We start from the raw sequence: 121,896 nt of genomic DNA, 5'->3' as shown, positions 1-121,896 counted from the left end.
TGGTGGAGCCACAGGCGTTTAAGGCTAGACGGGACGTACCACTGTCTAGTGGTGATCGGCCATAGGTTGGACACGACGATCTCACAGATCTTTTCTAACCCGACTGATTCTGTGAGGGCAGGAGGCCCTGGAGAGCAGTGAGGGGCTGAGGGGAAGGGGACATGGGCGTTCAGGGGACGCGTGTGGGCAGGGCCAGCATAGGACCTCATCCTTCCAGCGCGATGGCGCTGAGGGCAGGGCGGGGCGGGCACGGAGACAGGGAGGGAGGGAGGGGAAGCCGGCCCCGAGGAGGGCGGAGCGGCCGCCGCGGGCCGGACGCCCCCCGGTTACCGTGACAACGGCGTCGGCCGAGCCCGAGCAGCCCGGACCCGGCTGGCCCCGCTGCCCGCCCGCCCATGCCGCGGAAAGCGCTGCGCTGCGTCCTGCAGCTGGAGCTCCGCTCGGTGAGTGCCCGGGCCGCGCTCTCCGCCCGCCCCAGCCGGGCCGCGGCCGGCAGGAGAAGCCGCGCTCGGCTCTTCCGGCAGCGCTTCCCGCCCCGCTTTCCCCGGCCGGCCGCCGCCCGCGCTCCCGGCCCGGCGGAGCTTCTGGGGGCTGCTCCGGGCCCTGCTGCCGAGCGGGGCCGCGCTCCGTCTGGCATTGCAGCCGCTGTGTGCAGCCCCCGCGGCGGTGTTGGCAGCGGCCGTGCCCCTCCGCAGCTCCCTTCTCCTGTGCAAACTTGTGGGGGATGTTTGTCCCCGTGCCCCCGCCCTTCCGCTGGTGTTAGCAACAACCGTGCCGCTTTAGAGTTCTCGTTCTCCTGTGGAAAAGGGTTTTTTTAAACACACTGGTTCTTGGGAAGCTGTAGGGTGTAGGGAAAAGCACTCTCAGGGGGAAAAAAAAGAAAAAAAGAAAGCTAAAACCAAAACAAGTCGCAGGAAAGAGCGGCTTGTTGATGGCTCTGGGCAGCTCTGAATATCTGGGTGTTAAATGGCGGGGAGTGAGGTCAGAAAGTGTGAAAGTGGAAAGTTTTGACATTAATTATGTTAGGATTGTACTCTTTGCAAAGTTTTCTGCTTATATCCAAGCTGGGAGCACAGCAAGGAGCTGTATCATCTCCTGAACACTTTCCAGAATTAGCTGTGTTAGGCAGCGCTCTGTTACCCTGGAGTCGGTGGCTCCATATGCCCTGGTCCTGTAACCCAGAACAAGCACTGCCATACATAAAAAGAATACCTGCTGCTGAGAGGAAAACACGAGATGCCATCCACAAAACTCGAGTGCAGATCCAGGAAGTTTATGAAGTCTATACTGAGAAATTGCCCAGTTATTCCTGGTTGCTTAGCTGCCCTTGTTCCCGAACTTGAGTGGCTGCTCCGAGGCAGAGCTGTGGATTTCCACGCATGGATGGCCAGGGTGTCACCCTGGCGCTGTTGCTGTGCTGTCTCAACAGCTGGGGTTTGTCTCCACAATGCCAAGGCCTGCTTGGTTCCTGGAGCAGAGCAATGTCCTTTCCTTTTCTGTTCCCACTGGCTGTGAGCTATTCCTGTGCCAGGATTGAGTACAGGGAACACATTTCCCCAGGGTCATGTTTTCAGGGTAGATTGTTATCTACCCTGCTGTCAAGGCTACAAGTAAGAATGGAGACTACTCTTACACAAATGTCAACACTGGCTTTTCATTTGAGGAGTTTTTTTTCCTTGGTGTTTCCTCACTTGGTTTGTTTTTTGGGCAGCCGTTCTTTCATTTCCCAGTTGATCTTTATTAGCTAAAGCATGATATTTTTGGTCATATTTTTTGTGATGGACTCACCAGCATTCTAACCATCTTAGGGATGGGAGCTACTCTTCCACTTTAAATTTGCATTGATCAGAGTCAAAATTGAACCCTAATTTTTAACCCTAAATTTTGTCTTAGGTGATGTAGGGGAAAAAATGTCCAACGTTCATCCTATATATCTTAATATGAATCAGGGTCATTAAAAATAGTAAAAGACATGAATCCCAGTATACAGAGAAGACTGTTTTTAATGGTAACCTCAGCTTGATACCTTCTTGTTGTTGCACATTATTGATGCTGTCCTTTGGCCAGTTCTGTACCGTCTTTGATACTAATTATTCTCAACTTTTTCATCATAAATAATAATTCCTCATGGTACTATATGATATCCTTTATCCAGAAAATGGATTTTCAAGAAAATGTAGAATTTTGCTTGGTTGATCTGTTTTTGTGGAACATGTCCTACTGGGTTTTTTCCTAGTGATCCTTTCATCCATATCTTTATTTTTGAATATTTAAATATTTTGATCAGTGGGGTTGTCAGTTTTCAGATCTCTCTTTCTGTCTCACATGGATTTTTGAGCAGATTCTACCTTCCCTGTTTTCATTACATTTTATTTAAGAAAAATTACATTCTTTCACAACATGTGCTGATGATGGTTCAGCCTCCCTGTGGCTCCTTGGTCCAGGCCTAGTGCATATTGAATGACTTTTGTTTCCATCATTTAATTCTTGGAGTTTTCTTTTTTCTCCTATGTCAAATTTTATTAAAACCAAGGCAAAATATTCAGTTATGTTTGGGACATAGATTTGTTAGCTTTCACATCTTGGCTGATTTATGTGATGTCCATTAATTCTATCTCTGTTTGCTTTATTTGTGACCAAAGTCTTGTCCAAATTTCTGATTTATTTTCCTGCCATTTTTACAGTGCTCTGCATATTTCTCCACCCTCTTTGAAATCTGTCCAGTTTTGTCAGAAGTTCTGCCGTCTGTTTTACCCTTACTTCAGGGTACAGATCGATTTTGATTTGTTTGACTTAATGAAATTCCAAGATCTCCAATCTGAGTCCACCAGCTCTTTGGTTTGTCTTGCTCGTAGTTTTCTTCATTTCTCTTCTCAAATGGAAGGCCTTACATAAAGATTAAGTAGTTCTTTAGTTTGGTTTATCCTGCCATGGACTGTGTGTAATAAGTGCTCTAGAGGGTTAAGATCAGTAGAATTCTGTCCTTTACTCTGAGCTTAATTAAGTTATTTCTTTATGGCTATATGTGATCTCCCAGCAGTGGAGGGACTGGGGGCTGGTACACATTTTCCATCTTCCTGGGAACTTTCAGCAGAGATATCCAGCATAACCCTGTCCTGGAAATTTCTCATGGTCCTTGGGGTTGCATGTGAGGTCAGTTAATTGCAGCACTGATCTCCCTCTTCCTTAGCTGATCCATAGATAACACTCTTACCTTCTTTAAAATAGTCCCTCATCCTGCTGGAGCAGTCTGCAGTCAGATAAGAGCTTCAGTTTGTCTCCCAAGTGTTGTGGAGCTCTGCATGTTACAGAATAGGTGCAGGAGCTGCAGATATACATGTGTCATTCATTTTTGGAACTGCTTTAAAGTTACATGGCCACATAGATTTGGTGTTCCAGCCCAGGTGATGAATTGTGCAGTTTATCTCCAGGGCAGTAGAATCACAAGTTTCCACATGTGCTACCTTGACCCACATGCTCACTTGTAAGAATTTGTTTTCTTTTTACAGGATAACCAGAAAAATGGCACCTGTTGTTGGAAGGTTTGCCCGTTCCAGCATCTTCAGATCTCTTAATAAATAGGCAAACACTGGTTCCCTTCTCTAAGGTGAAAAGCACAAAACTCCAACTTAAAATGGTTGTAAATTCTACAAAAATACCGAAGACAAAAGTGAGAAGTAAAGCTGATACGACGTGCAGGATGGAGTTTGGGGATCTTTCCTTGTATGAATGAAATCTGTCTCTCTCACTCCTGTTCACACTTGCAACTGCATGAGTGTCATACAAGCTGTTTAATGCTTGACAGACTGTTTCAATTGGGTTATCCATTATTCTGGCACTTTTCTTGTAGATTTGAAGCCCTCATTTATATGGAGAGGAAATCATTTTTTTTACCTTATACTTTATCTGTAGTGATCTATCACACATTGTTTTCTTCTAGTTCTTCCATCTTTTTTCCTGTTTATATCGTTTTCTTTTAAATCCAGTTAGGATTTCTCAAGTAAAATGTTCACTTCGGAGTAGGAGACTGTAACCAAACCACTTATTTTAATTCCCATCACTCTCCTTTGTCTTTCTTCCTGGCAATTGAAAGTCTGAATGCTTTCTCCAGAAACCTTATGCTGGAAGAGACAACCTCATGTTTCTAATACTGACATAAAAAATGAGCATGAGACCTTAAGTGAAAGGTGTCAATTCTCTGTCAGGGAAATAAAATAAATCCACGTGGCTTGGAGAAAATAGCAAATAGTTTTGGAATGGGTTGTGTACATTCTTGCAATCAGAGCTTTAAAAACAGACTGACTTCTTAGTCAAAGAATTTCAGTATCGTGCAGAGAAATTTGAGAGATTGGGGCAGTATGAGGCAGCCTAGTGAGAAGCCTTCCCTGCTTCGAGTTTAAGGATGGCCGAACTTCCCAGAGAAAGAAAGAAATGTGTCTGGTACTATTGGAACAGCAGTTGCTTTTTCTCGTTTACAGACAATTTGCAAATAAACTTGCCCCTTCTGGTGGCTGGACAGAGTATGGATATCTAAGCACATAAATTTACCAGTTTCATTCCATAGTTAGGATGAAGTTTGGGTGGGGTTTTGTGTTTTGGCGTCATGTAGACTTCATTCTACATGAGTCTTCATGTAGGAGATGATTGTGCCTTGCAGAGTCAGAGCATACCTTTAACTGTGCTAACCTGGCCTTGGGTTTCAGTTTTGGTTGAAGACAATGGAGTGTGTTTACTTAAGCAAGAAGAATTTGGTCCTGATTGTTTTAAAATGGTGACTTTTTTTCCTGACCTGTCTGTACAAATAGAAACGCTTTAGAGAAGAATATTTTTCGCTCTAGTCTGTTACATCCTGACTTTCACAAATCAACCATTTCAGTCCTGACTGTTTCATTTTTATCTTGAAAACAGCCATTGCTTGTGTAGCTAAAGTTCAGTTTGTTTAATGAGTGTGTTACTCCTACAGATAACTTGTCCTGGAGTGCAGCTGAAAGACAAACAAGAACTTTATCTGAGTGTCTTTGTACTTGGCCAGTACCACAAAACTGAATGTGTCCCTGCAGTGTTCCCACTGTTCTTTCAAGAAAGACTACTATTTGAAAAGGTAAGATATGTCAAGTGCTGAAACAACCCAAGTAAACCCCATCACAAATTCCACGAAAATTGTCTGCAAAACCCATGAGCACAAATAATCACACTGAGAATGGAGCAGTATTTTATCTCCTGCTTCTCTTTAGCACTGAGGGTGGGTGTGCCTGTATTAACCACATGGGGACTCAAGAATTGTGTGTACTGAAGATTCTAATGTATGGTGAGAGTTTTTAGGTGTTTGTTGATTCTTTTGTGAACTGTCCTTCCTCAGTGTCTGTTTTCCTGGCTTGAAAGGGACTGAATGTTTTTGTTCTAAAAATTATGGCAAGCTGAAGAACAGAGACCGTACAATATAGGAGAGGCAACTTAATTTAGTAGAAAGATAAAATAGCAGCTCAAGCCTTTTTGGTGACATCTTACTCCCTTTGAGATACTTTTTTCATGGTTTGTCACCAGAATTCCCAGATTGGTACTGTGGCTCTGTAATTTATAGTTGTTTATCACATTTTCTGAGTCCCTACTAGCTTCATTATTAGTACCACAGGGATAATGAAACACAGTATCTTACAGATATGATCTGGCTTCTCCACCACCTATGAATAATAATACTTTGCCCTTTGTAGTTCTTTTCCTTTAAGCATTCCCCAGCACTTTGAAAACCAGGCTGAGTAAACTTGCTCAGAGTGATGCTCTGGTGAAGGGGATGAGAAACAAACAGTGATTATTTCACTACCTATGAAGAGTAAGAAAGACCTTCATTCTTTAAAGGCAAACATAACACAAACTTCCTAAGGGGAATGTACTGGATGCTGTTTTCAGTGTAATGTAGGGGACCTCCATCCAGTGCAACATCCTCCCCTGTTCCATACTATCTATTCACATGGGATTCAGGTTAAAAAAAACCTGAACAGGAGACTGAGAAGTCACCTCTGTGAAAATGAAGCTGAAACCATTACTAATAAATTAGAGAACATTGACCTATCAGAATTGTAACACATGCAGCAAATTATGTTTCTCTCTTGAAATGTTCTTAAGACAGTGCTCACCTTTACATCTTCAACACTTCACAATAAATTATTTTTTGTTATTTACATACAGAGAAGCAACTCTGTATGGATAGAAAGTATATTACAAGAACTGCTGGCTTTCAATGAATTTGATCATGTTCCAAATGATCATTTTAGTATCCTTTCTTTTTCCAGTAGGGATAGGACTCTTGACAACAATCTTGGCAAAGAAGAGCATTGATTTTTGGGTTTTTTTCCCTTCACTTTCCCAAGAGGTCCTTTTGATTACATCTGATTGTGTCATCATTCGTATTACTACTACTATTATAATTTTTTCTTTTTCAGGAATTTGCTAATATAGTTGATCCTGGAGACCTTGTGAAGTTACTGGAGTGTAAGTTCTGGGGTTTTGTATACTATGTTATATCCATAAATGCCATGTGTATATGGGCTCTAAAGATGTTTTGGAGGTTTAAAGTATGTGATATTTTTTCTATCAGGAGCCTGTTCTCTGAAAAATTAGTGGGTAACCACTATTATCTAACAAAATGCCTCTAGAAATGCATGTTACATGCTTTGGAACAGGAAAAGGGTAAAAAGTCATAAGTTATTGGAAGTCCACCTGGTTATCTGGTAGTGGATTCCTTTATATGGTTATTTATTTGATTAATTTTCACATTATAGAAGGATAAACCTGTAATTTTTCTAAAGTTATTCTTGTCATTTTAAGAAGATTATGTCTTGCTACATTTGTGTAATGAATTGTGGTGAGAAAACACTGACCTGAACTCAAACTGCAGGAATATTCATCCTCACATGGGAGTTATCTGTAAAGGGGGCAAAGCTTGCATAATCGTCTTTAAAAGGGGAAAAACTTGGCAGCAGATAGAACTTACAAGTTCTAAGTCAGATTTAGTGTTGTCATTTGTACCCTGCTAATGCCATTGTGTTCATCTATGATATTTATGCAAGCTATACTTAAATTTATCTTATTATTGGTGTGGTGGAAATAGTGCAACAATGTACAGTGCTATGAAGTTTAAATCAGTGATTCATTTTTCTTGGGTTTTGACTATGGGAATTTTCATTTTAGATTTTTTTTTTTTAACTCATGAAAAAACTTTTTTCCCTTCTAGTTGACACAACAGTACTTGAACTAATACAGCTCGTTCCTCCAGGTATTGTATCAGTCTTTTCATAAATTATGCAGTTTAATAGGTGAATTTCCAGGAGGACATTGCCCATTACAGCACAATCACTTTTTTCAACACACAAACAACATAGAAAGCCCTTCAACAAATAGTCCTCTGAATAGAAAATGTTAATAGATCAAGAGGATCTCATTCTTGAAAGGGAATAATAACTGAATATTTAAATGTATCATACTCAGGCTTAGGAAAGTGATAATATTTTAAAAATGGAAAATAAACTGAAATCATCCACTGCATAATTATTAACTGCATCACAATTCACTTCTGGAGAGGCTGTCTGTGAAATTTCAGAGTGCATAATCTTGTTCTCAGAGTGACACTTTTTTTCCTTCCATTTTAATGGTGACCACTGGGAAAACTCTTATCCTCACTATAAGTATTACAGGTCTCTTGGGATGTGTGAAGATAATAAATAGCGATTTGTCATACTTCTGTTATTGGTTTGTGTGATTATAAAAATCTATTTTAATGAAATTCAAGTGTTCCCATGAATAATGTAAATCTGCACTTTATTGGAAATAAAGTCAAGTTTTAAAGAGGACTCATTTGGAAACTGTGGTATTAAAAGCACTCTCTCACTTGTCCTTAGTACTTTCAAGGAAACTGCTGCTTCTCTCAGGTGACTTACCAGACTGTTTACTTGAAGAAATGTAGTGAATGGGGATTTTTTTTTTTGTGGCAAGTAAAGGATCTTGCATAAGAATTTATTTTCAGGGCTCAGACATAGGTGTGATATAGCCCAACATAAGCTAGCAAGATGGCTGCAATAGCACAAGTTACATTTTTTCACAATATGCATTGAAGGGTTTATCTGTAAAGAAAACCTTTTTTTTTTTTTAGAAGTAGCAAGACGGGGTATTGAGAAAATCTTGAAATAATTATTTTGCTGTTGCTTGTGGTTTTTTTACTGCTACTATTACCGTCCTGTATTATGGAATGGTAGTTTTTCTTAAGGAATTGGGTGCCATTAAAAAATACTGATTTTTTTCTGTGGCATGGAAGGGAAAAAAAGAGGAAAAGTACTGAAAAGTTACCTGAAGAAAACCTTTCATGTGCCTGTTACAGAAGAGTTAACACAATCTTCTTTAATTTTTTTCCCAGTAACATTGAATCATCATTTCATAGTAGATTCTGCACATTTTTGCTGCTGATTTAACTTGATGAGGTTATTTCCTAGTTCTATAGGAGATTTAGAGCCATGCTTTTAATTTGTAAAGAGCAAAATTTATCCTGGTTTCAACATGGCTCTGTGTGTGGTGTCTGTGCTGTGTGGCTTTGTCTATTTTCCAATTAAAGTATGTATTTTCTTTTTAGTGGGAAAAGTTCTAGCTACATATGAAGAAAATACAAGAGATTTCCTGTTCCCTGACCCTAAGCTTACCCATGGGCTCCGTGGTTTGCAGCGTGAGGTTTTAATGAAGAGGTCCCCGTCTTTCACAGTGAGTGAATGTCTGTGGATTGTATTTATGACACAGTCTGCTTCACTGAAGAAACCTCTTGAACTGCTTCAAATGAAAAGCCATTACTTCTGACAGATTTTGCCATTTTAAGGTGTTGAATGTACAAATCCACAGCTGAACTTCGGGGAAAGTGTAATCTTTTTTCAGAATGCTTCAAGAAATTATTTAATGTGGAAAAGTTAGTTTCCACTTGGATTGCAGTGTGGCTCCATGACATGTCTCCATTCAGTTTAATCTGTGATGCAGCTGGTGGCTGAAGGGATGCAGGAGATGTCATATTGACTGCATGGTTCTCAAGAGAAGCCATGTAACCCTCCTCCTTGGTCCTTCTCCATAGCATTTTGGAACAATAGCTAATTGGCAGAATGAGTGCAGTGAATTAATGCTGATTTTCTGGAGATAAGGGCTCAAGTACATGTTAAATGAAAATGAATTCATTTCATGTTGCCCTTTCATGAAGTTTGACTGTTGAATCTTAATTGTCAGCAGAATAACCCAGGAAGGCACCTTAAGGAGGATGGTGATGATGTGTTTTGGATTTTTGTGGAGTTTTACTGGTGGATTGGCAGGACATTTGGATAAGAACTCAGTTACCCTGTCTGTTGTGGTTGGGCTAAAAGCACATGGGAGGAGGGAAATGCTGATTAAAGTTCATTGTTATCTTTTAGCTGGTGTAGCCTTTCCCCAGAAAGGGCAACCTGGAAACTGCCCAGACACTTGCAATTAGAGGTGCTAATTTGGTGTCTAATGCTGTGTTACATTTGAATGAATTAAGGTTGTGATTTCGTGCTACAAAATGTCTGATTCTGAAGTAGCTTAAAAACAAAAACAACCATTATTTTTTGGCTGTAATATTTCTTTGATATGGCTCACTCCATGCATAGTGGTCTGGCTCAAGAGATGGAGTGGGACTGTTTTGCTTTCATGCTGCTCATAGAATAGGGGTCTTCCTGGTGTTGAGAAAGAACAGTGAGGTAGGAACAAATGAGGTGGTATTAGCTAAATGTTTTTAGATTTTTTTTGTGAACAGAATATAGTGAGTCTTCATAGAAGCAGAGCTGCTAGGCAAGTTTGATGGGTTTTGTCAAACTGAGTTATTTGAAACAAAAATTATGTATTTTCTAATAAAGAGAAGGTGCCATAATTTGTGAGCTGTGAGAAGATGTGGTCAGAGTAATTTGGATGTGTAGGTGATGAATGATGACACTGTAGTAGCTTTAAAAATTTGACTGTGGTAAGACACAGATATACTTCATGTCCTTGGGAGCAGCATAACAAAATCCATCTCTGCCTGGAACAGGGACTGCAGGAGCCTTTGTTGCTCCATTCCATCTCCATAGCTTGAAAGTACAGTATAAGAGGATTTTGGCATAGTGAGCCCCTTTTGAGGAATAATGCAGAAGCTGGGTTTGATGGCATTGGAGGGAGGCTCCCAAAAGAACTTCTTGTTCCTCTCCTCACTTGCCAAATGGAATAACTATGAAAGGATTTTTACCTCCAGTAGAAATGCAGTCTCAAGTGCCTCCCTCTCCCAGTGTTCTCTGAGCTTTACTGGCAAGTGTCTCTTGCTAAGTCTGTCAGCACGAAGTGCTGGATGTGGATGCTAAGCAAAAGGAAGTGTTGAACAAGGTCATGAGAACCCTCACATTATTCTTATGCTACTGAAGCCATGTTCTTCCCACATGAAAAGTTATTCATAGCCAGCTGAGATGTTGAATATTTTTGAATGGCAGCTGTGCTTTAGTGACAGTTTGATTCCAAATAAATTTGTCTTTTATTAAAAAAATAAAGGTAGCAACAGTAAGATTACGGTTGTGGAGTTCAGATAGGCAGTGACAAGCAGTGTCTGATTAACACTGCTAATCTGCCAGTTGGAAGGAATCCCAAGTTGAGAGGATCAAAACTCCTCCAGAAATCTGGCACTTGGCTGATAATGTCCCTGGCTAAATGTCTTACAAGGTTTACAAACTCAGTGTGCATACAAGACATGCCTCAAGTTATCTCTCCCAGTCCAGTGTTGCCCAGCTGAGGCTCTTGCTGGCTCTTCTGTATTTTTCTGCAACCTTTACCTTTCAGAATATGCTTATGCCTGGACTGTGGTAGTGATTTCTTACAGATGTTCTTATCTCCATTCCCCACCTTCATGCAGTATTTGCCACATTACTTAAAACAGTTTCTTTTTGGCAATGCTATCTTCCATTAACAGTCCAGTGCAAGGCCTTCTGTTATATTCCTGTATACTTTTTTAAGCTAGAGTTTCTTTACAGTCAAAAGCACATATTAGACTTATATTCTTCTAAATATGAACCACCTTCATACTTTTTCTGTGATTAAATTGATACTATGTCCCTTCTGTTTAATGATTGATGCAGAAATGCTCAGGGCTGCAGATGCCACTAAGCCAGAAGCAGAAGAAGAGATCCCAAAAACTTTCCAGCTGGATTTTCATTTACAGATGTGTCTGGGGCTATATGATGGTATTTACATAATTCTGTGTTGAGTATCCTACAGCAACTCCTGATTTTGGAACTGCAGAAAACAAAGAGCAAATTGTCTGATGGCTTTGGCATGTGAGTTGCTTTTGACATATCCATGCTCGTGCATTCAAATGCCATTCTATATTCCCTCTCCACAGACTATTTCTCTGAAGAAACCATAGTTTGTGTCATTTTTTAGGGATGAACACTTAAGAATTTTGTAATCATTTCCAGTCTCTGTGAGAGCAGTAGGTGCTCTATTGTTGCATTTTTTAGTAGACTTACTAATTCTGATGTGTCCTTTTTTTAAATTGTTGATAGCACTTGACAATTCATTAGTAATAAAAACGGGTTGATTAAAGATGATCAGGCTTAAAACCTCTTTTATGTGCCATAACTTGACTTGATTGAATCCTGGACTCTGTTAATTGCTGTGACTGAGCTTTCTTGGCATTTTTGTCATTTGATTTCCATAATCTATCCTGGGGCCAGATCATGTTCCCTAATGGGAAATCAGTGTTTAGGCAGGTGGTAGAGAATAGTTTGGTTAATCAATAGACTTCACTCACAAAGTTCCTACTAATTTTATGGACGTGGGATAAAGTCACAAACAGACCCAGCTCCTTTTCATGTCTCAGTGATTTTGTGTGTTCATGTGCTCAAATGCCTGCGCACTGAGATGCCTCAGGCACCAAATTCTGTCCATGTTGAAGGAAGAGGGGTTAGGAATTTCTGGGGGCACTTGATTTTCTCTTGGATTCTGCAGAGCTGTATGGGATGCACATAGATGATTACCACTTGTTTATAGCATATGTGGCATTTAGTTCTTTTATGCCTTTTTTTAGTGCTGCTGTTTGGGAAAAAATGCTTGTGTGTTGTAATCCCTGTCCTTTACACCCTGTAAAATCTGAATGCATTGGCCAATGCTCAGTGAATTGCAAGGCAATAGTTTTCTGAGGTGTTGTGTTCCTAGCCATGGCTGCAGTAAAAGGTGAGTGGAACAGAAGCTGCTAATCATGTAAAAATGGTGGGACATGCTGGCCATTGCTTGTGTGTGCTGCCCTTCACCAGGAGGCCCAGTGGGACCCCAGTGATTCCAAGTGGGACAAACTAGGGCTGCCCCATGGGCAGGAGGGGATTGTGGATGTGTTCCATGCTTATGGAACAAGGGAGGCATCCACAGAAATCAGACTACTCCAAAGATTACACAATGAAGGACATTCTTAGTCATACTGTTAAAAAGGAATAGTATCTGCAGTGTGATTGACTGATTAAACAAAATGTTTTTACAAATGAGATGGCACAACTGAGACTGTTCTCAAACAAGTTTACAAAGTTAGTATTAATGAAACTTCTAGAGCATGACTGAAATTTTTATTGATGCCATATAGCATGGCATGAAAAATCTTTAAAAGTGCTTTTGACAAAAAAAATGTATTAAAATAAAAGTCAGACCTTAATTGTTGTACAAAAGCAGTGTAATCATCTGTAATTGAATTGTCAGAAATGCAAATGTTAGCATCTTGACATTTACCATTGCTGTTCTGTCTTTTCTAATTATCTTTATTAAAGGCTGAAATTAACAAAGGAAATGGCTGAAAATTAGGAATGGTTTGTTACATTAGGTGACATTTACCTCTTTGATACCCTTTATCTTGAGTTGAAGCTTGATATGCAATTATTGTCTCTCTTCTAGGGAATTGCACCAAAATTGAGATTTTCTACAACCTGCCTTATTTCAGACAGTCTGTTAATCTTAGGAAGGAGTCACATACAGGTTAGCACAATTTAATTGTTTGCAATTTCTAGATTTAATATTGATAGCCTTGCTTCCAATTTTTCCATGTGCTGCTCACTTCAAACTTTCCTCATTCTTTTGTTGTGGTTAAAGCAGGTATCACGGGTGCTTGACAACTTGATTAAATTTTTAATCAAGTATGAGTAAAGAGTGGGTTTGGTGCATGACAGTAGATGCTGAGAGTTCCTTGAATCTGAAACAATTATCAGCTACTGTGTTCTATGATCAGCTGAAGTGTCAGTCCCTGGTGCATTGGTACATGGGAAGATGCCTTCACATCATTTGTTACTGACACTTAAAATTAAGGACAGTAAAAACTAGGTGTTGTTAGAGAAGATACATTATTAAACCAAACCAATTAATTTAATGGTTTTCCATAACTGTATCACTGACAGGAATGGAAATGCAGATTTTTGTTGAAAAGGCTATCACCTATATTAATCTGGAAATGCTGCTTTTGCAGCAAGTAAAGTTAAAGGTGAAGTAGCACTCTTCTCTGGTCTCACAGATTGGAATTTTGGTTTGGATTTCTGGAACAAGCTGTCATATAAAGTTACTCTTCATCCTCTTTCTTCTGCTGTAATATTGAAAAATGGTGCAGCATCATTGGAAGGGAATGGTTGTCAGGAAGGCTTGTGTGCAAAGACACTTAGGTGACTTTGACCTGTTGGTGGCATTGCTAATGACTTCAATGAGAAGTTTCTTCCAAATTTAGCAAATGAAATGTATCGAGACAGAAGAAGAATTAAAAATCAGTGAAAATTGTCATTGTCAGAAAATTGGCTTCAGTGAAGGTGACTTGAGTAAGGGCAAATTGATTTAAAATTTAAACTGTTCCTAAAAGTATCTATGAATGGCAGCTCAGATTCACTTGTTTTGCAGTTTTACAACTGGTGTAAGTCAGGAGCAGCACCACCTGCTTCTGTTGAAGTTGAGATTAGTCTTAGAGAATTAGGTCTGGCTTTGTGTGGCCAGGTCTGTGCCGTGTCTCACCATCAACTGCACCAGTGAGTTCAGATTCTGTCAGTACAAAACAAACACACAGACTCAGCCTCACTGGCTGGCTGTAGAGGGAAAGCCTTGAAGGCAAGTTGGACATTTTATTTCTGGGTTCCTCTGAACCAAAGCAGTCCATGTAACATTCAGATCTAGGGCTAATGTCAACTAGCTCCAGCTTGAAAAAGAATTTCTGACAGAAAGAATACTGTTTTTCTCCACTAAACTTTACACTTTAAAAAACTAATAAATTAACCATAATCCAAGAAAGTATTAATTTTAGAGAATGTAGTTGCACTTCTTCTGGAGCTTTAGGCAACTCTAAATGCATATAATTTAAACTATTAAAAAGGCTCCTCTTTTAATTTATGTCTTGTACTTTAAAGGGGAAGAATTTTAAAATAAAGCTTAAACAGATGAAAACATGCTTCAAATTTGTGCATGGCTAATTCAGGTAAACTTTTTGACAAAATTAAATTTAATTTTTGAAATCTCCATTAACTGTGTGAGAAAGCTAACTGAATAAGTATCAGACACTTAAGATCTAACATGCAGTACTGGGTGTTTAACCTTCTTTTGGTTTCAGAGAAAATGGTGAACACGTTGGTCTTTAAATTGCTGTTTGATTATAGTTTTGTGAGGAGAACTTCAGCTGCCACGGCATCTCTTTCATTAAATCATTAAAAAATTAGTTCCTTGTTTGCGTTATGTTCAGCGATCTTTATCCTACACGCTGTCAAATCAGATCATTTCCCTTCTTCATTTCAGACTGATAGGCACTGGGTGCATCATCCAGCCCTAAGTGGAAGAGTGCCCTCAAAGCTGGCCAGGAAGAGCCCTCCTTCAGCAGAGCAGAGCTCGGCCCTGCGGAGCTACGAGCAGCCCACCATCGCCTCCAAGTCGCGCTCGCCGTCCCCGTACACCAAGCGCCGCATGTGCGAGCTGTCAGAGGAGGCCAGGCAGAGACTGTCCCACCTGAGCCTGGGCCCCCACGAGTTCAGGAGAGACACTGACAAACCTCCCTTTGTCATCAGACGGGTTTGTATTGGCTCCCAGGCGCTTCCAGCTTAAGCTCAGTTCAAATGTTTTTCTTTCACTACATAGCGCTCCAAAAATTCATTCAGCTCTTAGTTTAGATGAATAATTTTTTCTTCTCCTTAACAGTCTGTCACAGAATGATTTAAATGTAAAATTAACTAAACTAAAATTTCTTTTATCTGCTTTAGTAACAGACAAAGATCAAATTCTTTCAAGAATATCTTGGTTAATCTCTGAGGCCCCATTTCTTTTCTTCCAGCACACTAGACAGGATAATAGGTGTATAAATTCGGCTTGGAAGTAATTGATATTAGTATTAAAAATTCCTGAATAAGACTTTAAAGAAAGAGTGTCTAGTCACATTATGAACACTTACACTTCCTCTCTTTCAACTTTTTTTTATGTTGTCATCCTGTGATATTTGGAACACTTCCTTTGCTCAGAGCTACATCTCAAATGCTTTGACTTAGAGTTCATAATATAAGGACATTTTGCCATACATGAAGAATTGTCTTGAAATTAGGTACTTACTTAAAGAAATTGTGTGTAGCTCTTTTAAAATGAAGGAGCTACATTTCCCAGACACCTGGAGAATCATATATTCATTTTCCCCCCTCTTAATTATTCTTATTGCAACAATTCCCTGATTTTAGAAAATCACTTTGAATTTGTAGGGGCAGAAATGGTATTGTTCCTATTCTCTGCTGTGGCATTATGTTTTCTCTACAGTTCTGGGCACTTACCACAACCAGTTAGGTAATCAAGTGGTTAAATAGTTTGCTTCTACCTTATATTTTTACCTGGTATCAGTAATAGTTAATTAATACTATATTGTCAAAGTTTAGAAGTTTTATTCTACATATAGCTACCTTTAAGAAATTCAAAATGGCCTGAATAAGTCATTAATCATTAATCATTCTACTGTTTCTCTCAAATATTTTTCTTTTAACACCTTTTATTTAATTTTTCTGGTTTTTGATCTATAGGTGAAGTTCACGGTTTAATTATAGTATCATTAACACTGATTATTGATTTTCAATGCTTGGTTATGTTTGTACAAAAAAAGGAGAAAGCTTGTCTCTTAATTCAGCATGTCCTCACTGTCATGGCCTTTCTAGACTGAGAATTCTCCTTTTAGGGCATCTTTACTGCTGAGAACTCTTTTGACCTGGAGATTTTGTGTTATGAAGATCAAAATTGGATTATATTAAATGTAACTTTTTAATTAGGAAGAGATTCAGATCTCTCTTGATGAGATCTGAGCTGTTTAGAATAAATATGAGATACCAGGAATTGTTTAAAAAGACTGCAGACATTCCAGATGAAGGAGGAGCTGTCTGTATTTTCCCTTTCTTTGAACAATAGGATATTCAGAGTTTTCTCGACCTTTCTAGCACTGTTTCTCTTTATGCACAGTAATACTAATAATGCCCATGAGCCAAGTGCTATGAAAATAGTCTAAAATAGTATTTAAATAAAGTAAAATATTGCAGAAAATATCAGCTGTGGTCTTATGAACAAAACTAGAAAAACCAGGGATTGATACATCTGATGCTGAGTATTTTAACAGTGTTTTTGCTTCAGGTTGGACAACCAAGTCCTGGTGCTAAACTTCATTCCTTGTGTTCCCTGCGAGAAAGCACAGCAGAAGCCTGGCCCAAGGCACCCCATGGTCAGTATTTTCTGCTATATATTTCTTAGCTGCTTTTGATTTCTGCAGGAAGCAGTTTTGTTTGGGGCTTTTTTTTATTTTTTTTGGGGGGTTTTTTTATTTTTTATGAAAAACTGTGATGGAGAAAAAGCTGTTAGTTCTTCCTAGGAAAAGGAAGAATGCTGAATAAATTACTGCTTCAAAGGGTGCCCTTGAATAGTTCTTTACCTCATGAAGCTTGGAGCATAGTTCTACATTATATGAAATTAGGAGAGAATTACAAAGCTCAGGCAAGTGCTCTGTTTCACTCCCTTTATTGTTGAGTTGGATGGTGGAGAAAATTTGCACCATGGTTTGTGGTTGTGTTGATCAGGCTTGAGGTATTGATTATTTTGAAGTTCAGGGGCTCTATTCCTTCAAAAATGGGTAATGTTTATTTCTGCAGGATTTGTGAGTGGTGGATCAGTGATTTACCATTATTAATGAGCATCCAGGATGTGCTCCAGTATCTGCTTCTGCATCCTTTGGTATCAGTTAGTGAGAGCTTAATAAAAAGTGTGGGATCAGAAATTTAAGAAAGCGCCCTAAAACTTGATTTTATTGCACATGTCTTACAATATGAGGATTTTAATGAGTCTCATCAGTATTTGTTTATGTGTGCTCTGCCTCATTTTTATTTCATTTCCTCACTAATTATAATTTGTTATACAGCAAATCATTATGAACGTGTTATTTTACATTTGTTCTTTGTCATTGCACTGGGTGCTGGATTTTAAAGGTTTCACATCCCCTTTGGGAACAGATTTGCCAGTCTGTGATGGCTGGATAATGGAACAGACCAGATCATCTGATACCATTGCACACTTTCAAAATGAGCTGGTGGTTTCTGGCCAATATTTAGGAGACCAAAATCTACCTCTCTTAATATCCAGAGGAGTCTTTGGTCACCTGTCTGTGTCTTGAGGCTTAACTGTAACTTCTGAAAAGAACAGATCCTCAGGATTAGAAATCTTAATGCAGACAGTACAGTTTAGTCCCTTTTTGCTTTTCCTGGGCCTCAGTATGAGAGTTGTTCAGTAGAAACTGATAGAACAGACCAAGAAAGTAGATTTAATATTTGTGAGGACAAATAGGATGCTTTGTAAAAGATTTAATTTAGGAAATTAAGAAATGCAAATGTGTTTTTGATTTCTTCTGTCATGGACCTTTTTTCCTTCTCCAGATCCTCCTCCTCTCAACAGCTACAGACCCAAGAAAACTGAAGTGAGTACTTGCAAGTGGTTTTCCTTACACTGTTTTTTGGGAAGCTCTGAGCTTCCCAGTCTTCCTTGGATTGTCTTGCATAGGTATTTTTGAAATGTTATCTACTGTAGTATCAGAAGCAAGAAAAAGGACATTTTAAATCTGATCTAGCCCAGTTAAGGCCTGCTGACAGATTATTTACAAACATTAGAAGGAAACTTAGCACTCTTTAAAGATAAAGATGCCTGCACATACAGAATTTGCTTTTCCTTGGCATTAAGGCTTGCAGCAAGGCCATAGAGGAGCCTTTAAAGGCTGTTTGCATTTGCTTTACCAGGTATTCTGAGAGCATTGTTCATTCTGGAAATTTGTGTGAAGGTGGCACTGGTACAACTGGGGAGCCATTGTTGTGCTATTTCACATCCTTTTTTTTTCAGATTTTGGCTTCTTTGTTTATTAAAAGAATCTAAAGATTAATGTCAGGGTTGTTTTGGGTTTGGGATGTTTTATTCTTTACATCCTCATTTAGTTGCTTTTTGCCTGTGTTCCTGAAGTACTGTAAAAATTGTGGGTTTAAGCAGTTATGTGTTCCTTCCTATATTTCCTAATGGCTGGGAAAACTGATGATAATAGGGATGAGGAAAGAAAGGGAATTATGAGGATAAACCTTGATATCTATGTTAAGCACACTTTTGTCAGACTCTATACTTTTTATTACCAAGGCCTGTTGTTCTGTGTACTGTGAGAGTCTAATATATTGTGCAGCCTCTGGATTGTTCCATGGCTTGTTTAGACTCTCAGGCATTATTCTGAATCTGTGAGATTCCTGGGAAGCCTTTAATGGTGCACTCAGAAAAGTTGATAAAAGGGCTGTTGCAGAAGAATTTTACACAAGATGGTGTGTTAGTTACCAACACATTCTTCTGAGACTTGTTGATTTACTTTAGACCATGGATTTTTGTATGAAATGAGGGTCCTTGTTCTTTCCTCAGCAGACAGATACTCCTGAATTAATATAAAATCTTTAACCTTTCAGGTTAAGAAATAAAAATATGAAAATTGTACGTCTTGATGTTCATAATAATTTTTAGTTTGGTGGGATATTTTTCAGGCAAAATCTACCAGTGGAAAAGGCTTGGACAGTTCTGCTGTTTGCAAGGAGGATGTGAGCCCAGATCCACCCAACAGAGAGTCCCATTCTGCTGCTTCTTTGGAGTGTTCAGCACCTCCAGCAGCTCAGGAGTCTCTGAGTTCTGTGCTGAGTCGATCTTCCCTGAGGGAAAGGTAATGCCCTGGTTTTGTTCATGACATTCTGGAATTAGGAGCATGAGCTGATGATAGCAGTGCCTGCATGACTGTATTTGCAAGTTTGGAGGTGTGAGGGCTGAAGAGACTGAAAAATCTTCCTGCAACAGCTGTGTTGTTGTTTGACTTTTGCTGTGTTTGCCATCACCTCTGCCTGATGATTACAATCCTGGTAACATGGCAGTGAAAATGTCTGAAACTGTGACACCCCAAATTTCAGGCTGCCAATGTCATCTGGAACAGAGAGTTAATAAATCATCACTTAAATGAATCATCAGTGTTTCAGAGGGGATTGGAATCTCAGGAATGTAAATACAGATACGTAAAAATGGCAAAAAACTTTACAGTAGGTACTTGGAAACCTTTTTTCCATCTGACTTTTCACAGGTGCTTTTGAGCACGCACTTGTGGCTGTGCTCTACTCAGATGTGTGACTGGTGTGCATAACATGCTTGGGCTAGCTTTAATCTACTCAGTGGGTTATTTTCCAATATTTTCACTTTTCTGAAACCCTAAAATCGTGATTTTAGTTTTTTAAGTGGAAGTGTGGACCTCTGCAGCTATTGTGTGTATATTAACTGCTATATTCCCATTATTTTTCTTATCTATCTCACTGACCCCAGTGGGACTTGTTTGGGGACAGTTTCAAATACCCTTTCATTTAATGGATCTCAGTCCCTGGGTTAATATTTTGGGCCAGCTTCCCAGCTTCAGTGTCTTATGAGAGTGGGATGGAAGAAATGTCAAAAAAGCAACAGATGGTTTCATGCTTAAGCCCTCCAATCCTTCAAGGAGAGTATTCCCTGCTTCCTGCTGAGTAGAACGTGTTCTTGGTGCTCTTCTTTTACATTCAGGTAGCAAGTCACTGGTTGGCTTTCTGGGAACAGAAAAACTGTATGAAAAGCTAGGCCTGTGTAAGCAAATAGACAAAATAATTGGGAGGAACTAAGGATTAAACTGATGCCTCATCCTAAATGTTAAAGATGTGCCTTGGTGACCAGTTCACACTTTGTTACCATTGGTACCAAAGTTAGTCAGTGCTTCCAGGTTGCATTTTACAGCCTACACACAGCCTAATGCTTGTTTCCAAAATAGAAAAACTGTCTCAGTTTTTTCTTTAAAAAGAAAAATGACAGATGGCAGGTGGGGACTGAATTTTTAATACTCACAAAGATCAAGTTGGTGTTTTAACATCTTCCTCTGCTTGAAAACTTGTTTGTTAGTTGTTCTGTGTAATACTGCATCTTGGAAAGTGTTACACAGAGATTAGGATGTATCTGGGGTTTGAGGGAGGTTTCTTTGTCATCTTGTCTGCCTCCCCACCCTCCTCTGACAGTGTTTGTGCATTAGTTACCCATATCTGGGGAGAGATATTGTCATGGTAACTTTTTTATCCTTTCTTCAGCTGGACTCTTTTTGGGGGGGTTTGGGCTAAATTATATACACATTTTATTTAGAGCTGATGGGGTGCTTTCTGTTGATAGCAGGGAAATCTTGTATGTTGTGAGCTGCTGTTACATGCATAGCAATTTAGTCGTCTGCCAGTTAATCTTGACTTGTCTGAATGTTCTTGCTTTTTCCCTTTATGAGCCTTTCTCCAAAAGAGATTTCTGATCTTGTGAAATTATGTTTTTTCTTCTTATTAAAGCAAATGTTCTCAGCTCTTCAGAGCTGTAACATCTCTTTATGTAAAATATGTAACCATTTACTTCTGTCATCAGAAAAAAATCAAAATGAGAAATAAAGGGCATAGTCTAAAAAAAATTGATCTCTGTTTCATGCTTCTGAGATAATAATGGTTTTAGCTGATTGTGTACTGAGAGTTATACTTGGAATGACAAACATGGTTTAGAGGTCAATGTTTGGAAATGCATGCAAACACTGCTGTTCAGATCATAGAAATACAGAGGAAATCAGTGCACTGAAAGTAAAGCAGTGTTAGTGTAATTGCAAGAATATGGAGTCTTATCTCACAGTATTTGGTGTTTATTTCCTCAATTTTATTTTGAATTACAAAGACAAATTGCTTAGCATATCCAGGCTACTGTTTTTAATGCTAGTCAACCCACAGTCAATATGAAACTTGACTCCCCACCTCAACCTTTAGTTCCTTCTTTTCCCTTTCTTTTTTAAAATGTAGTGTGAAGTGGCTGGCTGCCTTCTTGGGAGTGTGTCCCAGAGCCCTGCTGTGTGGTTGTAAAACCACTGCAATGCTTTTCAGTGAGACAGAAATTGGGGTCTTGTGCAAGGTCCTCTGAGCCTTTTTGTATCCTCCCTGGCAGTTTCCAGTCCTTTTCTTCGAGCCTGCTAGAGACACCACAAATCAATCCTCTTCCCCTTTCCTCTGAGATTTCAGTCAGAAGCAGAACTGTAAATAGATTTACTATTGAACAAGACAGCCAAGTTTTGAATATTGATTTTTCATACTTTCTTTTTACATTTTTCATTATGTACATCTAAGGAAAGCATTTGCTGACGTTGGGAGCTGACACTCAGCAGCGATGTGGCCATAGAACCCTCCAGAGGTCCCTTCTATTCCATGATTCTGTGGGGTTTGATTGCAGCCCCTGTGCAGACCAGTGGCACTCACAGAGTTGTGAGTGCCCCACAGTGTGCCAAGGCAGTTGTTTGGTTGGTTGTGCAGAGAGGAGCACCCTGGGCATCCTGGAGCATTCACACTCTGTCCTTTCAGTGCTGCTTCAGGAGAGCAAAACTGGAGTCCAGTCCTTGCTTTCATTGCACAAACATCTTCACACACTCCTAGAAAATAGGGTTTTTCTTGGGGACTTACAAGCTAAGCCTTCCTTGCAGCACTGAAACCTGCAGCAAAGTACCTGTCAGAAAGAAAAGGGGAAATAGTGAGATGGATTCCATAAGGTCAAAAAGTCCTTTGAACAGAGCTGTGTGCTGGCGCAAGAAAAATCCTTTCCTCAAGAGACTACAACAATCATGGGAGTATTTGACTATTTCTGTTATGTGAGAGGCAAAGCTACTTCTTGTGCATTTGGGATCAAAGGAGTCTTTTTCCTGCTCTGGAAATAGCATGCTTCTACTTTTGTTTCCAGATTGAAGTGCAGTTCGATAGCTTTTTTCATGTTCTCCTGGTTATGCTGCTGAAATGTGATCTTACCTGCTATAAAATTTAACAAAAACCTACGTTCTCTTTGAAGTGAGACAGAGGTTAAGTGTCTGGATCAGATGCCCTTCTGTAATATTCCTGTATTGTTTTACTACCATCTTTTTATATTCTCATTTTCCTAGTACTAGGGGAAATAACAGCATGAAGTTAGATACTGGTAATGATAGATATAATGACAGATTCTAATAGATATTAATTAAATATTAAATCCTATGTGAAGTCCTTGAAAACATCAGTTACCAGAATTTTTAGCTTCAGTGATCTTGAAAACAATCATCCCAGGATCTTGAGGGTTATTTTATTGCACAGCAAAAACCAGAAACAGGTGGTTCACCTGATATTTTAGAGACTGGCATGCATCCTGAGGCAGGGTTTGCTTCTGTGAGAGCATATGTTTTAAGTTTTGAGACCTCCTGCTAAAAAGTAGAACACTGAAAAATATTGCAGACTTCTTAGGAAAAAGCTTGCTCTCAGGAGAGGCTGCACCTTGGTTTCCTGTCTGTTTCTAGCCATTTAAAAGTCATTATTTCTGATTTTTTGAATTTTCTTTGGTAGGAAGGTTTGGGGTTTATCAGTCTCACCTCTTCGGAAAGTTTACTTCTTTTGCATGCTTTAAATATTAATTTCTGGAATCAGCACTTGAAAATCATTTATTTCTTACTAGATTTGATGAAAGTGAGCAATACCTAAGCCTTGTTTCATATTTTTGACCAACATCTGTACTATTTGTCATCTTCATTGGTTGATTTTGCTGCAGCAGTAAGTAAATCTGAAATTGATTGCTGTCAGAGCCATTTTGTGTATAAATTAATAAATTCAGAGAAGATAGAAGGTAATGGAAAATCTTGCAAAGAGCATAAGGAGGTGCAGCCAATTTGTGACAAACTAATGATTTAGTACCACAATGACTTCAACCTTTTGGGAGCAACTGCTCAGCTGGAGTATTGACTTTCATTGAAATTTCGGAAGCTGGCTGCCATTAAGTTTCACTTTTTACATGATGTATATTGCCACAGTTTTAAGGGCTGGATATGAAAAGGAGGGGGAAAAAAGCATTTACTAATTTAAGAACTCAACACTGAATGTGTCTCAAGTGCTTCAAGACCCATCTATAAACGGGGATTTGAAAGTAAGAGAAGCTACGTAGAAAGCATGAGAAATTTTACATTTTTTTTCATGTCCTGCTGAAGAGGGAGAGCAAATTGGTGCACAGCTAAGCTGTCAGCTTCTGCTTCCATATATTTAGGCATCTGTGCTCTTGATTTGAGGCCCTGTCTGTGTGTGGTTGTTCTTGCTTTGTAGTAATATCCTGCCACTGTGAAAGCAGCCACCCTCCCCCAGTTCCAGCACTGTGAGAATGGAGGGGGTTTGTGTTGGTGTAACTTCATTACAATTCAGGCTTCTATGTACAAACAGAGCTTCTGAAACACTTCAGGGCTGCATCATAGCCTTTCACTTTTAAAAAAAGCAAACCAAATTGTGTCCTTGACTAAGTAGACCAGGGAAACCCAGAATCACAGCCCAGCTTTTCTGTTGTGCCTCCTTACAGAGCAGCATGCACTGCAGACCAGGTCCATCCTGCTGAATTACCACCTCATGTCCCTAAAATGAGAGTAAAGCAATGTCCTTCCCTGCTATGAATGCTGAATAAATACCTGCATAGATATAAAATACATGAGGTGGGTTTTTTATTTCAGAGGTTTTGTTGAGGCTCTCTCCTGTTCCTTTTGTAAATTCTTGCAGATTGTGGTTTTTTTCAGGTTATACTCAGCTTTAAGTGTTCTTACTCCCTCTTCCCCCCAGTTACAGCAGTGTTCTCTGCAGTTGTGAATCTGGTATTACAGGACTTCATTGATTTCTGTCCTGTGATGGTTTGTCCTTGTATGTGGCTTTGCTCAGTATGAGGACTGTGTCTTTGAAGCTGATGAATTCTCGTGGATGCCACATGCACAGAATTGTTCCCAAGGCAGGGGAGTGCTGTGGTGGGGGAAGGGGTCACGAGAGCCACAGCAAATACTCTGCACAAGGTTCTGGCATTAATTCTGCTGATGTGAAATGTATTAATATCTCCTGCTGAAATGTGATATTAATGTTTTTGCTGTGTGCAAGTGGATGATTGGATTGTCTGACATTTAAAAATTCCTATTTATTACAGCTCTCAAGTTTGCAAGCTGCTGTTTGAGTAGAGTACATGGGTGGATGTGTCCTGTTTGCATTTCTAATGGAGTGTTTCATCCTAACGGATAAAATTATACATGAAAATAGTCTTTAGCACAAAATCTACACTGCCTGTTTGGCTTCTTCTTTTTTTTTTCATCAAGGTAGATGTTGTCTGTATGACCTTAAAAAAATCCTTATCTCATAAAAGAAAATAAATGCCTTTTAGTCACATTACAAGGGAAAATGGTTCTGTTTCCTTGATCGGACTCAACACAACATCTTTGAATTTAATCTTGAAAAGTTCTCTGATTGATCTGGCTTTTTCTAGGTCACTGAGCTATATTTCCAAAGTGTTTATACAATCTATTGGAATCAATAAACAATTTAAACTGATGTAACTGCAGAATGTTTGCAAGTCCCAGGGAAAATTGAAAGTATGACAAAGAATACAGCTGTAGGAGTTTATTTTGTTTATCAGGACAAACAGTCATTGAAATTAAATGACTTTCCTTTGAACACTGCAATATGATAGTGACACCTTAATCACATAAATAAGTAGCTGGTGATTTTAAAGGGTTGTTATTGGTGATTTTGGGCAAATGGAATCCCTGTATTTATAGTCCAAGAAGCTGTGCAATAAAACCTGTTTTATAAAATATTTCCAATAGGAGAGTTAGAATATAATAAAAAGGTTTCACTTCAGATTATAGTTGTTGTGTTTCAGGCATGATTTTATTTTAGTTTGCATTTCAGGCATGATTTTATTTTAGTTGCATTTCAGTTGGCAAATATTAACAGTATTCTTTAAACGTGGATTAGACCCGATAGTTGTTGCTAAAATTAGACAATAAAAATACTAGAAAAGCTAATTAAAAGAAGCTGATATCATTTTTAATCACACTTAAGGTTTTGATTTTTTTCTTTTTTTTCTTTTTTTTCTTTTTTTGTTTTTTTTTTGTAAATGAAGTTTGGGGGGGGGGGGGAGTCTGTGTGAGGAGCTAACATTTGTTATACCACAGCGCACACTAGTGGACTGATCCATAAAATCACCTGGAGAAAGAATTTAATAGTTCTCGAATTAAGTACTTAAATCTTCTTCTTGCAGACATAGCCATGTATTTTCTAACTGAATACAATAGCAAGCTGGGTTTTCTTTTTTTTTTCCCAAAAGTAAATACATATATCTCCAAGGATATTTGTAAATTTACGATTAATAACAATGACCTGAAGTCTTACATACGAATTTCATAAAATTTATTTCCCAAAGGCAATCTATTCCAACTTCTCAGAGCAAGCCACCTGAGCGCTGGAAGAACAGCAGCTGCTGTATAAATAAGGGAAAATGCCATGACTTCATGGCTCTATCTTTTATTTGTCAAGTGGGAAATGACTCACTCTTACTGCATCTAGGATGCAGATTTTTAAACATGCATTTCAGAGGTCCTTTAATATCAGTAAATGTTGTAAATTCTAATGGGAAGCCATTAGATGATAGCATCACTGCAGTCCCTTTCCCTTACCTCTCTTCCTTTAAAAAAAAAAAAAAAAGTGGGGTTTTTCTTCATAACACAGGTGGTAGAGCACATGCATTGTAATGCAGTACATCAAATGGGGTTTGACTGCATTAGGGGAAATGAACACTCCCCTCTGCTTAAGGGACTCACACTTCTGTTTCTTTAAAGGCAATGCTTTTCTCCCCTAACAAAATTCTCAAGCCATTTTACTTTCTTTTACAAGAAGTTAGGTGAAATCTTTTAGTGCAACAGATTGCTGGATTCTAGTATGCAAAACAATTGCACAGCATGAATTTGCTGTACATGCTCTTGGGTTTGGAATCAATTATAAAATTCTCAGGACAGTCATTTGAATTCTGTAGGCAGCTTGGTGAAAATTGCTGCTTGTAGTGATCCAAGGATAAATAACAATAAAATCATTAGAAACGTGGGAATACATCCCCATATAGTTTATATGTTATATACTTCCAATATTGTGTCATTTCTTGGCACCCTTTCCTGAAGAAAAATAGAAGCATTTTCAAGTAGGTGAATTGATTTAAAGAAACTCATAAATAAGCTGAAAATACTGGTGCTGTTTAGAACAAAGAGAGAGATATTTTGGACATACAAACAACAATAAGTGAATCCAAATAAGTTGCTTAGATAAAAGAATATAGGAGAAGATTACTCAAAAGCAGAAAACTGGTCTCTTTCTAGTTATATTTCAGTCTCTGTCTCTGGTAATAAAAGGAATTATCCAAAAGATTGCAAAGAACTCTATGCCCTGCCTGCAACCTTCAAGATAATTTGTCACTACCCACTTTTGGGATCCTGCTTCCATTAATTTTTACATTGCCAGGCTGCTTGTTTAGCACTGAAGCTTTCTCTGTGTACTTGGTTTGTTCTTTTTGAAAGGAGCTGAGCAGTTCCTTGGCTGTATTGAAATTTCTGGAGGCTAGGTGAAGGTGAACTGAGCCAGGCACGATCAGACTGGGGATTTGAGAGCGATAAGACTGGATAATGCAGGGAATGTGGTAGCTGGGAGAGAGGAGGGCAGAAAAGCTGGCAAACTGTGGAATCTCAGCCCTCAGAGTCATGCTGTTTCTGCACTGCATCAAATTTGGGAAGCCACCAAAGCCCTTCAGTGCTCCTGGTGCTCCTGCTGCAGGCAGGGGATGGCAGCTCCGCGCTGCTGCTGTTCCCAGCTCAGATTGCAGAGCCTGCCCTGCCAGCTCCCAGCTCACCAGTGACCCGTGCTCACATTGGCATGATGCCACATCAGGAGCTTTTCTGGGTGCCAAGTCAAGCTCTCAGAGCTTGGGCAACATTGAAATGAAGATGCACAATCTTCATTTGGTGCTCTCTTTCCAGTGTGATGAGCTTGTGTAAGTAAGCATTTCATAACTTCCCTCCAATTATTCTTTCCTTCTGTTGATGTCTCTCTTTAAAAAAAATACATTTTTAATGTAATAACATAGTTGGCATGTAAACAATCATATTCTCAAAATTTTTGTTGCCTCCCTTAAGAAACCGAGAATAATTATTGATATGAAATTTCTGTCAGTTTCTGAACTTTCTCAGAAGGATGAGCTTCTGAGAAGAATGAGGGGCTTTTTTTAGTAAAGTGGAAAAAAGTAATGCAAAACATAACAAGATAAAATCCAAAAGTTGCTGTTTGGTTTAAATTACTCATACCAAGCAAGCTACCTACATAGTTTTTAATATTAAAAAAAATTAAAACCAAACTTAAATTTCTTGTGAAATAAAGACTGCAACTGCTAGTGTTTGACTCCATGTGTTTTCCAATTTGCGTGCATTGGGGTTACCTTCCTTTTGATTTATTCCAGGGAAAAGAACTTCATGTGTGCAACACTTCCTTTAAAGAGAGGCAAATGAAACCTGATCACTGGGAATAGTATAGCTTTTTTTATTCTGCGGGGGCCACACAAACATTACAGAAATATTTCTCAAGTTACAAAATCATCAACATTTTCTGTTTTTCATCTTCTGTTGATGTTGTGGCTATTTATGTTTATGCACTGTTTATGCACTGCTTTTCTTTACTTGGACTCCAGAGGAGAAGAATCTAATTGAATCATTGTGTGTGTTCCAAATAGGAGGTAATACATGCTTCATAATTAAAAGGAAAAAGAAATCTGAATCATAGACTTTTTCCACAAGAAAATATTTCTTCACTTTGTTTTTCCTCTTCCTCTTGCAGATTTGGCACTGGTTGGCCTTCACCAGCAAATATTGATGAGATCCATAAAAGAGTGAAAAATATTTTAAGGACGCACAGAGCTAGACAGCGCCTCATATTTGTAAGTTTGACTGCAAACTCAATCTTTTCCCTTCTCCAAAATGGCTGAAAAAGAGAATTGTGCCTTGGATTTATTATAATGTTGTCCTTTGGGACAGCCTTGATTGTAGAAATATGGGTTTGGTGTGTGAGCTCAACTGTTTCACACTGATTTCAGAAGCCTCCTTATCTTTCACCTTTATGAAGTAGTACAGGCAACCCTCTCATGGCTTACTGAGAACAATTATATTCGAGTGTGGGATTTTTTTATATTCTGATTCTCCACTCCCAATTTAAGCAGAAAATGTTACAGATGTATAGAACATCAAGGCTTAACATGTTGTGCAGCTGCACATGAGCAGCTGCATGTATCCAGCTGTTTCTAGAGCTAATATTATTCTTCAGATGTGTGCTTTTTTTTTCCCTTAATTATCTGGCTTTCAATGAACAGAGCTCTTTATCTAATGAGATTACACCCAGGAACAGAGTATTTTACCTTTGATGAAATTTTGAGGTGTGGTTTTAGACAGACAAATTTTTCCTATTGTGATTTTGAGAAACACAGTTTCTCAAAAAAATGCCTGAGCATTGTACCAGCTGAATAAGAAGATTGTTCATCTGCAGAGAATTTAGAATCCTGAGTGTGAGGTGAGGCAAAAGAAAGGTAGGATAAAAAGGTTGTAAGGTTGAGAGATGATTATGATACAATGATCATAATGATGATTATGATATAAGATGATGAGGAGCTCTGGCAGTCTAACTCAGAAATGTTATTGATGGGGTAGAAGAGACATAAGTCTCCCAAAGTGGAGAAAGACAACTTTTTTTGCTTCAGTTTCTCTCTTAGAAAATAGAATGTTGACAGAAATCTGCTTTTGAATGTTGGTGCAATTTTAAGTTGCTACTGTCCCCAGCTGTCCACCTTTCCCCTCAGCTGCAGTTCCCTGTATCAGGTGGAGTGGGATAGAAAGTGTGGGAGCCCTGATGTCCCCCCCTCATATTCCCACAGCAAGGGCAGGTGCAGCTGGCTGGGATGGGGGACACCACTGGCTACAGGAAACCCATGGCAGAAATTGTCTTTGTGATCTTGATCCAGTCCTGCAAGATGGATTGAAGAACATCTGTCTTTGCTCTGAAGTCCTTATTTAGTTAGTTAGTTGTTTGTTTGCTTGTTTATTTATGTCCCCTGATTTAGTCATGTTGGGCAGCTCATTGTCTCACCTCATTCTCATTGTCTCACCTCATTCTCACTTAATCTGATTATTTTCTCATTTCTGTTCAATGTTCATTTTTAGCTTAGTTTTTGTGGGTTTTGTTTTTAACTCAGGAAAACCTTGTCTCATCCACACTAAGACTGTTTGATCTAGTTCATGCTGTACCTCCCTGAGTTATTATATGAATGTTATGATTTTGTGAGCTGCTGCCTCTCAAATAGAGGATTCCCATGACATTTTTCTGTTTCAGCCACTTAGAATGGGTAAAAATCATGTAAAATGCTCCCTTGATGTTTCAATGAATTTAAGATAACAAACTGGATTTCCTGATAGTCCAACACCTACATGTAATGAACACTTGCACAGTCTGAACCATCTCCAGTGGTTCTTAACTGCTTTCCTCAAACAGTAGACCATGACTTTATGATAAGAAAAGTTGGATGATTGGCTACATGGTCTCTCCATACAGTTAAAAAGACTCTGCAAACATTGTGGTGGAATTCTTGAATTGTGATATTTTCTGTTGGCTTTCTCTTGGTTCACCTTGTCACTTCTAGAATCAAACACTTGCTGAATCCTCACAGGGATTAATAAACAGAGACGATACTGTGTCCTCTTCTGTTGGAAAACCTTGTGTTTCTGGCCTAAAAAAATCCAGCTATTATGGTATTTAATTACCCATCTGATCAAACCAGTGCTGGCAAAGGACCATTTTTCTCACTTTGTTTTCTTCCACTGAGCAAAAGGAAGGCAAGGATGCTATAGAGAAGTCTTGTGGTGTCAGATAGTTGTATAGGGCTGGCTCATGAAAGCTGTGCTAACGCTAACAGCAGCTGACCTAATCAAAAAAGAAAAAAAAATATATGCTTGCAGTGAGTGCTTTAAAATACACCAAGATAGGTTGTGCTTCCCCACATGGCCCAAAATCGAGGCTGTGGTGTTGCTCAGCAGATGGCTGAGGTAAATTGGTCATCTTGAAAGTGAGGGAGTAGTAAAGCAAGTGTATTGGCAATGTGGTGAGCACATTCTGGCTCCAATCTAGATCCTCTTCAAACTTTGAAAGGTTAAAAAGTACCTCATATTCTGTTCCACTCCAAAGAGCCTAATACTAAATAACCACTCCCAGAAGCATACAGCTGTGTCTTCCAAAATTTCATTTTCATATTGCTCTGCAAAATAGTGTGACTGGAACCCTGCTGCAGATTCCTTGGGGTGTCCACTGTACCCTTCTGCTGTGACATTGTGACAGTATTGTAATGTTTCCATATTTTTTTTGCTTTCCAGAATATAATTTGCCTCTGGCAAATGCTGCAGAATTTTATTTACCACTGTACCCCATTTCCTCTTCAGTGCTTTGTAGTCTGTGACTGCTGAAGGAAGAGAGCTCTCCTGTTTACAAACACACTTATTACCTTGTATTTCACCACAATAAATTCTCTCAGGTTTTTCCTCATCCATATGCTGCTGTTCAGCTTGCTCTGCATCTTATTGCCATCTACCACTATATTTATTGTCTTTTCTCCCAGTTCTGTGTTGCCAGCAAGTGTGATTATTTTTACTGCAGTCTTTTTTCCAATTATTTCTCCTATAGCATGAAAGATGACTTTGTTTAGTAATCCTTACAGCGATTGACTTGTGCTGAAAGCATCACTTAATATCACCCCTTAAGCAGGGTCTTTGCACTTCAGAGTAGAGTGAACATGATTGTGTGTGCTGGAATTTCTACCATCCCATCTCAGGTGAGCAGCTGGCTCCCTCCACATGGGTGTTTTGTTTCTTTCTTACTTAAGAGGGCAAATTTGGGTTAATTAATGTCTAGATAGCGTTTGGAAGGTAAAACTGCATTCTAGCAACTGAGAATACCTGGCTGAAGGGTCATTAGGTGTATCAGATATTTTTTAAAGTTCAGTAAGCATGTATTCAAACTTGGATATGAAATTCAAGAACTGAGATGTGTGCAATGATTCTGCCTTGTAAAACACATGAGACAGATAACATAATATGTTTTAGGTGTTTTTCCCCTTTCCTGCAAGGAACACAAAAGCAGTAAGTAGTAGGTTTCATAGCATTTTGCCAATATGCTTATTGGGGTTTATTGAAGCTTTTGCTGTCTGCATAGTTCTCAAGATCTACACTGTCTAGAAATTCTTTCCAGTTTATTACCTGAAAATTATTAGCTGAATTGTGCTGAACTTAATTAAAAGTGTTCATGAATGGCATTTGGCTCATTACACTTTGTCCCTTTCTCCCCCAAGAAATGTAAGCACTTTAATAGTCCTCTAAATGGAAAGAAAGTATTTTTGAAATGAGATCATTGTAATCAGAAACCAAGGTAATGAGAATTTGATTTCTGGGTTTTTTTAGGATGATTTGCCTCAGACAAGAGAACCTACAGATAATAAGCCCTTAACTGTGAGTGAGCTGCGGAGCAGGTATGGAGTTTTTTTCTGACCAAGACAAAACAATCATACTCAGTATTGCCCTTTACATTTAGCTACAAATTTCTCTTCCCATTTTGAGCTTTGTCCTGTATTGCACAGGGAAAAGGTTTCAGGAGGTGTTACTCATACTAAGCTTTCTCACCTAAAAGCAAAATACACTTAAATTAATTGTGCCTTTGATGTTGTTTGGCACTGTGTCAGTATAGTCTTCATAAAACACTGGGTTTGGAACTGGACTTGGCTATAAAAATGATTCTTGGGCAGAGGTTTCTGGAATTTGTCAACCAGAGGGCAAATGTCACTTTTAAAATAATCACTTGGTTATTTTTCCTTTAAAACTATGGGAGTGCAAAAATAAATTTAAGTTTATTTAGTAATATGGTTTGAGGCTCAGCTTTTGGATTGTCCTTTTTTTGTTGTTGTTTTTGGTTTTTTTGGCAAAAGAGATATTTGAAAAAGAAAAGCATTTTCCAAAAAATACAGCAAATTTATATGGCATAGTTTAGTGATTCAGCATGCTGTATTTCAGAAGCTTTCTTGGAAACCTGAGATCTTATAAACCTGGTTTTTGTACATTAATTACTCTGTGTGCTCCTCACATACATGACCAAGGTTTAATTTGATAATTTACTGATAACATACCAATTAAATTGATTTTGATTACTTCTGTAGTAGAAGTTACCAATACTGATGTTCTGTATGTATGCACACAGCATTTTATACAATGTTTTGAGTACCTATTGGAGGAAAGATACTAAGTATTGGAAGTCTTTTTTGGACTCCTATGACTTTTCTGATTTTCTTTATATTAAAAGAGAAATCCTAGAACTGTGCTGCTATATTTGAGAGGTGTTGCCATTAGAAAAGGCTTTATTTTGATAGTTAATTATCACACACTGTTTTCTAACAATGGTGCCCCAAATCACCACTGTATACACCTGAAAGGAGGGTATTTCAATATGGGTACCATAACAAACTTCTTCTTGAAATTTATAAGCTCCAAAAAGTTCATTTCTGATTTGCTGTCTTCTTTAAAAATCCCTGTGATTTGTAATCCCCTCTGTGCAAGGGATTACTCCACCTTCCATATGGTTGTGAAGTTGCTGCTGCAGTTGTGTCTCCTGTACTGTGCTCACTCCTGTATTCTGTGTAGCCTTTCTGCTCCCTTATCCTTTGTCCTGACAGCTGGGGCAATTAAATTGTTTAGGATGTGTTTGTGAGAGAGAAAGTGCAAGTTTTTGTTTTGAGGCAGCTTTGGGAGTTTGAGATTTACGCTGAAACTGCAGACCATGAAAAAAAAGATGGAAAATAAACCTTAATACTCCCGAATCCTGAAGTGATGGGATATGAAGTGTGGCACTTGGGCTGGGAAAGGACTGCTCCTTGGGTTTAGAGGCCAGCAGCACTGGGGGTGAGACATAAAGGCCTCGAGGACAGTCACATTGCTGAGTGCTTGCCACAGTGCTCATAAACAGGATGCAAGGACAGAGAGAGTTCATGGAAGGACAGGGTACTGTCGACCAAGTGCTGGCAGTAAAGTGGATGGATGATTGAAAACCGCTGGGAGTAAGGAAAAGGTCTGTGTTTTGTGAAATATTTAGTATATGATTCACTCAGAAAAGAACTTCTGGGACTCTTAAAGGAGATGTATGAGGGAACAAAAGCATATGACAGGTATTTCAGAGCAGGGAGTTGCGTGCAGAAGTCCTGCTGTTAATATGATTTGTGAGTGTAATTCCCAGATTGCTTAGCTCAGGTTGTCAGCTGGTTTCCAGTTGAGACAGGAGAGAGAATCTTCCCTACCTTGGCTGTAGTTGTGTCCAGGTATCTCATGCACAAGGGGCTGGCTAATGGAAATGCATGAAAACACACAACCTCTCCAAAAAGAGAAGGGAAAATTAAGCCTTTTTACAAGTCTTTTTCAGTACCAGAATAAGGAACTTGTAGAAGTTACCCTTGGTTTTTGAGTCTTTACTGCAATTAAAGTGTTGAGGTTTGAGTGTCTTAAGGTAAATTCAGCTTTTAGGAGAAGAAAAGTACAAAGCTGCTGCTGGAAATGGATTCCGAGGAAAAGAGTGTCAGAGCTGTTTGTTGTATAGTTGCAAGTGCTGTTTCTGCTTGTTGGCCTGAGAATTCTCCATCAGAAGTGAGGTACCACAAACTGCAGGCAGGAGAAGGTGAAACTGCAGTTGTTGATGAGTCCCCAGGGTGTTGACTTGTCTGCATTTGACACCGGCCTGTATAGCTGCTCTGTTGATTTTAGTTGGTAGTTTAGTTTCTTTGTGTCCAAACTGTGAGGCACAATTATCTCAGGATGATAAACAGGTTTAAATTTGCTCCATGCCATTGACTGACTTTAAATGATGGATCCTTTTTGAATAAGTGTGGCCTTCCTCTCTTTTTAATGTTGGAGCCATACAAGAGGTCTTGTTTTATTTGGTGTAGGTTGGCATCACCCTAATATTTGAATGTAAGAAGTTTAAAAGCAAAAGTTGTTCCTTCTGTTGGTTTTTTTTTTCCATGGGACAGTAGAAGCTTAGAGATGTGAATTTAGAAAACTGATCCTACATCTTCCTCTTCTTCCCCTTTTCTGTTCTTCAGATGAAAACCTTGTGTTTTGATGCAGCTGAATACATGTATTCATGGATGTGGCCTAAGGTTTCTTTCAGTTTTGTCATATTTTGGCTGATACTAGCTTGAGGATGAAGTTTTAAGTACTGGTTTGATTGCAGAAGACACCACCATTAATAAATTACATGTATATAAGAACCTGTAAAGCTTCCCTGTGAAATGTAATCCATTTCCTAAGTGAAGATGGTCACCTTAAACTTCACATTTCCAGTTTCATTTCCCAGGGAACATTTGCAAAAGCTGAAGATAACTCAGTCCTAATTTTTAAGTGTCTAAAGTGCCTAAATCTCTGAGCAGATGTGAAAAATGTCATCTGAGTTGTAATTTTTTTCTAATGATTTTTGAGCTTCTTGTTTCATGCTTTATTACAGGGAAATTGCTCATTTAATTATATGACACAAACCTTTGTTTGGAAAGTGTCAAGAGGAAGCAGATAGTCATGATGTTGAGATATAAACTACTCAGACTTGTCAGTGTTTTGTAATGATTTGCAGAGTATAAATTTCACTTCATAGATCTCAGGAATAATTTCTCAAAGCAACTGAAAGATGAGCCTGTATTTGTGTTTAGTATTAAAACAGTGACACAGAAGATGGGGTGGGGAAGGAACCCTGGATTGCCACTATATCAAAATGTAGTTGGTAGAAAACTTAATCCATGATGCTTCCAATAGAGCACTTTACAGCTGCAACCACAGTAATTTAATATCCCCCTGATAGATTGTCTTCATATTGAAATAGCTGCTTGTGGTTACAATTTCACCTTCAAAGGACAGAAAAATCCTGCTGTGTTGCTCTTGCCTAGTCACACAGCCATCAAAAATACAGCAAAATTACTGCAGGTTCTCTGAAAAGTAATTCTATTTGGGGGCATTACAAAGTGTACTCAGATAAGTGGGGGAGAATTTGTGTGAATGAATAACATTGGGGGGATATGGGTGGTTCCCATTTCTTAAATGTAGCTGCAGTGCAGTTTTTATTTGGTTTGTGGAAGGTAATCCATGCTCAGCAGCTCTACATTGGTATTTCTGCTGGTTTTGTGCCACTGATCCCTCTTCCATATCTTCCTCTGATCATTGTTTCTTGTCTTCTTTCCTCTGACAGTTCTCCAGTGCAGCAGAACACTCCTGTTCTCTTGGACAGTGGTGAACGTTGGCCTGGTCCTGCAGCTGTGTACAAAGAGAAGCCTCACAGAGCAATCTTGGAGGAGAGTCTTGCAAAAATATATAGAGAGATGTATGAAAAAACTGCTGGTGGTGTTTCAGATCACAAAACACATTCCTGAAAGTAACTCACCTGAAAATGCATAGTATATAGTATTTGAAACTAAACCTATTTTTATACAACAATATTTGTACTCTATTTTTTAAGCTGTCTTAAGGGTGGGCAGGGTTTTGGAGAAATGGGGATTTGGCCTGGGCTGAAAAAAGGAAATAATTACATTTCATTCCCAGAAAAAGAAACAATAATCCCTAAGAAAAAAAACCCTCTACAATTAAGCAAGATGGTGTTGCTCCTTTGAGACTCTGAGCATAGAGTCATTTGAAGACTAAAATATCTGCTGGACATTCCTGTGTGACATCAACTCAGGTTTTAGCTGCAGCCAGTTCTCATTAAATATCTAAATCTATTTAGCAACTTTAACAGAATTGGTTGAAGAAGCAATATGTCCTGGTGGGCAGAGGGGGGACCTAGAGGGGAAGGTGAATGTGGGTGTTGGTTTAAAAGTGACCCACCTAGGACAAAGAGAATTGTTTTCCAGACAATTGCCTTTGAATAATTTTGGAGAATGGCACAAACTTTGGTACTGTAGGACCCATAGGCATGGATTTGAAGTAATTTTGAGCACCTTTAGTCACAAGTCTTCTAATACTGTGAGATTTTAAAAGAAAACCACGCAGCCCAGCAGCCTTTGTGTGACGTGAAAGGTCATCCTCACACAGCCTTTGCATTTGAAAGTTTCCACGTTCTCCTAAACGCAGCCATGACATTTGCCAATACACTTGTCATTTTAAAAATATGAATAAGAAAGAACTGTGCAGGGAGAAAGACCAGAGCTAGTCAGCAAGCTCCTTGTATTCTGTACAGGCCTCCTGAAATTCCTGCATCACAATCCCACCTAATTTGGAGCCTGTCCTTCCCGGTCTGCTGGGATCCCGTTGGCAGCAATCACTTCGTTTTTGCTAAAGGCCACCAAATGTTCATCAGCAGTTCGATGCTTTCCCCAGGGATGGAACCTTTTCAGCCTTGCACTGAGCAGATCCCACATTAGCAGACCAGGGCAAATTGCCCATCCATTGAAAAGCTGAATGTTTTAAAAGGGCAAGAGTGTCCATCTCCTGCTTCCCCCCAGAATGAGGAAAAAACAAATGCCTGTTCTGGCTGCCTCCCTCTCTGAGCAAACACAGGCAGCTCCACCGATGCCATTTTACCTGTTGTGATGAGAGAGAGGATAAAGCTAGCAGTACAGATGGCACAACATATGACTGGAACCTGCCAGCATGCCTACATAAACAAAAATTCAGTCTATTCTGCCTTCCCTCCTTTAATGCTGAGACAACATAATTGATTCGAGAGAGCGGTTGGTGAGCAATTCCGCTGGTGGGAGAGCACGTGGAGGGGCTGTGTGCTGCTGTTTCAGGCAAGGGCACTCTCAGAGGAAGCGTCTCACATACAGACATTTCTATTTCTTGTAACTGTTGGACAAGTTGAAGTGGATTAACACTGATAACTTCCTGTCCCTGCTGCCATTTAGCACATTAGTGCTTTCACAGGGCATTAGTGGCACCCTCTCATGACATGGAGAAGTGCTGAGTCACTCTGTGAGCTACCAGGACACTTTTTATTGCAGAAGGGAAAAGTAGAACTTGCCCAAGCTGTGTCCCTGAAGGCATGGAGGCCATGGAGGGTTGTGCTGCCAGGTCCTGGTGTTCACTGCCCTCTCCTGACCCCATGTTTGTCCACAAAGGAATAGTTTTCTTTCTGCTCAGAGGAGTGGCTGTGTTGAAGTAGATCCTAAATAGGTGGGGCAGATTCTGAGAAATACTTCCCAAGCTTTTGGCGTAAAATTAATCTGTTGAATCCTGAAGGGTTTTGAAGTTTCCTCTGTGTGTTTGAGCCATAAGATGCAGTGTTCTCCTGGCATCCTGCAATTTTCATTCAATATTCTCTGTGCATTCCCTCCCCAGTGTCACAGCTGAGTAAAAGTTAGTCTTCTGAAGATTGGCTGCTCCCCTTTGGCCTGATCTGGCTCCCTGACATAGAAAACCTCTTTGATTTTTCCCTCCCCAGCAATCCAGCAGATTTCAGTCCTGTTTGTTCACTGTGTGAGAAGGCCTGAATGCTGAGGGATTGTTGTGGGGTTTTTCTGTGTGTTTGATGAAGGACACAATTTGCCATGAACTGAATACACAAGGGGATGAGAAAGGTTGGGGGCCACTATAAAGTAGCAAGGTGGTGCTTTCAAAGGGTCCAAGGAATGGCTGGAGGATATCTATTTGATTCCCTAGCTAAAAAAGGAAGCATATGGTAATATGGCAACCTTCAGTTCTCATCAAAGATTAAAAATTTTTCAGCAAAGGTGAAAACTGGATGGGGGAAAAAAATGTCATTATTGAATTTTGACCAGTATGAATATTCTCAGTGTAGCCTTCTTCTGCAACATAGCATCAAATGGAGCAGACAGACTCTGAGTACCTCTGGCCCTGCTCCAGCAGGGAGGGAAATGTGTGTTCAGTGTCTCTCTGAATCAGCTGCTGCAGGAGATGTTCCTCTCCTGGGTCAGAGTCAAAGAGTGCTCTTTTCCAAGCACTGTGCTGGAAATCCAGTTTGGTAAATGGAAAACTTTCCTCTGGAATGTGACTTTGGACCCAAGTTACTCTGATCTGTCCCAATACCTTCAAGGCACTTTGTTTTCAGAGCATTTTCCCTTTCCCTGTTTGCTCAGGTGGCCCTGCCAGCCCACACAGCTCTGAGCATGGCTGCTGCTCTGCCCCTGCTGCCTGGGCAGGGGAGGTTCAGGCCCTGAACCAGCACAGCAAAAAGCTCTAATTGTTTCGTGCACCTTGCCTTCTAATACAATTTAAATCCCTTCTATCAAATGCAAATTTCTAGGTGCCTGAGTGGAGCTTTAAATAGCATTTTCTGTGCTCCTAACTTATCTTTTGCCATCCACAAAGTTCCAGTGACAGTGGGATGGCATAATTCCACCCCTGTCGTTTTAGCTCCTAAAGGAGAGCTGCCTACTCAAATCTGGCAATAATGGGCCAGATGAGGAGTGAATTGGTGCTTTTCTGTGGAGTCTGTGTCTCTCTTGCCCTCCCCAAGTTATTATAACCCACGGGTGTTCTCACCAAAAGCTGTTCAGCATCCAGTGATGCTTGCAGGATGCAATCAGTGCAATATTTTAATCACTTTCAGTTTAGTGAGTCAGACTCTGCTTCCTACTTGCTCTCTTCCATCTCTCCTATGAATAACTTGGTGCAGTTTAGGATCTTGGGCTGGCTTTAGACAAACTGCCTGCCTGTGTTCAGAAGAAATGCAAATCCATCCTTGGCTGACAGCAGCTGCTTTGGAAATCACTAAGCCATTGACCTGATGTGAATTAAAGGCAAAAATGTCAAACTCTTTAATGATTTGCCTTATCTAAGTTTTTGACTTAGAGGAAGAGAAGCTTAAATTGCTCCACTGAGGATAAGAAGCATAGGGATGGCTGGAGTGATGGGAACAGGTAGGAGCAGCTTTGTGAGATGGATGGGGAACAGTGTTTATGCTCCAAAGCTGAGCAGCTTGGGAAGTGATGAGGGCTGTTCTTCAGATTGTGCATCACATGTTTGAATTTTCCTGTTACTTCAGAGGCTGCCAAAATTATCAGGGGAGAAAAAAATCTACCTGGAGATGTTCAGAATCTATTTTTGGGGTAAAATAACAGAACATTTAGCTCGGCTCAGTATTAAATAGTCCTTTCCAAACGCCTTCTCTTTGTTACCTCAGCTGTAAAATGGGGAGTTTGTGCTCTGTTGAAGCTTAATTAAATGACTGTGAAGTGCTTTGGGATCCTGAGGTGAATGTTAAAGAAATTATTTTATGGAAGCCTGGCTGAAAAGTCCCATCTCATCTCCAGGTTACTAAAAGGCTTAATTTTAATTTTCCCAGGTTTATTATGTTTTAATCAGACAATTATTAAACAAATCTTAATCAGATTTAATAGATTTCTATCTTGATCAGAGAGGACTAGAAAAGATAATGAGCTGCTTTACTACATGTGCTCTTAGGAGCTAATCTTTGCAGTTGGTATCTTGCTCAGCTTCTGTCTCCTGCATGATCCAGGTTCATATCCTCACACTGATTGCTCTTATGATACCTTTTTTATCTTTTTTAAAATATAAATTATGTTTTTCATCCTGATGCCTTAGTGCTGTTTGCTCTGTGTACTAGCCAGCACTGTTAACATCTCTCACATCATTTATCCTCATCCTCTCCCCAGGAACAAAGGGTGCAATGTGACAGTGGGAAATTTTGTGTGGTGTGCCATGGGTTTGTCAGAGAAACCTGGAAGGAATCTGCCTTCCCACTCCATGTATTAGGAATAATTTGGTACGTAATTTTGCTCTTCCCAATTTTTAAGCTTGAAATGTTTTCTGAAACACTGAACTATGCAGCAGAATTCTCAGCCTTTCAGCAGTGGTCTCTTGCTGCATAAATCTGGACATGTGGAGTCTCTGGGTCACAGGAAAGGCCATGATGTTAATTACTCCAGTGGTCATGGAGTTATCATTATCAGGATGCTGAGAATTTCTCATGAGATTTGTTTGGTAATCAAGGAATTTGAGGAAACTCAAATCAATGAAATTGAGCCTCTGGGTGCCAGTGAGAACACTTGAAGCTGGGAGAGGACAGCACTTCTAGGGCTGATCTTGATGAGCTGCCTCCCTGACAGAAGGGGTGTCTGCCTTAGGTGATGTCTCTGGGAGCAGCAGGGAATTGCTCTTTGCCCAGATCCTTTCAGTTTCAACAAATGCAGCAGCCTTGTGGGAAGCTATTGAAGCCCCCAATATTCCTGTTCCCATTGTGTAGGAGCTGTTAAGCACAAGCCCCCTTGATTACTGTTGGCTTCTGCTGCTTTCCCCATGGAATTCAAAACATCATCAACCAAAGCCCTTCAAAGATGTGGCTGTAGCTCCTTTTATCAGTGTTGGCTTGCCAAAGGCATGGGGTTTGTTCCCATTTCATCTTTGTGAGAAATTCTCTGAAGTGTGGTAATAATTTGTCTGGATGGCAGCATAAAGGAACTGTAATCTTTCTCTTTGCTTGATCTATGTGGAGATTGTGCTTTTTCTTGGTGTGCATTTCCCTTCAATTCTGGGTGATTGCCTCTGGCCCAGCAGAGAGCTCCTGCAGCCTGAGCAGTGGGATCTGAGCCACCTTCTCACCTCCTCGGGGAAGGGAGCTTGCTGCTGCAAAACAACATCCCTCCTGGTTCATAAGGATTTGCTGATCCTGAGGAGACAGCACAAAGATTCTGTTCTGTGGCCAGACCTTTGCACAGCCCTGTGGAGCTGATGGCACGGAATGAAGAGAGCTTCCCACAGAGCAGGGTAGGAGTCTGGGAACAGAGAGTGTCATGCCATGAATTATGCACTTCTATGCCATGAGTTATCAGTGTAGGAAATAGCCTGGACAGCTCCTGAGTAACAAAAGCACCATTTACATCACTGAGTGGTGGTGAATTCTAATGCTTGTATTTGTACTGTCACCCTGACTGTAGCTGTAGGAACTGTTTCATTCAGGATTCCAGTAGTAAACACTTGCTAAGAGGTTGCTTTCCCTGCCTGCCTTGTTTTCACCACAGTCATCCAGTGTTTACACACATTTTAGCCTCTGTGCCATTTTTGAAGGCTTTATTTGTCTCATTTATGTTTCTGGTTTGGATAATACTTAAATATGAAATCCATCTGGGAAACATATTGTATATTCACGTCGAGGGGTAAAACCAGTTTTTAATTAAAATTTTATACAGCACTTGTATTTCACTTTGTCCTGTTTTATTATGAAACACTTCAATCTTCTTCCTAAAACACATATGTCTTGTGCGTTTCAAGATGTTCCTTGTTGCTCATGCAGAACCAGTTTGGGAGCTCTGTCAGCACAGTGCCATATGTTCTGGGCTTCATTTAGCTTCTCTGCCGTTTGTGGAGGCAGCAGATTGGATGGAATGCAGCTCAGCTCGGCTCCATTCTTCTCTTTGTAAACTTGTCAAGAGATAAAAAAAGCAGGGAGAAGGAAAACAAAGGAAAACACTGAATAATACTCGAGTGAGTTGAATTATCAAGAAGTTATGGGAATGTGGCCAATCAAAATTGAGGTTTCTCATGTTTTTGAGGATTTTCCTTAATTGCGGCTTTTGCAGAGCCTATAAATTGATGCATCCCTCGGTGCTACCCAGTCTTACACCCAAAACCTCACTGAAGATTGAGATATAACCTGAGTCATTTGGAAATGACAAGCATGAAGTGCTCGATTTTGCATTGATCTGATGGTTTAAATTAAAAAAGAAAAAAAAAAGTGAGTAGATTTCACAGAATATTCTGAGCTGGAAGGGACCCACGAGAACCATTGAGGCCAGCTCTGAAGTGTGTGGTTCATACAAGGATCAAAGCCTGCCCTCAGTGTTGTTGGCACCAAGCTCTGGAGCAGGAGCAGGTGGAGGGGTCCTGCTCCTCTTTGATGTCTTCTGGCTCTATGAGGGTCACATTCCCCTTTTTAAGTGCCTGGTATTGAAAAGAGAAAGCTCAAGAGTGATGGTGCCCTCCTGCTCAAGCAAACACACACAAACCCAAAGGAAGGTCATTTTTCTTACCAATCCATTCCTGTTTTTCCCTGTCCCCATCATCTGACCATGAACCAGTGGGTGCCATCAGCCTTTAATCCATGGCTTGTGTCATGGATTTAATTCACCAGCTGGTCACTGGCCATATCCAGGGGCTTCAGGCACTGCTCTGCCCTGCCCAGAGATTTCAGGACCACCACAGTGGCTTTGACAGAGGACCAGAGTATTTCTGTGATTCTGTAACTAGAGCTTAAAAACAAAACCAAACCCAAAAGAATAAGAAACTGGCAAAAAAAGAATCCATATTTCTCTGCCTCTCCTTTGCTGAGGTGTGAGGCTGGAGGGGAAGGGCACGAGCAGCTGCTTGATGTGGCTGTGGAGGAGAGGGAAACTTCTGCAGTCCTGACCTGAGGTCAGTCAGAAATCACCAGCTGGAGTGACATGAGTGTGAACCTGGTTGAAGTGACAGGCAGCTCAGCCCCTGGGACTCTATTTACATATGTTTAAAACAAACAAAAGAAAGCTGCCTTTGTTCCCCAGGAAAATCTGTTTACTTGGCATTCAACTCGTGTATAAGCTGGAAGTTCTTTTACAGAAGTAGAAACAAAGCGACTGACATTTCTGCTTTGATGTGAGGCTGCAGCTCAGATTTGATTTTGAAATATGAGAGTAAACTGAAACTACCTCCAATTTAAAGGTGGATTTTTAATGACCTTAAAAGTTTTGAGAAGTTTTTTTTTCCTCTTCCCTTCGGGACCAGAAAAAATTATAACAGTAATCTTACTCATAGCTGTAAGTCTACAGAGACAGTGGCTGTAGGTTAATGAAAAATTGACACTGCTACTTGCTGTGCTTCCAGCAGAATATTTTTTTACTTCCAACTGAAGTGAACTATTGCACTGTGTGAGCTGGTTATGAGTCTCACATATTAAACTGGATGCTGCTTTTGTGGAAGCCACAGGAGCAAGTCACAGAATAGCATTTCTGGTTGGAACACATGCTGCAGTATTTATTGGGTTGCCCTGGTCCTTCCTGCAGAAATAAAGAAATAAAGAATTTTAAAGAAATGAAGAATTAAAGGTTGCTGGGTTAGTGTAAACCAGAGAGGGGCAGAGGAACCATTCCCAATGATCTCCATCCCTGGTTCCCAGTGCAGTCAAGCAGCCCCATCACAGTCCAGCAGAGAAAGCTCAGAGCAGGAACAGGGTGTTGTGTGTGCAGATGTTCCTGTTTTGCACTGTTCCACCCCGCTGCTGTGGCACAGGGACTCCTTGGGGGACACCCTGTGGCTCACAGTTGTTCAAGTGCCCCCTGCAGTTTTTTTGGGAACAGCTTGTTCCTGGGCATCAGAAATGGCACCAACTCAGCAGCTGAGGCTGGCTTTGCTTCAGGCTCTGAGGATGTACTGACTGTTTGTTGTCCTTGGCATGGTGGTGCCATCTGGCCCTGCTTGGACAGCAGGGCTGTGATCCTGCACTGCCTGGCACTCCAGCTCCTGCTGCTGAGATCCTGGGCTGTGCTGGGATGGCAGCACTGGCAGCTGGGTGCCAGCCTGTGGCAGATGGAACAGCTTCAGCCACCCCTGAGAGCTGTGCTGGACAGGGACACACACAGCTGCTGGGATTGCTGTGAGACAAAGGGAGGGAAGGCATGGAGGTGGCTCCAGGCGTGATACAGGACCCCAAGGCAGGAATTACAGAGCCACTGGATGTCTGTAGGACTCCCTGCTCCCCTGGAAGGATTTTGGACCCGTAACAGTAGGAACGGAATTCTGATGGGTTCTTTCCAATAGGTATATTTATTGTTGATATTATTATTATTATTATTATTATTATTATTATTATTATTATTATTATTATTATTATTATTATTATTACTATTATTATTATTATTATTACTATTATTATTATTATTATTATTATTATTATTATGTTTTTATTATTTTTATTTTGTTATTTTACTCAAAAGGTGGGAAGGGAAATTTGGATAAGAGTGCAGAAGAAAGGAAACTAAACCATGTAAATTTAGTGAGTTTGTTTCTTTTCCTCCTGGGGAGCAGAAGGACAGAGGGGTGCTGGCACTCAGCCCACCTGTGCCCTCCTCTCCCTGAGATCCCCACCAGCTTTCCCCTGGTGGAGTTCCCTCCTGTGCTCCCTGCAGGAATCCCAGGAGATCCCAGGAGAGCTGGGATCCTGGTTAGGACCAACTTTAACTGAGGAACAGAGACCTCCAGCTGCAATTCCCATGGACAGGTGCCCATCTGTGCATGCCAAAGATGCTGTGGATGCCTCTCCCTCCTTGTCCCAGAGCTCCAGTGTGAGGAACCAGAGAATTCACAGTGCCCTGTTTGCTTACCATCCACCCTGCTGAAATGCCTGTGGTTTGATTCCTTTCCTTTGTAATAAACTGTGCCCACCACAGCGTATATTCTTTTAAATAACATTTTAAAATATTTTCTGGTAAATTAAAGTGATGACATGTTTGTAGGGCTCATTGTTAATTTCATTTCCTTTGGCTCAGCCAGCCAGATAAAATGCAATGTTATTAATCTTTGTTTAAAAGAAGATCCTTTGCCGAACAGGAATAAATGATCTTGATAGATTTGTCAGGAAAATGAATGATAATCATTTGCAGACAGACACAAGCCTAGTATGGAAGATTAATAAGAAAATATGTATTGGCATCATTAATAACATCTGCTGCCAATGCACTTGGATATTGGTTACAGCCTGAGAGCAATGTGTTCTTGTTAGGACACCACAACTCATCCCCTGCTGCCACAACCAGCCTGCACAGAGCTCCTGTTCAGCTGGACTTCCATTTTTTGATTGATTTGGTTTTAATTTTTTTTTTTTTTTTTTGCTAATTACATTGTTTTCCTAGAAAACACAAGCAAAGGTCAAGATGTTTTGAGACAACTTTGCTTTATTTCAATCAAACCTCTCAGACTTCCCCTCCTCAATTATTCTTTTCCCTTTTGTTTCACTTCAGTGCTTCAAAGTAGTAGTGAATTCAAATAAACTTACCCATGAAATGTGCTCCTGACTTGTCCCACATGCTATCCCACACATCCCCTGCATCCCAGATGTGACCACTGCTGAGTTTTGGTCACCCCTCATGGAGAAGCTGAGCCCCACAGTCATTCCCAGCAAGTGGTGCCTCCAGGGAAGGGCTGTGCTGCTCTGTCACCTGATGCTCCCAGGTGAGAGCAACCAAAGCCACCACAGTCCTGACACCAGCTCAGCCAAAATATGCCCAGAGGAAGATGTTGGTGGCCATCAGGAGAATGGCACTGATGTTACACACGATCTTCCACTGGGGCTTCTCCTCGATGCTGGTGAGCCTGTGCTCCAGGGCTGCTCTCTCCTCCGGGGACAGCGTGGGCGTGGGGTTGGTGGGCAGACCACAGAACCACATGTACACCACCTTCCACCAGGGACGTTTGGCTGCTGCAAGAGAGAGACAAAACCTGGCTGTTGGAATCTGCTGGGACTCTTCCCTCCCTTCTCCCAGTTTTTGGAGGTGCACTGGCCAGACTGGAGTGGGGCTTGAGAGGGACCTTGCATGGGAGATGCAAGGTGATGGAAAGAAGGGAAAAGGAAATGGGAAAAGGGGAAAAGGAAAAAAGGTAAAAAAGGAAAACGAGGAAAAAACGAAGAAGGAGAAGGAGAAGGAGAAGGAAAAGGAAAAGGAAAAGGAAAAGGAAAAGGAAAAGGAAAAGGAAAAGGAAAAGGAAAAGGAAAAGGAAAAGGAAAAGGAAAAGGAAAAGGAAAAAAGGGGGAAAAGGAAAAAAAGGAAAAAGAGGAGAAGGAAAGGGAAAAGGAAAAAAGAAAAGAAAAAATAAAAGGGAAAAAGAAAAAAAGGGGGAAAAGGAAAAAAAGGGGAAAAAGAAAAAAAAAGGAGAAGGAAAAGGAAAAAAGAAAAAAGGAAAAGGAAAAGGAAAAGGAAAAGGAAAAGGAAAAGGAAAAGGAAAAGGAAAAGGAAAAGGAAAAGGAAAAGGAAAAGGAAAAGGAAAAAGGAAAGGAAAAGGAAAAGGAAAAAGGAAAGGAAAAGGAAAATAGGGGAAAAAAGAAAAAAGGGGAAAAAGGAAAAAAGGAAAAAAGGAGAAGGAAAAAAGAAAAGAAAAAAGGAAAAGGAAAAGGAAAAAAAGAAAAAATGGGGAAAAAGGGGAAGGAGAAGGAAAAGGAAAAAAGAAAAAAAGGAAAAGGGAAAAGGAAAAGGAAAAAAAGGGGGAAAAGGAAAAAAGGAAAAAAGGAAAACAAGGAAAACAAGGAAAACAAGGAAAAGGAAAAAAGGGGAAAAAGAAAAAAAGGAAAAGGAAAAGGAAAAGGAAAAGGAAAAGGAAAAGGAAAAGGAAAAGGAAAAGGAAAAGGAAAAGGAAAAGGAAAAGGAAAAGGAAAAGGAAAAGGAAAAAGGAAAATTTCTCCCTAGACCATGTACAGCACAGCCTGATTGCAGTGAGTTGATTGCACCACTCACTCATTAGTTAATTAACAAACCTCTTCCCCCTCCTCCCCACCCCAGATTCTGCTTTTAAAAATTCCTGACAGCATGATGGTCCATTTAGAGATATCCCAGCTTGTTTATTACACATGGCATGCCAGGTGAAGTGTGTGTTTTAATTGTCAGTCCTCTGTGTGTATTTCACTCGCTGTTCTTTCCAAATATAACCTTTTTTGAAATACAGGATGTTATAGGGCCTTGAAAAAAGGTGTTACCCAGGAAAAAAAAAACCTCATTAAACTGTCAACTGCTGTGTTTCACATTTCCTTCTTCTTCTCTGCTAATTACCAAAATACCAAGGTATTTGTTTATAAAAACCTGAGCTAGTAAAGTGAACTAGGAATTGATAAGAAATAAGAAGTAATGCTGAATAACTGCATTCAACTTAAACCCAAATTTACTCTATTGGGGAAGAAAAAAACAAGGGATTTGTTTAGATGTTCACTTTTGTTTAGCTTGGCTGTGATTGGTTCCAGTGTCCTTGACTGACCAGCAAATGGAAGAAGTGAGGAAATCTTGTTTGTGTCTTTATTCTGAGGTTCCTGCTCTGTCACCTTCAAAAGTTAAGCTCAAAATTAGAAAGCCGCATTTTTAATAGATTTGCAAAACAAAACTCTGTCCACTCTGAAAATAACTAGCCTATGCAGCATCTCCTGCTACTGTTCTGTCCCCTGACAACTCTTTAATTTCACTTTGCTCTGCTTTCCTTCCTATTAAATACCTCTGGTAGGACACAGAGCTGTTTAATGTCTGAGTTTTAACCATGGCTTGCATCCTAAGGGAAGACGCAAAGATCCTGTTGGCATCATGGAAATGAGCAAAGTGAGGCCTGTGGGTTCATTCTAGGGCATCCACAAAGTGCCCCTGTCTGCTCCCAGGGTCTCCTGATCCCTCAGACTGTGCTGCTATTTTGGTGCTCTTTTTTTCAGGGATCTCAGCTCTTCTGAGCCATTCAGAGGGATGTGACATCGAGGTGTGTTGGGAGGACCAAGAGCCACAACACCTTCATTTGTCACATCCTTAAAACTGCAAATGCAAGCCCCAGCTCCAGAGAATGGACCAGGAGGAACTTGGGGATATTTGTGGGATCCTGGCTGTGCACTCCCAGGCACCTGAGTGTGTCTGTGCACAGACAGAGCCCTACCTGCCTCCTCTGAGGATGCAGTTTCCACCAGGTCCTCCGCATTCTGTTCTGGGTCAGGCTGTGCTGCTTCACTCTTTTCTGGGATTATGGCAGGTGCTTTTTTGTGCTTGGTCCACCACATGAGGCCATCCAGCTGCAAAGGGGAACAGAGAGAAAGTGCTCACTGCCTGTCTGTCCCAGTGTGGCCACCCAGACGTCTCCCTCCTTGGGGGACACAGGCCCAAGGTGGTGCTGGGGCCTCTTTGGGGTGATCTCCCACATTCCCTCCTTTCCTTCCCTGGGTAAGAAGGTTGGCATCATCCAGCTGGAGTTGAAAAGCTGAGAAAAAATGTGAAATAATCTCGTTTCTCTCCTTCCATTTTTTAGAAGAACTTGTTCCATCCCTGTCTCTGAGGATTAACCCTTATCAGACATTGGAGAAGCAGGTTCCTATTTGCAAGGCCCATGTGATTGGTGTGAAGCAATGATGGTCTGCATCCAGAATGGCAGCCCTCCAACAGGGAAGGGGAATAAAGTCAAATAAATAAAAATAAATCAAAAAAGAAGCCAAGACACCCTCTCTGGATACAGTCAGTCCCAGGCAGCTGTTGTGCCCTCAGAAGATTTTTTAAAAATTCCAGATTTCTCTGATGGGCCAATACAGAAAGCCACAGAGGATGATCAGTCTGCTTTACAAATCCCCAAGTTCTGAATCTCTTATCCCAGAGCAAGCCTGGAAATCTCCCTGGAACACAGGGAGTGCTCAGGAGACATCGAACTTGCAAACCTCAGTGGCCCTTTGGCAGCTCTGGGGGTGTCCCACAGCCCAGGGCTCAGAGATTTGGGGTTAAGCCAGGCCTGATGCTGAGCTGGGCATGCCCAGGATCTCTGTGGCTCCTCTGACCCCTGTCCTGGGCAGGCCAGCAGCAGGGACAGGCCCATCCACCCCTCCCAAAGGCAGAGGGGCACAGGGGGACAGGGCAGAGCTGCAGTGGTGGCAGCAGGGCAGGCACAGCCACACACAGGCCCCAGGAGCAGCTGCCCCCCTGCTCAGCCTGTGCATGGAAATGAACCTCCCCAATGGGTCACTTACAAGGTAACGTGAGCTCAATGTCTGAATTTTGCACACACCAAGCCAGGCAGGAGCTTCCAGCTGACACAGAATGTTGCATAATTTCCAGAAGATTTATAGCTTTATTTAAATCATTTTCAACCAAGATGAGCATTGGGCAGGGCTAATCTTTCTTGTCATGAAGTGCTAAATTGCTTTGATTTGATGATCCTCATCTTTCTCAGGGATGCTTTTTTTTTTTTTTTTTTTTTAATCATTTAGGAAATGTCACAGGAACATAGTAAAGTTTTAGGGTTCTAAAGGATTTCCAAAACTTTTTTTCCTTTTCTCTCCTTTTCTCATGTGTCACTGAACCACTGTCTCTCCACATTGCAGCAAAATCTTCAAGGGCTGGGGTGAAGGGCTGGGGTATACCTGGGGCTTGGACTTTACCAGAGGGATGCAATTCCCAATGGAAAGCAGCACAGACACAGGAAACCTCATGGCATCACCCCACTGACCCACCCAGGAGCTAGTGCCTCTGCCATGGCCAGTAAAACAAACTACCACCCCAGAGAGCTCCTGGTGACACCACAGCACCCTGCAACTGCGAGCTGGGGTGGGTTTCATCATTCCATCCCCCTGAATGCACTCCTCAGATCCCCTCTCTGCTCTTTGCCACTGCTGTGGGGCACAGCAGCAGCTCTGTGGGGCCATGGAGGCCTCCATGGGGCTCCCAAGGGATGGGGAGGGGAGGCAGGTGCTGGCAGTGCCTGGAGAAAGCAGGAAAATGCTTCACTCTGAATTACCTACAGGGAGCTGTGTCAGCTGGGACCTTGGAAATGCTGCCTGAGCCCACCCTGTCCAAGGGCAGGGGAGCAGGAGGGAGCCTTGTGCTGGGTGCTGGGGAGCCCTGTGGCTCTGCCCCCATCTGCAGAGCCACCCTGGGCACTGCTGGGGGAGCCCTGTGCCCTCCCTTGGTTTGCTCCTGTCAGCACCTATAGAGTTTTTGGCTCTCAGTGCCACCAAGGGATGCTGGCGAGCTCCATCTGCAGCACCCACAGAGCTCTCAGTGCCACCAAGGGATGCTGGGGAGCTCCAGCTGCAGCACCTCAGGGCTCTCAGAGCTCTCAGGGCTCTCAGTGCCACCAAGTGATGCTGGGGAGCTCCAGCTGCAGCACCTCAGGGCTCTCAGAGCTCTCAGGGCTCTCAGTGCCACCAAGTGATGCTGGGGAGCTCCAGCTGCAGCACCTCAGGGCTCTCAGAGCTCTCAGGGCTCTCAGTGCCACCAAGTGATGCTGGGGAGCTCCAGCTGCAGCACCTCAGGGCTCTCAGAGCTCTCAGGGCTCTCAGTGCCACCAAGTGATGCTGGGGAGCTCCAGCTGCAGCACCTCAGGGCTCTCAGGGCGGGCTCAGACCAGCCCAGGGGCCTTGGTGCTCCTCCTTGGGGCTCCCCCTAAGCTGTGCACCAAGAGGAGCCACTGGAGCCATGCCTCAGGACACAGGGAGAGCATCCCAATCCCAGAGCATGTGGAATTGCCAATCCCTCAGCCTGTCTGGGTGAGCCCTGAGCCCTGGGGAGCTGGTGCAGCTCTCACTCAGTGCTTTGTGGGCTGCTCCCCTCCCTTTTCTCCCTCACAGTCTCCTTGGGCAAGGGAGTTTGCAAGAACTCAGCAAAGTTTTCCTTTTGTTGTTTGTAAACTAGAATAAATCCTTCTGTTCCAAAATGCCATCTGGCACCTGACAGTTGTGTTTCAGCTTCACAGTCTCAAATTTAATTGTAAGCTCTTTTGCAGGGTTTTCAAGGACGGCGTGACACAATATGGACTACCTACAATGAAGACATATGAACTCTGGAGCATACCAAACAAATTCCTTGCATACTTGTTTTCCAGCACAGCATCAATCACCACAGGGATGGGAGAGTGTCCAAAACAGCAGGAGAAAATGCTACAGCTTGCAGTTCTCAGATTGTAATTCATTTAAAGCCAGGAACATTAGCTGTACCACTCTAACATCAGATACAAATCTCTTTTCTCCTTTTGCCCATTTACTACCTCAAAAGCATTGAGATTCAATATTTAAAGTTGTCCAGTGTAGATCCTCAGCTGGTGCAAAGTGACATAACTGTGCTCAACAGCTGTTCCTGGTCTTTGAAGGCAATGGAGCTGTGGTGATTTACATCTGCTGAGGTATGATCTATCACTGTATTTCCTCAGCTTTGTCTTTGCTGCCTTGTTTTTCTACTCTTTTTGACAAAACAAATGACACAATTCCTGGCTCTTGTACCATGCCTTTCATCATCCCATCCCCGAGCACTGCAGTTAAGGATGAGCAGAACCAGCCCCATGTGAGCCTTAGGAAGAAACACCCGAGGCTCAGGAAGGGAATTGATGGACCAGGAAGCTCCAGAGGTCCTTGTGCAGGACAGCCAGCACAGCATCCCCTCCCAGCACTGCCACAGGGACACTCAGGCTCTTCACCACAGCTTTGCACATTGCCAAGTCAATAATGACCAAACACAAAGGCCAGGTGCCAATTTCTACCCAGACAGTCAGAGCTGGCACATCCACCCTGATCTCCACCTCCTGCCCTTCCTTCTCCAAACACTTCTGTCCCTGATCCAGCACAGCACAGCCACAGACTCTGGAGATGAGGGGGCAAACCATGAGAAACCATGTCACCAGCACTGATGGTCCAAACCCACACCTCTGTTCATGTCTAGGGCAAAACCTGGCGTGAATCTGACCCAGGAAAATGAAAAATTTTGGTCTCAGTGCTGCCCACTCAGATCCCTGCCAGACAGGCAGAAACCCAGCAGTGTTGTCTCCTACTTGAGTTAAACCCCATGCCTTCCTTTAGCTGTTCTCTGAGGAACCAGGGCAGGCCTTTCCTGTTGAAGTAGAAACTCAGTGGAATCAGACAAATAGAAATGGGGACATCTCTATTTTCTCCCATTCCTACTGAGCTGCGGAAAGAGGGATTGAGCTACTGCTTAGTGGCACAAATTTCCTGGCAGTCCATCCCATTTTCCTTGTGGTGGGAAGACACTGAGGGGCAGGGGGCACATGGGATGGCCATCACAAATACCAGATGATTGATCTGGGTCTCTGTGTCCAGCCTTTCACTGCCACAGCCTGTATAATTAATTTTATTCATTTTCTACAGCAGAATCTCTTACACAGGGGTCAAGCACTGAGCTCAGCACTATGTGGGGTCCATGGCATACCAAAAAGTTTTCCTGAGCATCTCTACTGAGATAATTTACCCCAAAAAGCCCAGCTGATGTTAGTTCCTGGCCAGTGCTGCCCTTCAGCAAGCTCTCCTCCCTCCCTGGCCACGTCTCATCCTTTGCTCCTCTGGGATAACTGCACACAGCTGCTTCAGACAGAATCCTGCCCTCCCTGACCATCCCCCTGGCTCTTTGAAGGATGTGTTAAATAAGGTCACTTACATCCAGCACCTATAAACTCACATATTTCAGTAGAAATACCACTGAAAATCTCCCCTGGGGAATCTAAGATTGTACCTTCTCTTTCTCTAATTCTTTTATAGTGGGGTCCATGCTGAACTGCCCCTCCTAGAAGATTTTTGAAATGTTTCCATACCCCTGAGGTCAGACTAAAAAGCCTGGAGGTGCTGGGGCCAGTTTCTCCATCTCCTGAACTGCTGGTTTGATGCTCCCTGTTCACCAGCGCTGTGTTAATGCATCTTATCTTGCTGTTGCTGTGGGCAGGGAGCTCTGCACATGTTTAGCTATCACAGGTCAGATGATAAGTGGGAACTCATTAAACCACAGTAATTAATTGCTGGCAACCATCTGGCCACCCCTGAGCAGTCATGAACAACGTAAGCAGCAGAACTAATGGTGCCTCCTTGCCAGTATTTCTCTCTCCCATGTGGATCCTCTGATAGCTAATAAAAGCTGGGAGTTTATCTCCAAGCAGACACAAAGCCAGCCTCTCTCCCCCCTCCTCTCCCCTATCTGAGCACCTGCTTTCATGTAATCTTCAGGAGCGGGGTCTCTCTGACACCTATAACATTCCATCAAACATCCATGGAGCTGGTTAATGCTTTACAAGTTATGAGGAAGCAACAGATTGATGCCATCACAGCATTTTCTCTCTCATGCAGTTAGGCAGGAAAAAATAGGTCTTTTTAATCTATCCAGTAACCTTTGCTGAGAGGTAGGTGGTGGATTTGTTATATTGGCAGCTGCTTTAAAACTTGGGACTGGGAAGAGTTGCTTGAAGGTTTTATAATATAAAACCTCCCAACTCTGCACCATTTTAATGTGCTAAGTAAAAGAAAGTTGTGCTTCCCTCAAAGTTATTAAATTTAATTGAGATCACATTGGGACAAAATGTTATTTTCCTAAATGCCCATGTTGCAAAAGATATTAATCTTGTTTGCCTGCAAGATTGATGCTGGCTCTGCTGAAGCAGGCTAGATGCTACAATTAGATATATTTAATTCCTCCTCAGCAGCGCTCTGTAATGTGATTTCATCTCCTTCCCCTTCTTTTCTTTCTGTAGCAGTTATGATGGGCTGTGGTGTCTGCCCAACTCTGGGCACAGCATGGGAGCTCACACTCAATTTGAAGCACTCAGAGCTCAGCAGCATTAACACTCTGTGATCTGGGGAGCAGGGAGAGCTGAGCAGCAAGGGCTTCTTGGCAGCACATGCATTCCACACCATTTCCTGGCCCCTGCAGGAGCAGGGAAGGGCAGATCCCAGGGAATTTGGGTGTCCAAACAGGGGCTCTGGTGTCACTGCAGTCACTTACCTTTTCTTCAGGGATGGCTGGGGTGCAAAAGCTGACCAGGAGGATGACAATGGAGGTGAGGCCAAAGAGGATGAGGGCAAAGTAGAGGTAGTGCACGTCCTTGAGCACAGCTGGCCTCCTGTCCTCCTCCCCACAGGACGGGGCACTGTAACTGAACTCCAGGATCATCCGAATCACGCCAACAACAAAGCCAGCCATGAGGCCCCAGAAAGCACCCTGAGGAAAGGCAAGCACAGAGAAAAGGTCACTGCAAGTTACCTCTGGTTGTAGTTTTCCCTCTCCTCTCCCTCTTTCCCAAGAGTTTTTATGCCTGATGGAAATCCACACTGAGGTGCATCAAAGCAGAATTTTTTCTGGTAAAAACCCTCATTTTCTCTCATTGCCCTTGAGCATGGAGCACACAGAGCACAAACAATGCAAGAATCTCCTCCTAACAACACCCCTCCAATGAGCCTTTGACACATCATCCCTAAATGGCAGAACAACTTCCCTTTCATGCTTTCAAATGGGACTGCCAAAAAGTACCACTTGCAGTGACTTAGAAGCAAACCCACAGCCACCAGAGCCTGGGCTAAGATCCACTAATGCATGCCAGGAAAGGCTGTCCCATTGTCACCCGTGAGCTGGACAGCCTCAAAGGCTAAGTACTGAGGGAAGAGATATCTATTTATTTTATCAGATTAAACACACGCATCAATTGGTTGTTAGCACTTCACTTACAGGCTCATTAACCCTCTTGCAGAAGATAGCCAGGATGAAGAGGGCTGCAATTGGTGGGCTCAGAAAGCTGCCTATGGACTGAATGTAGTCAAAGAGCTTCCCACTGTTGGCTGACTGAACCATTGGGATCCAGAGAATGCTGATGACCACGAGGATGAGGGTGAAGACTCTGAAAGAGAAGGATAAAATTGAATTGAATCTGTAGATGAATTTGCAGCAAAACACACTCCCCGTTGCTCTTGGAATTTTCTAAGAAAAAATCCACAGATCGCTCTGGAGAATTTTTCCTTGTGTACACAGGAAAAGAGAAAATTGTTCTCCCAATGTGAGCCTGGTGTGACATGGTCTTCAATGACCTTGCTCTTGGACATGACAGAAAGAGGGAGTGGTGGCTTGTGGAAACAATCTTTCTGCCACCATTCCAAGCAGGTAATGTGCTCAGTCTCTTGCCTTTACCAAATTCCAACTCGTTTGCTACTTATTAAAATTGTGTTTGGGGTCTCGGGTGAATATTGAAACCTGCCTCTGCCTTTGCACTGTGTGGCCCAGAGGTTTGTCCAGAGTGCTGAGCAAGAGGGTCCTCTGCCCACTCTGCCATGGTGAAGTGTGAGTTTGCCTGCAGCCTTCAGCCATGCCTCAGCACAGTTTAGACCTTAATGCTCATCACTGGAGAGCAAAACCTCCACACTGAATGCAGCCTAAATTCCCCTGTCTGGAGGAGAACTTTATATGCCCCTGATGGAACCCAGCACCAAAGCTCATCTGCAAAGGACACTACAACTTATCACAGAGACAGAAAGCTAGGAAGCTCAGCTCTGCACTTGCCCCTGAAGAAAAAATAAAATTAAAAAAAAAAATGTAATTGCAACATATCACTCCTGTCTGATGCAAAAATAACATTTTTATAGACCTCTGGTGACAATGACTCGAGCACTTTTGGCTTTTCTAAAAGTTACGTTTAAAGCAGTTTTTATAATAAGTTTAGAGAGAAGAGAGGCAATTATCTGCTTAGCTCAGTGGAACACTCAGAGTTTCTCCTTGACCAGGCCTATCCAAGATGAAGCTGGAAATCACAACACTCTTTCCCACGCTGTCCTCCTGCTCTGTATTGCAGGCACCAGATTTTTCTCAGTGATTCCAGCCTGGAGGATGCAAAAGCTGCTCTCAGAACAGATGATGAGAGGAACGAGACATAAATAAATGCAAAGACCTGCCCACAATCATCAGCTCCTGCTCGGAGGCCTGCTTGCGGACCCGCTGCCAGATGTCCAGCACGAAGAGGGTGCTGCTGCTGTTGAAAACGGAGGTGAGGGAGCTCATCAGGGCTGCCATCATCACTGCAATCATCAAACCACGGAGCCCTGCGGGAGATAAACACAGAAGGGGATTCAGGGCTGGGCCTCCAAGCACTGTTTTTCCATCCTGCTGTCTGCTAAGATTTCCACATCCCTAGGATGGGTAAGGGCGGCCTGATCCCCCTGCCCTGTGCAGAGCCTGGCCCAAGCCCAGCCCCACAAGGGTGTTCCTCACCATCAGGCATGAGCTCAATGACCAGTTTGGGGTAGGCAATGTTGGAACAACCCACAGCAGCTCCACAGATCCTTTTGCAGACCTCTGGGTCCACGCAGGCCACTTCATCTGGGGAACACAGGGAAACAACAGGGAGTCAGTGCAAACCCCACCAAGCCATAGGTTGTTCAGATCAAGGCAACAAATCCTTCAATCCTTGTGCAGTTTCATATAAATTCAGAGGTGGAATACAGCTACAAAGAGTGGAGCTGGAAAATGCTTTATATCATATAATAGAGGTGAAACTTTGAGATGACATTTTGAAATTCTGTTCAGGATACAGCTGAATCTCTCCTGGGTGTTGCATAACTGTAATCCTTGATGATTTGTCACTTGTGGGAGCTGGACTGTTTCCATGAACCTGTCAGCTGGGTTCCCAGGGATGCTGGAGGCTCACTTACTCCTGTTTAGGAAATCTGGGAAATAGGCTCTTTCCTCTGGGAGTGATCCTTCTAACCAAGTTATTCTTCCTGGAAAGGGGAAGGCTCTGGGGAAACCAGCAATGAGAGCTCCTTGGGATATAAGGGAGGCTTGTTTAGCCTAATCCACCAGGACTTAAATGAGTTTGTGTGGGAGGTTGCTAAAACTCTCCAAGATACCAAATGGATGTAATCCATAGGATCTGAAGGACAACCTCAGTGCTCCATGAATTTAATTTCACTGACTCCCTCCAGATAGACAGATGAATGCAATGCCCACAGCATGGAGTTATGGCAAAGTATGGCTATTCTTGGTGATTTCTGCCACTGTGGGAGAACTGGAGGTGGAGGGAGGGCTTGGGAACACCATGGTGCAACAGGAATCTCTATGAACATGCCTGCAGGACAGCAGTTTCTGAGATGTAAAAGTGCTGTAAAAGGCAGACCCCGTATGGGATTAGTGGTCACAGCAGGATGGAGCCCCGTGTCAAGGAAGATGGGAAGGCTTACCTGGAAAAAGAGCTCTGCTGATCATTCCTGGCATGACCAGGAAAAACACGGGGAAGAGTTTCAGATATCCTGCAAACACCGATCCACCTTTGGCATGGGAGAGGTTCTTGGCAGAGAGAGACCTCTGGACCATCACCTGCAACCAGTGCAGAAAGGGAGCAGAGAATGAGAGAGCAGCACAGCATTCTCTCTGTCTCTCCTTCTCAGGGATGACTTTCAGCCCACAGGATCCCAGGGTGTTTTGCATGCCAAGGACAACTTTCCCACCTCACTGGCTGCAGCCTGCTGCCACCACTGAGCTCAGTCCACAGGCTGCAGGAGAGGGCAGCGTGGAAATTTCCTTTACAGGAATAATTTCACCCTTGACTGAAATGAAGCCACCTTGAGGGCTGGAGACAGCAGCTGTGTGGCAGCAAGAGACAGGGGATGAAGCAGGCTGTGGGTGTTTTGGTAAAAGCTCAGTGGTGGGGTTTCATAATTGTCCCGTCTGAAAGTACAGAAGCTCAGTGTCTCGAGAAACACACTCAGCTTTCCTTGTTTGTAGCTTGAAAAGGAACAGGGGACATGAGACATCTGGGAATATGAATGAAGGAATATTGTCTGGAGGTCTGCTCAAGGTCACAGCACAGCCAGCTCCAGATTCACATTTTTATATCCTTGTCATGATAACTGCATGAAGACTCCCAGTACTCACCAGCCCACAGTGGGATAAAGATGGATGAAAACAACCTGTTCTCACTGCACTAAGAAGTGCATAAAATTAGCAGCTTGCTGAGAAGGTGGAAGGAGTGAGACATTCTGGTCTAGACCAGTAAAAAAAGTAGCAACTCCTGCACACTGAGGCACAGTGATTTTTCAGCTTACAGATCCACAGACTGAGGAGTGGACTGAAAATAACACTGTGGTGGTTTGTCTGCCGAGGGAAAGGTTTTATTTACCTGGTCAGTGCACCAGCACCAAAGAGCCACCACTGTGAGGCCAAATACAAGGCCAGGCCAGGGAATGTCTCCTGTGATGGGATCCCTGAACAAATGAAAGGCATCTGCACGTGGGAGGTGACAGTCTGTGTTTGGGACCGTGATCTTTGGTATTGCTGCACTGTATTTCTCCTTAAGTCCTTCATACCAGCCGACTTTTTCAAATCCTGTAAAGAAAGTGGAGTGATTTAAGGGCTGTTGCATCATGCAAAGTTATTATCTAATCTGAGTCTCGTGATTACTTTTCTTTTATCTTCCTCTTATCTCCTTTACTTTTCATTCCACCCTTGCTTTTTGCAGTCAAAGTCTCTACAGAAGTCAGCTGGATTTTGCCCAGAGTCCTTGTGGTTTAAACAATACATTCTGGAAGAGGATCAATGCAGGAAAACCTCCATGATCCTAATCCCTGCAATGTCATCAGCATCTAGATTTTTCTTATACACCCTCTAAAAGCTAGAGCAGGAAAGTATAACATGAAAAAAAGATATACCTAGTTTAGATATTTCTGTTTGCCAAGAAGGCTTAAAACAAAGACTGATGGTGTCATTTCCTTGTTGCTCTTTATTTTTTTACAGCTCTCAGTTGCCCCCATATGAACTCCCAAAGTCAACAGTGGAAGTCAGCAGGGTTACTCTGAATTGACATGGGCCTAATGAGAGCTAAATTTGGCTCTGAGAATGTGATGTTCCAGAGTTCCTTGGCAGCTCCAGTGAGGTGAAGATATCCAGAGCCTCACCTCCATACAGTTAGTGCAAAGGATGAAGACAGTATGATGGCTTGGAGAATGAGACTTGTGCTGGCACCACTTCTGTCAGTGGTTCAAACTCATTTCTGCACCACACATGAAAGGGCAAGGCACCTGCTAAGGTCTAGTGGCCTTGGGACCACTAAAGTGTCACTGCAGGTTCCCCTTACCTATGAACATGAGGACCAAAGCTCCCAGCACCATGATCAGGGTCTGCAGCACGTCTGTGTAAATCACAGCAGTCAAACCCCCTGCCAGGAGAAGCAGAGACAGCAGTCAGTATGTCACCATGTACAGGGAAACAGGCACCTCACCTGGAAAAAAGCTTTCTTTAGCCCCAGCCCTGGGATTGCAGGACAGACCCACTGGGAGAAGCTGGCACTGAGCTGGTCCTCTGGAGCCCACAGCTGTCACAAGCCCTCCCATGAGGAACAGTGTGGAAGGTTTTCCATGTTCATGAGAGAACTCAGAGGCAGCTCAGCATCTTAACAGCTAAAGTTGGTAATTTTGCAGAAAGGGAACAAAATAGCAAATATGGGCAGTGGTAACTTCCTGCACAGAGAGAGCCCAGAGCCTTGTGCAGTGTTAGAAAATCCTCTAAAAACAGTGATGGTCCCCCTTTCCCATGGGGAGGAAACAGCGATGGTACCACTTTCCCATGGACCAAGAGGGAAGAGGGGAAGAGTCAAAGGTCTCCAACAGCTGGGAGTGACCAGGCAGGTACTACCAGCAACTGGGGCAATCTCCCCCTCAGCCCAGAACCTGAACACTCTTTCCCCTCTGCAGGAAATGGGAAACTTATATCCTAGGTTCCAGTTTATAATGTGTCCTTTAAAACCAGCTATTTACCAGCTATGGTGTAGACAGCAGTCACTGCTAGCAGGACCACAGTAGACAAGTAGAGGTTCCATCCCAAAGCAGTTTGGATGAACAATGCTCCAGCAAAAATGTCTGTCTGGAATAAAAAAACCAAGGGCAGTCTGGCGTTAGCAGTGCTTCGTGCAAGGGAAATCTAATAAAGCAGCCTGCAGCCCTCTGCGGCTGGAAGCACTGACAGGGGAGGACACCATCAAGGTGAGCTGGAAGGGGAGGAGAGGAGCTGTTGGGACTCTTGGCTCTGAACCTTGTTTTACTCTGAGGAAAAACTTTCCTCCAGGTCAGAGTTTTCAGGATTTGGGAGAGCAGCAGGGTGAAAATGAAGGTGCTACGCCAAGGGACTAAAAAGAAATCAGAATAAAGATCATCTTGAGCATAGAATCAGTGAAAATGAAGGTGCTATGCCAAGGGACTAAAAAGAAATCAGAATAAAGATCATCTTGAGCATAGAATCCTGGCCTGCACAGAGGACTGGTGTAAGCTGTCACTTCTTTTGGTGACTGAGAACACATCCCTGGATATCAGAGCCCATGTATCCACAGGCAGACACAGGAGGGAAGGAGGGGGAGATAGCAGAGACCTTATTCTTCCCAGGGCCGCCTCTGGGTGGCCTCATAGTCCACAGACACTCCCTCTTGAAAGACTCCTAAAGAGTCACTGATACCTTGTATTGTATTGTATTGGTTTATCTGAGAAGGTCAACAGGTGGTTTTTCTGTTCATGCAGTTCAGCACATTAGAGTGATTCCAGAAAAACAGGTTATACCTGCTAAGGACCTCACTAGAAATACAGAAATTCCCATCAGTTGTGTTTTGTTTGGATCTTCTGGCAGAGTGACACCAGAAACCGGATAAAACCTGGAATTACACAGATAACATCATTCCAAATTGCAGGAGGTGATATGGGAGATGTTTATGTTGGGAAAGCAAGGTAGGAGGACACCTGTGAGTCTGGTATGGGGTGAGATACAGGTGAAGACCTTTGCCAGGGGATACAGAAGGGATGGGGCAAGAATTCCATTTGCTGTATCTGAAATGAGCACCTTAAAAGCAAAGAGCCCTGACCTCTGTGGGCCTGAGACATGACAGGCACAGCCAGCACTCCACAGGAATCCCTGCCCCTTCTGGGGTTTGGCTTCCCAGCAGGAAACACAACCACCTCTGTAGCCATGCAGGATAAGCCCTCTGACAACAATTATTGAGATCTCTGTTTTCTTTGCAAGCCAAGAAGACTCTGCAGTACCCTGGTTGTTGACCTACGCTTGGGCAGAAAGCACAGGGAGAAAAATCCTTCTTGTAACCAAGTGCCTGCTGTCCAGCCAGCCGCTAAATGAGCTCTCCACAAACAATAGCTGTGCTTAATAGAAAGCACCTGTCATGGCCATAAAGTGCCCCAGCCACATCCGTCAGTCACGCGTGAATTGGCTGCACAGAGGAGAAACCACTGGGATGAAACAGCGCTGATGGGGGCCAGGGTCCTGCTCTGAAAAGCACTGGCAAATGCTGCTCTGCTGAAGGTCACTCTGAAAGACAGCTCTGTTTCATACCTTGTCTCTGTGGCTGTGCTCACTCTGGGCTGCTGCAGGAGAGAGTTGCTATTTATCCCTCACAGTTAAAGAGGATTTAAGTGCCGTTTTGCAGGACCTTGCTCACTCTGTCACCCAGGGCTGTGCTTCAGTCCCACAGAGCAAAGCTGGAGGCACTGGTGGCAGCAGTGGGTGACATGACCAAGAGCTGCCCATTAGAGGGGGAATTCTATCTCACAGTCTCAGCCTGGAGCTCCTCTCAATGCCCCTCCCAGGAGCAGAGACATAATGAGCCTGGGAGAAGGACCTTGAAGCCACATGAGTGTTTTATTTCCAGTCAGTGTCTCCCAAGGCAATTTGACATCTGAATATTTCAGAAGGGTCTAGTGAAAACTGGCTTGTACTGACCTTGGGATAATCAGCTGGAGACAAAAGGACTGACATCTTCAGTCCCTATAATGGACTCTCAGACACACTCCTCTCCCTCCAAGGGCACAGGTAGTTCTTAGTAAATATCTGAGCATAAGTTCTGTTTCTTTGTGAATGGCATTTAAAAGGGGGAAATACACAATATACCCAGTGCACTGGGATTTGGTTATCAGCAAGGTACAATGCTACAAGCAATTCAGAAAAGATGCTGCATTTTGTCTTAAGCCAGACCCTACCTCCCTTTCACTGTACCCTTTTTGTGCAACACAAGTGAGAAAGAGAGAGGAACAACCATAAAATACCTGATGCTGAAAACTCAACTACAAGAACAACAGCAGGTTTATGATAATTTAAGAGGATTTCATCTCTACAAGATGCAGCCAGCCAGATTTTCACATGGGGTAATGCAGCCCTTTCTCTATCTCTGAAGCCTAAGGTTTGATGTGATAGAAGAGGAAAAGCAGGCAGACAGCCCACGGTACTTACACTGTTTAGTAATTAGTTGCACATCCCTGTAAAGTTCTCACTGTGCATTGCTGTTTAATGAGGGCTCTGTCTCTCTCTCAGGAAAGGTCTCCATGATCAATAGAGAGGCAAGAGCAGCACACTAACACACGGCAGCTGCTCCTGGGAGCAGGGCTGGTCCTTTCAAGGAGCTCTCTCTGAGCAGCCCTGCCCTGTACCAGGATGCCCTCTCCCTGCCCTAGACATGAGGAGGGGTTCAGATGGATACGTACGGATATCCTGGTGAATATGTAGAGAAGCAGGGACAGCACAGATGTGTAGATTTGCAGCCTCTGCCCTCCAAACCTCTTCTTCAGGTACTCAGGCAGGGTGACAACTCCTGCTGCAATGTAAACTGGCACGAAGATCCAGCCCAGAGCCAGCAGTGGCCAGATGGCCTGTGAAAGAGACAGAGAATAAAGGCACAGGACTCAACACATGGGAACAGCTTTTCCCCCTGTTCTGGCAGTAGCTGTCCTAAGAAATCAGAAAGGTACAGTGCCATGTGATGTGTTTGAGGGTCACCGTCACATTTTCTGAAAAATCCCTTCGCCAGGATTTCTTCTCCTGGGAAGCTGAGAAGCCTCAGGGAAAAATGAAAACAATCATTATCTGATTGCGTCTCCTGTGTTTTACTGCTTTGGAATGTGGTTTGGACGTTGTTTACCAACCACATTGGTTTCATGTGAATTGTTTTAACTTAATGACCAATCACTGTCAAGTTGTGGCAGACTCTGAGGAGAGAGTCATGAGTTTTTCATTATTATCTTCTAGCCTTCTGTATATATCCTTTATCTATTCTTTAGTATAATTTAGTATATCATATCATCATATCATATCATATCATATCATATCATATCATATCATATCATATCATATCATATCATAATAAATTAGCCTTCTAAGAACATGGAGTCAAATTCATCTTTCCTCCCCATGATGGGGGACCCCAAAAATACCACATTTGAGAAGCAGACTGAGTTGTTCTCCCTGCTCAGAAGATAAGCCAGCAGCTGGAGGAATTATTACAATTCAGCTAAAAGCTTTTGAAGATCCCCGCCTTAGGCCTGTATTTCTCTCTGTCACGCGTGTCTCTTCCATCCCCTGGTATTTTGAGCAAGGTGGTGTATTCTGTTGCTCTGGTTCTCTGAAAGGTGGTGGTGTATCTGGTGGCCTTTAAAACCACTGATGCTGTGGCAGTGAAGAGTTAAGTGATTCAGAGCAGGATGGGAGCATCTGTTTGTTGCTCGATTAGCAAGTGATGAGGCTGAGGCAACAGACTGTCCCTGCGGAGCATAAAAATAAGCAACAGCAAGATTCTGCTGGGATGTTCTCCTTGCAGGCTGGTGCAGATGTGCTTCTGTCACTGGTAGATAAAGAGCCACTTTAGTTGCTTTGCCACAGGTGAAGTCTTTTGGAACATGTAAAGGCATTCCTCATGTATTCCTTCTCCATTTTCCAGCAAAAGCCCGAACAGGAGAACTTAAAGGTCAATGAAAGCCATTGGATCATCAAACCCCACCTCCTGATGGTCTCCAGCCATTTTCTTTCATCCTTACATTTATCTTGATCAGTTATTTAATTTCTCAGAAAAAAACCCTGATCCCTGAAATAAACAGGGCCAGGAGACTTCTTCTCCTTTTTAATGCCTTTTTTGAAAGTGATCAGCTCAGGATTGGGCGGCTCGGCGGGGCTGCAGTCCCCATCGTGTCTCCCAGGGCGACTCAGAGGAGGAGGATATGCGCAGCTCTGTCCACCAGGGCCAGAGCTGGGGGATCCAGTCCTCATGGGAGCCTTTAGGGCATGGTGATCCCTTCTAGTTGTTCCTGCTTCAGTCTGGCTCTCGCTTCCTGCCAGACCTGGCCCGGGAGCTCTCGAAGACAGGGTGAGGAACAATGAAGCTTTCCAGCATCTCTGCAGGCCTAGTGCTCCGCTCTTCACATCCAGACATCACTCCAGTCTCTCAACTCTTATTTGGCTCGTTGTTTTTGGGGTTTTTTCCATGGGTTTGGAGTCGGGGGTCCCATAAAGAATGCTGGTCTTGGAGTCACTTTGCATAAGCCCTCCCCTCTAGGTCTCTTCTCCTCACTGTTTGGGAAGGTCCCCACCCTTCACTGTCTCAGAGAAGGGCCATTACCTCGCCCCAGCCAGGGCTTTTACTAATACAAAAACAACCATTAACGACAGCGACCCGTAATTACCATAACACAGGCAGCAGCCCAGCAGTAGTAGTAACTTTTTTTCTCACAGAAAAAAATCAACTGAATTTTTGTTTATAACAATCCCTGTGAGCAAAGATTGTGACTGATTGGGAGCAGCCATGGCTCCTGCAGTGGCAGAGACTGGCTGTGGTGAAAGATGCTCCTATGATCCCTCCAGCTGAATTATCTCCCATGGCACAGGGAGAGAGTAATGGCATGTGTAAGTTCTCTTCCAAATCTGAAATAAATTAATCTGAACTCATGAAGTTAGATTTGCCCTGAAACACAATCTTGTCTTCATGAGCCTCTAAAGTGACTTGAATAGATTTCCTTTGAGAACAACAATATTATGTCCTACATGCACCAAGCTGAATACAGTCTCTGTTTTCTTCACAAAGGATTTAAGGGTGACTTTAATGGTCCAGATAAAAACATTGCAGTGAATACATACCCCAGGAGAGAGCTTTTGGTGGGCCCTGCCTTGTGCTTGGCACTACTAACACTCTCTGCTGAGGTAGGCAAGAGATTCAGAGTTAGGTGAGTGATGCTTCTTGTGAGATGCTTCTAGCACTAATCTCACTCCTCATCAGCTGAGAAATTTCATTAGCACCACACACCAAGGGCCTGGTTTTCATGCTCTTGTGTGCTGTCAGTGGCAATTTTCCAGGCCACTTCAACAGGGCACAATGAGTCCTGCCTTCACATCCAGATGTTCACCCCAGATGTGCCACGTTTTGGCAACTGCCAGGTGAAGAGAGTGCTGCTGATTTTCATGGATTTACAGTGAATAGAGGAGCACATGCTGCATCTTTTTGATTTTTTTTCCAGCTCCTTGCACCCAGAATCCTGTGATTATCCAAATACCTTTCCAGCATCCATTATCTTTTATTTTAATCTTCACAAGTGCGGACTACAGCTTAAAAATAAGGCTGTGCACCACTGGGAAGGCCAAAGAGCTAATAATCCCAGTGAATTCCACTTAAAGTAAAATAAAGATCTCATGTTTACGAGGCTGTCGGAATGTCTGCCGGCTTCTCTCCTGAGAGTTGAACACTTGTTGCTGCTGATGCTGTTAAACACCTGATTTTGGAGGGAAACCCCCAGTCCCTGTGTGAACAGTGACATCTTATTTGGGAACAGAGCTCACACTCACGTTCCACTCGAAGCCCCCGACAGCGATGCCCCCGGCCGCCGCCGTGCCCGCCAGGCCGATGAAGGAACCGCTGCCCACGTCCGTCGACATCAGGGAGGCTCCAATCTGGAACACAGGGCACAGGGATGCAGCTGAGACACTCACCTGGAGGCACTTCTCTATCAACCTAAGCATTCCCCCCACCCATAAAGTCTCTTTCCCTGGGATCTCATCTCCTTGTGGTTAGGCAGCTGGGTGCTGACGCAGAGTTGGGTTTTCCTTCACCGCTCCTCACCTCACCTACATTTTTACATGGTAAAGCACACCCCTGCTCCCTTCCACTGCCCCCACTCCAGTGCAAAGCTTAATCTCAGAATCAGGGCTCACTTTGCCGGTGGTTCTGAGAAGCACACCCGCTACAGGGGCACAGCAGAGGGAAGGGAGCCTGGTGACACCACAGATGCCTCAGTGTCCATGGAACGTGGTGGATTTCTCCATTCCCTGGTTAGACAGCCAGTAAGGTGCCATCTCTGACCCTGCTGACCCTTGCTCTGCCTCCACAGGTAATGCACAGCTGAAACCTGTCACTCTGATAAAAACAATAATAAAATGCAGATAAGCCAGTCATGTAACTCAAGGTGAAGGCCACAAGGAGCTGAGCCTGCAGGAGAGCTGCAGAGGTGGAATCAGCTCTCACAAACAAATCTGAGAAGTGAACAGCATTAGAGGTTGTTCTAAACTTAAAAGAGTTCAGAAGAGCTGACATGTACCAAACACCCTCTTCAGCCACCTGTGGTTGGAGCCAAAAGCAGTGACAATGTTTTGGGATTTGTTTGGGAGATTTTTTTAATAGAAAAAAACCCCAGATATCTTGTTTAAAAGAACAAGATTGAGGAAAAAAAATCAACTTTAGTATCTTTTAATTTTCCCCCTCCTAATTAGAGAAAACCATCAAGCTAAGCTTTTGCATTAAATGTCACTTGGCTGAAGCAGAAGTTTAAAGAACATTTAAGAAATGACAGATTTTAGAGAGGTGTATGTGTCTCTGGTGGAAGAGGCTGAAAATCCAGCCTAGTGAATTTATGGGCAATGCACAGCCAAAGGAAAAAAAGAAAAAACCTGTTTTGGTTGGGAAGTGCATTCCGTTACCCACGACTCACTGGAGAGATATATGGTTCTAGAGTCTGGCATTGGCTGAGAAGAATCTTTATTCCTGTGGCATTTTTATTTCTTTCCAACTCTAAATTATCTTTATATGTACCTTTCACTCCCAAGAAAAGGCGCCTTCAATAGATTATTTTTTCCTTCACAGTGAAGATTTATACTTCAGTGGTTTGAAGTTTATATCCTGTACATCGTTAGTCAATAAACTCAACTCAGCTCTAAATAGCAAGAGCTCAAAGTCCTGGGATTAGGGATTATTTTTGATTTAGTGCTTAAATGCTCTTTACTAGATAACACATTCCTAGATTACCTAATGCTCTTTTGACTTGGGAGCACCAATGGAGAGTTCAAGCCAAGAAGTTTCCAACCCAGGTAGGCAGCCAGCATTCCCCAGCTTTCATCAGTGGGAACATTTTTATTGCTGACTTTAAGCAGAGAGACTGAGAGTTGGAAAACCCTGAAGGTGCTGAGCTACCCCTTAGGCCTGGCAGCTCCATGCTGCAGCCCACTGGCAAAGATGGGTGGGATGATTCCTTATGGATCCTTCACCTGTCCCCTTCATCTCAAGACTACAATCAGAATATGTAAAAGCGGGGTCCCCTCACCAGACCTGCTCTCACACCTGGAGTTGCTTTAAAGCCATGAGAAACAGAGGGAAGCATTTCACTCACAGGCCACCAAGACATGGATCTTCCAGCCAGAAAATATCCTCCAACAGTGCCCCGGCTCGCACGTACCGATGACTGGAAGCACAGGAAAAAGAACAGGAATAAGTGTTTTCCTCTATACACCCTCCTTGAGTCAGACCAAGCCAGGAGAATCCTAAGTGCCTGGCCTCAGCACCAGCTCCAGAATAGTTTTATGGATCTGTTAGGTATGCCAGGCTTCACACACTGCTTCTGCCCCTTTTTGTGCAGGCTTCTGACAGTTGTGCTGTGGAAAGAACCTGTTTAATGACTTCTCCCGGCATGTACCAACTGGGAAAGACAAAACAGTTCAGCCAAGCAGAACACAGTAGGTGTCTGTGACAGAGGCCTTCACCAAACAACATGAGCAAATCATTAGGAACAATCTTTCCAAAGTTTTTAAGGTCCCATTTTAGTCTTCTCCAGCACAACCTTGGCTTTTCTTTTGCCTCCTGCCTGTCCACACCCAGATGTGAGACTGCTCTGCAGCACAGGAGCTGAGCATCATTCTCAGAACAACCACCAGGGAGTGATCCCACAGTTGTCCCCACATGGGGTGGAAGTGAAGACCCACAGAGGGATTCCTGTCACCCCCAGATTTGCTCCATAGGCCCTGGGATAATTTGTGCAGAGGATGCCATTTGCAGACAAACCCCTTTGTGCCCAGGAGGAATGCAGGGAGCATCAAAGCCTCCCTGGCTCAGGCAGACCCAAAGCAGGCCCCTCAGGGACTCACCCATATCCCCACAGCGAGGATAAAGACGAAGTACAGAACCACCACGACGATGTCTGCCACTGAGAAGGCGGCTGCTGCCGTGCCCCCTGGCAGCCCAAGCAGCTCTGTGGTGCTTGTGCTGGGCTGGCTCATGGCTCTGAGCAAACTGATGGTTTGCTCCCTCTCGATGGACTTAAATGCACGTTGGCCTTCATCGTTTCCCTTGTAATAATTAACAGGGTCAAGAAGGTGTGAGTGGGGATCAGAGGCCAGGCAGATTGTGACTAACGTCTTTCAGCAGGAGCTTGGTCTCTGTGGCTCATCAGAGAGGGTCACCACACAGCTCTGTGGTGTGAGGCTTCCTGCCATTCCCCCTCGTGTCCATTTACCAGTGGTCCTTTCTCCTGCCCATTTACCCATTGGTGACACCCACTGGGATGTAGGAAATGGTTCTGCTTTGAGGTCTGCCTGGAGAAGGCTTGTGCCCCACAGCCAGCTCTAGAATAACTCTGCCAGCCCCAGTAGGACCCTTGTGTCCTAGAACATGGGCAGGAAGGAGGAGAGGGCTGGACCCTGTGACATAATCAAACTGTGAACCCAGGTCCCCAGCAGGGACATTTCTCATCCTGGTTTGCACCCTCCAGCATGAGCCCTCTGAACCACGGCACAAGGAGTGGGTCATACCAAACTTCTCCTCCTTTGCTGGGACAGCTTTGGGAGGATCATGAAAGGTTCCTACTGGAGCTGGCAGAGCCTTTCCAGAGTCTTCTCCAGGCAGACCCCAAAGCAGAACCATCTCCTACATCCCCCAGCCTCACCCTCTGTGGTCCCTCACCCCGTGACAAATCACATGGGACATTTTAAACTGAGGTGAGCTGTGCTTGATCTTGGTTTCAAGGGAGGCATCAAAAACTCTCTCTCACTTTGTTCTATTCCCCTCTCTCCCAGATTTTTCTTGCAAATGCAGGCTACCTACTTGCTCATTAATTGTACAGCTAACATGAAGCCCACATCCACCCCTGCTCCCTAGTCTGAGGCTCCCTGGGAGCAGAGCCTCCCTGTAGGCTCATTATCCACAAGAGGCTTTTCAAAACTGAAATGTTTCAACGAGCTGAAGTACAGTTACCAGAAATTAAATATCTGGAAGCCTAAATCCCCTGGTATAAACAGGCAGCTCTCCCTGCACAGAGCTGATTTACACTCACCCACACACTTCTCCCTCTTAACACCTCAGCACCTGGAAGCAAAAGACACTTGCCTAATCCTAACATGCATTAAATACCTGCTCAAGAATGAAACAGTGTCTCCAGTCTTCCCAAACCAGGAATGCTCCTCCACATGGGAGGCCCAAACCCAAGTACCTGCCTGACCTAACCCTTCACCCCACCTTCCTACACTGCTGTATCTGCAGCAACACTTGGAAACACTTGAAAGGTTTCACCCCAGCCCAGCAAATACCTCCAATAATCCGTTCCAAACAGCCATGAGCTACCACAAGTCCATTGGACACACTGGGATGACACAGGTTTATGGCAGCAGGATGTTGTCATGTGTTATTACACAGCCTGGACCATCCCAAACTGCAGTGGCCAGCCCAGTTGCTGGGCAGGATTGCAGCAGCTGCACCTCAAACATGGACAACACCTTGAGTGCCTTTGTGGCAGTCCTGTCCTCACTGCTCCATCCTGTTCAGGCAGGAGCTGCTCTGCTCCCCACTCCCAGGACAAGCTGCAGAGGAGCTCTCCTCCCTAGGGATGTGGCCATTGTCCCTGCCCACAGCCAAGGCAATGACTCATCCTGCTGCTGTGTGGCTCCCTGCCTGCTGCAGCAGCCCTGGGCAAGAGGCAGGTGCACAGTGCAGGGTCCCAGCAGCAGGGCAGTGCTTACCTCCTGCCCCATGCACTGCTGGGTCAGCACTGGGGGCCCTGCATGCCCAGGACATGCAGTGCTCCTTGCCCTGGGTGCAGATGTGGCAGCTCGCATGCTCAGGAGACAATAAAAATTCATCACAGCTGACAAACAAACAAACAGCCTCAGAGTGAAAGACGTGTCAGCAGCATAAGCCCAGAACATGGGATCTGGCTGATCTCTGCTGATTCTGAGGGTGGCAAACTCTGTCTCCCACTTCTCTCCAGGGACCTGGCGAGGGACTTTGAGTGTGCAGGTCACCTGCTGCAGCAAACCCACCCTCCCAGCTGGCAGAGGGCTCAGAGCCTCTTGGCCACACAGGCAGTGCTGAATTTTGCTTGCCCAAAGTGAAGGAATGAGTTGGTTTGTGTTACTGTGCTGGTGGGAGTGGTGGTGGCAGCAGAAGAAGTGCTGGGCACGGCAGAGAGGAGTAAGCCAGTGAGCACAGGGGACAAAGCCATCCCCACAGTGTGTCACCCACAGCAGGATCACCTGGCAGAGGTGTTGGCTGCACTCATGGGGGCAATTCCCCAGAGAGCTGAGGAATACAGATTTTCATCCTTTCCCCATTCCTTCCCTCCTGAGACATCACTCCTGTACCTTCCCAAAACCATTCCTCCTCCCTAGGACCCACCTCGTGGTGCATGCCTGGCTTTATGCAGTGTTTTTGTTGTCTTGGTGAAGGCTGAGAGCAGGGCTATCAAACTGGGGGCAGAAGACACCCCTGAAGCTCACATGGAACGTCCTTGTCTCCCTCCTTGCCAGAGACAGCCCCATTGTCACCGAGCCCAGCATCCATGGCTTCTCCCAGCCCTGCTGTGGTGCCCAGCAGAGGTGTGGGGCAGGCTGCAGAGCTGCAGCAGCCCTGTAAAACCCACACTTTCAGCAGTACCAGACCCTGCAGCACAGTTAATGCACTCTCCTCTCCTTGCAGCACAGCTGACAGGATGTTCAGTGTCCCCTTGTGGGGTGTTCACCCTCTCTCCTGTCACAGAGGCTGGGAACAAGCCCTTCAGGGACTGGAAATTGTAAGTGGCGTTTCATAGAGTGCAGCTCAGAAAAAAATAAAAAGGTGCTGAAGCGCAAGTGTTTCTGGGGCAAAGGATGGTCGGTGGAGTGACAGGCAATTATTTTCACAAATGTTAACGAATAAATGGACTTCCTCTTCATTACCAAGCTACTTCACAGTCATCAGTAAATAGTTCCAATGACAATTAGTGAAATTCTAAATGGATTAAGAAATTGGTTTATACACAGATAGCGATGCAGGGAGGTGAGGTGATAGCCCAGCCTCACTCCTTACTTTTCCTCCTGGGGGATTTTCCTGTGTGCTCAATGGGTGAGGCATTCAGCTCACCATTATTTTCTTCTCAGCTCTTTCTCGGGGGAACGGCTCTTGAATGAAATCCAGCAGTTTAATTTTGGTGTGATATGAATGGGCTCTGAATGTATTTAATGTTTAAAGGCAGCTATTGAGCTCGGAGCCTGCTCGGGAGGAGCAGCGGGAAGCAGAGCAGACCCCCGGGAAGTGCAGTGGTGCTACCACAGCTCTTTTCTTCCCTCTGCAGGCCACACTCTGATTTTCACTCCCGGACTGTCCCATAAACCTGGAGGCACTCCATCGCTTCAAGACTCCTTGAATGCACTAATTTTGTTTGTTTGTTTGTTTTACCGGGGTGAGGCAGGGATAAAACGCCATGCAGAGGAGCCGGGGAAGGTGCTGGATTCAGTGGGAGCCTCATCACCTTGTCAGAGCTCTGAGCCCTGCCACATCAGCTCTGTGTGCTGGAAACTGCTGCTCTCCATTCCTGGGCATGGGCAGAGCTCCCTGTGCTCCCTGCGTTCACACACTCACTTCCAGCCATGCAGTGCAGGTGGGCTCACATGGGATGTGCTTCCCACGTCTGGGCTCCCCTGGCAGGGAGCTGGGAGTGTGGATCCCTCCCAGCAAGTGGCACTGACCATCTCCTACCCCCTCCTCACTCTCTCCCAGAGATCACCTGGAGCACTGTGGGTCAAGGACAGCCTTGACACACAGCCCAGTTTCAAGCTACCACACAGCTTTTGCTGCACTTAAATTAATTTAGTGAGAGGAGACACCTTGGGCTAAGCGTGGTGTTAGCAACCAGCCAATCCAGGATGAGGTGGACTACTAAGAGTGGAGTCTCATCCTGTTTTTATCCAGACAACTCATTTGCTGCCCCAAACAAGGGTTTGCACCTCCCTGCTCAGCTGAACAACCTCCTCTTATTTCCCTGTCTATCCCCACACATCCCACTGGGAAACTTCCATGACTGCTGGGAAATTAAGGTGAGAAGACACAAAAGGAGTTTCAGGTCACCCTTCCAGCCATGTCTGCCTAGAAGAATCATTCTAGGACCAAGCAGACTTAGGCTGGAAAAAAATATGTCACATTTACTGAGTGACTTTTTTGACTAACAGCCAGACTTTGAAAAATATTAGCAAGGGTAAAACATTAAGTGACAGAACAAGGACACTTCAGATGAAGGATGTTGTTCTCCCTTTAATTTACTCCCCTCTACAGCCTTGCAAAGATCTCAGCAGAGTAAGTGTCCTTATTGATGGATACACTATCCTTGTTAAGATGGGACAATATACTTATTTACAGCTTTCATCATTGTCATGAAGGCACAAAGCAAACAGATATAACTAATGAAGATTTAGCTGTTACATAATGTCTTTGCCAACTCCGTGCAGAAGTCTGGGTAAAACCCCTGGAAATAAATCTTTTTATGAGAGCATTTTAAAATAAATTTAAGACATGAAGAGATGTATTTGTAGCTTGTATTGCTTTCCTGGAAAGGTGTCTCAGGTTTGGATTACAAATGAAGTGATGGTCTGAGAAACACCAAGGAAGTGAAAGCCACATCAGCCCTACAATCCAAGCAGTGAATTTGCACATTCATGGTGATGCTCCATGGTAAAGGTGGTGTGAGCTGTGACCATTGGTACCACCAGCAAGATGCAGACTCAGTAATAAAGGATCAACAGGCAGCAGAGATGGAGGAGCTGCAGTAAAAGCTTCTTCACTTCATTTGATTCTCTCTGGATCCCTCTGAAGATGAGAACAGCCGTGCAATGCCATGCAACTCATGGTGGCTGGGACAGTAAAGCTCCACAGTAAAGCGGGAAAGATAATGCTTTCACAGCCCCTGCAGGAGCACGTTTGGTACTACAAGAACAGTGGATGTTCTCCACTGTCTGAGAATCACAAAGTCCAAGTTTTACCACTTACCACGTGGTAGAACTGGAGGTGGTGCATGATCACCTGGTCGGCTCCTGTGGAGCAGGGAATAGGATGTCTTTCTCTGTTTCCCACCACAACCTCACACAATCTTTTTACAGATCACACAGTGAGGAAGAAAACTGTCCTTGCTAAATGATTTCTGATCTGTGTTGTCCCAAAAAGCACTCCCTAAACACAACTAAAAAGTAATCTGAGGCATTTAAATTTTCACTTTCTGGCCCCTTTCAAAAGAAAATGCCCCATGGCAAAACCACAGATGTGAATATCTGTTTTGGAACTGTGAATTCAGACAGGTATCAACAGCTTGATCCATCTCTGCTTGGTGACTATTTAAAAATTCCTTCTCCTCCATGTCAGGAGAAAAATGGCAAAGTAGAATCAGATTCAATGTTAGGAGGCAGGATAAAGGCATTCTCCCTTATGACAGGTTAGTCAGTGTTGGGGGGGTCTGTCTCACAGGGAGGTGAAGTCTGGTACAAACCCTCTTGTCTAGAAATACTGAAGTCCAGCAGAAGCAATGAAGGAATTGTTTCTTCACAGCTGGGGCCTCATCCCAGAGCTTTTATTAAAGTTACAAGGTTTCCTCCATGATGTTCTGTGCTCCTTCTTTCCCTCCTTCATACAGAGCTCCCTCACTTGGTGTCTGCATCAGGGCCCCAGGGAGAGCCCCTCTGCCAGCACCATCCAGCTGCTGATGCTCCCTTGAGCATCAGGGTCAGCAGCTCCTCTTGCCCCAGCGAGGAGTCCATCAACACATCTAATTTCCTTTCACATCCAGGCTCAATAAAAGACAACTATATTTCACTGCCATTTCCCTGCAGTCACTGTGTTACAGACTCACAGAACTGGAAAGGAAATCCATGTCTTTGAGCCAAACCCTATAGATGCAAGATCCCCTTTCAAGCTTCAGCAAGAGCTGAACTTTTCTGCAAAGCCTGTCAATCCATTTCTGGCTGAATCACATTTGAAAGAAAACTGGCCAGATAAGACACCTTTTTTTTTTTAATAGAAAGGAGCATTTTTGAATTGATGCTGAATTTCCTTTGACTAGTTGATGAAATAGAAGTCAAAAAGCTCTGAGGGTCAAGGATATATAGGAAGTGAGTACAGTCTTTAGAGTTACTATCCCTAAGGAAAAGAACCAGAAAGGAAGGCTGAGGCAAAATGGTTGCTGAGACAACGAAGGAGGAGGGGGAAGGAGGAAGGAAAAAGTGGTAAAATCAAACTTAATGGCTTGCTGCAGTTTGTGGGGACTGAGGAAACAAATTCTGGAGCTGAAGGAGTTGTCAGGCAGTGAGATAGGGTTACACATCCTCCACACAGAGCCTGCAGAGCTGGCTTGATTAGGAGAAGGGACTTGGGATCACTACAGACAGAGCTGCCTTGCTCCCCGTCAGCTTGCACAAGTAATCAGCATCCCAAAATGACAGCTCCCTCCAGGGCTGAGATTTCTTAAAACAAAACTAAAATAAAAATAAGAGGCCTCTTTGGTCCTGCTGCAAACCTAGCTACACTACCAAAAAGAAAATAATTGTTAAGAGACAGAAACACTCTGACATTCTCCAGCAACCTCCCCAATGCTAATCTTCACCACGATAATAATAATAACAACAATGACTTACATTATTCCTACACCACAGTTGAGCAGCTCATATCCTGAGGAATACATCAGACTTGATAAACTACTGCCATCAATTTGCACAGTGTGATGAGACTTAGCGTGGGAGGATGCTGATGTTTCGTGATGCCCTAGAGAAGCTGAGGACAAAATGTGACAAAGATTCCCCCCTGCAGACCTCAGTTTCCAGGGAGGATTTTGAGTACATGAAAGGGGAAGCATACAGTTTGGGACATTGGCCAGGACACAGGAAATAATGCCCTTGTGCTTGGCCAAAGTATCAGTGAAGGTTCATTAGTGCCAACTCCAAGCCTTAAAAATCCTTGAGATGGGGGCCAAAATTGAATGATATTGGCTTAGATATGATGGGGACTTTTTTTTTCCCCAGCAGTAGAGATTTTTTGTTCTTTCTGGTTTCTGTTCCCAGAGAGTGCATTTTTATACTTTTCTCCATCATAATGAGCTCTAGCAGCAAGTCTCATATATGCATGAAATTTGGGAAGTTTACTGCACAAACTAGGACTTGAGGGAAAACAATAAATCTCACCAGTTTCACAGGAGAATTGCCAATGCTGGTGCTCAGCTGAAGCTCCTCTCCACTCTCACACTCCCCCCGTCTCCTGGCAAAGCTCTGAGATGTGCAGCATTCCAAGCTGCAGCTCCAAGGGTGGCTTTCCAAGAGGCCCGCAAGAAACAAGGTATTCACTGAGCAATTAAACCAATGAAAACAGCTTTTTTTTGGATGTAGGAGGCTCTGGAGTCAGAGGAAGGTGTGGGGTCTCACAGACCCACTCTGATGGTCAGAGGGCACTGCTGCTGTGGATTTTCTCCTGGCTAAGGAGGCCTAAGCTCACACTTTAATTTTTCCTTTGTGGTGGGATGGATAGAATCTTCTTCTTTTGATCCATAATTTATTTTTATAAACCTTGTAAGGACTTAATATATTTAAAACTATCAGTTCTCTATCAGATGTAGTCAGTGTTAACCAAGGCACCCACTGGGTTGTGATGCTCACAAGGACCAACAGACCCCTGCAGCCTCCTTGCTGTGATCACTCCAGGAAATTCCCCTTCCAAATCCAGGGAAACCAATTCCTCAGATCCCTCCTGGCAGTGTCTGTGGCTTTTCTCCTCTCACCTACAAGATTCCTACACACAGGGAAGGCAGGAATGGTGTCACAGGGCCTGGTGCTGCCTGGGCCATGTGCCCAGCCTGTATTCTTGGGACAGACCTGAGACCTGGCTCATATTTTTATTGGGAAATATGCAGCAGAACAGTTCTGAAGTTGCACAATTCAATTAGAACCAAACAAACCAAAACAAAACAAACCAAAACACCTCCCAAACCCCACTAGTCTCTCAGTAACCTCTTTAACGTTTTGCTAACCTGTTTTTCTGTGCCTAAATGAGCAGAAAGCAACAGAAATATATTTTAACAGATCGTTTCCCATGTCTTTCCTGCCTCCCCAAGGCAGGTTTAATATCTGTCCAGAGGGAAAACTTCATCTCCAATAAATCATCAATTACTGCAGCGCTTAAACCTCGCTTGTCCTTCAGTGTTCTGCTAGCAGGGATTGATTCCCTGCACACCCTGGAGCGGGATCCCTTCAGCCCAGCCCTCTGCCATCTCCTGAGCCCCGCTTTTCCCTTGCTGACCGTGGAAGCCGCTCCCGGTCCCCAGGGATGCTCCCAGCGCTGGGATGTGCCCGGCAGGGATGCGGGGGCTCCAGTTACCAGCAGATGGCAGCTGGAGATCACAGAGGGAAATTTGGGAGTTCTCTGCTCCTGCAAGCACAGCCCACAAATCCCGGGTGAGCTTGGCACAGACACGGACTCACCACCGATCCCGGCTTTTCACCCCGAGCTGGGGGGATGCACAGGGAGCCCCAGCAAGGACACAGAGGAGAGGGTGGGGAAAAGACACGGTGCTGATCCTTACAGACATTGGAAACAGAATTAAAAAAAAAAATCTACAAATTCACAGGCCACATCTCTCCTCCCTTCACCCCAGGCTCAACCTCTTAAGCCACAGAATCATTTAGATGTCATTTTCTAACCCAATCCCACCACAAACTCTCTCATGCAGGTCCCAGCCAGCCCTCAAATGCATTTTAGGCAGGGTAACTCAGAGGACAGGAGCAATCCCTGTTCTCCCTCCACACCAAAGCCTCACCCACAGCCATCACTGCAGCAGCCCCCCAGAAATGAGCATTACCCTGTTATCAGCTCTTGCCTCTTTCCTTTTCAGCTCCCACTACCCATGAATGTCCCTCCCTGCACCACAGTCAGTCCTGCAATGGGATTCACTCTCTGTGCCGTGGCACAGCCCCAGCTCCACACCTTCTGAGGTGTTCTCTGTTCTCCTTCCCCTCCTCCCAGCTGGCAGCCCCGGTGAGCTGTGTCACAGAAACCACCTGTGAGAAGGAACCATCCCCAAATCATCCCCACCTCTCACCCAGAGGAGCTGGCTTTGAGGAGCTGGAAACGTGAGAGAATCCACCCAGTCCCTCAAGCACTGATTGAATAATTGCTGCTTCCTGAGGAGGCCAAGATGGGCTCTGCTAATGCAGCTGGGTCACCCCTCCAGCCCAGGCAGCAGGAATGCTTTGTTTTAAAATATATTAAAAAGCCAAAGATAACCCCCCAGGTTAAAAAAGTTCCTTGCTGTCTAAGGGCCAGATCCATATCTAATCCTGAGGTGCAAGAAGCACTGTGTATCCTCTGCATCCCTGGTTAAATGTGTAGGACAAAGGTGTGTCCCACCAGGGGCACTTCTGGGCAGCCAATGCTCAATTTGGGGTCCACTGACCCCCTGAGCAGCTTTCACCCCCAGGAGGATCCTTGCTGTCCCAGCTCCTTGCACAGGCAGCACAGAGATTATGCACACACAGAAGCTTTTCTTGGCTGGGACAGAAAATGAAAATAGCATTTTTCCCATTCCCTCACCCCCCCACAGCTTCAGTTCTGCAGGAGCCAGTGGAGCCAAAAAAGGGGCTAGACAAGACATCAAGCACTACCCATTTAATCCAGCTCCAGTTCCTCATTTACCAATGTCAGCCTCCTGTCCAAGCTTTCTTTGGCTTTCATCTCTTCTTTTATCTGCATGCTGTCTCTGGTTTGCCCCTTCTGGTTGCTACTGCTTTGATCTCTTGAACTTCTGCAATCCAGACCCAAATCCATGAGAGCTTATGCTGAAGAGTTTCCATTTTTTTCCTGTTGTTACGCTCTTTAAATTCTTCCTTTGAAAATTTTCCTCTGAAAATTCTGGCAAATTCTTTCTGTGCAGTAAATGAGGAGTTTTGATGTCCAGCCTGGGCAAGTGATCCTTTGATAATTCCCCAGACCTTTAGAAATTTGCATCCCTGTGTTTTTTTTTCTTTCTTCCATCCCAATCCAGTGGTAGATCCCCTGTGCAGGCTGAGGCTGTACCAAGATGGGAGAGGTCTACAAGAGCCCCAGAATTCATTGTAGAGTTTTACCAATACTGTGTTATCTGGTTGTTTTGTGGCACAGAGAGTGTCTACACATACAGACAGTATTCCATAATTAAATTTATAAGATAAAACATGAGAACAGTGGGAACTCTGTGTGCTAACGCATTTAATTCCAGAAATCGATATTTCTTATTCAAAGGTGGAAGGGGATTCTTTATTTCGTCATGAATACAGGGAGAAGAGGAAACAAAGCAATAGCAGAAAGACAGGCAGGTTTTTCAGCAAGTTTTGCCATTCCCAGGTAGGGATGTAGGCATCCTGCAGTTATGGGAGGGCTCATCTTTCCCATCCTGGAGAGTGCAGGAGCCCTGCCGCAGAGCAGGGCAGGGCAGGGGCTGTGTGGATTCCCTGTGAGTGCACCCAGCCTGCCTGCTCAGAAAGCAGCCCCTCCTGCCGCTGTGCAGTCGTGTTGGAATAGCTGTGTGCAAGGGAAGTGGCCTCGCTTTTACTCACAAGTGTGGGAGAAGAAAAACACGAGAATGCATTGTTGTGCTTTGAACTTCCTAATTCCTCACCCTAAGGGACAGAGTCAGGGCAGGCTGTCCAGCCTGTCCCTCGTGGCCTCTGGCTGATATGGACTCAATGGAAAAGGAGCTGGGGTCACTGCACTCAAGTGTCTGCCCCAGACCCACCTGGGACAGCCCCCTCAGCCCAGAAACACTGCAGGGTGGGGGCTCCTCTGCCCAGAGCCTGAGCTGGGGAGCAGCTGGGCAGCAGGACCTGCCTCCCCTCACAGGCAGCCATCCCAGCCCAGGGCCCTGCTGCCTCTCCTCAGGCTGATTCCTTTTGAAAGCAAAGCACATAACATAAGGCCTGTGTTTATTTTCCCCTTAAATTAGGGTGGCTTGATTTTAATTGAGAGATCTGCCAGAATAAGGCACGTTTGTGCAGCTGTCATCAGAAATGCATGCTTGCTTTTTTCTCTTTCTTTCTTTCTTTCTTTCTTTCTTTCTTTCTTTCTTTCTTTCTTTCTTTCTTTCTTTCTTTCTTTCTTTCTTTCTTTTTCTTTCTCTCTCTCTCCCTTCCTTCCTTCCTTCCTTCCTTCCTTCCTTCCTTCCTTCCTTCCTTCCTTCCTTCCTTCCTTCCTTCCTTCCTTCCTTCCTTCCTTCCTTCCTTCCTTCCTTCCTTCCTTCCTTCCTTCCTTCCTTCCTTCCTTCCTTCCTTCCTTCCTTCCTTCCTTCCTTCCTTCCTTCCTTCCTTCCTTCCTTCCTTCCTTCCTTCCTTCCTTCCTTCCTTCCTTCCTTCCTTCCTTCCTTCCTTCCTTCCTTCCTTCCTTCCTTCCTTCCTTCCTTCCTTCCTTCCTTCCTTCCTTCCTTCCTTCCTTCCTTCCTTCCTTCCTTCCTTCCTTCCTTCCTTCCTTCCTTCCTTCCTTCCTTCCTTCCTTCCTTCCTTCCTTCCTTCCTTCCTTCCTTCCTTCCTTCCTTCCTTCCTTCCTTCCTTCCTTCCTTCCTTCCTTCCTTCCTTCCTTCCTTCCTTCCTTCCTTCCTTCCTTCCTTCCTTCCTTCCTTCCTTCCTTCCTTCCTTCCTTCCTTCCTTCCTTCCTTCCTTCCTTCCTTCCTTCCTTCCTTCCTTCCTTCCTTCCTTCCTTCCTTCCTTCCTTCCTTCCTTCCTTCCTTCCTTCCTTCCTTCCCATTTCCCTTCCTTCCCATTTCCCTTCCTCTTTTATTTCCTATATCAATTTCCTTGATGCAGCCCTTTCCAGGTTCCCAGGGGGATCTCAGGCAGCCCCTGAGATGAAGTGGCACATTTGTGTACCTGGTGACACACTGGTGGCACTGGGCAGGCCATGCATGGCAGCTCCAGAGAGAGGGCTGCTGGGGACAGATTGACACAGCCTCTGTCTCACAAGGAGTTTTCCCACTGCTGTGGCCCAGACTTCCCTGTAATATGTGGAGTTTGTGAAGTTTTGAAGGAAGGCTCCAGGTTTGCATCATTCCCAGACCCGGAGCAGAACAGCTGATGGACAGTGGTCCTGGCTGTGGGAGGCTGAAAATGGCTCCAAAAGAGCAGCTGCCCAACAAGGAGAGGGGTTTTGCTGGAATCCTGTGTGGCATCCCCACCCCAGCACCCTCTAACCTCCCCAGCCCCTTGCTTTGTATCAAAGAAGTCAACTTTACATTGTGGAAAGCAACCAGGGAGATCCAGCCCTGCCTGATTCATTTTCTCAGATGGAACAGCTGGAAAAAGACAGTAGCCTGAGAAACTGGCTGACCTTTTTTGATGCATTCAGCTGTCTAGCCTTGTATTTGTCCTGTAAATAATTTGTCAAAAACCAAAGAACCCCAAAACAACCAATCAGCATTAAAATAAGAGCCCAAACAAAACAAGAGAGACTTCCTTTTCCAGCCTTGCTCTTCTGCAGTTGCTGGTCTGAAGCAGTTTAATCTAAAGCAGGCTTTGGCAATTGCTGGAGAAAGCAATGTCCGTGATGGGTATTTAGAGACCAGGGCTCGCCTGCCCTGCACTGTCCAGGGGTTTATTACCTGCTGAAAAATCTTAATGTGCTTCAGGTGCTATGTGATGTCCAGATGTCGTGGCAGAAGCCACTTGGAGAGTGCTGCTGATAGAAATGCTGCTGGGTGAACGCAGAAACATTAGTGCCAAATGTGATATTCAGTCCCAGTTCATCTATTTGTAGAGAAACACAGGCTGAGCTGCTCGGGGCCCGAGGCTCATCCATCCCAGTACCCTGTTCATGGCAGTCAGCTGCAGTAGGTTCTTAATGCACAATATCAGGGCATGCAGGTCGTGGCTCAGGGCCAGTGATTTGTGGTGCTGGGATTTCCTGTGCCAGACATAGTGCCTTTGTATTTAATAGCCCCTGGTGAGTTTTGCTTCCAGGAATTTACCTAGCTAATTCTAAATCCCTTTGTACCCACAGTTTCCTGTGGCAAGCAGTTTCACAGCTCAACAATACGTATTGTTTGGTGTCGCCCATTTTTTCATACCCTGAAGCTGGGTGAGTGTTCCCTGCTGGATGCCACTCAGGACCTGCCCCGGATCCAGCTGACACAGGAGAAATGGATGGATGGGTGGATGGAATCTGAAACAGCAGTGCTTTGTGATCAGATGGGTGATTATCAGCAGGCCACAAGCAGGGTGTGTTTTAGGAGCCAAGACACAGCTCATCCTCTGCCTCATTGCTAACAGGTCTCATGGTGTTGTCTGCTTTATGGACAAAGGGGGTCCTTGAGAATGAGCAGGAGAAGATGGGCATAGTCTGGGCAGGGAATGAAGGGCAGCATGGAACCAGATGTGTTTGTCAGAGCAGCAGAAGATGGTCAGCTTGAAGGCAGCATCCCCTGTGAGGAATGTGGAAATTGTGTTCTAACAGCTTTATGCCCAGTTCAGGGAAGGAAAAGAGAGTTGCAAGCTGTGATCTGTATGCAAAGACTTGGAAGCAAGACTTAAACTGGGAAATCCGACAGGGAGAACGGGCACAACACCTTTTGTTGCAACACATGAGGGGACTGATTTCTCTAGAGAGGTCAGTGAGACCAACCTGGCAGACACAGTTGTCCCTTTCATCTGAGCAGTGACAGCTTTCAGGCTAAAGCTCACCAAGTGGCTGGGCCCTGACAAGGTAGAATAGGTGTCTTTAAATTAGGTCACTCAAGAAGTTCAACTTTTCAAAGCCACCTGCATCATTTCTACCCTTATCAGGAATAGTACTTGTTGGGAATTGTTCAGCAAGCTATGGCTCAGGCATGGGGGATTTAGAAATTGTTCTCAAATCCACATATGGTAAAAGCATCACAGTGCTTTATTTCCCTATGAACACGAGTGATGAAGCAGAAGTGGGAATGTTTTCTACTTAGAGTCCAATTTCCAGAATTGCTCAGCTCCCATTTAGGCAACAAAGTCATTGGCCAGATGTGGGAAAGAGACAGTCAAAGGGATGGTGCTGAGCAATCCTGTGTGGCTCCTTCCTCGAATGAGAAACTCAAAGCCTCCTCAGCTGACTGTGAGCCCTTTCCAAGGGCTATTTATGCATCCAGAGGCTGTTTAAAAGCTTCATGGTTGACCTCAGGCACACGCTGGATGGTCAGCACATTTTTCTGGGAAAGCAGAGTGCAATTCAAGATTTCTTGTAACTTTTTTTGTTCACCTGACACATGTGCTCCAAAGACAGTGAAAGATGAGAAAATAATACGGGCTTGATAAATGACCGAAAGAAAGTTTCCGATCTGCAGCGGTTCCCATTATTCTTCTTATTCTTGGCATCAGCAGAGTTATGGCAATCTCCCCCTTCCCCCTTCCCAAGCTCTACTCTGTTAACATTTTTTTTTTCCTGTCAAATTCACAGGAGTGGCACCTGGGAGCATTTTGACCAAGGGGAAATTGACTGAGCAAAGTTGCCTCTTTTCAAATACATTTTCTTCAGGGACTGGAATGAATGAGAATCATAGTCATAACATGGCTAAACAGTCTTTGTTTAACTTAATGCAATATAATAACCTAAGTGTTGCAACACAGCTCCTTGCTGTGACATCCTTTTTCCATTTGCTTAATTTTCACCCCAAACACACGCTGTTAATAAGCTGCTGAGAAAATACAGCTCTTGTGACAAAATCCAGAAACTGAGCCCCTGTATGGTGTGTTAGATACACAACTCTTATTTGGACTGGCAAGTGGCACTGAAATTGGTATTGCAAAACAGATCCATTTTTCTTGCTGCCAGATGTGATGGACAGATGAAAAGGGAGGGCTGGAGAAGTGAATGGCAATAAGCAGAGAACAAGTAAAATGAAATCCCTGACAGAACAGTAACATGTGAGTTAGAATAGACATGTGATTGCCAGAAGGGAAATGCAGGATGCGGGGTGCTTTGTCAACAGCCAAAGTTAAAATAAATGTCACACTGGCACTGAAAACTACAAGATTAAACTCCTCCTGGTGATTTATAATTTACAAGAGAAAAAGGCAGACAGACACCCAGTGACTGAGCTCAAAAGAAAAACTCCTATTGACTTTAGTGGGTTTTGGAGAGGATCCAGTGCAGTAAAGGTTCTGATCTGATCTCTGGAGTCAGAGTATGTTTGACCAGTGATTTTAATCAGCAGAATCAGGCTCTTAATCACAGTTTGGTTTACATTTACTGCCTTTTTACTTGCTTTGTAGCAAATCTGGAAGTCATACTTGTTCTTTAGGAGCTAAGTGAAAGTAAATAAAGACTGCCATAAAATTTTGACATCTTTAAATTAAAAGACAATTGCATTAAGGAATATGAATAACCCTTTCCCCCTTGGTTTTACCAAACCAGCCCAATGCTCTAGAGAAGCCTGAAATAAACTCTGGTTTTGTACAGGCAACAATATCTTGAAAGTTGCACCAATTCTCCTGCAGATTGCTGGGGAAAGGAGATTTTCTCCAAGAGAAAATGCAAAATATTGTCTTCCTTGGTGAAAGCTGAAAAATGTGTTTTTTATAGTTTATGAAAAGTAACTCATACAAAAAAGACATGGTGCTGTGTGGAAAATAGGCAAAGACTCTGGTTCCTAGATCTTTATCCTTCCCACAGCTACAGCATTCTGTGACTTTTCTGTCAGGGATTTCCAGACTCCAGTTGGAGAGTGAATTTGCCAGGCACTGAATACTGAGATCCAAGATGCAAAATCAAGGACAGAATGCAAAAAAAAAAAAAAAAAAAAAAAAAAAAAAAAAAAAAAAAAAAAAAAATTCCAACTTCAACTTTGGCCACTCAAATCTTTTCTGAGAGTCTCAATGCTTTAGGCAACAGACCAGTGTCTGTGGATGGAGTGTTCAGAGCTTCATTTCCTTTGTAGAAAAGGAAATGTCTTACAGAAATATCCACTTGTGTGGGAGTGGATGGTTTATAAGCATATAGAAAACACATAAATGCTGCTGAGGCTCTCCACATATTGGAAGTGGCTGTGCAGGGGCTCTATTAGCCCTGGACAATTTGGGAGTGGCATTCCAACCAAAGAAAAGGCTGCCTGTTTGACACTCTTCCTTCAGGAGAACTGAGCTACTGAGAGGACTGCAGGGAGCCAAATGCAAGTGATCTGCCAGGGATGGTGAATTCAAACATATTTTACTCAATTATTGATGACTTTATTCAGTTATTTATTGGATGAGTAAGTTTTCCTTTCAGTTAGACCCTCTGAAAGCTGGAGACACGCAATTTATTTTTAAATTATGGATTTCAAACCTCATAAGCCTATGACTTCCCAAAAGAAGAAACATTTCAGATGATAACTAACCAAATTATTTTGCTGTAGTCTGACTATTGGCACTTTTTTGTAGAATCTCTTACTTCTATCTGCAAAAACCAAACAAAATGGGTGATTAACAGTTTCCAGTGTTCCAGAAGTTACGTCAGGCTCTGTCAAAGAGCTCCTGGGCTGTTCAAAGAGCTGTCTGAAGGGATTACAGATCCCTCTTGTTGATGAGATCCTCTGCACAGAGACCTGGCTCAACAAGGCTGAGTCAGAGTCATGGATTAGTGAGCAGAGTCCTTTTGAAGAGTCAGGAGAAAATCCTTCCCCATGCCACCCCCTTTGTGGTTCTGCTGCTTGCACAGAACTGGAGACAATTCTGGGCAGAAATTTCTGGCAGCCACGAGCCAACATAAGGCACAGGCATTGCTCTGGGGCAGAGCCTGTGGCTGTGATCATCCAGGAGAGGAATGACTGACTGTGGGATAGCTGGAAATCACATAACTGAGATGGGAACGCAAACACTAGGAAAAGAAAGAAAACCTAAAGGCAAGAAAGAAGGCAAAAGGTACTGCCTGCATTTGGAAAGGAAAAAAAAAGTATTATAGCAGTTTCTCTAATGCATAAACATTGGGAAAAATCTGAAAATATCTCTACTTTATGGAGACATCTTCATTGTTTGAAGGGGTTTTTCTGCTGGGGATGAGAAGTCAACACAGCTGCAAGGCCTTAGATTTGAAGGACAAAAATTACTCAGAGAGTATGGGCAAGATTGCCCACATAAGCTACGAGTGGAGACAAACATGAATCACATGGACAAATAAAAACTCCAAGGAGCAATACCCAGAAACTTAGTGCTGTCTGTCTCTGTGAGACTGGGATTAGATCACACATTAATTGTGATTTTTGTTTGACATTAAAAATTCCTTCGGAGCAGGCTTTGTGTAACAGCAGCATTGCTGGAAAGAAAAGGTCCTGAAAAATGTCTTCATAGTTTTCCATGTATGTGTATAAATATTAAACTGCCTTCCTTTCAGACATGCCACTGAACTTTGCTCTTGTTTGCATGTTGAACCTGGAAACTTCTCAAAAGTTTTGCCTACGGATAATTCATGAGTTAAAGCCCAAATTGAAATGCCATGTTACAACTTGTAGAAATGTTAGACAAATATAATGACCATATTTTCCAGTTACCTAATACCCATTTAAAATATAAACCCCAAAAGAACAGAATTGTTTTCATTGCTGTTAACCAGACAATATCACTCCATCTAAATATAGTATGTGATGAAACCAATTTAAATATTGTCCAAGTATTTAACACTGTAAATATTAGACTTAACACTCCATAAAAACAGGCTTTGATGATGTAGGCTGACAAAGGGAGACTAGTTAATTGCAGATTACATCATGGCTAGGACAGCATCACTGCTAGGACAGCCACGATAAATGTGACGTGCAAAGTAAATCTAATAAAATGAAAATAGTCTCTGTTCAGTGTTCACCTTTATCAGCTTTGCTAACCTTTCTTAGCAAAGACTGGAGGGGGAATGTAGTCCTAGGTAAAGGAGTATCTGGAGTTCAATATGTTGGTGAATTTTGCATTTAAGGCCTGACACAGAAAAATATCCAAATCTGTGTTTGACTTCTAGGATGGGGTTTTGTCCTTTTCACTACAACAGGGCTCATATGACCTTCTGACATTTTCCTGCAGTGGGAAGATTTCCTGAGTCAAGGTCTGAATCTACCTCATGTTGTAAAATATGGCACAGCTCCATCAGAGTTGGGGAAACAAAATTTTAAAGCTTTTGGTTACTGATAACTTCAAAGGATTTCTTAAACTTCTGAGTTCAGATAACTATCTTGAAAATGGGGACAATTTCCTGGCAGTGCAGGCCTGATTTTCTTCTTGTAGCAACCTGCAGCCTTGTGTGTCTATCAATCTGAGTTAACCTTCCTTGAAATCTGCCCAGATATGGACATAAATATGGATTCTGCCCTGCATTGTACAAAGGGCAGTTTTGTGGTACCAGGATGCCCTCAAAGCCTGGAGGTGGGATTTGTCTACATGGATTTAGCTTCAGGCTCATAGTGGTAGGAATTTCAGCCTCCAGGTGAAGCCTGGCCCCTCACTGGAGCCCCTGAATGGGATGGAGGCATCCATTCCATCATCCTCTCCCCTCCACCAAGGGCCCCCAAATGTGGGGTATGGAGCCTTCACTCTTACTTGCCCAAGACACCAAAAGTGCATTTCAATGGACTACAAAAAGTGCATTTATTTTCCTGAAAGGACAGTGAATAATTCTGTGTAAGTTCCCATCTTTCATAGTGCTGAGCTGATAAAGCATCTTGGGGGGACTTCATTTATTGTTGAAATCACTGAAGGTGTTTCTGGTGGCTGATGTGACCAGCAATGGCTGCCACTGCATTTTGGGCATAAAGGCTATATAATTCCCAAAATGCTGTTTGCCTCTCTTATTTCATGGATCTCTTTTTCTCTCCTTCTGCTCTATATAAGTTGAGTTCCTGCGCTTTCTACAACATCCTTCAGTGCCCAAAACACCTAAAATCAGTGATGTTGGAAAGAGCCTCCTGCTAACAAAGGATCTGGTCCCAAAGTGGCTTGTGAGGCCTGTTAACACATCAGAGTAAAATCAAAATAATGATGTTATATAGAGTAAGTGAGTCCAGCTGTCGATGTTGACACTCCTGAGCCATGAAAGGAGAAATGTGATATAACCTTGGGTACCTGTGGTTTGTGCAGGCTCAGCTCCCTTGCCTGGCTTTGTGTTTGCCTGCACACAGGGATGGTCACCTGCAGAGATGCAGTGGTTTAGGTCTAGAGCTGGTGGTCAGCATCACCTCAGCAGCAAAGCCAGGAACTGAAATCTGCACTGGTTATAACAACTGTCCTGTGCATGTGTGCGTGTGTGTGTCTTTGCTTCTCCTCCCTGTTAGGTGATTGCTGTCCTCTGTCACAAGAGACACAGGATCACCCTCAGCCATGCTCCACACGAGTGTCCAGCACAGATTGCAGCAGCAGGACACAGCTTCCACTGGCCAGGAGCACACTGATCTCCAGAGCAGGCAGGAATGGGATGCAGGCCCCCCTCCAGCTTCCCTTGTTTCTACTGTATTTGTCTTTCTTAATTAACCCTGCACCACGTTACTGACCCAAAGACGTGGCAACAGCAGTGTTGAGAACTGCAGGGATTAAGACATTTGCATTATAATACCTCAGCCATGAGATCATAAATGCCCTTATGCTGTATTTTGTTATCCTGGGTTGATAATGGAGGCTGATAAAACTCCCACTTTCTCTCTGTGTTCCAGTAAGTTAATGTGTCTGGGCTCGTGAGATCCCGGCAGGCAGAGAAAGCAGCAGCACCGAGTCCCCAGTCTCGGATGTAATCAAGTAATGAGGCTGTTTGAGGACATTACTTGTTAACATATTAGCAGGTACCAGGGGTAAGTGAGTGTTTATTTAGTCCTGGTGTAAAAGCATGTCCAAAATGATTTATGCTGGAAGCTGTTTCACAGCAAACAGGCTGCTTTCATGAAAGCGGCTCAATCACCATCTCCCGCCTGCCCTCATAAATCATATTCAGGTGTTAATGTAACCAAAAGGTTTATATAATCTGCACCATCAGCCTGGAGGTCTGGGGGGGTACAGTAATGGCCTGCCTGCATTAATGCCTTCTGCCTCTAAAGACTGATATTTGAGGGGAGTCAAATGATTGATTTAAAGAAGAAAGAAAAGAAATAAACTTCCATGACAAGTAACAAAGTGTATGCACAGCTTTCCAGCCACATTGTACACACACAGGAGTAACTTGCCACTGTTGAGATCTACTGCTGGGACTGGTTTTGCATCAGGATAACTTCCATACATATTCTCTAACAGAAAGTGGACTGTGATTTTAAGGTAACAATGACAGATACCAGAAGCACAACACTGTAAACTGGGATTTGCTTTTTATGTTCCCCAAATTTCTCTGGTTAGAGATTAGTTTCACATTATTGAACTCTTTTTCTTACTGGTGGAGGACTCCTTTGAGAGATGACATAGGTCTGGAAGGACCTTCTGGACCTACATCCAAAACCTAACTTCATTCTGTTCCATCTTAAAAGTTGCCACAGATCATCTTTTTCTGCTGTTTACTTCTTCACGCTCCCTCCTCTTCCTGAGCAATGTTACAAGACCACATTCCCCTTCTTCCCAGTTTTCAGGTCAAACTTATTCATTGCCAGATTTTATCCTATTCTTCCTGTTCTCTTTCCTATGCCAACATCATCCTTTAGTTTAAATAGCTTTTCTCTTCCACATGTATTTTACCACTGGATAGGTTTCTACCTTGGGTCTCCATGAGGTCTTATGGAACCATAACCCCCATAAAATCTTCCATTTTCTTCAGACAAAAGTCTTATTTTAGTTCCCATTAGTCAATATTAACTTCTCTCAGCCTTCAGTGGACAGGTTCTCAAACAAGAGAAACTGTCTCATAAACCAATTTGGATCAGTCTCACAGTGGCACATACCCTTGAGCAGCACACAGCTCTTACCTACAAAGCTGCAGCTCCCTCTTTTGCTAACAGCACTGTTAGTGCTGAAAAGAAGGTTTCAAAATATTGTATCATAATACTTTGATTTGGGAATGATGCTTTATGAATACAAGGGGTGAACATATTTTTTCTGAGGAGTAGCATCATGTTACTTGTTTGCTGAAAGTGTCTGGGACTTACTGATGGACCATGAAGTCCAGATTGTAGGTAATGACTGTGCTTGGACTTCAGCTGTTAATTGCTCTTCATTATTTGCTTCTTATGAGTCATATTATGCCATTATAAACTCATAAAGCATTAGGAGTTGAATAAGGACACAGGAGGGATACCAAGCAAAATAAATCACCAGCCATGGGCAAAGATCAGTAAATATTTGGTATGAGCAGATTGAAGTTAACAAATAATGTTAAAACTTAGTTTGGTGACTAAATGATCGAAAAGAATTTGTGGAAGCATTCAATAATAAATAAGTTTTTTTGTGGCTGACAAAGCTAATGAAGCTGCCCTCTGTGGTATTGTTTGGGGTTTTTTAAAATTTCTTTCCCCATCCCAACAACCCATTTTTTGGTTTTGGTAATGCTCTATGCTAGGTTAAGGACAGCCAAGTTTTTTGTATGAGCTGCACCTCTTACAAAAGCAAATAAAAGGAATTAAGTCAATCCAGACTGTAAAGCAGCCCACAGATACTCACAAAGGTTGAGTTTGGTTGATGTGCATCATGGACAAACAAAGTTGCATCTGCAAGGTGCGTGGTAGTTCCAGTTACAGAACAGGCTTGTGGCAATTCCTGTATTATGTCCCTTTTAGTTCATTTGTGACAGACCAAAGAAAACCTTTACAGCAAGCAGAGATGCTGATCAGCTGCTAGAAAGCTGGTTTGTGAAGAGCAGGGGCATGGTGAGTCTAGAAAAATCCAGGTCTATATGTTAGGTACATAAATGAGATGTCCTTTCTTTCTTGGGAAAACTGATTGCAGGATATTCTGAGGAACAGGGACTTCCAAATGTTCTACTAATTGACTAGAAAATGTTTAGACAGTGACTTCTTGCTTCTACAAGAAAGTAGTGGCATCAGTCCTCCTTGGTTTTGTTTATTTGTTTTGGGCACTCTAGAGAAGCTGGTGGGAATCACAGTCAGTACTTGTATCACCTTGTATTTTTCATGCTTGATTTCATTCCTGTTAAAGTAATTGAGGTAATGTGACAAGGGTCATTGAAAATAGTCTTAAATAATCTTCTCGAGTCCCTTTGAGCTGTGTATTAATTAGGGTGTGAACTTGGCTGGGTGTTGGTTTGGGTGTTTGGCCACCACTGGTGCCAAATTCTCCAGAGGTTTGCTGCATGATGTTGGGCAACTCTGCCTGCTCTGTCTCACTCAAAGTTCCTTGGCACTGATGTTTCTGTCTGGCTGTAGGCATGGCTTCCATTCAGCATGAGGATGGGGGGCCTCAAACTACACAATTCTAGTACAAAAAACCCAAATTTACAGAAAGACTGTTTATTGCACATAATGGATCAGCTTAACTGTGTCATTCTCATTCTGAGAATTTCATTTAGGCATCAAAGCCATCACCACAGGATGTAAATAGTCTTTCAAAAATTAAGTAAAGATGACACACATGAGCTGATTTATAATTCTTTTACTCCAAGTCATGCACATATTGTGGCTTTTTTCTGTGACAATTTATTTCAATTTTATTCCTTTCTCCAATAATCATTTATTGACTTAAGCCCTTTGTCACTTAGACAATCACTGTGACCTTTAATTCTGACTTAAAAATCAATATAGTATGAGACATAAATAATATACCTATTGCCAGTGATTAGACAGGTCTACCCTGATTGTCCAGCCAGCAACATACACATCAAGAATGCTGAAATTTGCTTTTTGTCATTACCAATAAAATATACACCATTACCAATAAAATATACAATTAGCCATCAGGCCAATGGGAATCACTTGTCATTTATCTTTCCTAGAAAGGAAGATAATACAGAGTGGAACAGAAAATTAAACTCCTTGGATTGATATCCTCAGTGGTGATTCATCTAACCGAGATATCTGAGGTGAATGGAAGAGATGTTGTGCAATAATCTTAAACAAGATAACTGTTGTTTAAAAGACCAAAGTTAAGGAAACAAATTTCACCTTTTACTAAAGGTCAAACTACCTGACTCCTAAACAGAGCCCCTGAATAACACTGCTGCCCAAGCTCCTGTGACAGCCTTTCCCCAAGGTCATGGGATGAATGTAGGGTAATGTTTAACATAGCTGGGAAGAGAAAACAGGAGGAAGTGGGATGTGGTGCTGGCAAAGGCACTCACATTATCTCACTGGCACTGCTAAACTGGATTGCAGGGACCAAGGGGACGCATCCTCCATGCCCTGGGAGAAGTCCCATGTAAAGGTCAGGAACAATAGAATCCAATGCTCTTTCATTTCCTTACCATGGTTTTGTTACTGCCCACGTGTGAAATAAATACCCCTGAGTGGCCAGCCAGGCAGCAGGCACAAGTTTTTTCAATGTGTAATAGCACTCATCCATTAGCCATAAATAATCTGTATTTATCCAAGGGGTCCTTAACAAAGCCATGTGTACATTGCACAGAGCATTAGGCTATCAACGTATAAACTATTTAAAGCAGCCAGTGTTTGAATTGTCATTTCTCAAGTTTAACATTATGTTGTTTCAATATCTAAAGCCTCCTTCCCAATGCAGCAAAAATGCAAAACACATTGAGAGAAAATGTAAAACATACTAACTTGATTATTATGAGTGCTCTGGATTGTGTCACAATTCACTATTAATTTAGACCACATTCCAGTGGCTTCTCCCTTCCCTCTGCATTCTGGACCAATCTGTCAGGGAACTACACCACCGATTAAATAAAAAATGCATATTTGCATCTATGTATTTTAAAGTCTGCTGCCTGGAGGAAATGTTTGGGATATGCAATTTTGGGAGCGTTATTTTCCATTAGCAGCTAGAAGTGATGGACTGATTTTGAGGGTCACTTGCATAATAAATTTCTTCTGGGCATCAGGGACATCCACATGGTCAATTCTGTGAATACCATCGTGGGCTTAATGGTGAGGTTTGTCTCACCTCCTCCCACCCATTAACCATCATTAACCAAATGATGTCTAAATCCCCTCACTGGAAAACTGTTGCAGCCAGAACCAATTTCTGCTTTGGGAGACAAAGAATGGCCTTGTGGTTGCAGCTCCAGAATATGGTTCAGTAAAACTGGGTTGGGTTTTTGCCTCTTTTATAGACTGCCAGTGTGACCTTGGGTGAATAGTTAATTCTTGTCCACCTGTAAAGTGAACAAAATGAATTTTCCTAATTTCTCAGCTTAAAACCATAAATACTTTGGGGTACGTTAGTCTTAGCTAGTGCTATGACAGTACTAGGCACAATGGCATCCTCTTCTTAACAGAACTATTGAGAATGTAGTATTTATTTAGGGTATTTTGACATCGCTGTGTCCAAAGCAGCTGTTGGAAGGAAATGCAAATCATGCATACAATCAGACTTTTCAAAGGGATGGTTTTTAGGGGAGTTTTGCTGATTTTCTGGCCACGGATTATGCAATCAGTATGGCAGGCATGTATTGAAGAGGCAACAACTGTTCCTGGTCATCTCTGTTGCTCATTTACAAGTTGAAAAGTCAATCTTCAGAGCACCTTTTAAAAGTCTCACAGAGGGATTTCAACTCCTGGCAGAAAATTGCTCAGAATTCACCCCACATAGCAACAAAAGAACAATGTCATGGTTTATCTCCACCAGAACACTGGACAGATCCCTCTCAATCCGTGAGGTTTTGATGTATTTGTTTTTTGTGCTTGGTGGTGGTAGTAAATTCTGGACAAAGAATTTGGGATCCAAATTGTTCCTAGCTGGACAGCCCAGCTGCAATGTGTCTCTCCAGTTTGTACCCAGAGGGGGCCATAAACACCCAGCCAAGCACTCCCATCTGAGTTCCTTGCTTATGGGAGAAGAGCACGTCTCTCAGGGAAGGCATCAGCTGCCCCAGTCACTGTCAGTATGTGTGGGACAATAGTTTGAAGGATTAAGTGAGAGACCAAACAAAACAACTTTGTGATCTGTGCTAGACAAATCCCAAAATCCCATAGGTACATCTCTTGAATAGCAGAGGTTTCCAAAGGCTGCCTAGGGTGGTCTAACAGGGGAGTTCTGACCCCAGGGACAGCAAAGTTTAGCAAATATGTGGCAGAGGTTGGGGAAGATCCTTCCTTCGCCGAGTGGTTCTGCTTTAAAAATGATCTCTTCTTTCTCCAGAGACACAGGCCTTTTGTGTGCTGGTGCTCAGCTGCTCCTCTGAGGGATATAACCAGATTGTGCAGGGTTTGCTCTGGAAAGGCTGGAGCTGGGTTCCAGCCTGATACCTCAGTCATTAGCTGCAACTCCTGTGTATCCTTGTTGCTTCCTGCCCTTTGTTGTAGTGCCCAAGTGAGGACACACATCTCTCTACACTCCTGCTGTATCCTACAGCCCAGCGAGTACCTCCAGCAGCCCTCTGTCAGCCCTGCTGATCTTTTCCACTGGCTGGAGAGGGAGCCTGATGCAGGTGTTTCAGTGAAACTTATACAATCCAGATGTAAATCCAGTGGCAAGTCCCTCAGGATTAGACATGTCTGGAAATGAACATTATTGGGCTGATAAGATTTCTGAGCATTTTTTCCACAGGAAACCCACTGATTTTCATCTCCGGGTTTGGCATGCAAGCTCCCTAAGGCTCCTGGAGAGGCATACCTTGGATTGCCTGTGACAAGATATGAACAGGAGAGCTCCAGCTGACACGAAGGGCCAGGCTGGGATGGCAGTTAGGAAGGAAAGAAACACTCCATTCTTTATTGTCGACTTTGAAAATGTGTTCAGGAAAGGATTAGAATGTCAAGACTGTAATACTGGTTGCGTAAGAATCGCTGTTTGGAGGAGTCATTTTTTGGAGTAAAAGCTGAGAGAAGAGACCATTCACTTCATTCCTGCAGATACACCAAATAAAAAGGGATCAGCTAAGCCACAGACAAGCCCCGTTTTGCTTTTGCAACTGTTCATTTTTTCCATCAGAACTCAGACCATGGAGCTAAAAATCCTAAGTAATGAAAACCTCCCTTGCAGCCCATGGCTGTGCAGCGCCCTAGACCAGGCTGAGATTGAAGTCAAATGGAGTTGATCCCCAATTCTCCAAGCTGCAGCAGGGCAGACCATGGTCTGAGCTTCAATCTTCACACAGACGAAACTGCTGCAGTGGGACTGGTTTCAGGGCTGATGTTTTTCATCTCTCAGTTACTGAGAGCCTGAGAGGAAGCAGGGAAACGTTATCAATTCCCTCTGCTCCAGACCATCCGTCTTTCTCTGCTGGCATACCTGACAGCTCGAAAATGATCAGGTAGCAGCTGCTTTTTGATTTCTGCTCTTATCTCTAATCCACTGTCTCGTGAAATGGCACGTTAATGCTTTAAGGACGTTCTAGCCAGGGGAGTGTGCTTTCCCCTCTAGCCAGCAGGTAGAGCCAGCAAGCCTTGCATCGTGTCACAGGTTAATGGCAATTTCACAGAAACCTGGATAAACAGAGCGCTTCCTCTCTCCCTTCCTCCCTCACAGAAAGTCCTGACTCTAACAGTAATCCTAAAAACCCATACAGGGATTGAAGCATCTCACAGTTGGAAAGTACTTGCACGGGTGACCTTCTGTAATGAAGATTTCAGCATTTGCTCAAGTGACTGCACAAGACCAGGAGATGGGAATCTCATTGGATGTTAATCAGCATCCAAATTGAGCCAGCTCTGTGTTTGAGATGTTTTTTTTTTTTTTTTGTTTGGTTTTTTGTTTGTTTTGTTTGTTTGGTTTTTTTTGGTTTTTTTTTTTTTTTGTTGTTGTTGGTGGTTTTTAGGTTTTTTTCAGTAGGAAACCAGAAAAAAAAATAATACCTTGCTGTTTTCCAGACATGTCCCTTATACTGCAAGGGGTGGAGGGCCCAGGAAAAGCTGCTCTGGACGTGTTTGAAGCCATGGTCCACTTGTTTCTTCTTCTCCGCTGCAATCATGACTTTGAGTTATTATCTTCTTTCTTAAGCATTTAAAAGTGTCCCAAAATCTCTTTTGGTTCAGGAGCTTCACATTGGTCACTACCTATATGCTTCAGTGCCCATCAGAATTCATCTGCCTGTCCCATAGTCAGGGAACTGGCCTTAAACCATGTGTTTTACAAAAAACTACAATTTGTATAAAACATAGTGTTATATCTAAGACAAAACCTAAATAATTTTACAGACAGTAGTTATATATTAATATATAATTTTTCATTATAGCATTTGTACACAAACATCTTTGATCATATTTGTGAATCCTTAGACTGTTGCATTTCAGCAATTAGTTTGAATTGCTGAAATGATGTGCATTTGTGATTAGTTTGAATCTTTTCATTTTAATATCATTAATGACCATAGGTTTAATTTCTCATTTCAAAAACATTATTGATATTATCATCAGCATTTCACATTTAATATAAAACATGTAGTTACTCCTTTTCCCCCCAGTGCTTTTAAAATCCTTTTGAAACTGCTCTCCAGTCCAATTTCTAAGCTTTCCCAGCACAACCATTTACCTCCGATAGGCATAGTTTTTCAGAAGGAGGTCAAGGATGGTGAAAGTTGCTATCACATCACAAGAGTTGATAGTGCTACTTTCCCCTCAATGCTTTCTTTTGCTTGCCTTGCAAGGCCTCTTTCAGTTCCCTTGACCCCGCTGCCCTGCTCCTTTCTACTGATACAAGAGAATTAATAATAGAGCTCCGGTTTTCACTGCAGCCGCACAACCACTGGGATATGGCAGCAAAACACACAAGCAAATGCTCAAAACAGCAAAGCCCCCCCACCTCCTGAAACCCATTTTCCTTGCTGCCTTTGATCTGGGGCAGGTGGGAAAGAAAGCAGAGGGTCTTTGGGAGAATTATGACCGCGGTGCCTTCCTAGGTGGCACGGCCGCTTCCTTGAGAGGCGCGGTGCCATTAATGGCTCCTTTGTGCCAGCGTGCATCAGACCACCAAGGCATTTACCCAAAGGCTAGGATGTGTGTAGAATAAAAAGTAACATTTTGCTGCTTCTCTCTGAAGGTCAGATTCATTTCAGTCGCACAGCAGCTCACGCCCAGGCAGATGGGTAATGGCACAGCAGATTGGGGGAAGAAGAGGTTTTCTCATCTCTGTTCTGTGGGAACAGCCATGACTTCTCACATAAATGTGCTCTCCTCCCCCACCCCAGTTTTCCTTAAACCACTGGACAAATCCCCTTTTGATCCACCTTCCAAAATCCACTATCAAAGAGAAACAGCTTGTCTCTTTCCTACTTTCCTTTCCCTAAAAGGCCAGCACTGAATAAACACCCAGCTCTGCTCATGTTGTTTTCTGCGGTTGCAGTTGTGTCTTGCCAGGACTGCCAAAGTTTTGGGTAAGACTTCCCATAATTTGCAGAGATTACATGCTGGACAGGTGATACGGGTAGCCTTGTGTCAGTTGTGTGCAGAAAAGGTCAAAGAACTATGGAAGTTCTCTCCAAGACTTGAGAAGAACCTTTAAAATACTGAAGTCTCTGAATGTGGTGTTTTGCATCTAATGAACTGAATAGAGAAATGAGCAGGTTGTACAAACTCCTTGTGAGTGCTTTGCCCTATCAGTGGTGTCAGGCATGAGGAAACTCTAATTGTACTGAGCAGGGGACAGAGAGATTATTGCACAGAAATCTCTGGGCCCCTTGCTCTATCATCCTGCTCCTGCCACCTCCTCTCCTGTCCCTGGGCTGGTGCTCATCCACAGACCACAGCCAAGCAGTTGCGCCTATTCCATCAGAGTGTGGAACCTCTTGTTGTGGGGGACACGTTCAGGAATGTTTTCAAACTATATGGAGGCAGAAAGGCTGCTGAGTTTGCCTCAAGCAGTGCAAAAGCTCCTTAAAACAAAGGCAGAAATGTGACTATCAGGTTAATCTGCCCGGTATCCAACTGCCTTGCTTTGAAGAGAAACACAAGTGCATTATTTCCCCATTTTTCCTGAGTCTCCAGAAAACCCTTTACAGTGAAGGCTGAAGACATCACTTCTGAAGTCATCGTACTTCTGAAACAAAAGAAAGAAATAGAAAATAAAAATATCAAGGGGATATTAATGTATCTTTATAAGATCTTTTCTGATAAATTCTCAGTAAAGGTCAGAGTAGGCCATTCAGACTGAATAGAAAAAAATATGCTTGAACCCATGATTATTAGGCTGGCTTGACTTCTCCAGTCTCCTGCATCTGTGAGTGAAGTATTGAAACTGGAAATTGAGAGTGATTCCTTTCCCCAGCTACCACTCTCAGACAGCACTGCTCAGTTGTGTAACTCCCTGAAGACATTAAAATGTCTTTCCTTTCCTGTAAGAAAAGATTTTCTCTTCCCTGTCTTAAGACATTAATTACAGGGTCACTGACTTTGGCAGATTACTTGCTAAATTGAGCTGCATCCCGATATCCTATATTTTATTGGCATGACCACCCATCTTGACACCCAGCTTGGGCTTGATTTAAGATTATCCAACAATGAAATCATGACTCTTTAAAGAAAGAGGATGAATGGCTGCTCTAAAGTGGTGTAAGATCATAGAACAAAGCCACAAGCACTCACCTTTCTCCAAGCTCCTGGCCATATGGACCAGCTTCTACTTTTGCCTCAACACCAATAATCTCAGAGTTGCATGGGGAGTTTAATCTACTAGGTGATATGTCTAAAAAAAAATTAAAACATTGCAAGTGTCTTCTTGTTAGGGTAGCTTTAAGCTGGATAAAAGAGAAGGACCAAATCTTCCATAACTGTGATTGTCACCTCAAAAAGGTCACTGGAGTAAATGCCTGCTCTGGCACAGCAAGGTCCTGGTGAACTTTGGGAGAACTAGTATTTCCTCTTGGGAATGGAAATTCCCCCAGGAATGGACCACAGGAAAGCACAGGAGAGCTGTGAGCCTCAAATCAGGTCAGTATCTCCACTGTACAGAACTCTCAAACCAAGAAATGGCACTCATCACTTGACCAAGGGGGGGGTTCAGAAGGAGCAGGAGAAGGAGCTCAGGTTTGTCTTCTCAGACCAGCAGTAGATTCATGTGGCAGAGGACACACAAGCTGGTTCCTGAGTTCTAAATTCTTTCTCATCCCTTGCTTTCACGTCTTGATCTCTGGTTTTATGTGACACAGATGCAAAGCCATTCACTGGATTGCCATAAACCCTCACTATTCTACTGCCCATTATCAAACTGAAACAAGCTCCCTGGCATTTTAAACTGAGACATTTTTGTAAACAAAACCCAAAAAACAACTTTTCAGTTTGTATTTTGAAGCTGATAATAGACAATCTCATAATTTAGTAGCTATGACCACAATGTGATTTAATACAGAAATTCAGCCTTCTCAATGCTTAGCAGAAAAAGCAATGGCAGAGATTTTTATTTCCCCACCTGCAGAGAGGGGCTGAAACCCCAGGGGTGGTGGAGACATCCCCTGGCTGCAGTTTGGGACCAGCAGAGTGTCCTTGCAGAGTCCTGGGTCTGGCTGGGGCATTCCTTCATCAATAGGCACCATTTATCACCAAGATGCGGCTGGGTTCCAGCAGCGACAGAAGGAAAACACTGGCAATGTTTTCATTAAAAGGTACAAAAGATTTGCAGTGTAGCTGACACAGGCCATATGTGACCTGCTCAGTGTTCAGCAGGGCTGATAAAGAGCAAAAGGAGTGTCCTGTGAAGGTAAAGCTATACCTCACCTTAATGAACAGCCACTCAGGGGTAGGAGGTGGGAGAGGATGATCAGATTTCCTCTGACCTGGAGTTCAACTTCTTTGGATGCAACCAAGAGTGGCTGAGATAGCAAGGTAGCTCAGAATAAAGAGAGTGAGAAAAGAGGGAGACCCTTTTTTCCTTCCTTAATGGAAAAGCTTGGCCTGGGGCTGTTCACAAGCTGCCAGCAGCAGCAGAGATCTGCATGCAGACCACTGTGTTCTGCGTGTCACAGAAAAACCTCAGAGGAAAAGAACCAGGATGAGTGCAAAAATATCTCCTGTTTTCACAGGTGGAAGCATTTTAGAGGTGTGGAGGAGCAAGAGCCACCCATTTCCCCTGTGGCAACTTTGCATGTCAATTTTACACACTTGTGATCAGCTGTGGCAATGGCCACGAGGAGCATCAGCAAGGCCTTGGCACACAAATGAAGTGCCCATCCCCTTGGACTCTGTCAGAAGTTCAGAGAGCTGCATCTCCTCTCCTCATCTTATATCAAGGACACACAGAAGTGCTATAGGACTGTGGGCAGAAATTAGGACAATTTCTTACAACAGGAAATCTGCTCTTCTCTAACCTCAGTCAACACAAGATGCCCATCAGTCCTGTTCACCTTCCTGCTACTCTTCCCATCTGCCTGACCTGCTGCGTTTGCCTGACATTTCTTAGTTAACTGTTTACAGAATGTTTCATATTTGTTACCTTTTATTTGATTTTAGTGTTTTCAGCTGCTACTGTGGAATCGCTTAAAAAAAGAAAAAAAATCTTACTGATTCAGCACAGGAGAGATGGTCTGTACAATCATACCAGACGTAAAAGAAGGAAACAAACCTTGACCTTACTTCACGCTGTTGAAAAACACTTGAATGAATCCAAACATTTCCTCAAAGTTAAACCAGAGGTCAGGGATAGAGGAAGAGACTTGAAGTTGCTTCATTCCCTGTAGGCTTGAGATCAGAGTAAACTACAGCTCGCTTGAAACACCAGGCACTGACACGGAGCCAGCTCTGGGGTGGCACTTGGCAATGCTCAATCCAGCCAGACCAGAGGCTGCAGTTCCTCTGGCTGAAGGCATTTGAGTGCCAATTCACCTGCCAGTGGCTGGGGCCCTGGTTACAGCAGGGCTGCACAAACAACACTGCAAATGTTTAATCAATTAGGCATGTGAACCACAGAGAGCTGAATGTCCCCACAGCTAAAAGGTTAATATAAATAACTATATTTAAAAGCATTATTTATTGTTTCTTCAAGTAGCAGCCCTTCACAGGCTCTGTGGCTGGGATATGGTTTCACAGAAGTGACGTGGGCACTTGTTGGGGTGTGTGGGGGGAAGGTTTGTGTTCCAGCATCCTGACACCCCGTGCTTGTATATCACTTGTTACTCACCTCGCTCCTGCCCTCTGCTCGCCTCCTTCCCTGCCCCATCTGTGCAAAGGAGGCTTTGTAGGGCTGGCAGGGTCGGTGATTAATTACACAAAGACAAACAGAGTTAATATTCTTCCTGGATAGAACTAATTACTCAAGTGTTTGCTTTTATAAACCTCAGATTGATTGTTTCAGAGACAAATCAGTCTAATTGAAAAGACCGTTTGTTTCCAGGAGAGGAAAAATAACATGTTTGTGCATCATGGGTTCAGGGGGGCTTTTTTCCTCTCCTTTTCAAAAGGGAGGCAGTGAAAGAGTTGGTGCATATTGTTGCACCCTCACTGGACATCAGAGTGGCTGTGCCTCAGCCATTCCCAGACCATTTCCCCTTTCACACAAGCTGTTATTTCTCTCACCAGCACTTTGTGGAGGATCGTGGGGTGTGAGGTGGAGGGTATGCACATACTGAAAGGCAGTCCCAGCCCAACATGCTCAGGATTTAGCTGAACAAAGGCAGGAAGAGAGAAGGGGCACAAGATACACTGATGTCTTTTTCTTGTGTATTCTCTGAATCAATTCATGAAGCCCCTCACATCTGGGGAACTGAAAACAACTGGCATATCATTTCTGCTCCAGTGCACTCAAAACACTTTACTGCCTTTCTGCTGCCTTAGTCTGGTGTGTCACCTCCTACTCTCTCCTCTCCTTGGCACCTCACCATTTCAGAGCACTTTGAACTCCTTTGTCTTTTCTTGCAGCCCACCCTCTCTGATGTCTTCTTTCACTGATGTCTCCTTTCACTGATGTCTCCTCTGACCTTTTTCATTTGTATTTGTTCCTTTCCAGTAGATTTAAGCAGACGGGATTGGATTCATGGAGCAGCCATGGGACAAGAAAGCTGCTTGGGTGCCATACCAGAAAGCACTGACACATGAGACAGGGTACAGCAGAGAGCTGGCATGAAATGCATGCCTGGGCCCTGCATCCCTGAGAAAACAGGCCCAATGGGCTGAAGCAAGGAACTGGAAAAGGGGCTGCATTTCAAGAGGAACCTTGGGAATTGCTGTACCAAGATGTCCAGGAATGTAGACTGAGGTCAGGCATCAATCTCCAGCTCCTGATCCCACTTACAGTACTGACCTGCTCTGCTAATGCCTGCACCACTATCCACAGGGTCTCTTGGGAGTGAAGGGAAGAAGTTCTTGCTGTGGAATTGGGCTTGTGAGGGAGCAGGATGCTTTCAGACCATTCAGTTCAGGTTTCTGTTAGCTAGGGAACTACACTGGTCATGATAATGCAGGAGGCAGATGAAATTCTGTGCCCTTTGTCATGTAGATCTGCAGACCACTTCCCATTTACGGCTCCAAAAGTCTCTTAACAGAGATGCACCCCATCAATTTGCTCCCTGCTATCACCTGAGTGAGGCTGCAGGACATGAAGGCCACCTTCTAGAAGTAATTTTAGCTAGAAGTAATCAACCTTAGATTATCCTTGCTTAGTGATGACTGAGGCAAGGGAAAACCGCCTCCAAACAAATCAACTGCACAGAGTGGGGCACCGAGGGACAGGAGGCATTTCCAATGATGTAGTACAGGAGCAGGAGGCTGATCTGAGAGTGAAGTGGCAGAACAGCCCCAGGAGCTCCCAGAGGAGGCATGAGAGAAGCACCAGAGAGCAGGCAAGAGTTACTGGCATCATTGTGCGGGAGAAAACATGGAGGCTTTGCAGGCAGAAGGAGAACCATATGCAAAGAAACCATCTCCCACTGCTAGTTTTCAGCTGCTTGTTTTCAGCTGTGCTTGGGAAAACACAGCAATAGGGTCATTCTTCATAAATAAACACTCAGAGCATCCGCTGCTTCGTCAGGGAAAATAACACTGCAGGCATTTGCTAACTAGCCATGTCTGAGAGGAACAGACATCTCACTGCTGGATTGAGCTGGGAAAGAAGTGGAGGGAAACCCCAACAAAACAAGTCTGGCCCAGTTGCTGTCCAGCTTTTTTTTTTTTTTTTCTAAAATAAAAAAAGATTTAATGCAAATTTATATTTCTCCGTTCTCCACCACCACCAAAGTCGGGTGAGGATTTTGCACCTTGAAAGAATACAAACCATAAGGTAGACAAACACTTTTTCAGGAATGTTCCCATCAGGCAATTAGCCAGCCCTCTTCTTAGGCCATGACAATAATTATGGCATGCTGCTGCTTCCTGCACTTTGACTCAGGACAAGGAAACCCAGCAGTACCCTGTAAATCTCAGCCCTGCTGACAGCCAAAATCAGGAGCAGCTCATTCCCCTGGGAAAAAGATTTGTGAGAAAGGTGCTGAGCTTTCCTTACCCATATGCTTTCTGTTCTCACTACATCTATGCCTTCACCTGCTTTTTGTTTATCTCTATCACAAAATTCATGTGTGAAAGCCTACAACTGAGAAGGTTTTTCCTTTTCTCTTCCCCACTTCCCCTCCCTCAAGAGAAGACACTTCTAAGTATTTGAGCATTTGCTTACAAAGGGCTTTTCTCCAGCTCCTGGCCTTCCCTTGCTGTCCCTCCCTTTTGTTCTGGATGAATTATATGGTGTCAAGTGTCCACAGCAGCCATCCCTGCTCCAGTCCAGCCCTGCAACGTGCAGGATTTGCATGGTGGAGAGGGAAGAGTGCAGAGAGAAAGGGAAATACCGGATATTAAAAATTGCTGACCCTTTACAATCACTAATGCTGAGAGAGGATATATTTTTCATGTGGGAGGGCTGGGCAATTTTCACAAAATTGGCGGGCTGTTTGGTGATCAGGCAGAAATTCAAGTGCAATAACATGTTCTCCAGTTTCCTAGCTGAATACCAGGAGGTTTGGAGGTGAAGCCACAAAGGTTGACACGTTTGATCAAACCTTTCCTGCTCTTGGCAGGGGTTATTGCTCTGAGTGTGATACACATTGTTATGGAGAGAACAACAATAACTTTCCTCCTTCAATTTCAGGGCTGGTTCCACAGAAAGCACCTGCTGGTACTGCTGTAATGGAGAAATGCTGCAGAGCAGCAGCCTTTCCCCAGGCTTAGTGGGAGCAGTCAATGGAAATTATTTGAGACATCTGCTCTTTCCCTGTTTCACTTGCAGCTATCATCTCTTATTTCTAGTTGCTAATAACAACCACCAGCCTCATCAGCAGTAATTCCTCTCTACATATTGCAAAGAAAATCAGAGTATTTTTTTTACAGAGTGGGAAAAGCAAAGGATAGGGGAAAGCAAGGCTTGTCTAGCACCACCCAGGCATTCTGTGGCAGACAAACAGATCTCTTCAGCCCCAACTTGCACTGTCAAACAGACAAAGATTGAGCCAGCCAGTCATCCTTATAACCACCTCCCTCTTGCTCTTCTTCTTCCTGACACCCCAGTGACCTTATCTCATCACTGAAGGCCAAAAGTGAAACCCTAAACAGGAAAAGTTTTCCCAAATGTTTCATGACAAGAGGTTTGTGGAGATTAGCATGCCTGAAACCAGGCTGACTTTACAAAAATCAGGCTGCAGTGCTCTGGAATTTACTACACAAATACACAGCCTTTCTGCAGGTACTTCTGCTTTTTTATTTTGAATCTATGTAATCTGGCCAAAAAAGAGGAGAGGAGAGGAGAGGAGAGGAGAGGAGAGGAGAGGAGAGGAGAGGAGAGGAGAGGAGAGGAGAGGAGAGGAGAGGAGAGGAGAGGAGAGGAGAGGAGAGGAGAGGAGAGGAGAGGAGAGGAGAGGAGAGGAGAGGAGAGGAGAGGAGAGGAGAGGAGAGGAGAGGAGAGGAGAGGAGAGGAGAGGAGAGGAGAGGAGAGGAGAGGAGAGGAGAGGAGAGGAGAGGAGAGGAGAGGAGAGGAGAGGAGAGGAGAGGAGAGGAGAGGAGAGGAGAGGAGAGGAGAGGAGAGGAGAGGAGAGGAGAGGAGAGGAGAGGAGAGGTTGATTGGAGGAGTTCCTTGCTCCTGTTAATCCATTGAACAGGCAGACACCTTGCAGGACTCATATTTCAGTTTTTCAAGCACAGTACAGTGTTGCACCAAGAAAACCCCCTCCAGAATATCCACAGAACTGCTATAAAGAAGTCCTCTTTCCAACTCTTATCTCATAGAAGAATGAAAGAAACTAGTAACAGAAAAGACATGCCATAATTTTTCTCTCTTTCTGTTGCGTTTGTTTTCTGGCATCTTATAATACCATTCTATAACATTGTGTCAAGTGCTGAATGCTTTTCTGTGAAAATAAAAACACAGAAACATGGGGTTTTTGCTTCAGGAGCAAACAGCAGTTGATAGAAGCACTTTGTGGTCAGAAATGGCTACTGTAAATTTTATTGAATTTGAAACAGACACTGAGAGGCAAATCACTTTGCAGATGTCAGGACAATTCGATCTGCAAGGAACCTGATCCCACAAGTTTCTGCACTGCACTGACTTTCAAACCTTAGGAAATTTTAAACATCTGAAACAATCACTAGAAGTTAAATGTTCTTGCTTATTGGTAAGTGTAACCTTGTAGCCCACAGAAAGGATTTGAGGATTTGACCAAACAGACAAAGATCAGTTCCTCAGCCTAGGTTTAGCTGCACTGTCCAATTTTGAGTCAGAAACAATAAATGTTCAGATCAGAGTGCCACTAGTCAGGACAGACAGATCCATACTGGTCACTGGTCTGAGGCTGAATCCTCAATATGCTGTGTGACTGGAAGCATGCTTGGGAATGCTGCTAATGCAACAGCAAGATATTCTTCCACCTCTGAGATGTTGGGAGTTTTAGAAATTACTCTTTTGAGGTCCTTCTGAGACAACAGACAAAAGAAAATTAATATTTAGGGTTACCATATTTTAATAATTAAAACTTGGGAATTTTTAGGGTCAATATTTCTCACAACTGCACAACAGTCTGAATGCCCTTTCTATGGTCTTCTGAAAATGTCAGCTTTCGATTATGGCTCAACATGTATATATTTCTCAGAGAAAGGACATGGGGGTTTATTTTGCCAAGTAACACCACATTCTGATGGGGTTCATTAATATAGCTGATGGGAAAAGGTCATCTCTGTCCCTGCACTAAATACCATTCTTTTGACATTTGGATTTCAGCCTCCGCTAGGGTCAAAGAGAGAGAGAAAAAAAGAAAACCACCAAAGTCTTAGAGGATGTAAATACTTTTAAAAAGGGAAAAAAAAAGTGGGTTTTTTTGTTCATAAATCAGAACAAACCCTATAGTGCACACCTACACAGCTGCACATTCAGGAAAAGGGAGATTGACTGGGCCAAGGGCATGAGGTTTAGATTTCCTGGAAAGTACCAAAGGAGCTCTTTAAAAAGCAGCCATTTATCTTCACCTAAAAAAAAAAAAAAAAAAAAAAAAAAAAACCCTCACAAATTTCAGGACACCAAACTAGAAATTCATTTGACCCAGTGAATCAGAATCTTTGACTCAGAATCTCCCTCACACACATTGAGCAAATCCCACTTCAGAAGAAGACAGGATCAGACTGGAGCTGCAGTGAAACAGCTGAGCAAATGGGAATTTTGGAGATCACATCTGTGTTTTGCCCGTGTCTAAGGGAGATGCTGGGTGCACCTTTCTCAAACACCTAAGGTCCTGCTCTGCTCAGGGTTGGACCTCAAACAAACATTGTTTTGTTACAAGAATTGAACACTGATTATGTTGAAACCAGTTAACAGGAAAACAATTGGATGAGACAGATTTTCTAAAGGAAGCTACTGAACAATGAGAAAAACAAAGTTTTGTCTCACAAGAACTGGGCCAGAGCTAGACAACTGCAGCATATCAACTGCAGTTTGATACTATTTTCTCACAGCCTAAACCTTCTTGTAAACCAAATTGAAATACTGAAATGAAAAGCCTGGGAGTTTATTACCTTGATGTAGCACTAGCATTCCTTCTCAGGAGGTCAAAATGAGGAGGTAATAGTTTTAAGCCAGAAAATCTCTTTGGAGGGTAAGAATGTAGTAATTCTAGAGATTTTTTTCATAGCTTCATAGCATTAAAACATCCTGCCATTACGTAGAAAGCAAAGCTCTACATCAGCAGTTTATTCCAAGTTATTCTCTTTTGACCTGCCTCTGAGCCAAGCCCCAAATTTAATGTTCAATGCTTGAATCATGCATTACAAGATAAAACAAAGTCCCCAGAGTCCTCCACTCCACTACAGCTATATAAAAATAAAATTATTTCAGGCAGAGAAGTCACAAACAAGCCAAACACAACAGGGCCATAACATGCAGCCTGACATTGTTGGCTCTAAACAAACAAACAATTGCATATTCATTTTGACAAACATCTGAAGAGCTGCACTGCACAGAGAGAAGAGTCCCAGGGGCCAATATTCATTCCCAAGCAAGTCCATGGGCTTTGGTGGAGTTACTCAATAGGCTTGCAGGGCCATTGTGTGTCTCACTTCCAGCAGTCTCCAAGCACATCTGAATCACATTCTCCTGCAAACCGTTTCCTCTCCCCCTGCACAAAAGCAGCCCTAACATAGGGAGCAGCAAAAAGATCAGGCTTTGTTATCTTTTCTGCCTGCTCCAATATTTCAAGTGCTTTGGGAGCTTGCTGGTTCCCTTGAACAGCAGCCATTCCTGGGTTTATTTGGCATAAATTATACAATTATGTTTCATATCATCACAAGGCATCCGCAAATGAATAGCAGACACCCCCGCTGCACTCAGCCTGTTTAAACAGGATGCCGGCAGAGGAAGGAATGTGTAATACAATGACTCCACACTATTTCCAATGGCAAGAGCCCCTTTACACCTGCATAAATAGAGCTGGGCCAAGCTGGTTGGATGGACATTGTCTCCTCCAGCGACCTGCCCTGCTGTTGTAGCAGCCACTGTTTTCATTGTGGCTTGGTGTGCTTCCGCAGGGAACTCATCCTCTACCTGAGCGGTTAGGTTGTGAAAAGGCAAGTAAGTAACAATAGAAAGTAGCAATGTGTTGTAAAGGCCTTGCTGGAGCTACACAGTTTCACTCAATAGCCCAGCAAAGTTTCTCCGAATGAACATGCTGCTGAACCTGACCCTCCGGTTGCCATAGAAGCAAAAGGCAACTCGTTTCAGTACCTCCACTGTGAAATTTGCTATAAATGAGGGTTCTAGTGTCAATAGACCAGATTTTACTGACCACTCTGTGTCTGAGCTCTGGTTGAACATTTCTGTTTATAGTTCAGGTACAAGCCATGATCCTCAGCTTTCATCATCAGTATAAATATTGAGGCATTCTCCTCCCTCACATCAGCTCTCCAGAGAGCTTCAGCAACCCTTCTTTTCCTCTCTGATGAGGTCTGGCCCAGCTGTTGCAAATGGTGATGTGCTGGGGTCTGAGAATGAGATGGACCATCCTGGACATTCAGATGAAACACCTTGGACACTAAGCATCCTTCCAAACCTTACCTGGTTGCTACCAGACTTTCTGATCTGGTCATTAAACAGGACCATGGGTGCATGCTCTTGTTCAAAGCAATGACTCACCAAGTCCTGGAGGGAAACTCTCAAGAAAATAATGAGGAACCTTAACCTACTATTCTGTGTAGCAAAAGGGCTTCCCTAAAAGTAGCCATGTCAAGAAAAGGTTTTGTGTATAACTTGTCACGAATACACTGAGGGAGGAAAAAAATTGAAGAAACATGAATTCTCCAGGCACTTCCAGATGGGAGGATGAGATGCCCCATCATCAGCTGTCAGCTGTCATTGGCTGATCAGATGGCTTTGATATTTAACACAGACCTTTAAACCAGATGCAGCGTTAGATTAAAAACTATAAACCTGTTTAATTGTTTGGCATTATGCAAGGAATGGTTTGTTTAATTAGAAGGTATTTGGCAACTTGTTAGATTGTAAAATGTTTGACAATATGCCAGTCAGACTCTCCAAGCGATAACAGCAACATCAGACTCGTACGTGTTGTACATTCTGTGCCACATGTGTGGTACATTCTTCAGTGGAGCCATTCCAAAGTGGAATTTAATGGCTGGGGAAGGTGTCAAATGAGCAATGCAATTATTTTGCAAAATAGCTACTGCACAAACAAAGTCAGTGAAGGATTTTTTGAGGTTAAATCCAAGCAGGACACCTGTAGTTTTGGTCCTCAGGGTCTCCCACTCTTACAGTCTCACACAGACACTGGGAAATGCTCTTTTTACTAACCCTTGGTACATGACTCAAAGCACCTCACTTAAATTAGGCTTTTCATGGCTGACTGTCACATCCAGAGAGATGGACAGGCAAAAGACATTAAGACAAAAGACATTAAGATAAAATGCTCCTCCTACAGTGACTTGGCTCTGCTGGGATTGCCAGTGAAGGACGAGGCACAGCAGGATGGGCAGCAGGACACCCAGCCAGGCATGGGAGAGCCATCCTCACCCAGGCATCTCTGCTCAGGTTATCATGCTCCCTGCATGTGCTTTAAAAAGGGAATGTTAAGTGGATGCCAGCACAGCCCTTTGCCTTTTCAGTGGAGGCAGCTGATTTCACTGCATTGAACATGGTGATATGAAAATAAACAGATTGACAACGCAGTAATTTCGCTGATTGGAAATGTGAAAGGAGCAGGCCTTTTAGGGTTATATCAGGTAACACAGTTTCCAGCTAGAGAAGCCTTGTGTATTTTTTTTTCCTGATCAGAGTTCCTTCTAGCAGAGAGAGAAATTGCAAAAAGGAAAAATACATTGACAGAGCTGCTCAAAAAACATGTTTGAAATAGGCAAATTTTGATCCAGCTTGGTTCAGCAAAACTTTCTGATTGAAACACCAACATTTTTGGCATGAGAGGAATAACAATTAATCATTTTTATTTCTTGCCTTTTGTTCTTTAAGTCCTAAAATGTATGTGTCAGTGATAGTGTTCTGATTTGCTATTTGAACATGAATATACACCAGTCACTGCAGCGCATTAATGTGTGCATCCTTTCATTCTTAACATTACGTCTCAGCATTGAATGGAACATATTATCTTGAAGCCACTTCTGAATAAAGACATTTCAAAATATTGGAATTCTTTGCAGACTGGAAATTTTGGTGTTTTGGTCAGCTTTTATTAAAAGCACATATGAGCAAACTTCCTAAATCTTAAAAAATGTAATAATCTGGCTCAATTTCAGTTTCTCTTTTATTTGCTATCACACAGTTGTTTGTTGTTTGTTTTTTTTATGTAATTTCCTAACACTTTTTTTTCTCAGTAAGCTAATAAACCTGATTCCTACCCCTGCTCTAGGTTACCCATTGTGCTGTCAGAAAGTCACTTCAGTGTTCTGTGCTTACACACTCCACCAGGGAGAGATTATACCAGCCAAATATTCCTCCATTCTGCTTTTAAAGACTTGCTGAGGCAGAGTCTCCAAATCCAGGCAATCTATTCCTGTGGTGTTTTTTCCATCCCCTTAAAAAGGTTTTCCTCCTGTCTAACCCAAAACCACCACTGCAGCAACTTAAGCCCATCACTTCTTGCCTTATCCCCAGTGGATATGGAGAAGAGTTCATTACCTCCCTCTTTGCAGCAGTCTTTAACATATTTGAAGACTGTTATCATGACTGTCTCACAGTTGTCTTTTTCCTAGACTAAACAATCCAACTTCTGTCAATCTTTTCCACAGAACTTCTCCTTCCAGTCCTTCTTATCATCTTTATCATTTTCCACTATTTTCCCTTATTTTGTAGCCACTATCACACTGTTCTCTCTCTGCCATCTTCTTGGTTTTTATCTTTGTGATGGGAATAATTTTTCTTGAGGTGCACAAACTGGAACAATTCAGGCTTTGGTGATGGGACACTGCTGTTACACCAGTAAATAAGAGCAGAATACCATGAACCACATTATCAGAATGTGGAAACAACATCACCTCAGCCATAGACTTCAAGGCTCTATGTTAAAATATGGAGAGATTAAATGCCAGTCAGCTCAAGCTGAGCATTGGCATGAAAGGCCTCTTTGCTTTGTTTTTTTTTGGTTTTTGGTTTGGTTTTTTTTTTTTTTTTTTTTTTTTTTTGGTGTTTTTTTTTTTTTCTTTTTTTTATTTTCAAAGAAGGATTCTAATGAAAAATGTTCAAATTAGGTCTATAAGCAAAACTTCTCAGGAAGTTGGTTGCCTTTGAAAATATTGGGAGGCATAGTTTTCAGGTCACAATAGTGATTTTTATTTTATTAAAATCAACTGTTTGAAAATCTGAAATTGCTGGGGAAAAAAGAATGCCTGGCAAGTGTGCCTAAGTATATGAAAACCACCAAGCAGGTCTTTAACTTGTGGTATGCATGCTATTTCCATCTGTGTCACTAGCAACCATTCCAGCAAACCACTCTGATCTAGTATCATAAGCAACAAACTTTTCCACATCTCTTCTCTTCCTAAAAATACTCCCCAGAATCACCATGAAGTGACAGATCTAACACATCAGGGGTGCATAACATTCGTGGTGTTCTCTGCACACAAGAACACAAGGTGTCTATTATATAAATCTGGGCTGTTTTCTTCATGCCCCATAGATCTCTGAATAAATACAACTTAAAAGGGAAGATAATTATTTCAGCACAAGTCTTAGTATGGAGATTTGGAGCAAGGAGGTAAATATTTATTCCTACATTTATTTCTTGGAAAGCTGTCTCCATAAACTGTTCCAGGCTGCAAATTCCTCTCTGAAAGCTAATTTCAGGCATATCTCAGATAGTTTCAGAGGATGCTTTTGTTTCAGATAAGGTAGAAATGCTTCAGAGACTTATCTGTGTCTCTTCTAAAGGTCTTCAGTTTGAAAAATTAAGCTGTAAGTATCTTGACAAAGAACTTCTACACCTGATTTATTTTTTCTACTTTTCCTTCCACTGAAATTAGAAGAACAGTATTTAAGATTATTCCTACAGCACTGTCTTTTGCTGGATAAAACACAGGAAATGCAAAAGAAAGAAAGAAAATGTCACCACTGGATATTGAAAGAGAACACATGGAGTTATGGGCAAATTATCCCAACAGACCTGGGTTTAGCGACACCCAAGCAATGGGGTCCAGGAGAAATTTGGTTTAAGCCAAGTTGTGCATGAGGTCCTGGACAGGAGGGGATGTGTGACAGGACTGTGACAGTCTCTGCATTTCCTTGTCCCTCTGCAGGACCACACTGACAGCAGAGATTCTGCCCTTTGTTTATTTTTGAATAATGCTAAAATATTGACTCGTTCACCTTTTCCAACAATTACTTTTATTCTAAAAACTCCAGAGCCCTGGTGTGCCCAGAGCAGCCTCCAGTGGGGTAATGGGCAGCTGTGACCCATTGCTGTGACATTGGGCAACCCAGTACAAACCAGGCAGGCACAGGGTGACCAATCCTTTGGCCAAGCATCTTGCTTTGCTGGGTATGACTCTGCTAAATAGAAATCTTCCATGCTTATGCTAAAAATGAATTCTGTTGAAAAAAAAGAGCACCACAGGCCTTGGGGAAAAGTAAACAAACAAGCCAACCAAGAGTTTTAAATCTGTTTTCTGAAGAATCCTATCTTGTCTCATGGATGTTGTGTTCCCTCTGATTGCAGCATTAGCAATACTGCCTGGAAATTTCCCTTTTCTGCTGGCAGCCCTGTTCTGCATCAAAACCTCCTGTCCTGAGGTGATCTGAGCTGCAGGTTGACTGAAAACAAAACAGCTCCATTCATTTCTGGGTGTAACTGGAAGAGCAATGGTGAAAAGCAGGATGGATCCTCAAGCTGGCATCTAAATTGCTCCTGCTTTCAGGGATCCACTCTCAGAGAGTGGATTGAGGAGCCTTCTCAATATTGCCAGCTGGTTTGAGAAGGAACTGTGGGAATTTCACTGGCATTCATATTGTGATCATCACATTCACAAGACTTTGAGACCTTTTGAAGATCTCACTCTCTCTGGGAGCACAGAACACATTAAAAATCATGGTCCCAAAGTGCTTGTTACCTAGCTGGCAAAAAAAAAAACCAAACTGAACCCTGAAACTACAGAGAAGGATAGTTGTAATTGTAAGACAGAGACAGTTCTTTTCTTTGCAATAAAGCTAGTACTGGGGATACTGGATCTGTTAATATAGCACTGACTAGGTTGCATGCATGGTTTTACCCTTTAGTTTGGATATCTTCAGCTCCTACAGATCCCTGTGTTTTACTGGTGGCCAGGACCCGGTGCTTCTTATCAAAGATGAGATCAATGTGGCCAAATGCCAGATGGAGAGAAAACTTTCCTTGGCATTACTCATGAGTTCTGCCCTTCTGCTTTGAAGCCTCCTTCCTCTCCAGACAGTGGGGCATCTTACATGTGGAATGAGGCAATTCAATGGGAAGTCAAGGGGAGAGGGCTGGTCCTTATCTGTTCACCCATCCTGGTGTCAGAGGAGACTCCTCTTCCTCACAGCTCCTGAAGGCTTTCTGGTAATCAGCAGGACCTTGTGCTTTTCCTCCTGGCATCAGCAACTTTCCCCTTTTATCACATTTGTTGCTGACTCCTTCCAGTCTGCTGCTCTTTGCAGCTGTCTGCCAAAACCAATATTCTCACAGCTGCCAGAGGCAGCTTAGACTGGCACATCATAAAAGGCAGCAAGGGCCATATTTCCAGATTAAAATAAACCCAGCCACTTCAGCGCCTCCTGACAATGTGTTTGACATGCCTGTGCTGTGGCCTCACTCCTTGGCTCTGGCAGGACACAGAGATGGCCATGGCAGCTCATGTGGGCACCTTGCTCCCCTCTCCATGCGCCCAGCAAGGAGTGGCCACAGGATGACACAGTGCCACAATCCTGCTCCTCCCTCACACCTGCCTTCTTTCAATGGGATTACAGAGGGCTGTAGTTAAATACCAGGCTGTTGCCTCTGGTAGAGCTTCCCTCCTAACATTTCCAGGATTATATGCATGTATTTTTAATGTATTTATTGCTGCTTTTTGATACTGGTAGGAATAGACAAGCACCTTGGTCATTACAGTACAATATATCTTATTTTGGAAGAAAGTTTTTCTCTGTGTCGACCCACAGCCGTAGCAAAAGGGAAGGGCATGTCTACACATTCCCAGCCAGCACTACATCCTTGTTTTCTGACAAAAAAATTATGAAACTGGCACAGAAGATTGCAATTCCAGAAGACAGGAATTCCCAGCCCAGGTGGTCCTTTCCCATTTGCCGTTCCAAAGAAAACTTTTGCTCGTAGACAATGTCTAGCAGGAAAGAACTTCAGGGCAAAATAAAAAAGAGCAAGCCCTGGGCAGAACAGGATAAACAGTGCCTGAACTTTCTGCTTTGGGTGAAAAATATACTCAGAGGCTTTGAAGGTATAAGGCCTCTTTGCTTTTTTACTTAAATCAGTCAGTAAAACCATTTGAAATACTCTGGGGGAAGATCCCAGGTCATGTGTTTATGGGTCACTGAGGGTGAAAACACGGCCTTAAGTCATAGGGTAGCAATCAGTGTTTCCTGAAAACTCACCTTGCAAGGACCCCAGCTCCCACATGCCCCTCAAACCTGCTAAAAAAATGAGGCCACGGTGTGGCACACACTGACCCTTCCAAGGACCAGCAAAAATGCAGGGGTGTGTCTTTTGTGTTTCTACTTCTGACACCATGAAATGGGCACAGTGTTTTGGGGCAAATGCTAGGCTGCTCTGGTGCTTGTTTTCCCAGATCCCTTCCTCACTGCTGGTCTCCCCATTGCCACATTCCAGATGAGTTGCCAGGTTTGCAGCATCCCTCCCTTCAGGATGTTTTAGACATAGAGGATGGTTTGTGGGGTCAGTGAAATTTTACAGCCACCAAGAAGCATTGTTCCAACCTCTAGGCTGCTGCCATCAGGAGGCTGACATCAATGCTGCTATGAAAATCAAAATCCACCAAAATTTGATCCAAGGAAATTAAAGATTGCACAATGTCTGGAGGTAGAAGCTGCTTTTTAACATAGGTATGCTGGTTAATTATATTTAAGGACATTTCTGTCAGGTGCAGTTAATAGATCTAATTAAGAATTCTTTTAGGTCTCCCTCATTCTGCCTCTCTCTATACCTCAGTTTTGGAGAAAATCTTTGGGGATTTATGTTCCCTGTCTCTTCTGAGGGTGGGAGACATATCTTGTGCTAGGTACCTTATCCGTTCATAGCATCTTTATAAACTGATGGTGGGAATGACTCAAGTATTTTAGTGGCATTTAAACGGTGCAAACTCCCTTATCAGATGCATCTTCCTTACTCAGAGCCATGTAAATTCCTCAGATTTTAACACAGTTATAAAACCAATGAGATGAGTCTCTCTCCAGACGTGCCTGTGTCTCTATATTGAGCATGGAAGGAGATCAAACATTGCTTAGATTGGATGTCTAAATTTTGCATGGGTAAAGTCAGTGCCAGTGTGAAAGAAAAGTCCCTCATAAATTTCATCTGTGGAAGCCAAGAATATTATGGCTTTTAATCTATCAGCTGCCACTTGTATGCTTCATTAGCAAACAATTTTCTACTCTATTTTTTTAACTTCTTGGAGCTGTTTCTTAATTTTTGAGTGAAAAATTTTCCCATGAGAAGTCAGGGTGTCATCTCATTCAAAATTCTTCCCTATGACATGGTTGATTTTCAGATGATTTTTTTTTTTGCCAAAAAATGAAGATAAAATATTTCCCATCAGGGTTGTACTCTATATCAGTCAATGTTTCTCATTGAAGATGCAGCTCTGAGTTTGTTGTGACCTTGTCTTCTCCTCAGCTGAACACTATCTCCCCCAAAAAATTTGGAGGGCAAGCAGTTAGTCAAATGGGATGTCTGGATTCCTTATCTAGCCAGGACAGCAAGCAAAGTTATCTCTAAACATGCAGGGATCTGTTGTATCTGAGCTGTGGTATTTAGAATGGAAGGACTTCCACTCTAGGCTGGCTCATCCCTTCCTTTCTCTCATTTTAGAAGACATTTTAGGCAACAACAGCTATAAGAAATTAATCTGACCCTCCTATGACTGAAATGTTCCAGTGTCAGGATTCTCCTTACATTTGGATAAGAAATAATTTAAGTCTGATAACACCTTTTATTCCAGTGGGCGAAACATTGGTACTCTCCTCTTCCGCTCTGACATGGGATAAAACAAGAATGCGAATTTCCCATGAGTCAGATATTTTTTCCCATCCACTGCTATTTTTTATGCAGTGGTTCTATATGTGGAGCTGTACAAGAAGGAAAGATTGCCAAAAATATCAGCTCTTTCCAAACAGCATGACAGATACAATATATGCAATGCAGATGGAAAACGGCACAGCGTGGACACTTTTATAGCATGAAGATTCTCAGCACTGTCAAAAGCAGAGAGTGCAAAAACAATAGGCCTGACTTTCCTCCCATCTATCCTGGTGTAAATCAGATAGAAATCCAGGAGAGCTGCACCTCTATAAAACCAAGAAGTGAGATGAACTAAGAACTGGACCCATCTCACCTTCCAATCCCTGCAATCATTCAAGTTAGCGCCATGTTACAGACCAGCTTTTATGAAAGTCAAGAGGAGAAATGGGCTGAAGTTTTATGTGGAAATTGGAGGTTTGTAAAAATTCCTGTCCTCCCCTTTTTATATGCTTATAGCTTCTGAAAATTAGCAAATCTAAGTTACAAAACTAGATATTCTTTCAGAAAAGGGCTGCAGCACCTTTCTTTCTAATCCCTGCTGTCCAGGTTCCTCCCCATCTTGTTTCTCCCTGCCCCTTATACTACTGAAAACTTTTCCTGATTCTCAGCCTGTTACATTTCTTAACCTACCAGAAATAAGCTGTGAAATTTATACAGAAGCAACGTAAAAAGATATGACTGAGAAGGAGAGAAATAGCTGTCTGCAAAATCATGACTAGTCTGCAGAAGATGAAAACAGTATAATTATTCACAGTCTTTCAACTCAAGGACAGGAAAGAATAAAACAATTTGGAAAGTTGAAGACAGCTTAAAAAAAAAAAGGTGGTTTTTCATTCAGCTGTGGAAATGCTTGTCACAGGAGCTTGTGGAAAGTGAAGTTTTACAACAGCTCAAAAAGTGGTTTTGGGGGAAAAAAAGCCCAAATCTATCAAGAAATGTTAAATGCTCAATACAGGAAGTCACCTGAATTGTATCATACCAGAGCCTGAGGGGTATTCTGTATAAATATGCTGCCTGTACCATTATCCTGGACATTAGATGTGGCTGGAGGCATGGACCATTGGCCTGTCTCAGTGATTGTTCCTGTGTCAATCCATGGGATGCAGCCTGCTGGGGCAATGTCTGCATCTCCTGCTCTGGGAACAGGAGATGACTGCAGAATCCACATGTTGTTCCAAAAACTTCTCTTGCCTTGTGCTCACCCCCAGAATTCTGGCATTGCTTGCTGCCTACCCAGCAAGCCAGTGGTAGGAGACCTGGCTGAGTCTCAGGTTCACATGGGAGCGAGCTTCCTTCCTTCCTTCCTTCTTGATCCTGTCAGTCCCACATCCTCCTCTCAGCTGCAGAGTGCCTCAAAATCCTTTTGACAGCCCTTGAAGGCTGTGGTCCAGAACCCCAGTATTTAATTGCAGTGCTATCTGAGCCATCTAAATCATGGATAAAGAAAGAACAAAGTGAAATCTGCTCTCTGAGCCCAGCTGCACATATCACAGAGGGGTTTTACAGCCTAAGCCCAATGGGGCACTGCAAACTCTGGTTGAGTCAAGAAGCCAGAAGATACTCTCCACAGGAGAGAGTGCAATTGTGGTATACAACCCATCTGGATACATGCAGAAGGAAACAGAGCAGATGAGAAGAAATATGTGGGACATAGCTAGGGGATGAAGGCATAAAAACTGGCCCAGGCAGGATTTCAGCAAATTACCCAGTAATACAGCGTCATCAAAATGAAATCCTTCTTGAAAGAGAGTAAAGAACAGGATTGGAGAGCTAAGGGTCTGTGCATGCTGGGGGAAGGGCCAGATGACTGACTTTGCAATGCCTGAAATCAGACATCTGTTAAGGATTGTACGTGACAAACTCTTTGTTGAGAGTTAATGAGGTCACTTGAAATGGTTCAACACAATAAATTTAATGGGGCAATAAAAATAATTAGAAATGGCCTGGCTTGTAAGAGTTTGGATCTGAACTTCCTCCCAGTTCAGGGCTGTTTGGACTGAAGGCTTTTGGCTCGGCCCATTAGAGAAGGAGAAGTGAGGAAGTAAAATGGAAGTAATTTCTATCTCTGTCTATTAAGTGGTTGGGTGTGCATTCAGGGTAGAGTTTAGACTGCTCTCGTTTATTTTCATGAAGCACTGAAATCATACTACATGTACAAAAACTTCATTGATTGAACATGTCTAAAGTATATAAACAGATATTTAGATCCTGTGACACTGAAGAGAACGAAATGCTAACAGGTATCTGGGAGGAGAGATGTGAGTCTAAGAACTGTTTAGCATCAAATCCTCTAAAATTGGGATTTGGCTGTGTAAAATGTACACAGTAAAATTCACCATGTAATTCAATCACTGTTCAGAGCTTGCAAATCCATTGGTGTCTAGCCCTTAAATAGCTATGTTCAATGGCTTAAAAGTTTTTCAGGCTCTGGAATTTGATGACAACACATCTTAGCATTATCTTGTGTGAGGAGATGTACCCATCTCACATCCAGAACTCTGCTGTGACCTGGTAGCAGGTACCTAAACATGGCTACCTAAAGCCTTGGAGACTCATGAGCCATCAATACTAGTCTTAGGCAGAGCAAACACATTTTAATATGATGATGTGTATTAGTTAAAGAACTTTCATGGAGTGGTAGTTCAGATTTCCTGAAGGCAACCCTGGAATCTGTATCCATCCCCTGGGATGAATATTCTGGCCACAAAATTCTTACCACTCCTTTGTTTTTTAACAAGACCCAAGCCCATTTGATAATCTTTGTGGAAAGAAGACTTAACAAATTGTATCCTGAATGGAGATATGTCTTTATAGCATGTTGGTCTTCTGCAAGAAAACCTGCGAGGAGGGAATTGGATCTGCAGGCACACAGAGGGATCTGCCAACCTACACTGGCAGAAGACACTTGAGTGGTTACTCTCAAGGTTTGAATTACACTGTAAACAGAAGATGAGATTCTCAAAATGCTAATTCTAGGTGTCTAAATTAGGTACGCTATCATCCAGAATTATTATGTATATAATATTCTACAGGAAATTATATATGCATTAAGTCAGTACAGTAGCTACTTGTTGGAGAACAAAGTGTTCTCTCATATGTGAAACAGCTCAAACTGAAGATAAATGTGCAAACCATGTGCCGTTCCCTCACCTGTGCTCTGCAAAAGTCAGTTGATTGTAACAATCATGGCAGCCTTTTCTGGTGTTGCTGTCTAGGTATTGTTACCATACAGGGGTAGACTGAGAAACAGGTAAAGAAAGAGCAAAAATAATCAACAGTTTGAAGACGAGCAGGCTGAATTACACACTGCTCACTCCAGCCTACTGAAAGTGTCTTTCGTATTTATGTGGAACAGCCCTCACTTAATAATCAATCTCAAACTATTCATCCATTCAAACAATGTGAATCTTGTTCCAGTTATTAACACAACGTATCTCATGTTGTATCTGGAATGTGGGCTTCCTTCTGTGCCTGATCAAGGCTGAGAGTCCTGGGTTCCCAAGGAAAGAAAGCTGCTTCCAGGTTTTAGTGTGTTTGCTGAACCGATTGGATTAAGTGAAATCATTAACACCTCAGCACAATGACTTTTGGACCCTGCTGTTGTTAAGAAAAAGCACAACTGAGGCCAGTGCTGCAAGTCCAAAATCAACAGAAGTCAATGAGAGCCCTTTCCAACTCTGATTCAAAGCTGCTGTGTGTCAAAATCTGCAGTGTGCAAGGGGGACATCCCCACTCTTGCACAGAAATGAGACTTTGCTGAAGCAATAACTCCTCACACAGCTGCTTTGTTACCTTTTACTTATTTAACTTCCATTGCAGTCTCGTGTTGGCTGTTTAATCCCAGAGCATCAACCCTACCAATATCTGCTCTCACATTCAGGAACACTGACACAGGCAGAGCAGCGGAATTCATGGGACAAATGATGCCACAAGGCCTGTGAGCACCAGGGGCAGCAAAGGAAGAACTCATTTTCCTCATCATGCCAGTTCCTCATCCCTGCAGAGAGCCTGTGTATGACAATTGTGTCACACCAAAAGGGCAGCAGCTCAAGACAATGCTCCACTGGTTAAAAACTCAGAACCACCTATCTTGAGCCCAGGAGCCACTGTATGATTGAATGGAGCACTTTTTCTCATGAGTGGAGCACATGTTTTTTTTGTCACATCATTTGTAAATCTGGAGTAATGCTGCAAGATTTTTATCTCCAGCCTTTTTTTTTTCATGTTGGGTTTTCGACAAGGTAAATGAAAATCCATCTCTCTTGGCTGAGTTACAGAGCGTAACTTCAAGGGCATTCCTTAATTTCCAGCCTTCTGTTGCTTTTGACATAAATCTTGGGAGCTGGACTACTTAGAAAGCAGCAGGACACCCCAGTCAACATTTCCTATTCTTTCCTTTCAAAATATTCTTGTTTTCATTATAAGGTACTCTCAGAAGGGGGAAGGTTTTATTAATTTTTTTTTGTGAAATGCTACAAATATGAGGAGATCAAGAGCAAAACCCATGTCAGACAAAATTGTAGCTGCTAAAAGTGATCCATTGAGTTGAGCTACACTTTGCATATGTGTGTATTTAACCTCCTTGTTGCTACAGGATTTTTTGTTACTCTTTTTTCCCCCTCTTCCAAGAGCTGATGGAGTTTTAAGATTCCAAGGCTAAGATATTTTAAACTTCAGTATTAACTGTATGTTTCCTTTGGGATATCCTAGGTAAACTGAATGCTGATTTTCTTGGCATGCTGTGCTAAAATTTTATTGGTATCAACATTTTCTCTGTCTCAAGTCACATGGCAGCAAAGTTCTTCCTGAAAGTTCAACAAAACCCACACGAAGAAAAAGGTACTGTCCCCTCATTTTAAACCTTTATAAATTAGACTTTAGGCACTGGGAAATTATGGGAATTATTCCAATGTGTTCACCTAGATACAAGAATCAAACATGCAATGTATGTATCAGAATCCTGGCTATCATAGTGTTAGAAAAAAATGAAATATAGAAGAAGAAACACATCCCTTCTAAAGAAATATTTGTATGCACACAGTGTGTGAATATATACAGACATGAGACAAAACATAACTGAAGAGTATCAAAGTGAAAGCCCTTCACAGAGGGTATGACAGACTGATCTGACATGTCACTCATTTATGATGTTCCCAGGCTGCTTTTTAATGCGGCTGTAATCCCAGACTACAAAAGGCAGTTTTGAACACAGTGTCTATTTTGGGCACATGCATTTACAGAGAAATGTTGGAAAGTGTGTCCATGATTTTGTGTCTTGTTCTGAGAAGACCCACCTACCCTTCAGTGAGAGGTGCTACAGGTTCTCACAGTGGCTATCACTGAGCTCTCCAGGCCCTCTGGGATTTCTGCAGCCAGTCCCTGGGTTGCTGTGCTTGGTGGGTTTTGTGGCACCACATGTTCTCATGTCAGGCCTCAAATTAAAGGCATGACTACAAGAACCTACGTGCATGTGGCATGTGAGGCTCAGAAAAGGAAAGAGGGAAACCCAACCACTTCTGTTGGGAGCTGCCTGTGGGAAGCAAGACAGGGGGATGAATTTAGACATAAATCTACTCTCAGTTAGGTGGCAGTTCTCATATCTTTTATCTTTCAGTAAGAACATTTCACAGCATGATATTATTTAAGAATAATTAGCAAATTTTAAAAAACAACAAAAACTAAAAAGAAAAACAAAAAGCACTAAGCCCCTCAAACCTAATCAAAGCATCTTAGAACCAAAATACAGGTAGTTAATGGCAATTCATTTGGCTATGTAAACTATCCCACTTGGAACAGATTTTGAGTTTTGAGGCTGGACTATAAATACTTTACACACAACTCTCCGTATAATCAGTTTTCATCTGGGATCTGAGTGAATAACTGATCTGTTCCAGCTCACCTTGCCATCTGCTCAGCTGTGCCAGTGCTGTCTGCCCTAACATCCTGCTCTGCTGTTTCTCTAAAAACATCACCATTCACTACACCCTGTTAGGTCCTTTCAGAAGGCTCAGTCTTTCAAGGATACCTTCAGTTAACCTAGTAAAAACTCTGCTTAGAGATTGTGTAGTCTTTCACTGGGAAGGAGGATTTTTGGAGACCAGACAAGTATGCCTGTTGGAAATTAATTTACAGCCACTGGTGGAGGAAGTGCAAATGTGTAAATTTGTGACAGGAAAGGGAAATTTAGTGTATTTAATTTTATTTAGTATAAAGATGATTTTAAGTCATGTGTTTCTCACTCCTGTGGTCAATGTCTTGGTGGGGAAAGACTTATTGAGTGCTCTTTGGGAAAGGGACTTCTTAGGACCTTTCTTATGTATTGGAAAAATATCTAACAAGTTTCTGTTAAAACAGCAATGGCATCACAATACAAAAAACTTCTTCATGGGAATTTTTCTGGAATGTTATTTGAAGGTCTGTATAGAAAGAGGTAATAAAGGAATCTTCATAGCCAATGT

General features: G+C 43.1%; 2 protein-coding genes across 2 annotated transcripts; one reads left to right on the top strand and one right to left on the bottom strand.

Annotated features, from left to right (window-relative positions):
- Window positions 1-316: 316 nt before the first annotated feature.
- SPATA6 (spermatogenesis associated 6) lies at window positions 317-35,953 on the top strand. The gene is made up of 13 exons (XM_059478613.1): window positions 317-443; window positions 4,964-5,101; window positions 6,441-6,489; window positions 7,232-7,273; window positions 8,621-8,745; window positions 12,940-13,020; window positions 14,806-15,075; window positions 16,660-16,747; window positions 17,949-17,989; window positions 19,080-19,252; window positions 28,290-28,389; window positions 31,946-32,013; window positions 35,757-35,953. The coding sequence occupies exons 1-13, from the start codon at window positions 396-398 to the stop codon at window positions 35,935-35,937; spliced, it is 1,404 nt and encodes a 467-aa protein (XP_059334596.1). The 5' UTR covers window positions 317-395; the 3' UTR covers window positions 35,938-35,953.
- A 9,767-nt stretch (window positions 35,954-45,720) lies between these two features.
- Window positions 45,721-68,283, bottom strand: SLC5A9 (solute carrier family 5 member 9). The gene is made up of 14 exons (XM_059478130.1): window positions 68,137-68,283; window positions 67,386-67,457; window positions 65,572-65,676; window positions 62,451-62,615; window positions 59,733-59,838; window positions 59,054-59,134; window positions 58,100-58,305; window positions 57,162-57,297; window positions 56,194-56,301; window positions 55,874-56,024; window positions 54,664-54,832; window positions 53,944-54,159; window positions 48,128-48,260; window positions 45,721-45,929 (listed from the first exon to the last, which is right to left on the bottom strand). Exons 1-14 carry the CDS (start codon window positions 68,266-68,268, stop codon window positions 45,721-45,723), a joined length of 1,989 nt encoding a protein of 662 aa, XP_059334113.1. The 5' UTR covers window positions 68,269-68,283.
- Between the last annotated feature and the right edge of the window lie 53,613 nt (window positions 68,284-121,896).

Source organism: Ammospiza nelsoni, chromosome 9 (genome assembly GCF_027579445.1).
Source record: "Ammospiza nelsoni isolate bAmmNel1 chromosome 9, bAmmNel1.pri, whole genome shotgun sequence".
In the NCBI taxonomy this organism is placed as follows: Eukaryota; Metazoa; Chordata; class Aves; order Passeriformes; family Passerellidae; genus Ammospiza; species Ammospiza nelsoni.
This window is presented reverse-complemented; position numbering and strand designations above follow the sequence as displayed.

Excerpts from the sequence above, each read along its gene's own strand:
- SLC5A9 (XM_059478130.1), bottom strand. The coding sequence starts at position 68,268 with ATGAGCCAGCCCAGCACAAGCACCACAGAGCTGCTTGGGCTGCCAGGG. Across the intron at positions 65,677-67,385 it reads GATCCATGTCTTGGTGGCCT|ATTGGAGCCTCCCTGATGTC; the intron begins GTGAGTGAAATG and ends CCTGTGTTCCAG. Across the intron at positions 54,833-55,873 it reads GAGCTGATGATTGTGGGCAG|AGTCTTCACCCTCATCCTCG; the intron begins GTCTTTGCATTT and ends CTTCTCTTTCAG.
- SPATA6 (XM_059478613.1), top strand. The coding sequence starts at position 396 with ATGCCGCGGAAAGCGCTGCGCTGCGTCCTGCAGCTGGAGCTCCGCTCG. Across the intron at positions 5,102-6,440 it reads AAAGACTACTATTTGAAAAG|GAATTTGCTAATATAGTTGA; the intron begins GTAAGATATGTC and ends TTTCTTTTTCAG. Across the intron at positions 32,014-35,756 it reads GTGAGTGAGCTGCGGAGCAG|TTCTCCAGTGCAGCAGAACA; the intron begins GTATGGAGTTTT and ends TTCCTCTGACAG.